The sequence below is a fragment of the Vanellus vanellus genome (assembly GCF_965231255.1).
Source record: "Vanellus vanellus genome assembly, chromosome: 2".
NCBI classification, from domain to species: Eukaryota; Metazoa; Chordata; class Aves; order Charadriiformes; family Charadriidae; genus Vanellus; species Vanellus vanellus.
Genome location: NC_138906.1, coordinates 65,183 through 207,224, shown reverse-complemented (window position 1 = coordinate 207,224; position 142,042 = coordinate 65,183). Strand labels below are relative to the sequence as shown.

At 48.2% G+C, this 142,042-nt stretch overlaps 1 protein-coding gene across 3 annotated transcripts; it reads left to right on the top strand.

Annotated features, from left to right (window-relative positions):
• The first annotated feature begins 26,858 nt into the window (after window positions 1–26,858).
• On the top strand, window positions 26,859–96,329 carry SMARCD3 (SWI/SNF related BAF chromatin remodeling complex subunit D3). 3 transcript variants are annotated; one of them, XM_082479613.1, is made up of 13 exons: window positions 26,859–27,101; window positions 39,116–39,333; window positions 42,466–42,508; window positions 61,599–61,721; window positions 76,378–76,500; window positions 78,313–78,408; window positions 78,906–79,007; window positions 80,996–81,157; window positions 84,488–84,585; window positions 90,745–90,880; window positions 93,099–93,221; window positions 95,490–95,591; window positions 95,691–96,329. In XM_082479613.1, exons 1-13 carry the CDS (start codon window positions 27,024–27,026, stop codon window positions 95,742–95,744), a joined length of 1,458 nt encoding a protein of 485 aa, XP_082335739.1. In that variant the 5' UTR covers window positions 26,859–27,023; the 3' UTR covers window positions 95,745–96,329. The 3 variants fall into 3 exon arrangements, with proteins under 3 accessions (XP_082335739.1, XP_082335741.1, XP_082335740.1); XM_082479614.1 differs by lacking the exon at window positions 26,859–27,101 and adding an exon at window positions 29,911–29,948; XM_082479615.1 differs by lacking the exon at window positions 93,099–93,221.
• The last annotated feature ends 45,713 nt before the right edge of the window (window positions 96,330–142,042 follow it).

Below are 142,042 nucleotides of genomic sequence, written 5' to 3'. Positions count from 1 at the left end.
TGAGATGAAATGCAGATTAGGAAATGAAAAACAGCCAGCTGCAGAGTATGCAAAAAGTGTTGGGGAAAAGAGTTGTAAATATGGAAGGGTTGCTTTATCAGGACAACTTAACCTCTTTTGCCTACTCTTGTTCCTGTTGGGGGGGAAAAAAAGTAGGAAAAGGAACTGGTGGGAAGTGGTTTCAGTTTGTTTGGGGAGAACGTTTTAGCTTTGGGAGGGGAGCTGTGTGTGATGGCTGGGTGGGAGGAACCCGACTTGACCTGAGAACTTGGCTTTTGGAGATCCTCACTTTTTTATTGTCACGGTACCAGCAATTGTGGAGAGAAGTACTGTTATGCAAATTGGAACACACATTAATATTACACATTGTCTTTACAAAAGACATTTAATCCCTCGATAAAAGTATTACAAGTTAAGGTGGGTGATCTTACAGTTACGGTTATGTTATGAAGTAGTTGCTTATTTTCTCTGTAAGTGCTTCAAGGTCACTTTTTATTTACAGACTTTAAGCCAAGTTCCTTCAAGCACCTGTAGGTTGTTGCCGAATGTTCCCAACTTCTCAGGTATGAACAGAACGGACAGCAGCAGCTACTTGGCTGTGCTGATGTAGCTGGGCTTTGGGCAGCACGCTTTCGAAGGGACCATGCCCGGACTGGGCTTCCATCTCCCACCTCTTTCTCCTGCTCAGCCAAGCATCCCCGGCAGTGCCGTGTTTGAATGCTGAGCCTGTGCGCAACTCCCGCATCTCCCCTGAGAGGCGGATACTGCCCCATGGCGTCTCTATTGCATTCTGCTATTCGCAAGGGAATAGCTCCTACGATGCTCTTGCATGGTACGTGGCGGAGGCTGTGTGAGAGCCTGACCGTATGTCCTCTCACCCCATCACTCAGCTTTGAATAACTGTCTAATACAACTTGTCGCTTAACTCTGTCCTGCAACTGTTTTTCCTTCTCCTTAGTCACTGACAGTGCTGACGTAGATGTTTTGGTTTGGTTTGGTTTGGTTTTTTTTGTCTTGCCAGATCTGTGCTCCATCTTTGTTTTTTTTTTTTTTTTTTTGTCTTGCCAGGTCTGTGCTCCATCTTAACTTCTTTCTTGTCCCAGTAACTTTCTTGCACCTTTGTGGGTCTCCTATGTCCCTTTTCCCTAAATGCTTTCTATACATCTTCAAATCTTTCCTTGATCACTTTTCGTTATCTGGTCTTACTGTGCTTTTCTCCGCATCTTCATGTTTTGTGCTGACTCTATTTTTTCTAAAGTTTCTGTTGCTATTTCCTTTCCTCCTATTTAATCCCTTACACCTGTGTTTTGGCTTTGTTCTTCATGGCTGTTTCAGAGTACCATCACCAAGGATGACCTTGCTGCTGCAGTAGTGTGCATCAGCTGCTTGTACCAGGTTGTCCCCGGCTCATTCACCCACTTCAGCTCTTGCATTGCCTGGACAGTTTATGTGCATTGTTTATTCCATGCTTCTGAAGACCCAAGTTCCAAGCACGTACATCCCATGCAACAAGTGGTCTGCCTACTCTTTCAGGCGCTCTGAATGCACATTGATTTATATATAGTTTTTTGTTCCCACTTCACCAAGTGACTTGGATAAAAGTATAAGTGACTTGTCCCAGCTTCTTGTGACTTATGCAAACTTAATTAATATCCATTTCCATTTCATACTTCTGAATCACTGACAAATATATTACCTGATGTTAAGCAGACAACAAATCGGATATGATGATAATTCTTCATTTAGCTGTTATGATTTAGGATTTGCTCTCTTTTGGCACACATGAAGTATGTGCTGTATTGATTTTTGTGGAGGGTTGAGTGTTTTATTTCAAATGTTACAGGGTACAGCAGATACTTCAACAATGTATACTTGAGTCAGAATCTAGGGTTTCTCTTAACCCGACCAGCATTTAAACTGCTGAAATCCTGAGACTGTCCCCTGGGCTTTCTTGATCTTTTTTTCTCTGAAACCCACTCTTCCTGAAGGGCCAGCATGGAGTCAGCAACATGTGGCAATCTTGCTTTATTCTTTTTCTGATTATACCGCCTTAATCCAAATTAGTCTGTTTCAAATGCCTACAAACACAGGTATTTACAAGTGAATTTATTGTGAATTTTCTTCAGCTTTCCTGCTTCCCATTTGTAAAAACATTTCCAACTGCTCTGCTTCTTTCTTTTCTTTGAAAACATTTAAGTCATGGTTTGACATAAACAGAACTTATAGATAAAGCTGATTTAAGAAGTTCTCACTCTGCCCTGGCTGCGTGTTGCTGCTTCTTGTAGTGTTTTGGTTTTTTTTTTTTCTTCCCTGCACAATTTTGCTGTAGCAACTTGTGAGACCTATAAACGAGGTTCACAGTGGTTCCTGACCTGAACAGTTTTCTTCTGTCACAGTATTCCTCTGTCACTTCTAACCTGTCAAGAAATTCTTGAAACATGAGGAAAACAGGGACTGTGGCCCAGCTAAAGATGATGAGACAGTGTTCTTCAGCTGATGCTGCTCTGGGCATAATCGTTGTTCCTGGAGTTTGCTCAGCAGGTTTTTATCACAGCGACTAATCACAGAATTACAGAATGGTCAGGGTTGGAAGGGACCTCTGGAGATCATCTAGTCTAACCCCCCCACCAGAGCAGGGGCACCTCCAGCAGTGGCACAGGACAGCGTCCAGGCGGGTTTTGAATGTCTCCAGAGTGGGAGACTCCACAACCTCTCTGGGCAGCCTGTGCCAGCGCTCTGCCACCCTCAATGTAAAGAAGTTCCTCCTCATGTTAAGATGGAACTTCCTAAGTTCAAGTTTGTGCCCGTTAGCTCTTGTCCTGTCACTGGGCGCCACTGGAAAAAGACTGTTCCCATCCCCCGGCACCCTCCTTTTAAGGATTTGTAAGCATTAATAAGATCCCCCCTCAATCATCTTTTCTCCAGATTAAAAAGACCCAAGTCCCTTAGTCTTTCCTCGTAAGAGAGATGTTCTAATCCCCTCATCATCTTTGTAGCCCTTTGCTGGACCCTCTTCAGCAGTTCCGTGTCCTCCTTGGACTGGGGAGCCCAGAACTGGACACAGTACTCCAGATGTGGCCTCCCCAGGGCAGAGCAGAGGGGGAGGATGACCTCCCTCGACCTGATGGCCACACTCTTCTGGATGCACACCAGGATGCCATTCGCCTTCTTGGCCACCAGGGCACATTGCTGGCTCATGGTCATCCTGTTTTCCCCCAGGAATCCCAGTTCCCTTTCCACAGAGCTGCTCTCCATGAGGTCAGCCCCCAACCTGTACTGGTGCAGGGGGTTATTCCTCCCCAGGTGCAGTACCCTACACTTGCCCTTGTTGAATTTCATAAGGTTTCTCTCTGGCCAACGCTCCAGCCTGTCCAGGTCACGCTGGATGGTGGCACAGCCTTCCGGCGTGTCAGCCACTCCTCCCAGTTTTGTGTCATCAGCAAGTTTGCTGATGGTACACTCTATCCCTTCATCCAGGTCATTGATGAATATATCGAACAGGACTGGACCCAGTACTGACCCCTGAGGAGTCAGGGGTTGAGTAGTAGCAGTTTACAAACACCAGTCACTTTGCAACTCAGTACTTGTTATTCAACATGCTTTTGTGGTACTATTCTGTGATTTTTTGATTTAAATTCTGGTGCCGTGCATTACAAGTGCATAAAGAAGATGCGGTTTATTTGCTTAACTGTAGATGTCTACAACTGAGCTAGTTGTTGTAGATTCCACTTACAGTGAGTAGAGGGCTTGACTCACCACACTGTGACATAAAGACCTAAATAGACCATACTGTCATCTCCTGAAATGTCCCTGAAAGTGCCTTCTCCTCTGCATTGACTGTCAAGGGTGCTCATCTCATAAATACTGCGCACACCTCCACTGTGTTGAGATGAACTCTACCAAATGTCTGTTCTCGTCTGGCTAGGTTAGAGCCTCAGGTCTAACCTTAGTTAAACAAACATACTCACATGGTCAATGGTTTATGGAAGGCTGTATGAACAAATTGTCTGTTTTAATAAATAGCCTTATGAAAATATTCTCATGAAAATATATCAGCTTAGTTTGACAAGACAGGTTTTCCATAAAACCATTTTGATTAGTGTTAACTATAAAACATTCTTTAGCAGTAGTAATATTTTCTGAGTACTATGGCAGCAATACTGTTAGACTGTCAGACTTACTGGTTAATCAGTTACGTCATCTGGTTCACTATTTTTAATTATCTGATAGAGCATTAACTTTCTTCCATTCTTCTTCAGTGTTTCAAGATTTCTTAAGTCAGCGATAATAGTCTAAGAAATGCACAAGTTATTTCTCGTAAAGCTGTTGAATGACAGTGCCCAGCTAATAATTTTAAATCGTCTAACTTTAGCACTCTTGTGTAGGAACACTTGTAGTAATAAGCATTTTGTTATTTTGTCAGCAATATAAACTGTGAGCACCTCCTCATTTCCTTCTAAATACTTAACAGAATGCTTATTGTCAACTATTTTGTAAATTCTCTTGATAGGGCATCAAACCTTTATTATTTCTATGAGGACATTTTTATTACTGAAATACTACTTAAAAATCTTTTTGTACTGTTTTTGACTTTGTATCACCATGGATTTTGAGTCAATTACATTAAGTTCTCTAATTGAATGTTTTAGCAGAGACTGCAATGTAAAAGTTGTCAGTATCACTTTTACCATTTATTTTATTGCATCTTTTTTATTCTATTGTTACTCTCTTGTCTAAAGGAGAATCTTTTTAGTTATTGTTTGGGATTATGGTTTTTTGAGTTTCTAATAAAGTGCTCTTAAATGAAGAGGTCCCCTATATTGCTCCCATTTTCTTAAACATAAGTAACTGAAATTCAGAGTTTTTAATACTTACTATTCAGTATTTTCTGTTTGGAGCAATTTGCTGTCTAAGAAAGTACATATGTATTTTTGTGATGATTGTACATATTTTTAAGATATACGTGTGCATGAAAGGCATGTTACTTCATGTCAGCAGCGGAGTGTATGCACAAGTACTACAGTCTATGTTCATATTTATTCTGTGGATAAGACAACTGTTTGTTCCCTTTCAGCTGCACCCTATTTCCGCAAAAACAAAGCGGTGCCGCTTAGCAGAAAGCCCGTGGGTTGGGCTCGTTCTTGTTTCCTTCTTGTTCCCGCCGCCGTGCAACGCGGGGGTTTGTCCTGCTGTTGGGTGCGTTCTGTTCTTTAAGGCTTTCCCTGCCATCGTCTCCTGACATCTGCTGCCTCAGAAAACGTCCCTTCACTTTGAACTTCATAGGAGGGGCAGATGAATAATTAGGTGCGTGTGCCTAACGCAGCTCAGGTCCCACAGACATAGTGTGAGCAAAGACATGCGTGGGGCGTTGGGTTCACTTTGACAGGCACAGCTCCGTTGGCCCAGAGCAGACATCTGTCCTTTCACCTTTACTTTTCCTCTTTGTGGTGAAGGTAAATAATATCTTCATGTTGAGAGCAGAGACATTTGGGTGCCCAGGAATGGCGTAATAGTTCATAATTTTATGTTCCATGATTTTTGACTGTAGAGACATGATTCAGAAGCAGTGCATATCTGGCATTAGCTTTTGCCTTCCTAGTAATTTTATTTTTTTCAGATACAGATCAGATAAAGTAGAGATAGGTAAGCCAAACATTTTATTACAGTGTTACATATCAGTACCACCTAGTGACAGCACCCTTCACAGATTTGCCCTTTGTTGTAGCTTTCACTTAATTTTACTACCCACTTCTGTATTATTTATCTTTCTGTATAAAACCCGTGGCGATGGTAAGATTTCTTAGATATCATAGACTCGGGTACTTCATCTGGGCCTCAACACCGTCTTTGAGGAAAGCTGCTGATTATGTACAGACACCAAAGACCTCAAGAGGCCACGTAAGGCAGAGGTGACCAATATGTATTTCTTGACCAGCTCAAGCTCTCGGACAGGCTACATGACTTGGTCAACAGGGGAGCTGTGCTGTCAGTGAGGCCACGGAGTAATCCCAGTCCTTGGGTGTGGGAGGAGATGTATGGAAGGAGGTAGCCGATGACAGAATTAGTGCAGTGATGAATAATGGGGAAAGTTTACATAGTTGATTTATATGTTAGGTTCTTATTAACACACCTGATTTTTTGGTGGAGTAATATACAAGGATCTCCATTGAGAAACAAATGTAGATTAATTTGTATAGAAAGAGAAGTTGTATATGGGCTTTGGGATTGTGGTAGTAAAGGAATAAAAGCAGGGTCCTAGAACGATGCCACTCTAAGGACATTACTGCATATTACTGTAATACAGGTTCCATTTCATGGAATCATAGAATGGTTTAGGTTGGGAGGGATCTTGAAGATCATCTAGTCCCACCTCCTGCCCTGGGCAGGGACACCTTCCACCAGACCAGGTTGCTCCAAGCCCCGTCCAGCCTGGCCGTGAACACCTCCAGGGATGGGGCCTCAACAGCCTCTCTGGGCAACCTGGGCCAGTGCCTCACCACCCTCAAAGTGAAAAACTTCTTCTTAATGTTTAATCTAAACCTGCCCTCTTCCAGTTTAAAGATATTCCCCCTCATCCTATCGCTACATGCCTGAGTAAAAAGTCCCTCCCCAGCTCTCCTGTAGGCCCCCTTTAGGCACTGGAAGGCCGCAAGAAGATCTCCCCGGAGCCTTCTCTTCTCCAGGCTGAACAGCCCCAACTCTTTCAGCCTCTCCTCATAGGGGAGGTGCTCCAGCCCTCGGATCATCCTCATGGCTCTCCTCTGGACACGCTCCAGCAGGTCCATGTCCTTCTTATGTTGAGGACTCCAGAGCTGGAGGCAGTACTCCAGGTGGGGTCTCACCAGAGTGGAGTAGAGGGGCAGAATCCCCTCCTTTGACCTGCTGGCCACACTTCTGATGCAGCCCAGGATACGGTTGGCCTTCTGGGCTGCGATTGCACATTGCTGGCAAATCCAATCTTAATCTTCCCTCTTCCAGTTTGAAGCCATTCCCCCTTGTCCTATCACTACATGCCCTTGTAAAAAGTCCCTCCCCAGCTCTCCTGTAGACCCGTTAGGTGCTGGAAGGGGCTATGAGGTCTCCCCAGGGCCTTCTCTTGTCCAGGCTGATTTCAGGTATCTGTACTTCAGGAGGGCTGATGGAATATGAAAAAGTGATCAGAAGAGACATATAAAGAGATTAAAAATGTAGTTAATAGTGTTTTATAGTGAGCAACCACAAGCACTCACTGTTTTTTGTTCACTCAGAAGAGGTCGACAGAGGGATTTTGTTCTGGTCATAAAGAATCTAAATAGGGAAGATAGTTTGCAAGGCCGTTTTATAGGAAGACATGGATTTCTAGTCTGATATGCATAACAAAAATAAGCATTGCCTCTTGCTTTATGTGAATTTCAGAATTATTGCTGCTGCTGCCATTAGTTAAAGTATGTGGCCACACAGCACAGGAAGTCTTGTTAAGGTGGAAAAGGCTGTAAGAGTGAAATTACACTGTCTCAGGGAAGGTAGTCCAGTTACTGCCTCCAGCTCTGGAGCCCTCAGCGCAGGAGAGACATGGACCTGAAGGAGCAGGGCCAGAGGAGGGCACAGAGATGCTGCGAGGGCTGGAGCCCTTCTGCTGGGAGTACAGGCTGGGAGAGTTGGGGGCTTCAGCCTGGAGAAGAGACACATTGAAGAGGGAGCTGGTAAGAGTGAAGTTCAGACATGAAGTATAGCATAGTTTTGCAAGGAGAACAATTAAACAGTGGAAGAACAGATGTCAGGACAGTAGATCCTAGATGGTTGGGATTCCTTAAATCGGGATTGCATGACTTTCTAGCATCTTTATAACTTTTAAGTTAGAGTAATTCTGTGAAGAATCTGTTGAGTGTTGTTTGGTGCTGCGGGGGCAGCTGTGCTGGATCATGTCATGGATATAACGCAATATTTTGATAGTGGCTGAGAGCAGCTTTAAGGAGGAGTATGATGGTACCTGGCCCCAAATACTCTCCTGCAGTGAGCCAGAGGTACAGCACAGAAATGGTGCCACTGTACGTAAGATAAGGTCCAATTGCTGCAAGAGCCTTCTAGCCTTAGAGCCTACGTAAGCATTTCCTTCAGATAATTAGTGTCTCTGGGAGTTTCTGAAGTACAAAATTTTAAATGTATGCTTGGAATAATTGATTGGACTTGATGTTTCCCAGGCTGCATGCGTTTGTGTGCAGGCACTTAAAGTGGGTCCCTTTCGATCTGTTTTACCCTTCACAAGGGGGCCCTTGCTCCCATTGTTCTGCACCATGTACTTCCCCCCTCAGTCTCTGTTCCCTCGCTTAATTGCCAGCTGTTATCACCTCCTGTGACACACTGGGTTGTTATCCTTCCTCACCAGGTTGGCAAGGCTGTGGCCAAAAATGCTCCTTGCACCATGTTGTCAAATGAATCCTGTCTCATGCTACGAGTTCTCATTCCTCAGAGGGGGAACCGTGGTCACACAAGCCAAAGCTCTGTCTGTGACACAGACACACAGCTCATTGTTAACTTGCAGGATAAACCTGCTCCTACTTGAGCATTCTCCTGCACCTGTAGGGTCAGGAAGATCACCTGGGCTGTCATGTCCTTCACCTTTGCCCCAGAGCTCTGTCATCCCTCTTCATTTGCTCCAGGACTCCCTAGGCAGTACTGTTATTCGCCATGTGGATAAGCAGCAAGGGGTGATGGTTCAAGGCCTGGACAAACCTTGGTAGTCTCCCCGGAACAACCTGGATCAGGGTCCCTAGTTAAGAACAAACTTCCCATAACAACATGTCTGGCTGGCAGATGATTGCCTCTATCCCCTGAAGGAGAGGCGCCATTTGCAGTTTTCTCTGGTTGCTAATGCACAGTTTAGCCCAGATGGCTCTAAAGCCTTCCTTCGGCTTCCCACTCTTATACCAGTAATGGACGGCAGTAGCAAACAGTCCTGTGGGAGATGCACTCAGGTAGAGGAACTCCTCCGTGACAGAGCTCCAGGAGGAGGCGAGTAGGTTGAGGAGTATCAGGAGTCTGGGAGAGAGAGAGAGACTGCTGGAATTGCACCCTACCTTAGAATCATAGAATAGTTTGGGTGGGAAGGGACCATTAAAGGCCATCTAGTCCAACCCCCTGCCATAAGCAGGGACGTCTTCCACTAGACCAGGTTGCTCAGAGCCCCGTCCAACCTGACCTGGAGTGTTTCCAGGGATGGGGCATCTATCACCTCTCTGGGCAAACCTGGGAGGGTTTCACCACCCAAAACGTAAAACATTTATTCCTTACACCTAGTCTAAATTTTCCCTCTTTGAGTTTAAAACCATTACCCCTTGTCCTATTGCAACAGGCCCTGCTAAAAAGTCTGTCCCCATCTTTTCTGTAGCCCCTTTAGCCCCTTCCAGTCCCTCTAAGGTCTCCTCAGAGCCTTCTCTTCTCCAGGCTGAACCCCCTTAACTCTCCCAGCCTGTCCTCCCAGCAGAGGGGCTCCAGCCCTCGCAGCATCTCTGTGGCCTCCTCTGGCCCTGCTCCTTCAGGTCCACGTCTCTCCTGCGCTGAGGGCTCCAGAGCTGGAGGCAGTAACTGGACTACCTTCCCTGAGACAGGCTTGTCAGGCAGACAGGACGCATGACACAGAGGATTCCCTATCCTCTCTCCACCTGGCTGAACTTGAGGGATCACCTGGCGGTGACTTAAGGAATAGGGGCAATGGTGACAAGTTCCTGCCTGGTGCAGCAGGCACGTCTCCTCTGTGATTACCCCACCTTCTCAGGTGCCTTTGCATAATAGGTACGAGGCTCTGCAGATGGAACCAAACAGTGACGAGGATGATGTTCATCTAGGTTGGAGGTGTCGCTGAGGTTAGGTTGGTCTATGCCCTGCATTAAAACTGTTTCCATAAAGAAAAAAAAGGCAGGTCATTGTCATGGGAGACTCTCTCCTGAGGGTAACAAAAGGCCCAATAGGCAAACTGGTCCTACTTTTTAGGGAAGTCTACTGCCTTCCTGAGGCCTGGGTTAAAGACGTGAAGAGAAAGCTTCCTACCCTGGTATGGCCCTCAGATTATTATCCATTATTGATTTTTCAGGTAGCCAGCGATGAAGTTGCAACAAGGAGCCTGAGGACAATTAAGAGAGACTTCAGGGCTTTGGGACGACTGGTTAAGGGGTCAGGAGCACAAGTAGTGTTCTCCTCTATCCTTCCAGTTGTAGGGAATGATGAGAAAAGAAACAGGAAGATCCAGCAGGTCAATACCTGGCTCTGAGCCTGGTATTACCAGCAGAATTTAGGGATTTTTGGTCATGGGTCGGTCTATACAACACCAGGCCTGCTGGCGACAGATGAGGTACACCTGTCTCAAACGGGGAGAAGGATCTTTGCGCAGGAGTTAGCAGGGCTCATTGGAAGAGCTTTAAAATAGATTTGAAGGGGGAAGGCAATAAAACCAGGCTTGCTAAAGATAAGCCTGGGGGTCATGTGCCAATGTGTGAGGAATGGTGTGCTAGCAAGGTCCTTCACTCTGCCATCTTAGTGGAGGTAGGGGATGGAGGTCCATGCAGCAGCACAGGCGCAAGAGTCATTGATTTCCAGCTGCTATAGTTGCAATCATGGAAACACGGGTGGTTGGAGGCAGTCTTGGGCATAGTGATCATGAAATAATAGAGTGTTTGATTCTCAGAGAAGTAAGGATGGGTTTCAGCAGAACTGTCACCCTGGACTTCCAGATGGCAGACTTTGGCCTGTTTAGGACACTGGCTGGCAGAATCCCTTGGGAGGCAGTTCTGAAGGACAAGGAAGTCCAGGAAGGCTGGACATTCTTCAAGAAGGAAAACAAGTTTGCAGAGGACACCAAGTTGGGCGGGAGTGTTGACCTGCTGGAGGGCAGGAAGGCTCTGCAGAGGGATCTGGACAGGCTGGATCAATGGGCCGAGGCCAATGGTGTGAGGTTCAACCAGGCCAAGTACCGGGTCCTGCCCTTGGGTCACACCAACCCCATGGACACTACAGGCGTGGGGCAGAGTGGCTGGAAAGCTGCCTGGCGGAGAAGGCCCTGGGGGTGTTGGTCGACAGCAGCTGAACACAAGCCAGCAGTGTGCCCAGGTGGCCAAGAAGGCTGACGGCATCCTGGCCTGTATCAGGAACAATGTGGCCAGCAGGACTGGGGCAGTGATCATCCCCGTGTACTCAGCACTGGTGAGGCCCCACCTTGACTGCTGTGTTCAGTTTTGGGCCCCTCGTGACAAGAAAGACATTGAGGTGCTGGAGCGTGTCCAGAGAAGGGCAACGGAGCTGGTGAGGGGTCTGGAGCACATGTCTGGTGAGGAGCAGCTGAGGGCCCTAGTGGTGTTCAGCCTGGAGAAAAGGAGGCTGAGGGGAGACCTTCTCGTTCTCTACAGCTGCCTGAAAGGAGGGGATAGCGAGGGGGAGTTGGTCTCTTCTCCCAAATAACAAGCGGCAGGACAAGAGGAAACAGCCCCAAGTTATTAGGGAATACTTCTTCACTGAAAGTGTTGTCAAGCATTGGAACAGGCTGCCCTGTGCAGTGGTGGAGTCACCATCCCTGGAGGTATTTAAAAGATATGTAGATATGGCACTTAGGGATGTGTTTAATGTTGGTTTTGGCAGTGTTAGGTTTATGGTTGGACTCAGTGATCTTAAAGGTCTTTTCCAACTGAAAGGATTCTATGATTCTGTTCTTTGATTAGTGACTGGAGCTTGTTCCCCTTCACTATTAGGGCACTGCGCTGGTTCTGCAAATTGAGATACAAGGGTGGAGAAGGGGCCATTCTGCTGCCAGAAATACCAAGCTTCCAGTCTCCCCCACTATGGGAGACTCCATCCATCGCTCCTTTGAGTGTAGTCTCAAGCTGTCTCTCCTTCCCCACATCAGACATATGGGAGTAGTGGGCCCCTGTTTCATGTGACACTCCCTCCCCAAATGGCAAATCTCAACTACCAGTGCATTTTTATCAGAAAGGATGGGGAAAAAGTTTTGTGCAGGAGGAGAGAACGTGAAAAGAGAACTGGTGGCACCAGCAGTCTGGTGGCTGCCGCTTCCTGGGGCCCAGGGAACCACCTTTGCTCCTCCACAGCAGCCTGAGGAATGCCTGGCTGAGCTTGCAGGGCTGCTGTCGCCTGGATGCGGTGTCGATTCCGCACTGCAGAGCGTCTCATCACCGGACTGGTCGCAGCTGCCACACAGGGGCGGTAGGAAGCTGTGGGGGCATGGTGTCCGCACTGACTATGGCTTGGCCGAGCTACTCCGTCACTTGGCAGCAAAGCTGAGGAGCATTGCAGGAATCCACCACCGCCTTTGTGTGCATGCTGCCATCCAGCGCGACTGCTGCCTGATGCCTCGGGTGCACAGCGTCCTCTGATTTTACAAACGTGTTTTCTATTTAGAAATAGTGAAAGTGGGAGAAGAGGGAGCAGAGATGGACACTGGCTTTGCTATACAGCTTTTGTCCCAGTACAGATCAATACCACGGGAAACCCATGGAGAGGAAGGAATTCGTTTTACTGCAAGTTTGGTCAGTGTGAGTGAATCAGAAGAGCTACAGAACAATAGCAGAAAAGACTTCCAGGCATACAGAGGTGTTTAGGTTGACGATGTCATTTTAAATGTTATCAAACCCAGGTATTAGGAATAACCTGACGTATTATATTAAAATGCCTAAAACAGGTTCTGAAAAATAGGAATGGGGAGAATGATTGACATGTTTAACGGGGGGGGTGGGGGGGTGGGGTGGGTGTGATTGTGCCTGTATAAAGCTCTTTATGATCTTAAAGATGCTGAAATGCTTCGGGCACAATGTTCACCAGTCTCAAAAAGCAGTGACTGTCTCCTCGGTAACGAGAAAGGCATATGTCTGTTCCCATGGAAATGTACCGTGATGCCTTCCTGGGAAGGTTCCGTTCAGAGCACAACGGCACAGGCTCCGAGCTCTTTGTTGCTCATACCTGCAGCAGAGGCTGTCGGCACGTGCAGGTGCTCTGATCCTGCCGCTGACAAGGAGTGAGCTGTGAACAGTGTGCTGCTGTTCCTGCCTCCCTGTGTATAACAGATTAATTGGGCACTGTTGTTCCCATCTTAGGAGTTCCCTCCTCAGTCACTAATTGCCAGCATTGAAGACTTCTTTGCAGCTCTTCATCAGGAAAGCAGTATTCTTGCTAGCCAGAGAGGCACCAGAGAGTTTCTGATACTGATTCTTTCAAAGGAGTGGACAGACAAATCTGAAAAACAGCAAAGTGTATGCAGTTTGTCTGCATCTCAGCAGTCCTTCCCAATGTCTGAAAGGAGAAAAGGAGAACTATGTAAAAGCACTGAGAGGTCTACCTGCTCCAGGTCCACCAAATAAGAAACTGCTAATACAGTAAGCATTACACATAATAGGCACCACTTCTTTCAAACCCATTGTGATGCTCTTCTAAGGGAGCAAACTTCTATTTAGCAGGGACCAGAAGTAGGATCCAAGCATGGTTTGATCTTTTTGGTTTTTTTTAAACCTGAGATGTGGGATGCAGAAGCACAAGTGGAACAGTAATAATTTCAAAGTGATGGACTGGGAAAATTACTTTAGAACCAACATTTTGTATGCATTTCTATGTATTATGTATAGATATTACTAAGCAGCACATTTGTTCTTTTGTTCTAAAGTTTTTTCATCAACAGCCTGCTTTTTATTCCAATAGCTTCCTAGTCCTGCATTAAGGGATAGTAAATAGAAGCGCATTATTTACCTTCATTATCATACTGTTTTCCCCCCTAAAACCTACCTTCTAAGGTAAAAAACATTAGCATTTTCAATCACCACTCCTGAACTGGCCTCTCTAACCCCTGATTCTTCTCCCCATCTCTGCACCCTATAATTTTGCTGTGCTTGCAAAGAGACAGCAGATGGGTCTGCATATATGTTTCCAGGTAAGGGCATTCCAGGTGTTTGGTCATTGTTGTTCTGCTGTCAGTCTCCATTCCATGATTCCTCATGTGAATCTACTGCATGTTGACTGGGCATGTATTTCAGTTACTTCTAGTGCCTAAGTCTTTCCTGAGTAGAATCATAAAATCAGAGAATGGCTGAGGCTGAAAGGGACCTCTGGGGATCACGTGGTCCAGCCTCCCTCCTTGAAGTCGGGTCAGCTAGAGCAAGTTGCGGAGTACCAAGTTCAGTGAAGTTTTGAATATCTTTAGGGACGGAGAGTTAAGTTGCTCTCTGGACAACTTGTTCTAAGTGAAAAAAACTGTTCACCTGTAAACCTGTTCACAGTAAAAACCCTTCCTTGTGTGTAAATGAAATTTCCTGTATTTCATTTTGTGCTAATTGTCTCTGGTCCTGTCACTGGGTGCTGTTGAGAATAGTCTGTCTCTGTCTTATTTGCACCCTGCCATCAGGTATTTACGCACATGGATAAGACACCCCCTGAGCCTTTGCATCTCCATGCTAAAAGAATCCTAGCTCGCTCAGCCTTGCCTCATTATGATAGATGCTTCAGTCCCTCAACCATCTTTGTGAGCACTCACTCCAGTATGTCCACGTATTTCTTGTCCACTGGGGAGCCCAGAACTGGGCAAAGCATTCCAGATGTGGTCTCACCAGTGGCAAGTAGAGGAGAAGGATCACCTCCCTTGACCTGCTGGTAATGTTCTTCCTAATGCAGCTCAGGATGTTGTTGGCCTTCTTTGCTGCAAGGGAACACTGCTGGATGATCTTCAATGTGTTGCTCACCAAGACCCCCCAGGTCTTTTTCTGCAAAGCTGATTTCCAGCCAGTCATCCCTCAGCCTGTCCTGGTGCATGAGTACAGTTTCTCCATCACAAAGTCATGCTGAATACACTCAGTCACCTTCTTGTGCTTCGTGTGTTGGACGTGGTTTCCAGGAGGATATGCTTCATTACCCGTCCTAGGACTGAGGTGAGGCTGAAGTACCTGTTTTTTCCCAGTTCCTTCTTCTTCCTCTTCTCGCAGATAGAGGTGACATTTGCTTTCTTCCAGTCCTCAAGAACTCTCCCAGTCTCTGTGAGTGTTCAAAGATAATTGAGAGGTGTCTCACAGTAACATTGGCTGGCTCCTGTAGCACTCGTGGGTATATCCTGTCAGGTCCTATGGACTACTGTACGTCCAGTTTGTCTAAATGTTCCCTAAACTTGTCTTCCTCCACCGAGGGCAAGTCTTCCTTGCTCCAGACTTTCTTACTGGTCTCAGGAGGCTGGGATGCCTGACAGTCCATCTTGCCAGTCAAGGAGGCAGAGAAGGTATTTAGTACTTCAGCATTTTCTGTGTCCTTTCACAGCGAGTCCCCCACTCAGTGGTAAGCCCACATTTTGCCATGTCTTTCTTTTGCTGCTGATGTAAAAGCCATTCTGTCTGCCCTTCATGTTCCTCGCTAGATTCAACTCCAGGTGGGCTTTTGTTATCCTGATGACATCCCTGCATGCTTGGACAGTGTCTCTCTATTTCTTCTGGGTCACCTGTCCCTACTTCCACCTCTTGTATGCTTCCTTGTAATGCTGGAGGCTCAGTCAGGAGCTCCTCGTTCATACATGCAGGCCTTCTGCTGCTTTGCTTGATTTCCTGACCATTGGGATGAACCAGTTTTGAATTTGGAGGAGATGATCTTTGAAAATCAACCAGCTTTCCTGGAACCCTCTTCTTTTCAAAGCCATAATTAATAGGATTCTTCCAAGCAGGTCCCTGAACAGGCCAAAGTCTGCTCTTCTGAAGTCTAGGGCTGTGATCCTGTTTTCTGCCCTGCTTTGTCCTCTGACATTCCTGAACTCTTCCATCTCTTCATCCAGCCAAGGCTGCCCCGACCTTCACATTCCTGACCAATTCTTTGTTTATAAGAATCGGGTCCAGCAGAGCACCTCTCCGTGTCTGCTGCTCAGTCGCCTGTGTTAGGAATTCATCATCAATGTGCCCCAGAAGCCTCCTGGGTTGCTTCTGCCCCGTTCTGTTATCCCTTCAACAGACTGAGGTGGTTACAACCTCCCATGAGGACCAGAGCCTGTCAACACGAGGATTTTTCCTGCTCTCTGAGGTCTCATCTACTTCTTCCTAAGCAGGTAGTCTGTGGCAGACACCTCCCACAATGCTGCTGTGTTGGTCTGCCTCCTGATTCTGACCCATAAGCGCTCAGCATGTTCATGGCTCATGCCAAGGTGGAGCTCCATGCACTCCAGCGCGGAAGGGTGACTCCTCAGCCTGCCCTTCCACCCATCCCAGCGCTCCAGTCATGCCTCTTGTCAGCTACCTTAGAACTCAGCGCGTGTTTAGGATGGGAGAGGGAACAGAGAGCAGCACTAATGGTGTGTAGGTGATGGTGTGGCTTTCTGTGAGGAGAGGGAGGTGGGCTATCAGTCTAGGAGGAGACATGTACTGTTGCTGTAGGAATCAAGAGAACACATCACATCTTTGCAAGTCTTAAGAGCGTGTCTTCTGTCCTCTAGCCAAAAGCAAATGACTGAAAGAGCGTTTGACCAATTCCTGCTCTCTTGCGTGCTTTGCTGCGGGAAGGATCCTAACCATTGTTATTTTGGGAGACTACAACAGGATCAGAAGCTGAAAGACTATTAACTCTGTGAGTTACATGTGGTCTGTTCTTCACCAGCTGCCAGACTGAACAGTCATTTTCTGAGGGTATTCTTCAGGGCTTTGTCTGGTTTGAAATGTCGGAGAACCGTGTCCCATAAGCATGCAAGAAGGTTCACAGAATCGGTCCTTTGATAGGTACATGGAGTTAAGATATAAAGGGCGAAATAGGGAAGAACAATGCTAAGTCTTAAAATAAGGACATAACAAGGAGAGGGGTGTAGGTCTGCAACGGGGTAATTAAATTATTTCTCATGAGGAATTGTGATTGTTGACTTCTTGCAGCGCTGTGGAAGAGGTGAGGTGTCCTGGAGCTAAGTGGCGTGATAAATGCATAGCAAAGCTGTTGCAGGGTGCGGTAAAATCAGCAAACGGGTAAGACAGAGGGATGCAGAAGTGGGCACTTTCTTACTTTTGTATTTGGTATTTTACACAGTTTCAGAGCAAATTTTTGCCAGCAGCATTCTGGATTTAATCAGAGTAAAGAAAGTATTTGCCAAGCTCAGAAAAGACAGAATTGCAGTGGTGAGATACGCAATGACAGGAGTTTGACTGGGGAAAGGAAGGATTGACTCAAATAGCAGAAGGAGGTGGAGAAACTGAAAAAAAAAAAAAAGAGTAACTGTTAAGACAAAATCAGTGAGGTGGAAGCAGTAGGAAAGGAATCAGTTATGTTAGAGACAAAAGAAGCTTTTCTCAGGAGCAGAAATAGGAGAAGTATTTTTTTTGTGTGTTGGAATTTATTTCCCCAGTATTCTGCTCCCTGTATTTCTTATGGTTGGAATATTATGGACTGACCTTCCATAACATAAACATTTCACTAATTTTTTAAGTTCGTTTTATGCTTGTTTAGACTAGGTGAATGTCCTACTCCAGATTAATAACCAAGATCTTGCTAAAGGAATTTAAAGAAATCCTTGCCTAATTTTCTTGGTATCTCAAGCTTATTTAGATAGCAATTTAGAAAGCCTTTCTCTCTCTGTAACCTTAGCAGAGATTTATGTCTTATTATTTGGCATCATATCTATAATTAACATTCAGTGTTGGGGTATCACATGTACATGTACTGGCTTGGTTGTAGCATCTGAGCGCTTAGAATCTCTTTGAAGAATGAAGCATACTTATTTCCCATGAGAGAACAGGGTAGTCCAGATCCCCATCCAGTTTGTTGTTTCTATGGTTTCAAGTTGCAGGCTGGGTATAAATTGATCAGAAAACAGGTGCCAAGGATGGGGTGCGCAGCACAGGAATTTGGTGGCTATTCAAAATCAGCGCAGAGAGACAGCTGGTGTGCCGAGCGTGCTGCCCGTCAGGGTGAGCACTGCTCTCTGTTCCAGCGCTCTGTCTATTTCCATCTGTTAACTTAATTTGTAAACTGTAAAGGCCAGAGACCACATCGGTTTTATCTGTACCTCCGAGTACTCTCAGGCCCTAGAAACAGCCAAGTACCAAGAACGGGAAGAACTGTGGATGTGACAGATAATACGGCACAGGGTGCACCACATAACTCTCCTCCTTCTTGCAGTTCACATCCACACACAAACACACCCCGCTGCTATTTGAGTTTTACCACTGTAAATTCTGTTTATTTTGCAAAGCGCTGAATGCCATAACGATCCAACTCATGTTTCTTCTGCTTGTGTTTCTTCTACATATGTTTTGAAGCCCATTTAACAAGCAGCTTGTGCCGCCATTCACATGCCTTGTCATTTAGCCCTGCTTTTTCTCCAGGAGCACGTGCAGGGTGTCACTGTGCACACTTTACCACTTGGTGACCCCACTGCCAAGTGCAGTTTGTTGCTCCAAGCTGTGATCTGCCAGCGCGGTGCCGGTGCTCTGGTGAGAGGGAGAAGGAAACAAACTGCTGCACTGTGCTGCAGCCGGATGCCTTCATGTCTGCAACGCTCAGTTACTCAAGAAGAACCTCAGTGGAAAGTCTCTGCATCATGAGTTGCTGTGCCTGGCATCTCTGTGTTCCTGGGATTTCATGTCTGTGTTTAGGTACTAGGTGCATGGAACGCTGAGAAGACCAGAAAACCATCCTACCTGCTGCTACAGATGCAGCGCAGTTCTTCCACTGCGGGATTCTCTTCCACCACCTGCTTGAGTTTTTTCCAGCCTAAATCTTCTGTCTAACATTTTAGGCGCATTTGATTATTATTTTTATCGTCTCTCCTGACTGTGAAGCTTTTCCAAAATCTTCTCCTTTGAGGATTTAATCTACATGTCTTCTGCTTCCATCTTTTAGATCTTTGAAGATGGTAAAACAATCTGGATATAACAACCATCCTTGGAGTCCTTAGTAGTCACTTCCCTTCCACTTTTTTTATCATTTGTTTATAACCTTTTGTTTATAACCTTTCAGTAATTTTTATTTTTCCTGGCAATTACATACAAATTATGTTCACATTAAGAATTTCAGGCATATAATGATGTTTTACTACATTGCATTTAAGTTATATTTGCCATTTCCCACTGGCTGCCATTGTCCAAAGTCACTGATGTTTGCTGTAATTATTTGAGATTAACTTTGACTTTTGGGGGGTAATTTGTTTGTAATTATTGTAATGATTCTGCAAAATAAAATAACTTAAAAAGACACTTGGGCTTGTCTGGCAATGCATTCTTTTTTTTACGATCACCAATATTACTTGTTGCTCTCAGTTCTTCCATTGTGCTCTAAGTCTGTTGTGGTTGTATTCACCTATTAATTGTTCTAGTGGTTTAGCTGAAACAGGAGGTGGATTTATGAGGCAGTCTATGCCAAGATTGCTTTGTTTTCCTTCTTTGGTTATGTGCTTTCCCCAGTCTCCTAGTGCTTTCTAAGACTGTTTCTCAGTTCTTATGTAGCTTTGCATATTAATACATCCTTCAGTCAGTATTTACTTATTGTTGATTTGCTGGAGCTATAGATACTTTTCAAATTATTTTCAGTGAGTACAGAGTATAATTCCTAGCATTATGACTATTAATCAGAATGGGCTTTAAAAAATATTTTTTCCTGATAAAGAAACAGGAAATCCTGCTGGTTTTCCTATTATACAGAAGGGCGAGAATACTCTAGGCAGTTGTATTAGTCTGATCCTAAATCCATGCAAGCCTCAGGAATGTTTTTTGAAAGAGAAAATAAGGAGGGTGTAGACGGTAGATGGAATAAAAAAGCAGTGTTAAGTTTACTAACCTACACTTTCTTGGATAGCTAATTTTCTACACTGAGGAAACAGTGTATGTCTTACTTGAGTGAAGCCTCTCATACAGCGCTATCTGAAAATTTAGTTGGGACTCAAAAGACAGATAACAGAAGAATTGCAAGGTAGGTAAGGAGCTCAGTAAAGAACACACAAAAGACATTGCAGTTTCTTCAGGATTTGCCTTGGGATTGATGTCATTTAATATTTTCAGTAATGCCCATGGCACAAAAATAGAAAGTGGAATAATTACGTTTGTTGATGATGCAAAATAGAAAGGTATCGTTGAAGCAGAAGAGAATAAGTTACATGGAAAGAACTGGTTGATTCTGAAGACTACACAAATAGAAACCAGATGATATCTGATGACAGTATAGCGCATAGTCATGCACTTGGGGACTTGTAACAGGAATCAGCACTGTAAGGTGGAAGTTTATCTAATGACAGTGATTTAGGAGAAACAGCCCAGTACGTTAGTCCACTTGCAGGGGAATGCGGGACTATTGCTGTCGTAATATTGTGGAAGGTGTTTGTGAACCTAGCAAGGTTTGGTTGAGATTTCTGCTGGTGAGAAGTATGAATGCCACACGAGCCCATGCCCTTCTGGAGACAGTTGTGTTTGCCCTTGTTCTAGACTGGTTAACTGTGACCAACATGGAGAAGGCTGATGGAATTATGAGACGTGGACACTTAGTTTTAAGACACCAAATAAGAGTTTCATTTGTTTAGGCTGACAAAAAGAGGAGTGAGTGTGGGTATGACTGCTACGTATAAATGCTTCAAAGCATAAACATTAGACACAAAGAAGAACCATAAAGGGCTATGATGGTGAAGGAATAAATGGGAACAGCCAGATATACTAAAAGAACACACTCTGTCATTCAAAGAACTTGGTGTTTTAGCAGCTCTCCCATAGGAATACCAAGGCTTAAAGTACCATGCAATAAATTTGTGTCTGAAAGGGTTATGTGTGACACAGTTGCTATTAATGATACAACAGTGGACTTGCTGACCCAGAGGTTCCCTAATCTGTGTTGTTAGAGGAATCCTTTATGATGCTCTTACCAAACACACCCCCAGACCATCATTCTAATCACTAAATATCATGAAGATACTTACACTTTTTGGACTAGGGGGCAGTAGGTTTGGGTCAAGTTGTTGACAGGTCATCTTCTCTGTTCCCCCAGGATTCCCCACCAAGAATTCCTCTATTTCCTTCACTTTTGAAAAGCAGAAATCCATACTCCCAATACAATCTCCTATCTTCTCTATTCTCCTTCTAGGACCAAAGTCTTCCTCCTAACTTCTCATCCTTTGCAGCTCTGCTTTGGCCCTTGGCTAGAAAATTAGTATTGCAGAGTGCTCCCTGTAGCACTCCGCTTTGTTGATAAGAATTGTGAGAAGCCACGTGCACAGATGTGACTGCACAAGCTGCAGAATGCGGGTTTGGTGAGGATGGAAAAGTGGAGGCAGAGGCACAGTAGGGCTTACTATGAGGTTGCACAGTATTGTGCCGAGTTGGGTAAAATATAGGCATGGTTGGTATCATGGTAAGTCGTTATTTTGCATCCTATAGTATTACATATCTTTTTCTCCACCTTTTGGCATCCCTGCTGTTGCCTCTGATTGCTTTTAAAATAATCAGGAGGTAAGTTTGTAATTATCTCTCCACCTCTGCAGAATAATATTCTTTGCCTTCATTTATTCTTTTTTTGCCTTTATTTCAAGTATTCTTTCTCCCGTTATGTGTGCTACAAATTGCTTATGGTATTTCTTCATTGCAGATAGATTTTAAAAAGAGTTGGTGGAAAGGCCTAACATAAAAAGGTACGTCTATGAGACAGTGATGTAAGATGGTAGTTGAAGATACATGAGTCAAGGAAAGAGCAAAAAGCCACAGGATAAAAGCTATATGATATTTAGGAAGTCTCACAGGATAACTGACAGCAATCTGCATATGCAGATTACTTATTCTTGCACCGTTGTATTTCCCCCCCCCCCCCAAAAAAAAAAAAAAAAAAAAATTAAGGGACCCTTTTTGATCAGCTTGAACTTGTCTGCATCACATCTGCGGAATCTGTCAGGGGACTCAGACAGATTCTACTCTGTGGAACTCTGGATAGAAAAAAGCCTTACCTGTCTTATGAAATTCCATACTGTTTCCGTAGGGAAATAAGGCGAAAGGAACCTCTGGGAATCAGCTAGTCCCTTCTCTGGACCCAAGTCAGAATCTACCCCACCACCTATGTCCCTCTGGACAGATGCTTGTCTAACCTGTTCTTGGGAGACTTTCAGTGATGGAGGTTCCCATCCTCACTGGACAAACTATCCAGAACATCTCTACTTTTACTGCTGTACTGTTCCTTAATGTCTAATGTAAATCTTGCTGGGAGAAATTTCTATCCATTATTTCTTATACTGGGGGGAGGGGGGGGAAGCAGCTCTTCCTTGTATTTGCAGCAGGGAACACTGTTATTTTTCTCTTTTGGGGCTTTACAGTTCTTGTCACACGTACTGTTCTCCCCTGAATCATCTTGGTTTCTCCCACACATCTTTTCTCTGATGCACTGAGCCCCAAACTGCAAAGGACAGTCTGGTTGAGACATTAACAATTCATACCACAACAGAAGAGTTACTTTGGAAGGGTTCCATAGCAATACCGGCAACATTTAATTCTGCAGCCTCAGGGAATTGCTGAGCTGGGACCGCGTGTGCCCTGGAGAGGACAAGGGAAAGGGAAGAAGCAGGGACAAAACGTGGAGGAGGAAAGGAAGAATCTAGACTGTTGTCGTCACTGCTTATGCTGCCACCAAGGGGATGAGGGAAGTGGGGCAGCAGTTATGTTCTGCATTTTTTTTGTCTGCTTATTTTGTGTCAGTGTAGTACTGTTAATTCACATTCAGTTTATGATCTATTATATCCCCAAATATTTTTTTTCTGGAAAAAAATACTCTTCAGCCAGTTGTTCTCCATCTGCTATTTGTATAGCTGTGGATTTCTGTCTTGCTGTGGAACCTTGCACTATTTCTGATTAAATTATGTCCTGTTTTTTCAAACCCCATCTTCAGCTTCTCAGGATTTTAATTTTAATAATCTCTCCTAGCATACCTGTAACCTCTCTAAACTATATGTTGCTAGGAAATTTAATAAGTGTGTTCTCTAGTTCGTTATCCATATTGTTAATGAGAATACTGAATAATTCTGAACTCAGGAACGAGTGGTCTTGGGATATTTTCTGTCTGTTTTTCAGTACATTTTCTATGCCATATTGCATCAGTTCCAAAACTGTTGAGAATGTTTTAAGTTTCAGTGAACAAGCACTGCTGATTTAAATGAAAACTGGATGAGAGAAACCATGCCTCTTTAAGGCAACGAGCACGTTTGGGTACTTGGTTAATTACCTGCAGATCAAAAAATGGAAAGCAGTTGCAAACATGTCTCCCCAAAACAACAACCTGGTTCATATCTTTTCTAACATGACCATCTTAGTTTAACAATCTTAAAGGCTTGAAAGATAGCACAGAAGTAAACCCAAAGCTCATAAACCTGAGGGAGAAAAGGTGGTCTCTGAGAGCCCCGAGAGGAGGAAGAGCATCAGCCTTTCCTTGAAATAAAACAGGCTGGGAATACAGCATAAAGCGGGCTTGAAGTGGAGCAGTGGAGGCATGAAGGGAGGCCCCGGGCTCCAGGAACTAGTGAAGGAACACAAGCATGATGGAGCGCGTCCCTGCACCGCATCTGCTGGAGCAGGAAAAGAGTTGGGAAGACTTAGGTTGAACCGGGCACTTCTTAAAAGGACACCGACACTTACTTCCTACACTTTCATGAAAAAACATGTAGGGAAGATAGAAAAAGAAACAATTTCAAATGAAATTACATGATTTTTCTCCTAATTTGGGAGAAGACATTCTTGCACTGTATCCTCCACCCTTTTGTGCAAATGCACAAGAACAGTGGTTTTCCGTGACAGCTGCGGCAGGGGAGAGATCACGGGGAAGGGAGATCACCGTCACCTCGGTGATGGTGGGAGAGTCACTTCCATCCATTTGTACCTTATGTTCCATTTGCAAAACGAAAAGAGTGGTTTCTACTGATTTCTTTTCAAAAGTTCTTGGAGAACTACAGTTATACTAAGAGCTGACTTCTATTATTACATGATGGGTTTTTTTTTACTTTTACTCATTCAGTCTATGGCTACAGTGAGTCTGCCCTTCCTTAATTTTCAGGCAGCTGACCTTGTAATTTGATGTTCTTTTGAGGAAATCTCTTTATATGATGCCTGTTAAGGGCATCCAGATAAATACATCGCATACTGCCCGGTATGAAATGGAGACTCGGTAACACTCCGTCACACCTCCCCCCGCTCCAGAGTGCCGCGAAGGTCTCAGCTGCGGACAGGGACCGGGGCGGCCGCGGCCGATGCCTTTACCTGTGACTCGCCACAAGGCCGCAGCCGCCCGCAGCGCACCGGACAGCGGGGCCGGGGCCGGGGCTACGACCACGACCGGCTCCGCGGCCAGTGCGGGCTCGGCGCCCATCGCCGCCTTCTCTGGGTGCCGCCGGCGACTGAATTTGCCGCGGCGGGAATCGCGACGCGCCCGCGAGGGGCCCGATTCTGCTTTGTCTTCCCGCTCCGGCCCGGGGAGCCCAGCGGCACCCGGCACCGCGCTCCCTCCGTGGCCCCGGCTCGCCCCGCGGCCCCGCAGCTCCCCGGGCCGGGCGGGCCGGGCCCCGGTGCGGGCGGGCGCGGCGCGGAAGGGGTTAAGGCCGCTCCCTCACGCGCGTCCGGCCGTCTCCGCCCGCGCGTCCCCCGCTAGGCCGCGGCTGACCTTCACGGGAGCCGCGCCGGGCATGCGCGCCGCCGCCCCGGGGGCCAGTGGGGACCTGTGGCGGCTCGGCTCGGCTCGGCTCGGCTCGGCTCGGTTCGGCCCGGGGCGTGCGGCCCAGCACGGCCCGGCCCGCTCGCTCGCGGCGCGCCCGGGACCGCGGCTGGCGCACGCCCTGCCCGTGCCGGGCGCGCCGTTGCCATTCGGTGCCGATGGTGCTGGCGGAGGAGCGCGGGGGGACGCGAGGGGGGACTCCGCGCCCCGCCGCCGCCTGCAGCCGCGCCCCGCCGCCACCGCCGGCCCCTTCCCGCTCCGCTGCGCCGGGTGCGCGGGCGGGCGGCCCTCCCGTGCGCCGGGCGCTCGGCGGGGCGGGCGGGGCCGCGGCGGGCGCTGGTGGCTCTGCCTGGGGCCGGGGCGGGCGGGAGCGGGCCGGGAGCTGCCGGTCGGTGCCGTTTCACGCGGTGAGGGCGGTGGCGCTCCCCGGGAGCAGCGGGAGCAGCAGCGCGGGCTGGAGCCCACAGCGAGCGCGGCCCCTGAAGGGATGGGAGCAGGGGAAGGGCCCGCAAGATGGGCGCCAATGTTCTGTGTGCTCCGGGGAGCAAAACAAAAATGGCTGCTGCAGGCCCAGTGACGCCTCGTCAGGTGTGCTGACACATGGGATGGTGGAGTCATTTAGGACGGAAAAGACCCCTCAGATCAAGCCCAACAATTAACCTAATGCTACTGGGCCCACCACACGTGTGGCAGTGTTATTCCCGGTGACATGTGCCCTCAGTTCAAGTTGGGCAGAACCTCAGCAGCAATTTGGGCCCTGAATAAGGCCACAGCACTTGGCTTGGCGTGTTCCTTCTGAAGGACTGAGGGGGAGCTGGTAACACCGCCCACCCTCCCCAAATGTCTGCAATTCCTACGGCTGCTGCCATGCAGCGCCACTTGGATTGGGGTCACCCTAAATACCGATGGAGGTTGTTGCTGTCATCCCCATGTGCCAAAGGCCATGCGATCTCCGCAGCTTTCGCTTCACTGCCGGCTGATGCAGTGTCTCTTCTGTGCCTGTCTTTATTACTGGTTGAGTGCAGAAATTCATTTATTTGTTTCAGATCTGATTCCCTTCCGTTTGCAGTCTTGCCAGAAAATTCACAGCCCCTAGACAAGAATTTCAAGCAGAGGAATAGAATAAACCCCTCTCGTAACCTGGCAACATCTCGTCTGTTGCTGTGTTAGGCAGATGGGGAAGCGTCAGCCCCTCGCAAGCCGCAGACACACAGGCTGGTGGTGAGCGGTGCCCCGGGCCGCTGCTGCCTGCGCTGCCGTCATGGAGGAGGCAGAATGGCAGCCACATTGCCAGCGCCAGGCACCACGCTGGCCAATGTCCCTCTGGGGCTGCCGCAGCAGCAGCGAGCAGTGGCGGAGGGGACAGTCTGCTGCTTTCTGTGCTCTTCCCCTGGGCGGCAGGTGGGCTCCGCGTCCCCAGCGGTGTCCTGGGGCAACGGGCGATGCCGTGCAGGGCTTTGTGTGACGAGCGGCAAGCTGCTGATGCCTGACGGCAGCTGTGGTGTTAACAATTTGTGTCTGTCCATCACCTGGGGCCTCTAATGGCTCAATCAAAGTGGTACCAGAGCATGTTGAGGGCGGCCGCCCCGCCAGAGCGGCTGTGGGCGGCTGGGAGCGTGGAGGCAAGCTGGGCGTTGTGCGTCGCCATGCTGCCCCCCGCCCCCTTCCTCCCGCTGTTCTCACACTCTTTCTTTCCCCTCGCTCTCACATGCCGTCCCTCCCTGTTCCCAGCGTTCTGCCTCCCGCTGCTTCTCCCTCTTGTCCAGAGGGGTTCGTTCTCAGTCTCGCAGGCTGGAATCGCTGCCAGCGAATGTTTCTGTGTGCTGCCCGCCAGGTCCCTGGGGAAAAGGCCTGGAAATGCAGTGCAGGAGGAGCAGTGGGAGCGAGGGAAAACCATTGTTTCTCACTGCTGGCCTGCTGCATTTTCTAACGGGAAAAGGTTTCCCTGCGAGGTTCTGAGTTTTACGCTGCTGCTGAAGTTGCCCCCTCCCCCTTCCCCCTTGCCCCAGAATTTACCATCCCCTCCTGCAGAGGAGGAGAGGTTGCAGCACTGCTACAGAAAAGCTGAGATGTGTTTTCAATTCGCCTCCTGCTTATCTCTGCTGTTTGGACAGAGAGGTTTAAAAAGCTGGATTTTCTGTCCCTGCAGAGTAAACACACAGAACCCGGCAGCACAAACTATTTCTGGCTTATCAGTGGAGGAATGCAGCAGCTGAGGCTTAGCGCGAGTGGGCCGTCAGGAAGGCCCTGAAGGGGCCCCCTCCCCACTCCGCGCTATTAGAAGTGTGAGAGCCCAGCAGGACTCAGAGGGGAGAGTTGGAGAAAAAGGCAGAAAAGGGAAAGAAAGAGGAAGAGAGAGAGTGAGAGAGGCTGAGCAGACCCTGATGGCTACAGACGAAGTTACAGGAGGGGCTCGCAAAGCTACGAAAAGCAAACTTTTTGAGTTTCTGGTCCATGGGGTGGTGAGTCGGGAAAGTTAGTGAGCTGGCTGGCTCTGAATAGAGGGATGAGTGGAAACTGGAGGCTCTGTGCTGGGCTGGATCGGCTCCTGCAGTGTGCTCCTGGGGCGCTGGTGACTGCCTTGCCAGGAGAGCACCGGGGTCTGTAAAGCCCCCAGAATATGCACTGATTCGTTGATAATATAGGCTTGTGTCTGGGGGGATGTGTGCTGTGATTTTTTGCTTTGATTCTCCATGAATGGTGAATAGCGTGCTTTTGATCATGGTGCAGAATCTGCACTGGATCTGACCCAAATGGGCTTGTAGGACACTTTGTTCTGTAATCAAACTTGTGTTTTGAAAAACATTTCTGATGAAAGCCTGATGAAGCCTTGTGGTGCTGCCTCTGGTTCTTGTCTCCAGTCTTGGCTCTTGTGTATCCTCTGGCTACTTAACAGGTGACTTTCAGGGGCTTGAAGAGATTAGCTCTGCAGATCTCTAACAGTCTATGGGAACTCACCCACGAGAGAATTTCAGGGTGCCTTGCTTAATTAAAGCAATCCTTCAGGTCTTTAAAAATTTCCCAGCTTTTGTTTGAGAATCGGGTCTTCAATCTCCATTTAAGGGGAAATGCTAACCCTGTTTTGCTGCTGTTGAAAACGATGTTCTTTAAATGACTCTAGTCATTGAGAGCAGTCACCATTTATAACGTTTGGATTTCCTGTATTGATACGCATTTAACAAAAATAAGACTTAAAGAGCTCTAAGGAATGCAGATATTGTTTGGATACTGATAGTCCCGAGTGTTTTCTCTCTCTCTCTCTCTCTTTCTCTCTCTCTCTCTCTCTCTCGGATTCTGGCACCTCCTGTGACACCTCTTTGAAGACATCAGGTGGGGACTCTTGTGCAAAGGTCATAGAAATATGTGGAGCTCACGGCAGGCTCCTGAGTCGTCTCCGTAATTCAGGCTTACTCCAGATGCGTAGGATCTAGCGCGTGTCCTGCAGATCTTGGATACTGTGGGACTTGCGAGGCTAAGGACTTTGAGGTGGTGTTCCATGATTGTGAGAACAGTGAGCAGGTGATGTGGTGCCCGTGTACAGGAGCGCTCTGCTGCGAGACTGGCGGGTGTACAGGGATGACTGACGAGCCAGAGCACAGGTCTGTAGCAGCAGTTTTGTTGCAGACATGTGGGCTCATTAAGGTAGTCTGGCTCAGGATGGTTCTCGCTGGGCAAAACCATAGGCAGATTGGGACGGGTGAGTGTAGGGGATGCTTTTGTCTTTTCCAAGGTTTCTGTTGGCATTTGCACACCGGTGGTCTTTCTTTAGTCTCAAGAAGAGTGGCTACTTGTTAGTGAGGCTTCAGCTTCTTCTCTGTTATTCTGTTGCCTCAACACCGCATGTATGACCCTCTCCTGTCCTCCACTATGATCTTTAGTTCTGCTTTTGCTTCCTTATTTGTTCTTTAGTTTCTTCCTCAGGTTCATTTTGATCAAAAAAGCAGGTTGGGGTAATCAGTCTTTGTTTACTGAAAAAAGATTTTAAAAGTTTTAACTTCATTTTATCTCGTCAGGTCCTGTATCCTACCAAGTAAGAGAATGTGCCATCACAGCCATTACCTTGAGTTTACATATTGCTGGCTAGTGAGTTTTATTACCATCCACTGTGTGTCAGCATCAGAATTAATTCCTTGAAAAATCAAGTTACATAGCAAACTTTACTGGAATTTCTTGGAGTCAGATTCTGCTCTAATTTCGGGGAAAGATCTCCTCTTCAAATTGCTTATTTTTTTTTTATTTTATCTATGATAACATTATTTGATTTGGTGATTGCAGGCTTCTCTCCCTTCCTCCCCTCCCCCCAAAATGGGGAGAGGTAAATAGACATAGAATGTTGTGAGAAATTTTTTTGCTATGTGAACACTTAAATGAACAGGATAATTTTGCAGTATTTCCTAAGGGCAGTTAGCTTTTGGATTCACTTGATCTTTCTGGAAACATATGTTCCTTTGCTAAGGTCACTTTGCCCTTTGCTCTTGTGCACTTGATCTTGCCTTTGTTCTTTTCCATATTGCCAGCTTAGAAGATGTCTTCTCCCTTGTTTGTTCCAGTCAAACAGGATACCTCTGAAAGGTGAAATTTCTTAATGGTTAAAAATCTCAAGTGCGATGCTTCGTTCTCAGCCTGTTTGAGTTCCTGGTAGTTTGTTACACCTCTGGTTAGCAGTTCTTCTAAAAAGGTTAGATTTCTTTCAGCTATTTATTTTAACGATTCTTTCACTCCTGTTCTGTTTCATCAGGGTCTTGCACATTGGTTTTTTTGTTTTTTTTTTTTTTTTTTTTTTTTTTGTTTTGTTTTTGTTCCTCTCTGCTTTATTTCTAGGACTTTTATGGCTAAATATGCCTTTAATCACCACATTTATGTCAATTTCTCTCTTTATCGATGCATTTTCTACTCTCCAGTAGTACATTTCAGGCTGTCTTTATGACATCTCCCTCTGGGTGTCCAGCTGTTGCCTTAAATTTTGTTGACCCAAACCAAGTTATTAATCTTCCTGCAGGCCATTCCTTTTCACAGACCCTATTATAGGCTTCCCTGATGGCTGCATCCCTTCAGTGGATGTTACCTTTGTCTCCTTTTTTTTTTCCTTTCTTTTTTTTTTCTTTCTTTCTTTCTTTCTTTCTTTTTTTTTCTTTTTCTTACTCAAACAGGTTTCTTCCCATATAGCCTTGAGAAGGTCCATGGTGCAGATCTTGTCAAAGCTCTTGTCCAGACATCTGTCCTCTTGTGACTCAGTTGCAGAAATCTTCTTTGGTGCCATGTACTGTCGACCTTGCCTGTGTCATCTTCACACAAGAAGCTGCTGAGAGGTTTGTTTTCTTGTCCTGTTGTTCTGACCTTTTTAATCTGCTTCTGTGTCCTTTTTCTGTTCCCACTTTATCTTCCTTCCAAAACCAATCTTCTTGTCTTTTATACACAAGATACACCTATAAAGGTCTATGTCCCTTTCTTAACTATCAAGTCATATCTGTATTTACAATATACTTGCTGTCAGTTCAAATCACCTTCTTTTTCCCATAGTGATCTTGTTCTTTGTCCTCTCTGCAGTGCTTAGGAAGCTCTTCCTGTTAATACTAAGTCCTTATCCATATTTATTTTCTGCTAATATGTGTTTTTTCATAGTTCATGCTAATCTCTACGGTTTAATATTAGTTACACATCAAGACTGCTAATTTATACAAACCTATGTATCACTTATGTGACTCCTTTGCTTATCCTCAGTCTTTTTGTATGTTTATCTCCCTCTCAAAACTGGTCATAGAATTTTATAGGATGTACAGAAACTGTGTTATATGAAACGGCATTTAGTACAGTGAAAGAGGGTCTCAAAGCATGCCATCGTGGAAAAAAATATGTAATGTAGTGATAAATAACTCATTGCCAATGTTAAAACAGACAAAAAGGCAGGTGTGGTCCACCAAAGATGTGTATGGAGTGTCTGATAGATTTATCAGTGATTTGGAAAAGAGGACGAGCAATGAATTTCACAAACAAATTTTGCATCTGCTCCTACATTGCTGCGTTTTAAATGAACTATGACCATTCAAGAGGAAGGCTTCGATGTCGCTGTGAGCTGCCCAGTAGACACTGCTACTAAGAAAGCAAGTAAACTGTTAGCCCAATTAACAAACGGGGCGGAGAATAATACAGAAGCAATTGTAAATCCGTGGCATATACTTACAAGAATATTTTTTTGATTCTGGTCATCTGCATGACTAACAAGCATAAAGAGGGGTAATTCAGAGGGCAGTAGTAGTGGGAAGGCTGTGAAGACTTCATCAATAAGAGAATGGTTTGGGTTTTTTTATTTATAATATCTAGGGATACAGACTGATTAGGAATCTGATTAGGAAATTGATTTAGCCGGAGTTCAATCCAGTTGGCGGCTAGTCACAAGTGGTGTTCCCCAGCGCTCGGTACTGGGGCCAGTTCTCTTTAATGTCTTTATTGACAACCTGTATGAGAGGATCAAGTGCACCCTCAGTAAGTTTGCAGAGGACACCAAGTTGGGCGGGAGTGTTAACCTGCTGGAGGGTCGGAAGGCTCTACAGAGGGATCTGGACAGGCTGGATTGATGGGCTGAGGGCAGTGGTGTGAGGTTCAACCAGGCCAAGTACCAGTTCCTGCCCTTGGGTCACACCAACCCCATGGACACTACAGGCGTGGGGCAGAGTGGCTGGAAAGCTGCCTGGCGGAGAAGGCCCTGGGGGTGTTGATCGACAGCAGCTGAACACAAGCCAGCAGTGTGCCCAGGTGGCCAAGAAGGCCGACAGCATCCTGGCCTGTGTCAGCCATAGTGTGGCCAGCAGGACTGGGTCAGTGACCGTCCCCCTGTACTGGGCACTGGTGAGGCTCCTCCTCGAGTGCTGTGTTCAGTTTTGGGCCCCTCATGACAAGAAAGACATTGAGGTGCTGGAGCGTGTCCAGAGAAGGGCAATGAAGCTGTGAGGGGTCTGGAGCACATGTCTGGTGAGGAGCAGCTGAGGGCCTGGGGGTGTTCAGCCTGGAGAAAAGGAGGCTGAGGGGAGACCTTCTCGCTCTCTACAGCTCCCTGAAAGGAGGGTATAGCGAGGAGGGGTTGGTCTCTTCTCCCAAGTAGTTAGTGGCAGGACAAGAGGAAACAGCCCCAAGTTGCACCAGGGGAGGTTTAGATTGAGTATTAGGGAAATTTCTTCACTGAAAGGGTTGTAAAGCACTGGAACAGGCTGCCCTGGGCAGTGGTGGAGTCGCCATCCCTGGAGGTATTTAAAAGACATGTAGATGTGGTGCTGAGAGACATGGTTTAGTGATGGTTTGGGCAGTATTAGGCTGATGGTTGGACTTGGTCTTAGAAGTCCCTTCCAACCTAGACGATTCTATGATTCTCTGAAAGTTTTAAAATCTCTGTCACTGGAGGATCTTAGGCACTGGTTAAATAAGTAAACATCTATCAAAGATGATGGCGATACAGGTGATACTTCTTGAGGTCATCCAGTCCTTGTCTCAAAAGACTCATATTTCAGAATATTATAAAAATTATATTTGTTTTATTAGAATGGGAAGAACTAAAGATATTCTCCCCAAACTGAATGGTGATCTCTTTTAAGTGGATAAAAGTGATATTTCTTCCAGCCAGTCATGAGTTTGTAGGCATCACTACCAGAAGCAGCAAGCTGAGGAGAATTTTAGGTTTGAAAAAAGTAGAACTTTGCAAAGGAAAAATATGCCACTAATTTTTATATTATCATGAATATAAATGCTATCTTGTCAGAGCATAAATCAACTAACACTAGAAGGGCTTGAAAAGGGCCTTATGAACTGTCCTTTTTGGACAGTTTGTTCTACTTTCCTAACTCAGGGCGGTCTGCACAGTCCTCTGTGGTAGGACATTGTCAGACAACAGGTCCTGGAATAGAGTCACTGGTTTGCTGCACGTGTTCCCTATTTCGTTAAACAAGGAGATGTTTGGGATGAGCGTAGGGCAGCCTGGAGAAATCAAGGGACCTTATCGCGGTGAAGAAATTTGATTGGGAAGGTACTTGCAGAAGAGTGAAAACATTGTACAGTGTTCAACCTTGCAAGTAAGCTGCCTGCGGAAACTGGTGGTTTGTCCTTTCCTAGCCTGGGACTAATCTCAGGCTAACAAATACAGAAAAGTTCATGCATAGTTAAGAAAAGAAAATCTAGCAAAGGCTTTAAGAGAGATCAATGTGATTTTATGTAATATAGGCTGGTTAAAAAAATTTGAATTGCTCATTGAATAAACTTTGATTTGCTGATGAATGTACATGCACAGATGTAATTGATCGGTGAGACGTTTGGATTGCTCTTCTGTTTGTTTTTTTTGAAAAAGAAATACCTTAGAAATATGAAAAGAGCTGCACTGAATCATTTAGCCCGGTGTCCCCAGCTGCAGGGAGCAGCAGAAGACTACATGGAAATAGAGGAACAAGGCAGAAACCTAGTGATGCTTCACCCAAATGCTCTGTGCTTTGTAGCTCTGGAGCTTTCTGACCCAAAGGTGCCCTCTATGTGCAGTACCTCTGTGGGTTTTATTTAGGTAGGTTAGTCTGCTAATGTCTTCCTGAACCCCTATAAACTTTTAGTATTCACGGTGTTTTGTGTCAGGAATTTTTGCAGCTTACCTTACATAAAGAAGTACCTGATCCTGCCAACTGCTGGCTGTTGTCTGGTCCTTGTAAGGGGAGAGGCTGAGCTCTTGATCAGCCTCCTCTTTTTCCATGCTAGCTGTGGTGTTGCGGAGCTCTGTTACCTCTCCCCTCCCAAAGCCATGCTTTCGACAGAAGTCAAGAGGTACATTCTGATAGTTCTTCATGCAAAATCCATTCCATACATTATGTCACAGTAGTGGATGTGACTACGTCTATTAAAACGAGCAAGCTGATGGGACTCAAAGATGGTATATAGGGTTTGTTAGTTTCAATTTCAAAAACGTTTGGTTTCTTGGCTTTTATTTATTTGTTTGGGTTTTTTTATTGATTGCATCCAAATGCTTCCTTCCAGGTTTGGTGTCTGGTTATTCTGAGCTGTGAGTGGACATGCATGAAATAGAAAAGTGATCACTGAACTTTGTCTCAAGTTACAATTCACAGTTCTGTAAATGTGTTGTTTTCTATATTAAAGGTTTTTAGATTGTCTTGAATGTTACTTAAAAACGGGTGGAACCTGGAACACTTGATTCTAGGATGTAAGAGCTTTTGGGAAATGGAAGAAGCAAGAAGAATTGAAATACTGATGTTTCTGCTCACTAAATCTCTAAAAGATTAACAGACATTAAAAAAAAAAAGGAACTCACGCGAGGTAACATCTGTAGTCACGGGAGAGGAGACAAGCTGTCTACAGCTTTTTTTCAACTTCTAAGAGTCCATTTTGAAATGGCACATTCAGTTGGGAAACCGTTTGTGCAGTCAGAAACCTGTCGCCATCAGGCAGTATCAGTCTAGTCTGAATTTCTTCACTGTTCCGGATACTTTTAGTGACCCACTCTTACCTCCCAACAGCCTCCGGCATCTCCTCTTGCTCATGTTTGTGCCTCACAGAAATCGGTAGCTACTGTAATGCCTTGACATAGTACGTTGTCTAGCCAAGGTAGCTTCTATTTTTAGTTAAAAAATACGCTGTTTGTGTACTTGGTAATTGTTGTTGTTGTTGTTGTTCTCGGAATCTGTCATGTCTCTGCTAAGGAGAGGCTGGGGGCTGCTCGCTGCCTGCTACCGGAGCCCTCCGGCACAGCACCGGACAGACAGTCTGCATTTGGAGCTGCACATGGCTGTGGGGGCAGCTCAGCGCTCCCTGATCTCTCCTCAGTCCTTTTCTAAGGCTTTTGTAGGTGGTTTTGTTTTTCTTTTCCTGACACTTTCTTTTCCTTTTACCTGTCAGTTCTCCAGGTTATTTTCCTCTATCTGGTACATCCAGACAGGAACCCTCCCTTTTTCTGCTTCAGCATTTTGGCTACTGTGGTGTTGATGCCCCTTGAGAAAAGACTCTGCAGTAGAAATATGTAGAAAAGGACCACTCCAACCTTGTCTCACTGCTGCCACCAGACTGGAGAAGTTCACTTCTGAGTGACAAAAAGGAGGAGGCAGTCCTGTGACATGACGGGAGGTTCAGACAGGGAAGAAATTAGAAAAGCCAAATGTGTGGCTTGGGAAACTGGGCAGTGGAGGGCAGTGCAAGGGACAGAGCCCTCGCGGGGGAGGTGATGGGCTTGCTGTGCTGACAGTGTGCTCGGCTTTGGAAGGGTACAGCCAGACCAGTGATGGGCTGCAGGGATGCAGGTGGTCGGCAGAATTCTTAGGGACCGGGATGAATGTGTGAAGTGTTGGTGGTGTGCCTGTCTCTGTGCCATGCTGTTTGGCCGTGCCAATCCGTGCATGGTGGCCGCGCTGCTCCACTCTTTCCCTCATCTTCTCAGAGCTGTGAGGATGGTTCCTTCAGCTGGGGACATACTGTGGTCTTCCTCATTTCCTATGGCCCATCAGGGTTTTGCCCTCTGTCCAGTGAAGTGTTTGAAGTCATGCAGAGTAATGCGTGTAAATGGGATCAGTGGAGGAAAAAGGGGGATGGGTCTGTGGGTAGGAACAGGGCTGGGTCAGGTGGAGGGGTCTAGGGTAGGTGATTTCCCAGGAAGGGGGATGTGTCAGTGCTGTTTTGTGCTGCAGCCATCACCATGGATGATACTTGTTTAGGACAGATCCCATCCTTCTGAGGAAGAGGGGAGAGACGGATACTAGCTCGCAGACAGGTGCACCTCCAAAACCTCTTTCAAAAGACATAATGGCATTGTACCATGTCAAAAGATGTAATGCTACTCTTTAGTATCAAGACTTTTTTTTTTTTTTAATGTCAGTATTGTGAAAAATACAGTGTATTGTCTGTGACTGTTTTGTCTTACACGTGTTTGAGAGCAAAATAAGCTTTTAGATGAGGTTCTGCTTGCGTGTTCTTTTATAAAAGTTTAGATAGAGGAAGCATTTCTGTATCTCGGCAGTCTGGTGTGCTTGCAGCAGGGAGATGGCAGTTGCGTAGTGAGTAGTATTTTATCTACGGGTGATATTGGAGATGGGGACATGAGAGGGGAGGGGAAGGAATGAGACAGGGCAGGGGTGAGATTGAATATGCTTTTGCTAGAGCTGTCCCCTTTTTCTCAGTTTTGTCCTTTCTCTGCATTTTTCTATTTTGATGCATAACAAAGGGAACTGAAGGAAGTTCAAAGATGTCAGACTTGGATCGAAGGTAGATTTGGCTCGCTGACCTTGTTCTCCAGGCCTTAAGTTGTCCTTTATAGAAGCAGAAAAGTGGGCCCAGAGTCTGATGCCCGTGGCCAGGCAGTCTCCCCAGGGGTGAACATGAGATGGCTGAGTCTCTTCTCAATGACTGTCAGATGTCCCCGGCTGACTGACAGGCAACAGCAGGCCCAGTGGTCTGCTCCTTGCTGGAGGAAGGCACGATGTGTAGATTGACACACAACAGAGAGATCTTAAATACAAGCTCAAGTGAGAAGTGTTTTCTGGGCTGTTTGTTTCTGCTGACTGTGCCGGGTTGGAGGGTGGGGGTGAGTACGTGGGAACGGAGAGCGCCGCTCTGTTCCAGCGGTTTTCATAGCGCCGTGTTTATGGGAGGAGATGTTTCCAGCTCTGCACAAAGCCTCAGTTTTGCATCTTTGCTGCCTCCTGCTGCTCCTCTGTTTGGTGCCATACCCACCATCAGTTTCCTACGTGAATACTTGCTGGATCCTCCTGCTTGCCTTCCTGGGCTGGTCTCTTTGCTACCCCAGCTGTCCTCTGTCCATACCAATGAGAGCCGTTGGTTCTCTGCTGATTGTTCGTTCCCCCCTTCTTTCTTTCTTCAGTTTCCTTCTTGCATACAGGTGCGAGGAACATCTGATACTTGTGGTGATCAGGGAGGGCACTGAGCTGGGGCTTTGGGGACTACCGTGCATTTAGAGATGCAAATTATATGTAGAATTATATATTATTATGATACATACTATAATTATATATTATAAATTATAAATGGATGAAATAAAGACGAAATAAACTATTTTTAACATTTTAATTTTCTTTATTAATGGTACAAACCACATTTTCTTCCCACCCCCCGATTGTCTTGCATACCCTCTGGGGTGCACGCACCTCACTTTGGAGACCACTGGTGTACTTCTCCCAAATACTTTCTCAGTCTTTAACTGTCGATAACTCAGAGATGTTTCTGAACCAGATATGTTTTCCATGTCATTAGCAGCTGGTTGGAAAGGGGTGACTCCCCACTGTGTGCCGAACTACCCTCTTTTGGCTGTCTGTGACCCTGACTCCTTCTGGCCTCCTCTGACGGCCATAGTTTATTGATCCAGAAGGGCAGTGGACAGTCAATCCCCAACTGCCCTCTCTAGGCCACGCAGGATTTTGCAGAGCTCTAGCAAATGCCCGCTTAGATTACCTTGGATCACCTCTGTCCAGATGGAAAATCATAGTGTGTTTACTTTTACTTCTGTGGATGCAGTTCCATATCTTAATCGTTTCTGTCACATTCTTTGTACTTTGTTCAGATCTACTTTTCCGTTACTGAGCTGCAGGAACCAGAGCTGCACACAGCGTTCCACATGTGGGCAAACCATGGACAGTGGCACGGGGATGTTCTCTGTTCTCTTCCATGTCATTTCTTTTGTTTAATAGCTTTTTTTGACCTCTAGCAAGCAGTGACCTGATTTATTTTTTTTCATAAGTGTCTGTTTAAACTCCAAGATCTTGTTTCTGTTGGGCACCAGTCAGCTTGGAGCCTGTTGTTTTATACGTGATGATTGTATTGCTTTTCCCGTGTAATTCACTTCAATATGTATTGAAATCCATTTTCATCTTCCTTTTAAGTGTTCATTCTGTCTCATAAAGTATTTCTGCAGTTCCTTGAAACTAGCCTTCATCCTAGCCAGCTTGAATAACTTAGCGTTATCAACAAACTTTTTCACTTCCTTGCTTTTTGCTTACTAGTATCTAAAGGGTGGGTTGAAGGAGGATGGAGCCAGGCTCTTTTCAGTGGTTCCCAGTGACAGGATGAGGGGCAACAGGCACAAGTTGGAACATAGGAAGTTCCGTTCAAATACACGGAAAAACTTCTTTACGGTGAGGGTGACAGAGCACCGGCACAGGCTGCCCAGGGAGGAGGGGGAGTCCCCTTCTCTGGAGATGTTCAAGACCCGCCTGGATGCAGTCCTGAGGGATGTGCTCTGGGCAGGGGAGTGGGGCTGGATGGTCTCTGGAGGTCCCTTCCAACTCTGAAACTCCGTGATTCCTTGATTTTTCTCTCTCTCTTTTTTTTTGTTCTTTTTCTTTTTTTTTCTCAAGTTGCTTATGAATATGCTGAAAAGCATGAGTCTCAGCAAAACTCTGCACATGCCTTCCCTTTATTTTCAGAACTAATTACTTTTACCTCATTTCTATCCTTTAACCAATTATTTATCCATAATGGATGCCGTCGCCTCTTGATTTCCCTAAAAGACTTTGTAGAGGGACTTGACTTTCAAAAAACTTTTGTGTATGATTGTTCTTATTCACATACTGGTTCAAATGCCTATAGAGTGTGTGTTTGTCTGTATTTTCACATATACGTAGACATATAATAAACACCTTGATAATTCTTAGAATGAAGCTAAGCTGTTCTCTGTTTTAAATTACATTTTACAGGTGGTAATTATTTTACTTGTGTTTTTCCTTGATGACTATAAACTTTTAGGATTTAGAATTGAGTTTACTGTGTGTCTTGTACAGCAGTAAGTTTGTGATTTGACCCAAAGTGTCTCTCCAGAGCACACTGAAGTCAACATAAATGTCAGGACTTTAGAACGCCTACATGGGCTGCTGACAAACTACCACACTCCTTTTTTTTTTTTTTTTTTTAATTTTAGAGGCTTGATTAAAGACGTGACCTTTTAAAGGATTCTTGTTGCTTTATGAACTTACACTGCTCTCCAGTGTAGGTGAAGGAGAGGGCTCTTAATGGAAAATGTTTTATCATAGTGTTTTTAACCTTTGCTTGTTACAGTCTCCCTGCTGATCAAAACAGCCTGCTAGTCGGTGCAAAATCTGAAGATTTTGTAGATGTGCGCTTGTTTGTCACCTCGGTTAGCGTGTGAACGGCACCGGTTTGGACTGTGTGTAGCTGCCATGGGGTTTTTTCTTCAGTCTGAAGGTAGAGCTTTGGGCTGTGAGCTGGCCTGGATGTGTTATTGACCACTAAGTGTTTTCCCAAGCCTGGTATTTTTCATCCCTGTTTCCTGTCTACTTTATCACTGAATTCCTCTTTACGATGTCCAGGAAATATCAGTCCAGAGCTCACATGCTCTGTGTTGCTGCTTAGTGCTTGTCAGGATGGTCAAAATGGGGAACTTGCTGGAGCTGGTGTTCGGTTATGTACGAATGTATTTGCAGCTGCAGAAACAGGGACCAAACTGGCTCTTCTTTCTGTTTCGCTTCTTCTCTAGCGACCTGGGATGCCATCAGGAGCTCGAATGCCCCATCAGGGGGCTCCCATGGGTCCTCCAGGTCCCCCATACGTTGGAAGCCCCTCAGTGCGACCCGGGATGCCCCAGACTGTGATGGAAACGACAAGAAAACGCACTGCACCACAGCAGGTCCAGCAGCAGCAGGTGCAGCAGCAAGTGCAACAGCAGCAGCAAGCCACTCAGAACCGAACTAGGAGGTGAGTGTTCCAGAAAGAAAACATGGGAGGATAATTTGAGGAAGGAAAAACTGTATCTTTTTAGCAGTAGGTAAGACCTTTAAGATGGAATGAGACAGAATAGAAGATTTATATATTGTCAGTTTCTTAAAGCAGGAAAAACATTGGTAAATTTTACTCTTTACTTTATTTGTGAATGGTCTTGGACAAACTGACCTTTACTAATGTCTGGTTTTGCGGTTACAATGCTTTTACCTCCCAGGTTTATTGGGCTATAAATCTGGCCATTATATTTAGCCTTTAAAGTTAATGAACAGTTCTCCTTCTAATATAGTATTGTGTTATTTGTTGTCTGTTCTGTATAGTTTCTCTGATTTCTGACTGGCTAACAAAATGGTTTGTAAATGAGACAAGTGGAAAAAATTTTTGGTTGGTCATGTGAATAATTGTACTATGGTCACTCAGGAGAGTGGTTGTAAAACTTTCAATTGTTACAGTCATTCCTACGTATAAAGTAGAGAGATATGCATAGGAATAATTTAATAGAATTAGAGGGATTTTTTTAAAGGAACTTTCTTTTTAAAATATGCCTACTTTGGACAGTGCTGAATGCATTTGCTCTTAAATAACCGTTTGCTAATTTCTATTTGCAACTTCTTAGATCTCAGCAGCCTTGAGTCCCAAGTGCGAGCCAGTTCCTGATAAATTCGTAGGGTGCAGTCATCTAGGTGGTCTGCCTTTTGCAAAATCATTGTAGGTGTATATATAGATTCAGACAGTGTTCTGGTGGTGTCATCATACCTAGTTGTAGGTAAAATATATGAGTCTGTAAGGTCAGTGCTTCAGGAGCCCTGCTCTGTCCAGGTTATATGCCTTGGATCAGCAAGCCAGACTTGGGAATGCTTTTATCTGGGATGCATCTGGAAAGGACACCAATCCTGAGAGTATTAATACATTACGATTGAATACAGAGGGAGTGTGTGTGAGTGCAGCATGTGAGCACAAGAGATGCATGTGCGTCATGGAGGCCTTGCCCAGCACCAGCCAAAATGCACATTCCACAGCACCGCTCAGGAGCTCCTCCAGGAGACTGCACAAAACAGTGCCTTCAAATATACAGGGTAGACGTAACCTGAAAAAATTGTCACTGCTGGATAATTAAGGTAAACTTTAGTCACTAACTAGTTCCCAGGGGTCACTAAAGAAGAATATTTTCTGAAAGTTGATGGCCCAACTCAGAAGGAAGCAGATCCCCCTCCCCAGTTCCTAACTTCAGTGGTTCTGGTTTGGGAGCCAGCAGTGATCTCTCCTGCAGGGGGTCCAGCTCACACCACTGCTTCCTAAGGGACTCACTACAGTTTCTCTGTTTCTTCTGCCATGCCTTCCCTCCAGATAACATGTTGAATGTTTTCCCCTTGTTCATTTCCACCTCCCTGTCGTTTCCCACTGAAATTTTTCTGTGTTTTCAGGCAAACTTTTCTGGCACCTTGGGTCCAGTTCTGGGAGTAACTGAGCCCTATGTGTTATGGCACCAACAGGCCAAGAAGGTGTAGTCGTCCTTTCTTGGCAGGCTTGGTGGAGACAAAAATCTAATTTCTGTAACAGCCTCTTGGAGAACTGCTTGAGACCCAAGTTGTTGGGAGTTTTTGGTTTGTTTGTTACTTGCTTTTAGTTGCATGCCTTTGGGGTTGTTGCAGGTGCGTGTATATCCTGTTTCCCTTGGGGAGGATGGAGCTTGCTCAGGCATTACTTCCAGATTCTGTGAAGTGTTTCAGCGCAGATTTGATTTTGTGAGCTGTGGAAGGTGCTAGAGGTTCGCACTATGTAACGTTCCAGTACCATTATTCCTACGCTTTTAAAAAGGGATGTTGTTCACCTGTGAAGTGGGGTGTGACTGTGTGGATGAGTTTTCTGACCCCAAGGAAGGGTGTAGTTTGCACCTCCAGGACAAAGAGTTCCTCAGGCTTGGCTTATATGGGGATGGGGGAGAATCGAAGATTGGGTGTTTCAGGCCAGGCTTATTATTAGCATACGTAGGAAGGGAGTATGCCACATCAATGTGTGTGGACACAGCTTTTACATGGACATGGCTGGTGACAGACTTGTGTATGAAGAGAGTGAGGAGGGGCATCCTTGTGACATGGCAGAGCGGCAGCAGGCGGTTCACTTTCTCCCATTGGTCTGTCACAGATGGAGTGATTCATCCCCTGCTTAAGATAAAGGCCTTACAAATTATAGAGGTGAAGAATAAGGCCTGAATTCCCTCTTGGCCCTATTAGAAAAAGCTAGGTGACAGGTTTGGTGGGCACAAACGGTTCTTAGAATCTGAAGAATTCAAAGAACAATGTATTTGGCAACCTTCCCAACAGTACCATTTCTTAGGCACATGTACATTTTTGTGTATGTACACAAGCACAAGTATGTTTTTAAAAGCATAGATATATAAATGTGCTTATGTATGGGTATGGACACGTTATGTATATGCACCGCAGGGACACGTAAATCTTCCCACATGTGCGTTCATAAAGATGAACAAACATGGAAATGTAAGCCCGCTTACCTTTTTATATCACCCATGCAAATATGTTACAATAAAAGAAGCGTATATATGTAGGGAAGCGCATTTATATATGTGTGTTTTCAGACATCATATGAAATACACATATATATGTGTGTTTTCATCAGCACTTGATTTTGGGCATGAATGAACGAATGCATGTCATCTGTTTGAACAAGTTCACATTCTGTTTACGGGCACTCAGCCGCTTCCATGCGCATACACGTAGGTACACCTATGCACACTGCCACACGTGCGCACTGTCCTCCTGCATGCTTTTCTGTATTTGTAGAGAGCATGTGCACATGCACTTGCATACATTGCCGCCCTGCACCATAGAAGATGCTGTGATCAAAGAACTTGCACACTTCTTTCCAAGATGCATAACAGACAGCCCTGATTTGTTCCTAGCTAACCGGCTCCCCAGGCTGCTGAGAGAAGGGGTCCTAGGTCCTGGGCATGGGTGAGACCCTTTTGCTGATGCATGCACAGCTGTGCACCAGCATGTGGAGATGTCAGGATAATTTAGCAGGTGGCCTCGTTACTCCTAGATCTGTCACCATGGTAACGTGTTTTTTTCTTTAAAAAATGTACAGTGCCAAGAGGAGGAAGATGGCTGACAAAATTCTCCCTCAGAGGGTGAGTCGCTTTCATTTCCTATTCCCTTCACAATCAGTTCAGCATCTTGTTGTAATTAGAAGGATTTTAGAAAATACTTTCACTTTTTGTTTAAAAATCTAATTAAAAAGTAAGTAGGCAGTGGGTGAAAGTCTAGAGAGCAAGGCTGGGGCTGGGGCTGGGGGCTGGGAGCGTGGAGTGCCGCCTGGCCTGTCCTCGTGCGCTGGGTTAGCCGAGCCAGCACTGCCACTTGCTGGATGGACAGTGGTGCTGGGCTGCGAAGTACGTGGCTTGACGCTGGGGCCCTGTGGGTCTTAAGGATGTTTTTGATCAATTTTTGAGGCTGGCCAAAAGCTGGTTGAGAGCACAGCTGTGCCTGTAGGAGATGGGCTCATTCTCAGGTCGCTCTGGCCCAGTAGAGCTGCCAGGTTCTCGTTTCTGTGGTTGTGTCCTGGTAGGACTGAAGCGAACCCATGTAAACAACAGAGTTCAAGGGGCCTGCATTGTCCGGAGAGTTATTTATTCTCTTATCTCTGGGGATATGTCTAGCTTTTAGTGTCTGCCTATGCTTGATCCTCAATGCTTAAATCTTCTGCTTCCTTTTGAAACCTTGGAATTTCTCTCCGCTCCCCTTCTCTTTCATTATTCCCAGATTGTTCCTTTCCTGTGCCCTCTTCAGCACAGTTCCCCCAAAGCCTGCTTGGTCCCGAAAGGCAAGCTTCCCGAGTCTTCAAAACACGCACCCTCATCACATCCTAGTTCCAGTTTCTTTGGCTTCTGGTGCTTTTTCTGGGCTCAGAGTCCCTTTGGCAGGTGTGTGGATCTCCACGTCCTTTTCAAGTCTACCTCTCCACTGCTAGTGGAGCACTTGCTGGCAGCCTCCAGATTCTCTTCTGTGACATTCCACGGGTACCTAGTGCCAGCCACCTGAGGAGGTGAGCCCACTTTGGTACTCCTGATGTCATATTATCACTTCTTTTCTTGTGATTCCTGCCAAACTCGGAAAGCACAACCTCTCATAGGTTAGCTATTCGTTCCCTCATGCTGCTGTCTTGAAAGGACTAAGCTACCGTTAAATCGAGACCTTTGAACTCCAGGGTGTTTGTGTTAAAGCTTCCTTCCTGCTTTGCTTGGAGTCTGTACTTTGTTAGAATGAAGATTATGTTTCTTGTGCTGTCAGTTCTGTCTACCCCACACAAATTGTTTTCACAGACAATTATACATTCTGCATGGTGAGGCTATTGCTTTGAATATATGTCCATTTCAGGGCTTCTTGTTGTTATTGTTGGTGTTTTTTTGTCTGGTGCCTTTATAAGATAAAAAGGTCTCAGAACAGAGGTAACCAAACTTTTTTGGCAACAGAAGACTTGTGCCTCTGTTTATCAAATCCATGATAATTCTTTAATAGGTAGAGCCTTGTTCAGGTATGTCAAAAAGCTATACAGATGCTAGCGCCCTTCAGAACCATGCTTGGTTCTGAAGAGTCACCAAGTCTTCTTGCCTTTCAGTATCTTTGGTGCTGTCAGCCAACGATTTTAACTGCTGGAGTGATAAGGCACAGCAAATCGCTAGAGTTCTGTCTGAAATGGAGTCTTTGTCAGTGGAGCTGGAGTGCTGGTATCGATGATAGGACATTGTGTCTGGATTAAGGTACTCCATTAGGCTGCATCAGCGTATCGGAACCTCCTTACGCTTACTGTTCATGGGATGGGAAAATGCTGTGTGCACTGGCATCCTGTCAAGTGGGAGATTTGCACTGGTGGCTGTGGGAGGCACACGAAACACAGGGTAAAACTTCCAACTTTCCAGAGCTACTTCTGGAATATTTGCCAGCCGATCAGCATCTGTTTCCCACAGACTTTTTGCAGATTCTTGCTTGTTTTTTTCTGGGAACTGTGAAGGGGAGAGGGGAAGATATTAAATACATTTTACTCTTAAAAACCATCTTTCATAATAGTGGAAAAGGAGGTGGGTTCTCAGTGTTGCTTGCTGAGATAACGCGTCAGGCAGTTGACACAGATAACCTGCTGTTGGTCTTCCAGGCTCTCTGATCAAGCCTGTGCTATAGTGCTGGAGCACATTGCTACTTGGGTAGGGTCGCTCAGCCGCTACAGTTCAGATATTTGAGAAGGGTTTAATTTTACATGGATATAATCATATGAGAAAGTTCAACCTAGCAAACTATTACATGTAGGAAGATAGCATTATACGAGGCATTTGACACAGTCCCGCACAACATCCTTGTCTCTAAGTTGGAGAGTCATGGATTTGACAGATGGACCACTCAGAGGATAAGGAGTTGACTGGATGGCCGCACTCAAACAGTTGCAGTAAACGGCTCAATGTCCAAGTGGCGAGCAGTGACGTGTGGCATTCCTCAGAGGTTGGTACTGTGACTGGTGCTATTTAACATCTTTGTTGGATGGTGGGATTGAGTGAACCCTCAGCAGATTTGCCAACAACACCAAGCTGTGTGGAACAGTCGACACACTGGAGGGAAGGGATGCCATCCAGAGGGAGCTGGACAGGCTGGAGAAGTGGGCCTCTGCAAACCTCATGAAGTTCAACAAAGCCAAGTGCGAGGTCCTGCACATGGGTCGGGGCAATCCCAAGCACAAATCCAGGCTGGGTGGAGAATGGATGGAGAGCAGCCCTGAGGAGAAGGAATTGGGTGTGTTGGTTGATGAGAAGCTCAACATGAGCCGGCAATGTGTGCTCACAGCCCAGAAGACCAACTGCATCCTGGGCTGCATCAAAAGAAGCATGACCAGCAGGATGAGGGAGGTGATTCTGCCCCTCTACTCCGCTCTGGTGAGACTCCACCTGGGGTACTGCGTCCAGCTCTGGGTTTCTCAACAGGAAAAGGACATGAACCTGTTGGAGCGTGTCCAGAGGAGGGCTACAAAGATGATCAGAGGGCTGGAGCACCTCTCCTATGAGGAGAGGCTGAGAGAGTTGGGGTTGTTCAGCCTGGAGAAGAGAAGGCTCCAAGGAGACCTTATAGCCCCTTCCAGTCCCTAAAGGGGCTACAGGAAAGCTGGGAAGGGATTCTTGATCAGAGAGTGGAACAATGGGATGAGGGGTAATGGCTTTAAACTGAAAGAGGGGAGATTTAGACTAGATATAAGGGAGGAATTCTTTACTGTGCGGGTGGTGAGCCCCTGGCTCAGGTTGCCCAGAGAAGCTGTGGCTGCCCCATCCCTGGAGGTGTCTAAGGCCAGGTTGGTCAGGGCTTGGAGCAACCTGGGCTGGGGGGAGGTGTCCCTGCCCAGGGCAGGGCGGGGTTGGAACTGGATGATCTTTAAGGTCCCTTCCAACTCTAACCATTCTGTGATTCTATGATTGTGGAACTGCATGGGACCTCCTGGCACATCCAGGCTGTTTCCCTGTCATGGAAACCACGACACAATTGCTGCCTCAAGACTAGTTAGGTTCCATACTTCTGAGATACTTTAGATCCAACAGCTTTTTTTTTTTTTTTTCCTAGGCTCCGCAAGGCAAGTGCTTTTAGTTTGCCAAGTAAGAGGGCTCCTCACAATTCTAATCCTCACAGTCCTTCTTATATCTATTCCAGGTTAAATTTATCTCTTTTCAACCTCTTTAAATCTACGTTTCAGGAGACCAGAAGTATACATAGTCTTACAGATTGCCAGTATCATCAGTGCTTGAATGCCACTAATGCATTTTTATCTCTACTGGAAATAGGTAGTGATGCAGATTGGTATCACATTTTATTTTTTATGGCCGTACCACATTGATACAGCATACGCTTATTCTGTGACTGACTAATATTCACAAGTATTTCTACTTTCTATTCTTTGCAACTGATGGATTCCCATATTAGAGCAGGAATTATGGGTATAGACTCTGAGGAACATGATTCTGTGCTTTGTAATGCTGTATTTCATCTCATTTCTATTATACAGTTCTCAGCTTCCTTACATTCTCTGTACTATCCTGTGCCTTGTATTGAAGGTGCCACCCAAATTTGTCATTATTAAGTTTTGTTAGCATACTTCTCCTTTTTGTGCTGGAGCTATTAATGAAAATATCTAAATAAAATCAGTTTCAAAAATGGTCCACAAGGTACTTCCTGCTTAATACTTTTTTTCCTATGCCAGTTCTTTACCACATATTGTCTTTGTTCTAATCCCCATTTTTTGGTTTTAAGTAGTGGTTCCCTTTATGACTGTGTGCCAGATGCTTTACTTAAATACAAGTTGATTTGACCTACTGTACATGTTTTGTCTAAAATGTAATTTTAATGAACAGGAAGGCTTGGTTAAGCCTGAGCTGACGTACTGTAACATAACAAGGCTTGGCATGTTTTATAGCGTATTCAACATTAACTCCAGTTCTGTGCAGCAGCCCATACCCCCCCCATTTTCCTTGCCCCTGGATCCTTCCCTTGTTCTCAGGTCACTGAAACCCTCATTCCATTTTGGAAAAGTTCATAGGCATCTTCATTCATAGCTGGGGACCTAGATCTCTGGAGCTCATGTGGCCTTTGTGACCCAAGTGTTGCAGCTGTGCCTCAATTTTGACCTCAGGCCACAAACTGTAGAGGAACATGACTACACATCAGATTGCGCCTCTTCTTTCTCCAGGCCTTGTCTCCTCATTACTTCTGGTCAGTGTCTTATTTTCTCTTAGTTCTGAGTCATTACATTTTTTCCCGGACACCGTGATTGTGATTCACTGTTCTGTTTCTTCGGATTCCTTGCCTACCCATTCTGATGCAAAAATCTCAGCTGAAAATCACTCAGACTCCATAGCTCTGTGTGTCTCTGCTTTTCCCCGTTTAACTTGCTGAGTGCAACTTTGACACAGCAAACTGCGTCTCCTTCAATGGCATGCTTGTCTCTTAGTACTGGCTACTATTCTTCTCACTGGGCCCCAGATTCCCATGAGGACTTTTCATCTAGCTGTGCTGATAGGTTTTTGTACTGCTGTCCTCTCCTTTTCGTCCTCTCCACTTCATTCTCCTTTACACAAATATTCAGTCAACTCCTGCTGCCATTCACTGACCACCAAATGGGATTCTCTGCACAGATCCCATACCATAACAGCTGTCCTGTTGTTTGGTTGCTGCATGCTGTTGTCCACCTCTTTCTCCATCCGAGCCAAACAGAAGGGAGGATCTGTTCACTTGTAAGAAGTGGTTAGGGGTGTGATAATCAGTGTCAGCCTTGGATGTAGCAGCTGTGAAATAATGAAGCTCAAGATCTTGAAGGGAACGAGGAAGGAGACTAGCGAAGTACAGACCCTGGACTTCAGACAAGCAGAGTTTGGCTTATTCAGGGAACTGGTAGGTGTGATCCCATGGGAAGCAGCTCTGAAGGGCAAAGTGGCTGAGGCAAACTGGCAGGTCTTTAAGGACCCTCCAAGCACAAGAGCAGTCTGTCTTGATATGCAGGAAAATGAGCAGATTTGTGAGAAGTCTGGCTTAACTAAGTAGGGAACTCACAGTGGCGGTCCCAACATCAAAAGTCAGCATACAAGAAGTGGAAGCAGGGACAGGCAACAAAGGAAGAATTCAGAAATGTTGCCTGGGCATGTAGGGAATGGTATCAGGAAAGTCACAGCTCAGCTGGAGCTGAGATTTCCAAGAGACATCAAGGGCAACAAGAAAAGCTTCTACTGTTGCATTAGTAATAAAGTCTGACCAAGGAGAATGCGTGCCCGATGGTGAGTGGGCTGGGTGGTATAGTGATGACAGAGACAGATAAGTCTGAAGTACTCAAAGCCTTCTTTGTCTCAGTCTAACAATGTCTTCCAAACCTCTGTGATCAGTGAACACGCTCAAGAGGAACAGCCAGCAATGGACAGGGATTGAACCGGGGATTACTTGAGAAAACTTGACCTGCACAAGTCTATGGTACCCAACAGGCCGCATCTGAGGGTGCTGAGGGAACTGGTCGATGTCCTTGCAAGGCCATTCTCTGTCACCTTTGAAATGTCGTGGAAATCAGGGCAGGTTCCTGATGACTAGAAAAAGGCAATTGTTGCACCCATCTTCACAAAAGGCCAAAAGAATAGTCCAGGGAACTGCAGCCAATCAGCCTCACTTTGGTCCCTGGGAAAATTCACGGAGCAAGTGTTCTTCAAAACACATTTCTGGACTTGTGAAGGAGAAGAAGGTAATATGGAACAGTGAGCATGGATTTACAAAGGGTAAATCATGCCTGACCAACCTGATTGCCTCCTCTGATCAAATGACTGAACCCACGAGAAAGAGATAGCAGTGGGTATAAATTACCTTGGCTTTAGCAAAGTTTTCAACGCTGTCTTCCATAATAGTCTTGTATCCAAGTTGGGACATTTTGGTCTAGATGGGTGGAGAACCATCTGGTTGGATGATTTGGCTTAGAGGGTAGTGGCTGATAGGTTGCACTCTACCGGGAAGACAGTGACAAGCAGAGTACTGCAGGGATCTGTTCTGGCAGCTGTTTGGTTTAGCATCTTTACCAATAACCTGGAGGAGGCAGTGGAGTGCTTGCTTATAAAATTTGCAGATGACACCAAATCACAGGGCAGGGTGAGGGGAAACCAGGTGATAAACTTGTGGACGGGCTGCCATTTAGGGGGAGCTGGACAGGCTGGAGGAATGAGCCAACAAGACCTTTATGAAATTTGATGAGGTCAAATGCAAAGTTCTTCCTTGGGGAAGTGGGAGCAGTAAGCTCTTGCTGGGGAGCAGCACTGCTGGAAAGGCCCGGAGGCCCTGGTGGACAGTGAGCTGAGTATGAGCAAGAAGTGTGCCCTGGCAGCAAAGACAACTGTATGAACAGGAGCCCAGCCAAGAGATTGAGGGAGTAGGTTACCCCTCTGCTCAGTACTCATTAACTCACAGCAAGAGCACTGGGTCCAGCTTTGGGATCCCCAATTCAAGAAGGACATTGGCAGACTGGACTGAGTTCAGCAGAGGGTTGTCAGGTTGGTCAGAGGGGTGGATCAGCACATGAGGAGAGACTGAGAGAACTGGCCTTGTTCAGCCTGGAGGAAGGATGGCTCTGAGGGCCGTGCTGCCATCCAGCGTGACCTGGACAGGCTGGAGAGCTGGGCAGAGAAGAACCTAATGAGGTTCAACAAAAGCAAGTGCGAGGTCCTGCACCTGCGGAGAAAGAATGTAAAGCACCAGTATAGGTTAGGGGCGGACCTGCTGGGAAGTAGCTGTGAGGAGAAGGATCTGGGGGTCCTAGTAGACAGTCAATTATCCATGAGCCAGCAATGTGCCCTTGTTGCCAAAGAGGCCAATGGAATCCTGGGCTGCATAGGGAAGAGTGTGGCCAGTAGGTCGAAGGAGGTCATTCTCCCCCTCTACTCTGCACTGGTGAGGCCACAACTGGAACACAGTGTCCAGTTTTGGGCTCCGCAGTTCAAGAGGGACAGAGAACTGCTGGAGCGAGTCCAGCGAAGAGCAACTAAGATGATTAAGGGATTGGAGCATCTCCCTTATGAGGAAAGGCTGAGAGAGCTGGGACTCTTTAGCCTGGAGAAGAGAGGGCTGAGGGGAGACCTTATTATGGCGTACAAGTATCTAAAGGGTGGGTTGAAGGAGGATGGAGCCAGGCTCTTTTCAGTGGTTCCCAGTGACAGGACGAGGGGTAATGGGCACAAGTTAGAACATAGGAAGTTCCATTCAAACACACGGAAAAACTTCTTTACGGTGAGGGTGACAGAGCACTGGCACAGGCTGCCCAGGGAGGTGGGGGAGTCCCCTTCTCTGGAGATGTTCAAGACCCGCCTGGATGCAGTCCTGAGGGATGTGCTCTGGGCAATCCTGCTTTGGCAGGGGAGTTGGACTAGATGGTCTCTAGAGGTCCCTTCCAACTCTGAAAACTCCGTGATTTCAGGAGTTATTGCCTCTGCAGCAGCCAGTCAGAAGTCCCCTCTGAAACGCTATCTCTTAGGGATCAAGGCTCACAAGGTGGCAATTTCTAAGGAGTGTCAGCCCGTAGCTGTCCTTCTCTGACCACCATAGGAAACCTCAACAGTACAGACACTTTTGTCGGTAAGCTGTAGGCTAAAGTTTCTTAGCAGGGAAACTGTCCAGTAGCTGATAAGTCAGACTTCAGTCATTGTCACTGGTAATATAAAAGCACTGGCTTCTGAATACTATTTTTGAAATGTCTAGGTCATGTGCATCTGCTGTAGGTAGTAAGAAATTGGCTCAGGGTCTAACTGAGCTTGCCAGACTTGGGGGAGCAAGAGGTCTTGGCTTTTGTTATCTCTCTTGAAGATGGAAATTATAGGCTAGCCTAGTTCTAAGGCAGTTGCCAAATCTCTATTTATTAGTGTCTGATGATTATTTATTTTTAAAGCAAATTGCTGGAACTGTTTTGTTTGTCCTGCTCAGGTAGTGAAGAATGCAGCTCCAGTTGTAATTACCTACCTGAAATGGATCAAATTCTATTTATTATTTTTTTTCTGGGACCGTTAATGATAGCCGGCTTTCACCTGGAAAGAAATATCAGTCTTAAGGGCACACTCTTCTGTAGCTGTTTGGTTTTTTTTTTACTATCTTTAGTTTAAACTGAAATTAAGTAATGCAGTGACAGCTGCTACAGACAATCTCTCTGATCAAGGAGACAAAGCCTTTCTTAGACATCTGGAGGAAGCCCCATGGTTGAAGGCCCTCATACTCATGGGGGAACTTTAACCACGCTGACATCCACTTTGAGGGCAGGAGCACTGGGCACAAGCACTACAGAATACTCCTGGGTTGGACTGATGACAATTTCTTGACCCAGGTGATCAACACGCCAACCAGGGGAGGTGCTCTGCTGGACCTGTTACTCACAAAGAAGGAAGAGCTGGTCGGGGCTGTTAAGGTGAAGGGCAGCCCTGGCTGCAGCAACCATGAGATGACAGAGTTTGTGACCCTGAGAGAAGCGAGCAAGACCTGGACTTCAGGAGAGCAGGTGTTGGCTTGTTTGGGGATCTACCCAGAAGGATCCTATGGGACAGTGGGGATCCCTGGAGGACAAAGGGACTCAGGGAAGCTGGCTGAACTTCAAGTACAACCTCTTCAAAGCAAAGGCGAATGATCAGACCAGCGCGCACAAAGTTGAGCAGAGCTGCAGGAAGCCAGCTAGGTTAAGCGGGAAATTCCTGACTGGCCTCAAACGCAAAGAGGGAGCGCACGGAGGTGTAAGCAGGGATGGTCTACCCAGCAGGAACAGCACAACGGTGCCCAGGCGTGCAAGCATGAAATTAGGAAAATCAAAGCTCAGCTGGAATCGAACCTAGCAATGGATGTGGTGGGCAACAAGAAAGCCTTCTGCAAGTGGATCAGCAGCAGAAGGAAGAGTAATGAAAGCCCGGGTCTGGGTCTGGGTCTGCTGCTCCTGTCAAAAGCCATGGAAAACGCCGAGGCACTCAGTGTTGTCTTTGCCTCCATTTCTTCTGGCAAGTTCTGTCCCCAGGCCTCCCAGGTCCCTCAGCCTACATGAGAGTCAGGGGAGCGCGGCTCTTCCGAGGGACCTTGACAGGCTGCATAAACAGGATGGCAGTTCAACGTTATAAAGTTCAACAGAGGCAAATACAAAGTTCTGCTCCTGAGATAGAATGACACCATGCAGCGGTACAGGTAGCACCAACTGGGTAGAGAGCAGTTCTGCAGGAGAGGACCCAGGGGTCCAGGTGGACAACAAGCAGAGAATGAGTCTGTGAGGTAAGCCAGCCGTGACAAAGGTCAATAGCAAAAAGGGTTGTATTAGCATAAGTGTTGCCATCAAGTCAAGGAAAGAGGCTATTCCTTCCTATGCCACACTTGTGGAGCTGCATCAGGACTTCTGGGCACAGGACCAGGGAGACGTGACATTCTGGAGTGAGGCCTGCAGAGAACCGGCAGGATGTCTGGGGCTGGAGCACGTGCCTACCAAGAGAAGCTGCAAGAGCTGGGTTTGTCCAGCCTTGAGAAGAGAAGCGGAAAGGGAGATCCTGGCGTGAGTGCAACTGCTGTACAGGATGGTGAAGAAAAACGGAGCCAGCCTCTTCTTGGAGGTGCACAACAATAGGATGAGAGACAACAGAAACTCACTGCAACACAGGCAATTGACTCTATTAGGAACGGTGTTTTTTTGAAGAATAACAATGTGGTGGAACCAAAATGTTGGAACAGGCTGCCAGAAGATTCTGTGGGATGTCCATCCTCGTTCGGAGGTATTTAGAACCCGACTGCACAAGGTCGTGAGCAAGCTGATGTAATTTGAATTGGGTTTGTGCAACAGTTGGTCTGCATGACTTCAAAAGGTCCTTCTGATCCGAATTATTTTGTGATTACTGAGGCTTAAACAGTTGTCTACCCAAATCATGGTTTACCCAGATTATTCAGTGGATCCTTTGTGTGTTTGATGACTGTTCATCAACCTAACCCCAGAAGTTCAAAGGGATTATTCACAGAGTGTGGGTGACTTTGGTGTTTGTCTTCTGTTGGAAGCAACTGTGGTAGGTGCTTCTGATAAGCCTTGATGAGCAAAGAAGTACAGACTACCTCAACACTGAAGGTTTGTGGAGGTCAATGAAGGCTGAGCTGCACATAGACTTTTCTGTAGCCAGCAGTAGCCTATCAGGGCTCCACTTGAAGAGACTCAAATTCTTTCAGAATTCAATACCCGACAATGTTTATGGCAGAATCAGTTATACTCAGTCAGCAGGAAGGATTTTATGCACAGTCATGCTGGAGGTCAATGAGGCTGACAAGGATAAATTTCTTAGGTTTTTCTGGTGTCCACACTTCACCTAAGGAAAACCCAAACAACCCCCTTTAGAAAACTGTCTATGCACTTCCCAGATCCTATGTTTTCTGAAGGCAGAAGTCACAGAAATGATTACTATGTTTGGTTTTTTTTTTTTTTTTTTTCAAAAGAGAGGAATCAAGAGCTAACTCGTTTGCAATAGAAGAAATTGGAGACTTGTGTTTTGTAGTCTGTGTAGTGTTAAGAGCATGGGAGATGGCTTTGTTCTTTGCAGAAATGAGAAATCTCACATCTGTTTCACCTTATGTCTTTGATCTTGGATGTGTCAGTGGCAATGAGCGCAACTCCAGAAAACCTCTGTCTCCAGCTTAAGCTCAGGTTTTCCATCACTGACACTGACTTTTTCCTGTCCTTTCCTATCAGTATTCTAGCTGTCCTTTATGGTCTGCATACTGGTGCATCGACTCCTAATAGTTGTACTGAGAAGTCTATTTAATTTTACTAGAGAGTGGCAAGCTTTCGTATGGAAGACTTTGAAAAGAGCACATATTTGATCTTTTGGGAGAAGAAAAAAGTACTAATTTAATTTTAGTGTCATACAACTAGGCAATCTGAAGTCTGACCCTATCATGAGAACTTAGGGTCACTCTGTTTTGGTTTTGTTTAACTTCATTAAGACAGGCCTGAGGATTTTCTTGTAAGTAAGAGCATAGGTATTTAAGATTGCTAGTGATGAAATATTCCCTGCAGCCATTGTAGAATTTTTTCAGTGTTTGGCTACACTCACTCCTAAAAATTTTCACTGTATTTCTGATCTGAACTTAAACAATTTCAGGTTCATTGTGTTGTCACTTTGACAGGCACAGAAACTTCTTTTTGTGTAGATAGATGCATACTCATAAGCAAAGCTAAATTCACTGGCTTCATGGAACCTTGTATTATAGAGGATGTTTTCCTGTCTGCTAATGATCTCAATAGCTTTCACAGAATTTTCTTGAGTTTGTCAGTAGATTTCTTCATTTGTGACGCCGGTGTTCTGTTAGTGATGATGCTGTTGCCAAGGATGGCAGTAATTGTAAAACCCTCAGTCTTGCTCCATGTCTTTCTGCTCATGTATTTGAGAACTGCAGTGGCCTCTTAGGCCATAGTGGTGTTCTGGGCTATTGTTTCCTCCCCTGCCATTTCCTAAATCCTTTTAAGATTTCCCTGGGAAGCATTGAGAATCCCCATGCTGTAGCTATGTCCTACATTCTTTGCTTCTAGGTTTTTTGATTGTACACATACCTTTAGTAATTTGTATTGTTTTCTTTCTCCCAGTTCACCATGGTATGGATCCATATCCCTGTCCTCTGCCCTATTTCTGATTTCCCCATCCTGTGTCATGTCGTTGTTGGGACGGACACAACACTGAACATCAAGTTGCAGCAATCCAATTTCTTTATTTAACAAGCAGTGCTTTTTTATATTCTTTTACCCAGGTGCTTATCTATGCATATATTCTACCATTCTACTTTTGCCCAATACGCTCTCACATCACACGCCAGCCAGCTAATACAATTGTTGATCACGCGCTGTTCATGCTCTGGTCAGAGCCAGCATGTTTGCCAACCCTTATCTTTTTACTCAGCTCTTCTCAGGACTCCCCAGTCTCTTCAAGGGTACACGGATATCTGCTCAAGGTCAATGTTAAACTCTCATTCTGATCCCTCAGACCAGCCGAGGTTTCCCACAGTGTCACTTGTAGATTCTGTTCCTAATGCCCAGGTTAAATTATAAAAGCCCCAGAACCGTTCCTCTTCTTTTTACCTTGCATCTTTGTCTGTTTATTGTTGGTCATGCAGATGACTTCATTAACGTATGCACAGTGAGTTTCGGTCACTTTAATCAGTAGCCACGGTCTCATTAGTACCCACCAGTACAGATAAATTGCTTGCTTTATTGTGCGTTCCATTGTGTTTGTTCAGTATTGCAACTCATCGGCCACCATGCAGCTCAGTCTGCAAACTCAGAAAAAGCCTTTTCTGAAGTGTCTTACAGTCTTTTCAGGTCACGATTAGCTAAAAATTTTACAGCTTTTAATGTGTCTATGTCTCTTTTGTCCTCTTCTGGATCATTTTAATAAAAATGCCAAGTCAAAGTTGTTGAAAGATGTTAGGTTTCCTATATCACTTGGCCATGATGAAAACCGAATCTTTGTCTTAACTGTTTTTTTTCATCTTTCTTGGGCAACACGTGGCCAGTATTTGCTTTTTATCTAAGTGTCACTGTGAATTCCTCAAAAATTCTTGTGAAGGATTGTGTCCCTAAGGACCACTTGAAAGTCTAAAATACCTGTTTTCCTTTATTTTTTTCCATTATTTCTGACATCTTTAAGGAATGGATGGGACACAGTTTTCTTGCGGAAGTGATACAGCTAGGTCTCTTGATATTTAGAAGAGTAAATTTAGAATTCACATGATGCTTCTTAGTACTCTTCCAGCCACAGCAGTAACTAGCTTGGAATGGACACATTAGATCAGTTTTGACATAATGTGTGTCTTTCTCTACAGCTGTGGAAACTGAAGCAGAGTTGTTTCTTTGGTGCACTTGAGAGAGTGTAGTCTAGATTTAAATGTCCATGACTCTGTATTTCATAACTGGGAAACGTTCATGACATTCTGCTTAAAACATTGTAGGGAAATCAAAGTAAATCTCTCTAAATCTTGCTTGTATCTTTTAACTGCACATAACAGGCTTATCTGTCCTGGTTCCATGTTTCTTCTCAGCTTTAAATCAAAATACGACTTAACTCTTTGGTTTTCTTCCATAACTCTGTGACTATAAATGGATAAATATTTTGTTTCATGAAACTCTTTTTTCTTTGCTGATATTTATTTGATAATGAGATAGCCCGAATAAAGATAACATTTTAAATAAATTTACAAATGCACCATTCCCCAACACAATTGCATTGTTAGGATGATGATGGTCATGACGGAGTTGGGGTAAGTGAGGGATAGGACTAGGAGTTAATGTGATGTCAAAGTAAAAAGAGAGGGAAAAAGTTTTTGAATTCGAGTGTGATTTTTTGAGGGTTGAGAAGTGAAGACTGGGATTCCGCCTCTGTGATAAGGATTGCTGGATTAGATTACTCTCTGCTGCAAGTGCAGAGAAGGAGGGGAGAGTGCGCTTCTGTTGTTTGTTCTTAGTTCTGCCTGTCTTATACTCTCCTGTATGCTATTTGTTAAAGACCGGGAGAAGCTGGTAATTGTCCTGTGCGGTATAGGCCAGTCAACTTCAACCATTACTTTGGTATGGAATTCCACAGCCGCACAGGCATCACAGTACTCCCGTTTCCATCTCCTCCTAGCAGTGTTCCTCGAGGTTTCTGTTTCACCAGAACAACACACAGGCACCTCTTTCCGTAGCAGTATTACTTCTGCTTCATAGTGACCATAGTTTCCTGCACGTTGTTCTGAAGATAGACACTTCTATTTGACACCACTGTTTAATGATAAATTAAATGTTGCTTTCAGCTGCAAATACAGAAGCAGAAATGTAATGGGTATATATCAGATCTAGCATTAACTCCCTGTGACAATTCAAATATGTTATCAAGTTTTACTAGTTTGACTTTGTACCACCAGACCTTACAAGTGGCTTAAAGTCAGCATACTTTCTACACCAGGTACTCTAGCCATTTTGAGAGAAACCTGCAGCTGATAAACGCTTTGAGTGGAATCTGCTACTCTCAGGTCTGAAATGGTAGCCTGAAATGTGAAGGAAGGCCACCTCATGGAAAATTATTCTTCTCTGGTCATGCTATTGGCCAAGCAAAAGATTTCTCTGTCCTTCTGTCTCCCATAGCCTTAGATACTTCATCTGTTAGAATACTACTGTTAACCTATTTTAAATTATGATTTCAAAAAGTGCATTATGCCTGACTTGTTTTTTTTGTATGATAATGACAAATTAGCCGTTCCTGGTGGCTAGTGCCCAGGTCTGAAGTAAGGGAAGGACAAAGATGAACTGTAGATCTTAATTTCTTTTTTTCAGAGTTATTAAGGTTAGTTAGACAGTGTTCTGGAAGGGTGACTGTCATTACTGGGCAACATTGGACTGTATAAAAGAAAGTTTTCTACAGTAGCCCAGACTTACGGAGAGTCCCTGTTGCTGTATGCCTGCTCTGTTCTCATTTAATCTTGGCAATCATAGAATCACAGAATAGTTAGAGTTGGAAGGGACCTTAAAGATCATCTAGTTCCAACCCCCTGCCATGGGCAGGGACACCTCCCACCAGCCCAGGTTGCTCCAAGCCCCGTCCAACCTGGCCTTGAACACCTCCAGGGATGGGGCAGCCATAACTGCTCTGGGCAACCTATGCTTGTGTCTCACCACCCTCAGAGTAATATCTAATCTAAATCTTGCCTCTTTCAGTTTAAAACATTTCTCCCTTGTCCTATCGCTCCACTCCCTGATCCAGAGTCCCTCCCCAGCTCTCCTGGAGCCTCTTTAGGCACTGGAAGAGCCTATAAGGTCTCCCCGCAGCCTTCTTCTCCAGGCTGAACACCTCCAAGTGCACCTGGCTTTTGACAAGAGCAGCAGACCCAGACCCAGACCCGGGCTTTCATTACTCTTCCTTCTGCTGCTGATCCACTTGAAGAAGGCTTTCTTGTTGCTCACCACGTCCATTGCTAGGTTCGATTCCAGCTGAGCTTTGATTTTCCTAATTTCATGCTTGCATGCCTGGGCACCGTTGTGCTGTTCCTGCTGGGTAGACCATCCCTGCTTACACCTCCGTGCGCTCCCTCTTTGCGTTTGAGGCCAGTCAGGAATTTCCCGCTTAACCTAGCTGGCTTCCTGCAGCTCTGCTCAACTTTGTGCGCGCTGGTCTGATCATTCGCCTTTGCTTTGAAGAGGTTGTCCTTGAAGTTCAGCCAGCTTCCCTGAGTCCCTTTGTCCTCCAGGGATCCCCACTGTCCCATAGGATCCTTCTGGGTAGATCCCCAAACAAGCCAACACCTGCTCTCCTGAAGTCCAGGTCTTGCTCGCTTCTCTCAGGGTCACAAACTCTGTCATCTCATGGTTGCTGCAGCCAGGGCTGCCCTTCACCTTAACAGCCCCGACCAGCTCTTCCTTCTTTGTGAGTAACAGGTCCAGCAGAGCACCTCCCCTGGTTGGCGTGTTGATCACCTGGGTCAAGAAATTGTCATCAATCCAACCCAGGAGTATTCTGTAGTGCTTGTGCCCAGTGTTCCTGCTCTCAAAGTGGATGTCAGCGTGGTTAAAGTGGTTAAAGAACCTCTCCCATCCTGCTATTGCCTGCACACCCTCCTCACTGCCCCCACTCTTAAAATTTTTTAATTCTCTTGTCACCATCGATAAAAAATCCATGAATATCCAGGATAAAAGTGCATCATTTATTAATAATCTGCTCTTTTTTTTTTTAATTTTGAAACATTTGAATTTTTTTACAATCCGAAAAAAAGTACCCTAGACTCTAGAAAGACACTATCTTACTAACGTTAATAATAATGTATTCCAGTTATACATATATTTCTAAGTTAGCGTTTAACATACATGCTTCAAAACTGCAGATGATGAGATGCTGCTGCTAGCTGCTTTTTGTAGTTTCTTGAAATAGATGAAGGCCGGAATGGAGTATTCAGGTCTTGAAATACTCTTTACACATTCATAGCTAAAACTTTTGTAGAAGAAGAGAAGAAGATTTGCATGGAGCTATGAACTTTTCAGTTAGGGCAAACCACGCAAGAAGAAGGAATTAAGCAGGCTGCACAGATCCTTATCACAGAAACACCAAGATAAATGGGGTTCGGTTACCTATGAAGAAAACTGAAAAATTAATTATGTATTACTGGCTGGAGTGTAAGAGTACCGTGGGCAGTGAGAGTACCTTTATCTTTTTGAGCTAAGACGTACCAGAAACAAAGACAATTCTCCATTGTGATGTAATACTGCTGGGGCTCTTAATTTTCCTCTTGCTCCTGAGGGGAAATTGAGAAAGAGTATGAAATTCAAACATTATCATGCCATCAAAAGATTATTCCAATAGTAGGCTGAGAAAGGAAAAGACTGCAAGAGCAGACAGAAATAGCCTGAGTGGGCCTTTGATCTAGCCCAGTATCCCACCTTGTCTGTGACCATAACACGTGTCCGGAGAAGAGTACACACACAGGCAAGTACAATTCTTCCCCCAAATACTCTCCCAACCTGCAGCCATTTGCAGTTCAAGGAATTATATGCAGAATTATCTTTGTTGGCTGATTTTAAAGTCTTTATGCTTTGTTAGCATCTTATAATGTTTAACAGTTTGGTTATAGGAATGGAATAGGAAACACCTTTTCACTTTCATGTGGTAAGAGATGTAAAAGTGTGGAATAGAAATATTTATTGAAGATTACTGCTGTTTCTACAATCTTCTTAGAAATGTCATTAGATCCTGGGTATGGTACCCTGCGAACCAGCTGGAAAGGCTGTACCACAGCTGTAATATACGCTTGATCTTGAGGGCTGTGTAGGCCAGCGCCCTCCTTCATCGTGTCCCCAGGAGTTCATGAACTGACCGTGCTGGAACTCAGAGTTACAGGACCGAAACGGCATTCTGGGTCCAGAATTTTTAGTTGACTGCAGTACAGCATGATTAATTTCCTCTGTGTGGAAGGAAATGAAGAATCTTTTCTTCTGTGTGGGACAGGATAAAAGCATTGGGATATTTTGTTGGGTCCAAAGGTCTGTATTCACTGTGGGGAGGAGGCATTGCCTGGCTGGCCATGTTCTGCCATCTGCCTGGCACCTCCGTGATGTTTCCAGTGCAATGCTTGCTCTTCGTGCTTCGCTCTTAAAAGTGTTCATGTTCTTTTATTATTCTGCTGATACTAAGACTAAGAAAGAATACAAGCAGTTAGAAAGATAGTGGTTCAGCTAAAGCTGTAGAGAGGTTTTGGCTCCATGGTTTCTGCTGCTCCAAAGTGTCAGTCCTGCTGTAAACAGAGCAGGTGTTCTCCCATCTCAAAACAAGCAAACAAACAAGTAAGGTTGAAAGAGATATTTACTTGATAGTCTTGATCAATCTAAATACAGAAGGGAGGAAATGTTCCTCTTCAGGCTGGAAAAGAAAGATACTAAGACAAAAAAAAGTAAAATGTATGAGCGGCATGGAGAAGGTGCACAGGGAATGCCTGCCCACCGCTGCTCCAGCTATATGAGAAGATGGCATCAAGTGAAGCCAACAGATGTCAGGTTCAAACCGAGCAGAAGGAGGTACTTCACCCACTGCCTGTTGAGGTTCTGGAATGCTGTGCCTCAGGCTGTTGGAGGTACTAAAGGGCAACAACTTTCAAATGCTGTCAGAGACACAGGACTAGGATGTGCGGACTGTCGGGATGACCTCGTGCAACAGTTCTTATGTCCTTGCAGAACATAGTGAACAGCTGTGTGCCTGGTGTTTGTGTCTCACACCAGATTAAGCCGTAGACTTCTGATTGTAAAGCAAAACAGGAATATCAACTAGCTTTTCATTCCTGTAGAACAGAAGTATTCTAACAGTTAAATATTTTAGTTACGTAGGTGAAAGCTAGATTGAATACCATAGAAATAGACAAGGTAGTCTTGTAGATTTATTATAATTACTTAAAGTTCCTTTCTTTTACGGCTTGCCTGCATGAGTTATTCCCAATGAAGAACTAACTTTTTCATGTAAGGGTATACTTGCCCATTTCTAAACTCAGATCGTTAGGTCTTCCTCCCAACCTACCTCAAATTAGCTCCTCTGCTAACTTCTCTGGAAAATGGAAAATAAAAAGGGCATTGTTAATAGAACTAATGTAGTTTAGCTAAAGTATTAAAATACCAGTAAAAGTTGGCAAGATCGTAAGCTGACACCTCTTAGCTGGTCATGTTGAAGCTCTGATGTGAAAGTCAGTTTCACCTCAGCCAAGAAGATGTGCTGATAAATGTTGACTTCCTAAATGGCAGTTTTCACTTATGATGGGTAACGCATGTTTTTAAAAAATCAACATGGGCACACCCCCTTTATTTTCAGTCTGGAGAGACCCAGTGCTTTTTTAGTTTAAGCAGGACAAGCATACTGTGCTTTGCGTTGCTGAGAGCAGTGGCTCCCAAGCTGCTTGGAGCTAAGCCTCGCTTGAAAAAACGCAGCTGTGGCTCAGGCCTTGTGGATCCAGATAGGGTCTTCCAGAGTTCCTGAGCTTTGGTGCTGGGCTCCAGCTCTTCAGTCACGTGCTTGTACCGTGCCACAGAAACCTGCCCTGCTAATTGGGAGCTACTGACTTGGGGATGACTCCTCTTGAGCACATCTGTCTAAGGGCTGGGAAGGTGTCAGTATTGCTGCTCTGGAACATAGTGGATTCTTTCTTCCAGTGCTTGGATGTTCCTTGCTTCCTTCTCAGATCCGGGAGCTGGTTCCTGAGTCCCAGGCCTACATGGATCTGTTGGCCTTTGAACGCAAACTAGACCAGACCATTATGCGGAAGCGTGTGGATATTCAGGAAGCGCTGAAGAGGCCAATGAAGGTATGTCATGAAAAATTTGTAGATTGAGTTAGGATAAAAAAATTAATCCTTGTATTAAATGGTGGAATGATCTTTCCATTGGAAGTCCTGTTAACAGAGATATTTCGAAACAGGTCAAACAAAGCTCCTAAGAATAAGCAGCTGGAGAGCAGCATGCGTGGAAGAGTGGTGGAGAGAATTCTGTGGATATTACCAGCTCTAGCTTCTGAAAGCCTTTATTAAGGGGAATAATAGCTTCTGCATAAATAAACGCTGGTTTTGGAGCTTTGTATTAGAATGATTAAAAAAGAAGAAAATAAGAGATTAGTGCTGAAGAGATGTATTACGTTTCCTATTAGAATTCAGTCAGAAGCTAAACTTGTGGGACAACAGAACATATAATGGGAAGAATTACTTACAGAAAAATTGTTACAGATCCTGCAAAAATGTACACGTTTACATAGTCTATAAAAGGATGATTCATGTAAGAAAAGAATGGATGACATTTTCTGCAATTTCTATTAGATCGAGTCCAGCATTCCAGTGTTCATAATATCCTACTGAAATGGTCTTTTCCTAAGTTTTCTGAATCTATTCAACTGAATCATGGAAAAGTTTAGGTAGTAGGAAAGTGTGGAAGTCACCTAGTTCAACCTCCTGCTCAAAACAGGGTTGTCAAGGCCTTGTTGAGTTTTGAAAATTTGTAAGGATGGAGGATTCACTGTTTGGCCACTGTCATTGTGAAGAATTTCTTTTCATGTCTTGTTTAAGTTCTTGTGACTGTATTGAATCTCTTACTCATTCATATAGTAAATCCTGTAGTATGAAGAGTTTTGTAGCTGTATGTCTACTGTGAAGTAAAGCTGTCACTCATACACACGTTCATATAGCAGTCTGTACCATCGGAATGGGTATCAGCCCAACTAAGACCAAGAGTCCATTCTGTTTGTCACTGTACAGGTATCTGATACGGTGTGGAAGGCTTTTACCTCTGGTGCTTTTCCAATTGATATATATGAAACAGGAAAAAAAAGTGGAAAAAATGAAGTCACATTGACATATCTGTTTTATAAACAGGAAACCGAAGTGTGAATGTTTTAAATCACAAGTTTGTAGTAAACAAGCATTGTGTATAGTAGATTGGACTCTCAGAAGGAGTAATACATCTTAGCTTCTTAATGTGGGTAGAACATCGTTATTTTAAACCAGCTAGGAACTTGGCCATGTTTAAAAGTAATTGAAGACTTAGGCTCACATTGATAAATCCACAGGAGGATGTTTATTCTGTGGCAAGCTCTGTAACTAGGGCATTGACCAGTATATGAGTTTCCAGCTCTAAGCTGTACCTTGGAGATATGCAGGGCCTGTGACGGGAAGAGTGTAGGTGGCACAACACTCTACAGAAACTGTAGTCAGAAAATTATGTTTCTGTCTAGGGCTCAGCAAACATAATTTAAATATCAGTTACTCAGCTAGTTAACATCTAAAGAATGATCAAACAGATGTTTTTCAAATTCATGTCTAGACTTAGTGTGCAGCAGCTGTGAAATTCAAGACCTGTCAAAATAGAGCTAAGCCGAGATAAATTTGGGTTGTTCTGATGTTAAGTATTTTCATTTTGTTATAGTTGGAGCATTGGTAACAGCAATAAAAATTATCTCTGCATTTAAATACCTTATCAAAGCTCTTGTAATTTTGAAGTATTTGCCTTAAAACAGCGGTTCCCAAACTGGGATTGTGATCCTGGGAAAAATTTAAATTTGCCTGAGGTATGTGGTGGTATGTAGGGAAAGTGCAGGACCGCTCAGTTGTGATGGCGGTTATCATATTGGTCACAGTGACTGAGTTGTGGCCAGAAACGGTCTTTGAGAACTACAGGCTTATGGTCCACTGCTGCTTAGGCTGTTTTTTTCTGCCTGAAGACTAATTATTCTGGAGAAATTTTAGGGGGAAGTGTTTCGAACGCTTTGGATCAAGGACAGTGCGTGAAGTGCGCTGGGCCCGTTGGTGCGGGTTGGCTCGTGTGCGAGCGGCCGCACTGTTGGGGCAGGTGGCGGCTGTGGGGTTGCTCCAAACGGGGGGGGACGCAGGGCCGGGAGGCTGCCTGGGGGGACGGCCTTCACCACCTGCCAGCTCACTTTGCTGCTGTCAGCAGCCCCTCGTAGCCACCAGCGCTTCCAGTCTGGATCCTGCCTCGTCCTTTTTCTGCCTGTTGGGCACTAGCGTGTTCTCTCCTCCTCTTCTGCCAGTCCTGCATTCTTGGACAGCGTCAGTTGTGAGAGTCTCGGAATTCCTCGCCCGCAGAGCAGCGTTTGCTGCATGCCACTCGTCGCAGGAGTCCTTGTCCTGACTCTGCGGAAGACCCACCCGCTCATGTGCTCAGAATTCCAGAAGGGATGTTTTAGGAGGGAGTCAGGCAGAGAGGGCGGTTCAGCTGCTGTGCGGCTGGAGGTACAGGTACAGCGAGCTCCATGGGCTGAAGGAAACGGAAACCATACGGCTCAACTCCCGACGAGTAGATGTCATTAAAGAAGAATGCATTACTGAAAATCTGGACAGCTAGGGCCATGGTGGACTTTGGGAGTGGGATTTATTAGGCTAAGTATAGACATTGACATATTTATTTATATGTAAGCTAGTCTCTCTGGGCTCCCTTTATAGTCAAGAGATTTAGTCAGTATAGGCAGTGGAATTCGGGGCACAGTTCTTCTCATACAGAAGTAGCTATTGAAAAGAATATAGATAAATCATGCCCTAAAAAGTGCCTATCTCTCTCTGTTGTCTAAGCCTGAGATAACTAGTCAGTTGTAGAAGTAAACATAATTTTCAGACTGAGATTATTTTCATCCCAAGACCTGAATCAGGGGTCGCCTGGCTGAAAGAAGGGCATCTGGTGACCCATCCCACAAGCAAGGCTCCTGCTTCAAGCCCTGGCACCACAGACAATAGTTGGTCTCACCCAAACCAGAGACTGCTCTCTAGGGACTGTCGCTCTTTCACAATGAACTGGTGTGAGTTTACCAGACCAATGTGTAGTTGCAGTTCTGCAAACTAACAATCTACTCCCAGCTTCTCAATTGTTAGGTTAAAATAGAGTAGTAGCATCTGAATACAGTCATAATGTCTCTCTCCCTGGTTTTGTAAATTGAGATTTACCACTTTCAGGTTTTAAGATGATGGAGGAATTGCTATTGGATATTGGCAGAAGCGAATTTGCATTTTTTTTCTGAAATGTCTAAGGTTTCTGCTTGGTCCTCTGCCCTCTCGCCCAAGACTGGGTTTTTTGCTCAGCGTGCCTCGCATCGGCAGCACCTCATGCCTCAGCTCTGCAGTTCTCTCGTTCTAAGAGACTCTCATCTTTTCCATGTACTGAGACCTCAGCCTGGAGCATTCAGGGGATATTCTTAGGGGCAGACGAACAAACAATTTGTGGAGATTTTTGTGTCATACTCTGAACCCTACTGTCATTGAGCTCCTGGTATCAAATCTGCACTCATTTCAATCAACAAAGGCAGTAGGTGTCATTTATGCGAACTTGAGCAAAGCATTTTATTCATTCTTCATGGGATGTTACAGAGAAAGAGGTGGGGATTACTAAAGAAAATTTAAGGTAACTGAGAGCAGTGGCAGCTCTATCACTTTTTAGCCCTTGTAGATTCCTCTCTGCATTTTGAGGTTTGTGGCACATGGGCTGTGTATTTCCTTTTCTGTGTTTGTCATGTTGGTCTTGCTGCTGGCTGGGATTAATTGGAGGAATTGCTTCTATAAAACAGTTGGCAATTGGTCTGAAACCTCATTAAAGGTGAGGTTTATTATTTTGATAATAACAATCTTATACTTAATGTGATTCAACTGAGAGAAGAAATCTTAGCACAGGTCAGTAACTAGAACTCCCCGTAGCAACGGAAAAGTTGTAGTGTTGCTGCAGAAGACCTCAGTGACGTGTCGTGTGGTTTTTAAAGTGGTAATACAGTGTCATTGATGCTCAAAATGAACAGTTCAAACTAGAATGATCATGCAAAAAAAGAGCTTCTGGAACAACCTAGAGAAAGAAAGATTCACCTTGTGAATGTCAGTCGGGTTTTATACGTGAAGACAAAAAAAAAAATGGGAGGGACTGGAGTGGCTGTCTTTTTGGTGGAGGGGAAGAAAAGTATCAACATTTTGGCTGAAGCACAACCCCAGCACAAGAACAGATGGGGAAAAGGTGACTGAATAAGGGTTAGGCTTGAAATTAGAAAGAGGTTATAATTGTCAGAAAAGCAGAAGTCCTCCAAATCAAGGAGGGGAAACAAATATTTCATTTTTAAAATTGTATCTTCATGGGTTCTGAAAAGCATTACATGATACAGACCTGTTACCTGGACTTACTGTTGCTGCCAGCTCAGTGGCCCACTGGTGTACTCCATCAAGCACTTCAGTGGTTTTGATAAGATATTTTAAAGCTCTTCAGGGTAAATGTCTGCACAAGCCATTTAGAGTAGAAATATGTTGAAGGGAAAACTGAATTTATGGCAATTTCAATTTAAACAAAACAATTTATTGAGGGAATTTTATTGGGAAATTTCTCATCTTTAATCATCAGCCATAAAATCATAAAATTTACAAAATTATAAAAAAAAAGCCAAATAGCTTACAGTTTCCCTAGCATGAGATCAGTCCAGCAACAGATATATCCTCTGATTAGTATGCAGTTATACATTGGGAGAATTGGGTCATGGTTGGTGGTTGTCTTACTGTCCTTAGCCTTAACATGTGTATTGATCTGCAGTCACCCAATCTTTGAGGGTCACCTCAGCGTCAGTGGGCTTTTGGTGAGTCCACCTCGTTTTGGACACCCGTGAACTTGGCCCTAGGAGTTCCTAGGTTGTCTTCTCTGTACTGATCTGTGGGTTCTTATACATATTATTATTGAGAGGACTGAGTTTTCAATGGGACCACATCAACATGTGTTTCTGCATTACTGGTTGGCTCGTTGCTGGGGTAGTTACTCACTGTCAGAGGCTGTGCCCACAGCCGTACCGTACCACGCTGCTTTTGACTAGTTAGGACTGAATCAAGGCACTGGGAAAAAAGTTCCTCAGCCTCGACACAAACAGGCAAAGTGCATGTGCATTCTTAACCCATCACAAACTAGCTTAAGTATTTGATGAGAACATGGTTAAATCTTGCATAATGACCCTCCCTCTCCCACTTGTATTGTCAACAGGAATCAGAGGCTGGGGTGGATCAGCATCCTTACTAATAGTGACCAGTAACCAGGGTCCCAGATTGGTTGAGGTTGGAAGGGCCTTCTGGAGGTCATCTTGTCCAACCCCCCTGCTCAAGCAGGGCCACCTAGAGCTGATTGCCCAGGACTATGTTCAGATGGCTTTTGAATACCTCCAAGGTGTGAGACTCCACAACTTCTCTGGATAATGTGTTCCATTGCTAAATACTTCATTGGAAGGGTGTCTGTCACCTTCCTACAGTAGGTAACAGTTCCATCTAAATTCCAGTAATCAGACATTAGTTTATATAAAGACACAGAAAGGTCTGACTTTTTTAAAGATTCTCATATATTGATATGACTGGATATTCCTGGGATCTGTATGTAATATAGCCAGTCTAGCTCCTTCCCTGGTGCTTTGTTGTGGTTTTTTTTTGGGTTTTTTTTAAGACCTTTTGGCTTTGATCCAACCGCTAGTAGTTCAGAAATAGACCAATTGAGACTGATTAATGTGCGTATTTCTGGCCACTAGAGCAAGACATCAGAGATGTAATAGATTTTTCATTATGTCAAGTTTTTAAGTCAACACTGGATGTCCTTTAAAAAGCTGCCCTGTTTGCTGATTGATTAGACCCTGTGTTGCACAGGAAAGTGAGCTGGACAATAAAGTCTCTTCAGGCATAAAAACCTGTAAGTTTTAAATCTGTGTTCTGTGAGAATGAGTTCTGTGGGTTAACGATGGATCATTATGCTTTGTATAGCTTACTTCCATTGATCAGGTTTGAATTTATGGTCTTGTGGCATTATTTATGTGTTCTGCTTTTTGCCTTGTGAGTTAAGGAAAACACAGAATCACAGAATAGTCAGGGTTGGAAGGGACCTCTGGAGATCATCTAGTCCAACCCCCCCACCAGAGCAGGGGCACCTACACCAGTTGCACAGGACAGCGTCCAGGCGAGTTTTGAATGTCTCCAGAGTGGGAGACTCCACAACCTCTCTGGGCAGCCTGTGCCAGCGCTCTGCCACCCTCAATGTAAAGAAGTTCCTCCTCATGTTAAGATGGAACTTCCTATGTTCAAGTTTGTGCCCGTTAGCTCTTGTCCTGTCGCTGGGCGCCACTGGAAAAAGACTGTTCCCATCCCCCGGCACCCTCCTTTTAAGGATTTGTAAGCATTAATAAGGTCCCCCCTCAATCTTCTTTTTTCCAGATTAAAAAGACCCAAGTCCCTTAGTCTTTCCTCATAAGAGAGATGGTCTAATCCCCTCATCATCTTTGTAGCCCTTTGCTGGACTCTCTCCAGCAGTTCCCTGTCTTTCTTGAACCGGGGAGCCCAGAACTGGACACAGTACTCCAGATGTGGCCTCCCCAGGGCAGAGTAGAGGGGGAGGATGACCTCCCTCGACCTGATGGCCACACTCTTCTGGATGCACACCAGGATGCCATTCGCCTTCTTGGCCACCAGGGCACATTGCTGGCTCATGGTCATCCTGTTTTCCCCCAGGACTCCCAGTTCCCTTTCCACAGAGCTGCTCTCCATGAGCCCCCAACCTGTACTGGTGCAGGGGGTTATTCCTCCCCAGGTTGCAGTACCCTACACTTGCCCTTGTTGAATTTCATAAGGTTTCTCTCTGGCCAACTCTCCAGCCTGTCCAGGTCACGCTGGATGGTGGCACAGCCTTCCGGCGTGTCAGCCACTCCTCCCAGTTTTGTGTCATCAGCAAGTTTGCTCTTCTCTTTACTATAGTTTACTCTATCCCTTCATCCAGGTCATTGATGAATATATTGAACAGGACTGGAGCCAGTACTGACCCCTGAGGGGCACCACTCATTACTGACCTCCAACTAGACTCTGCACCACTAACCACAACCCTCTGAGCTCTATCTGTCAGCCAGTTCTCAATCCACTCCACTGTCCATTCATCTAACCCATACTTCCAAAGCTTGCCTATGAGGATGATGTGGGAGACAGTGTTGAAAGCTTTGCTGAAGTCAAGGTAGACAACATCCACTGCCCTCCCCTCATCCACCTGTCCAGTCACCCCATCATAGAAGGCTATCAGATTAGTCAGACATGACTTCACCTTGGTGAATTCGTGTGGACTACTTCTGATAACCTTCTTTTCTTCCAGGTGCTTTGAGATGACACCCAGAACAAGCTGTTCCATCATCTTTCCAGGGATGGAGGTGAGGCTGACCGGCCTGTAGTTTCCCAGGTCATCCTTCTTGCCCTTTTTGAAGACTGGAGTGACATTGGCTTTCCTCCAGTCCTCAGGCACCTCACCTGTTCTCCAGGACCTTTCAAAGATGATGGAGAGCGCCCCAGCAATGACTTCCCCCAGCTCCCTCAGCACTCAAGGGTGCATCCCATCAGGCCCCATGGACTTGTGGATATCCATCTAACTGATCTCTAACTTGTTACTTATCAACCAAGGGAAAGTCTTGCTTCCTCCAGACTTTCTCTCTTACCTGCAAACTCTGGGTCTCCCGAGGACTGGCCCGAGCAGTGAAGACAGAAGCAAAGAAGACATTCAGCAACTCCGCCTTCTCTGCATCATCTGTCACCACAGCACCTGTCTCATTCAACAGTGGGCCCACATTTTCCCTAGTTTTCCTTTTGTCTCCTATATACTTAAAGCAACCCTTCCTATTGGCCTTGACATCCCTTGCCAGGTTCAATTCCAAGGCTGCCTTGGCTTTCCTTGTTTCCTCCCTGCATACCCTGACAGCATTCTTATACTCTTCCCAAGCGGTCAGCCCTTTCTTCCATCTATTGTAAATTCCCTTCTTCCACCTGAGTTTTTTCAGAAGGTCCCTACTCAGCCATGCAGGTCTCCTTCTTCCCTTGCCTGATTTCTTGCTCTTCGGGATGCACTGATCCTGAGCTTGGAGGAAGTGACGCTTAAATAGCAGCCAGCTCTCTTGAGCCCCCTTACCCTCTAGAGCCCTCTCCCATGGGATTTGTCCAAGCAATTCCTTGAAGCGATCAAAGTTAGCCCTCCTGAAGTTTAAGGTTTCGACCCTACTTGTCATTTTGTGTATACTGCACTTAGTCCTGAACTCAATCTTCACATGATCACTGCAGCCCCGTTTGCCTTCAGCCTTAACATCCTCCACCAGTCCTTCTTTGTTTGTCAGTACCAGGTCCAGTAGTACACCTCTCCTAACACAAACACCTAATCTTCTTCTTTAGATCAGCCCATATTTTAAATAGGTCTTTCAGGTTCTTTAATGTTTTGTTTTCTTAGGTAAAAAAATCAGTTATCCCAATCACTGTAGAGAAAGAGAAAGCTATTCTTATTACCCATCAGTATACCCCTCCTGCCAAAGAAGCTGCTATAACTGATTTATAGACTATTGTGCATACCGTTTTCCATTTAATTCCTCTATAACATTTGTTTGACTCTTTTTTGAAGTCTTTTTTTTGTTGAAGTTTTTAGAGAACTGTCTACAGGTCTTTTTCATGTGTTGGTGCAATTTTGAACTCAGTAAATATTGGGTAGTTCCTTTTAGTATGCTTGATAGTTGCATATTGTACCAAGTTACTGATTTTCCTGCTTTGGATTGGCCATTTTTAAGTTCTAGTCCATCTTTTGTTGGCATGAGTTACCTAACTAATTTTGTTTCTTCTAAAAATTTTGACATATTGGTTTGCTGGTACTCTGTGTGAGCATTACCTCTGTATTCCCGTTCTGATATGGACACTCCCTGTTTCCTTTGATTATTTTATAATGGTCAGACTTGAACATTTGTTGTTAGTGGTCATTGTTCTTTTTGTCTCCTGATTTCTAGTCTCTGCTACTTTATTTTCCGCTGTTTTTTTTTCCTAAAAAGTTTTGTGAGGCCATGAAACAGTTACTCTGTATGCAAAGACAGAAACACAGATTTTAGTCTTTCTTGTGCTTTATGTGTGAGGTTTTTATGCTGTGTTGAGGTACATAGAAATCCATCTTTAAGATGTGCATAAAGAACTCTTAACACAACGCTATTCATAGGATCGGCAGCCAGATTTCCTTCATACAGTCAGCAATAGACTATCTGCTGATAACTTAGTTAATTTGTTTGAAATCCCAATCACAGCTTCCCTGAAAGTGTCCTGGAGGTATTGTGTCCTGCCTGAGAGTTCGCTGAAGGAAACTTTAACCTCAGCAGTTGATGGAGATTTGTCTTGAGGATCTCACAGATCATGGTATCTTCACATGCTCAGTTTATGATTTGACTTTTTAGGGATTTAATGCTAACAGAAACTGAAAAAATGCGGCACTATAAACCAGAAGTAGTTTTCTGAAGGATTTGATGGATTTCCAGCATTTAACCTATTTACTTCAACTTAAAGCTGTATTGATTTCTGTGAAGATGACATTGAAGAACTTGGAGAGAGAAGAAGCTGTAGTTCTGCTGCTCCAGCATTCCTGTCAGCCTCCCGGTTAGATCTGTTTCATTCCACATGAGCTCTCCTGCCATTTGTGCTGCTGTCATAGCTGAGACCTTTGCAGTAGTTCATCGCTGACATGACCACTCTTCTGTCACATATGCTTCTTTTCCTGTTCTTTTTCTCAAGGAGAAATTGTAAGTGAAATGCTGTGCTTTTTGGGGAAGGCTTTTCTTTTTAATATGACTGTTGTTTCAAGTTCATTTTGCTGAAGACAAGTCAAAGATGCATGTTAAAGATGTGTAGCTTACACTTAGAGAATAAGCAGATTAAGCATTTATTGATTTTTGGACAAGAGGTTATTTTATTCACAACGTTGATCGACTCTCTGTGAAGTTCCCCCTCATCGAGCTTTGTCTTTGTGGGTGGTAAAGTTTCAGTGTGTCTGAGGAGATGAAATGTGATGCTTTCTTCTTGCCCTAGACCTCTGTGTTTTCTCTTTAGTTTTTGCTCTAAGCTGCTGAGAATCCTACCAGTAAAAAACAAGCCACAGGTTTGGGTTGGTTGCTTTTCTGTTCTCTGAGAAGCCACCATAGAGAGAGGAGAATAGGTTTTAGATCTGTGCTATAACGTGCATTGCTAAGAAATGGCAGAATTTGTTGAAAGGCAATGGCTTCTTGCCCAGGTATATTGCGCTGCTGTATTTAAACTGCAAAATAACCAGGTTGCACTTAACTGATGATGTGTCATTTGCTGCCTGGATGAGATGGAGTTGCTCCACTATAGATGGAAGAATATCTCACTCACAGCCTTCTGGATATGGACTTGACATTATTGTGGAACCCAGGAGTACTGATAAGTGAACTGCGTGCAGTGATTTGGGATGTGTGTCTTCAGCCAGGGAGACTTCATGGTCTGTTTAGTGGCTATAAAACTCCAGCCAGTGCCATTTTGTTGTTCTTCCTTGAGCTCTGTTTTGACTACCTATATCATCTCTGAGCTGACATCTCCCAGGACTGGACGTCCTTATGATAGCAGTATAGCTGGGAGCACTGAAGTTGTTACTTGCTGGGTAGATCCCTTCAGAAGGATCTCTGCCAGGATCTTGCATCATCAGGTGGGATGGTGGTGTCTCACAGCTGACGGGACAATGGTCATGGTAGAGCAGAAGGAGCCTTCTGGTCCAAAGAAAGTGCTCATTTGTAGAGCTATGGTTCTGATGTTTTGCTAGATATTTCTAAATGTATTTTCTTTAAATGCCACTGCTTGAAGCATGTATTACCACTGTTGGTGGTAAGTGTGTGCAGGACAAGTTCAAGTGCCATTATCTAGTTCCTGGAACTGGAAGGTAAGATGGTCATCCCCCAGAACATCTTGTGCAGAGCTGTTCCCAGGAAGCTTTTATGAGGAGCCAGTGGTGCTGGCAACGCCAGACGTGTGTAAGGGAGAGGTGGTAGTGGGAATTCTGGGAAGGGCAGAAAGAAGATAAAAATGGAGCAGCATAGAATCATAGAATTGTCTGGGTTGGAAGAGACCCTTGGGATCATCGAGTCCAACCATCTACCCTACTCTACAAAGTTCTCCCCTACACCATATCCCCCAACACCACATCTAAACGTCTCTTAAACACATCCAGGGATGGTGACTCAACCACCTCCCTGGGCAGTCTGTTCCAATGCCCGACCACTCTTTCTGTGAAAAATTCTTTCCTAATGTTCAGTCTAAATCTACCCTGTTGGAGCTTGAAGCCATTCCCTCTTGTTCTGTCAGCAACTCATAAGGGAACAAGCAGGAGGTGGACACGTTGGCAGCAGCTTCAGGAAGGTAGTTGTGGAGGTGTGAATGTTCCTGGGTCAGTACAGCACTGCACAGAGGAGGACACGCTTGGCTGTTCAAGCAATGTTCATAGCCAAATGCCTTTTTCATGTTTTTTTTAGACTGCTTACCAGAATGCCTTTGGCAGGTCTGGCTGCACCTGTGGGTCAGGTTGAGAGTTACTGGTTATGCAGTTGTGATGGCTGACACCTGTGTGCCTGTGCAGATTCCTTTGAAAGGCGGCTCAGCTGTAGGAAGGGAGGATGGTGTTTGTCATCTCCTAAGGTGCACTTGGTCTGGTGGAGCCCTGGGAGGGAGGTGGAGGTTGTGTCGCTGGAGTGCAGGGTAGGGCAGTCAGAGAGGCAAAAGGGTGAGGGACTGCCTCGCTGAGTAAGGAGCTGGAAGACAAAGCAGAAGTTTGGAGTCTCCTGAGAGAAGGCAATAGCACAAACACAGTTGGACCTTAAGGAGTGAAAAGCGAGGATTCTCTGTGTCTCGCCAGAAATGACCCTACAGAGTTTTCTGCCACCCAGGAAATCAGAGTTGCTGGAATAAGAGCAAGCCTGAAGAAACGAAACGTTTTCAAGGACCTGTGAGCACACAAAATCCGGTTTACAAAACCTCTTTTTTTTTTTTAATTTATTCCATTTTACCTGGCAAATGTGAGTTTTTTCCTTCTTTATGCTCCCTTATTCTGCTTTGTGTTCTAATAAAGATTTTTATTAGATATGAAACCCATTTGGCATTGGGCTCCTCTTGCAGCTGTGCAGTTGCCCTATTTGACCGATGTCCTGGATATTTGTTATCAGCCAGAAGCAAGGGTCTTTCTGTGGTTGTGTTTGGGAGACAATCACTGCCTTAATAGTCTTGCAAATTTGTAGTACCTTTAGGGCCAAAATTTGAAGACAACCCCCAGGGTGCAGGTTACACATTTTGCTCGTTGATAGAATGTCTTTGCTTAGCAGAAACTAAAGGCTCAGCGTTCCACAGTACTTACAGGTTGTCAGTAGCGTCTGTAATATGTTGGAGTAAAAGGCTAAATGGTTTTCGATCTAAAATCAAGATACATAGAGTAATTATGAATAAAAATCCTAAAGAATGGCTATCTCTAAAGTTATCTTTTGTCCTATTTTCTAAGTTCCTTTCTGATGAAAATGTGGAAGAAGTGGGCTGATTTATAGGGTTTACAGTGAGGAAAGGATTACGTTTGAGAAAGAGAATCCGCTGTGTAGAAGAAAACACTGTAAATTGGAGAGAGAGATGTGAGAGAAACAAACAAATGATATGCAATCTCTGACTTTGGCAGAGCAGAGGAAGTATAGGGAGCCCAGTTCTGCAATGGAAACTGCATCTGGCATCTGGCTTGTGCATGACTTGAAAGAAAAATGATAAGGGGTTAGCAAAGGGAAATAGTGGAAAGCATCAAGGAGAAGTATTTTGTATTTCCCAGTGGAATTAGATGTTGTTAATAACTTGGTTTTAGCGGGACTGTGCAAGGAAACTAGAGCCTGAAAGCTAGGAGAAAGGAGGACACCTAAAATATTTAGATTTGAGTAAGGATGTTATTGCAGAGGATGGTCTCAGTGATGAAATGTCAGACTTCAGAGGAAACAGACTCAGTTCCTATCTGGATATGGGGAGATACGAGAAAAGAAGGAGTTTCTCGGGTAAAGGAGAGAATGGAGATAATTTGGAAATCAAAAGAAGAGGAAATGGAATCGGTGATATAAACCTGAAATATCAGTAGAGTATCCAGGAAGAACTATTAAGAAAAAAGCTGCTTATGTATATAGATACAGTTTTGCAAATAATCCAGGTGGGGATAAAATTTACGAACAGTGCATAAAATGTGCAGGTTAATTTGAAGAGTTGTGAATTTAGAAATGTGAAGTCCTTCACAAGTCCTTTATACCAAATAAAGATTCTGGGGCATTAAAAAAATATTTTGTATAATAAAAGAGCACTTTAGCAACAGAAATCCTGTGGGAAAGGGTGGAGAAAGAATGTGGATTTCCAGGAATATTTTTCTGCCTGTTTATCTGCCTGTTCCTGTCTGTGTCAACCTGCCATTTTATGGACTCTTGGTACTGTTGAAAATACTTTTCCCTCTCAGTGCGTACTATTGACACTCCGTTTCCATCAAACCTTTCTGTCACCATCTTCCCTAGATTTGGCAAAACGTAGTCATTTTCTTGTTCCTTTTCAGCCATACATCTCTGCCTCCCACACTCCTCTATGCCATATTAGGGTTTTAGTTTCCTGACCTGATGTACGCGACTTGCTTCTCTCCTGTATGTGTGTGTGAGTGCAAGAGCTTGACATGGCTACTCCTTTCTTACGTTGTATGAAGGTTGTTTTGACTGCATCAACTTGACAACTGTATCCTTTTTTTTTGTCATTATAGTATAAACAGATATTTGAGATTACAGTCCCAAAGAAATTTTTGGCAATATCTTTTCTGGAATCAGAGTTAATGGCCAGGTTTTCCACACGGTGCATGGGAGAGAAGGGCACGGAGAAATAACGTAGCCGTAAGCCAGTACAGTGATTGGGAAACCTTAGACAGCCTGTGACAATGACAACGGGTTGGCACGACTGTATCTCTCAGACCTGAGCGCTCAGGTTAGGGATGAAGCGCAGTGCTTTCCTCCACTCAGCTCTCACAGCCAGTTGGAGCTGCAGAATGTTTGATTAGGGTGAAAGGCAATTAAAGAGGGAGGTGAGGCAACAGGGTTGGGGGTGTGTGTCTGTAGGAAGGCTGTTACCAGGCTCTGCACAATGGCAGAACAAAGACGGGCAGAGATGTGCCTGGCACGCAGTCTGCAGCATAAGCTGTATCTGTGACTGCCATTTACAAATCTGAACTGATGCAACTATGAAAGACATTCATGTTGAGGTTTCCTGCTGAGTCTTTGCAGTCTAGCTAGGATCTAGACAGGAAGGGTGTCATACTGTGCTTTTCTTACAATGATCTCTCAAGTATCTAATCCAGAAGTACAGGTTGTGTAGCCTCATGGGCTTGGCCCTGCAACCTCCTGTCTTTCTCCACTTATGGTGGATCTTAGCAAGTTTGTATAGCCAGTAGTTTTTGAAAGGAAGTCTCAGATTCAGCTCTTCAGTGCATTTTCTTATACATAACCAAATCTTAAATTCTGGTATAACCTGATGCAACTGTACTGAATATGCAGATTCTCTACTAAACATATGTCACCTTTCTTGTAGCTTCCTCAGGTCTTGGACTTAAACTGGATGTGTGCTTTTCTTTTCTCTATTTGTGGAACAGCAAAAGCGGAAACTGAGACTTTACATCTCCAACACATTTAATCCTGCAAAATCCGACGCTGATGACTCTGATGGCAGCATTGCTTCATGGGAGCTGCGAGTGGAGGGGAAGCTCCTGGATGACGTACGACTTACCTGTGCTTCACTGGGGAGGGCAAGGATCCAGAGGTTGTCCTGTGGGGTGGTTAACTTTACTGGGGACATCAACTCAGACAAGACATCTCTGAATCGCAGCGCTGGCTTGTTGCTGCTGGGAAGGCACCATGTCCAGCCAGAGTGAGGGATAAGGCTGTGATGGGAATGTTGGGAAGGAGCAGGGAGAGCAGCAGGAAACAGAGCAGACTTAAGGACAGGACAGGTAGGAGGAGGTGGAGAGAACAGGGCTGAGATGATTGTGTTGGAAGCCATGGCATGGTTCAGGACATGAGAGCCGTGATGCTTGCTTCTTGCGAAGAGCAGGATAAGAAGGAAAGGCAAGTAGTTCTGTCTTAGGGAGGACAAGAGGATATATAGATGGTCAGAGCAAGGATGGAAGAAAAGTTTTGTCATTCTGAAGTCCTCAGAAACCTCAGTGATGGATTTAGCTTTCCTTGGGGAAGGCTGAACTTTGCTAATAAAGGTGTGACCTGTTTGAATAGACGTCACAAGCTAAGTATTTGATAGGATAAACAGATGGAAAACATGCATGTATGGAGAGGGCAAGTCTTTCAAGGCACATCAGTCTGTCTGGAGATAACTGTACATGAATCAGAATCATCATCTTGCTGGAGAATGAAGGAGTGACAAAGTGCAACACCTGCAAATTGAAGTTAGACAAATCCAGTTTAGAAATTAGAGCATATATTTTAACAAAGAAAGAGATTCTTTACTGGAACAAAATAGCTTCTCAATTACTGGCAAATTTTAAGTCAAAGGAGGATGTATTTCTAAAAGATTTTCTGCATTAAATAGGAAGAAATTAATTGAAATCCTGTGGACTGTATTCTATGGAAAGTCAGATTATATGGCTATAGGCCTCCCAGTTTTTAATTTAGACAGTATGAGCTGTGGAGTAAATAGTGAATACTGATAATTAAGTGGAAAGGCAAAATGTAAAAGGAAATCATTTTACTTAGTGTGTAATCATTCTGTAAAATTTAGTGTCATCTGATAAATCAGGCCAAGAAATTAGCATTCATCAAAGAAAACGAATTCTTAAAATAAAAGATATACAGTGGTCTTAGAATCATAGAATGGTTTGGGTTGGAAGGGACTTTAGAAGATCATCTAGTCAACCTCCCTGCCCTGGGCAGGGACACCTCCCCCCAGCCCAGGTTGCTCCAAGCCCCGTCCAACCTGGCCTTGACCACCTCCAGGGATGGGGCAGCCACAGCTTCTTGGGGCAACCTGGGCCAGTGCCTCACCACCCTTAAAGTGAAAAATTTCTTCCTAATATTTAATCTAAATCTCCCATCTTCCAGTTTAAAGCCATTCCCCCTCATCCTATCACTAAATGCCCTTGTAAAAAGTCCCTCCCCAGCTCTCCTGGAGCCCCTTTAGGTACTGGAAGGGGCTCTAAGGTCTCCCTGAAGCCTTTTCTTGTCCAGGCTGAACAACCCCAACTCTCTCAGCCTGTCCTCACACCAGAGGTCCTCCAGCCCTCAGATCGGTTTCGTGGCCTGCTCTCACAGGTGGTGTGTTCACATTACAAGCCAGCCATTTTCAATAACATTAAGAAAGTTGGGGAAATCTCCCCTTAAGTGTGCACTGTTCCACCGCTGTTGAGATTTTTGCATTTTACCTTGCATTTGTCAGAGGGAAATCTCAATTAGATTGATCACACTTGTGGTCTATATGGAAATTAATGTTCAAGAGAAAAAGAAAGGCTGAGAAGGAAGCATAGAACACAAGCTAATAGATGGATCCTTAAACATTTCTGTTTCTTCTGATTGTACAGCTCAGCAAACAAAAACGGAAGTTTTCATCCTTTTTTAAGAGTTTGGTTATTGAACTGGACAAAGACCTGTATGGACCAGACAACCATCTTGTGGAGGTAAGAAGGTCATGCACCCTTTGCATAAAAACCTGATACTAGCACAGATAAACAGCTATGTGCCCATTGTCTGCCTTGTTTGAGTTTCCTTGCCTTCATTATCTCATTTAAGGTATTTCCAAAGTTTTCAAAATTCCATTATTTTTAAGAATGTTTACTAACAGAATCTATATAGGCTAAAAACATAGATATAGTAGCGATGTAGTGCACATCTTAGAACAGAATGTATGAAATGATGAAAAAATAGTGCGCATTTTTCCTAACAAGTAAAGCATGCTAACAGCAGAACAGCTTGTGCACCAAAGCTGAATTCTAAGGGCAGAGCAAGAAATTACTTGGGGGAGGTTGTTGTGGTTGTTTTTTTTTTAAAAAAAATTGCAAGATCTTCAGAAGGTTTGTACTTGTCTTATTCTTGCATGGTGTATTGGGCAAAATGCACCTCAATGGACATTAGTGAAGAAAAGACTGACCATCATACTTGGTTTTCCCTTGGGCAGTGGCACAGAACTCCCACAACACAGGAGACAGATGGCTTCCAGGTGAAAAGACCCGGTGATGTCAGCGTGCGGTGCACATTGCTCCTCATGCTGGACTACCAGGTCAGTGCATTCCTTTTGCTTGGAAAATACAGACATTGGGACATAGTGCAACAGAGCAAATTCATCCTGTCACATATACCAAAAAACAATATACTTGGATTCAGAATGTCACATAGTCGGTTTTGGTTAGAATGATACTAAACTGACAGATTATTTGAAATGTAAAGGGGATACATCAAGTAAATTTCTATTATAATCTAGCAAAATGTTTTTTCTTGGCACTATGATAATTAGTATTTTCACTGCCCACCTGCAGAAAGAATATGAATTTCCAGCTCAGGCTTCTTAGAGAATAATCAAATAAGTTGCGCGTGAGTTACGTGTGTGATCCTGCACAGAAATTCAAAGGAGTGGCTTTTGCTAGTGGTACCTGAACTAGCCATGTAGCTGTGGTTGCCTTTATTTGAGAGCAGACTACACAACTTTCCTGGTTTGTTAAGTTTTGGTTACATTGTCACCCTAATCTGGCATAAGACAACATTGCCCTGCCAGGGTTAGACGGGCCATTACTCTTAGGCCTTGTTAGGCATTCCTGCTTCCTCTCTGTCGTCAGTATTAGTTCTATTGTACGAGTAGTATTTGTGGGATGAACACAAACAAGTCAGGGAACGGATCCACTTGAAAGCTAACAAAACTTACTTCCAAATCAGTTCCCTTATCCCAGTCACAGGAAACAAAAAAAACCAATGGGCAAAATTAGGTTATTCCGCTTTGGGATCGAATATAAAAGAGGTTCCTGGGCACAGTTTCAAACTGTTTTAAGCTGTTGTAAGGCTGAGCTGCTCCAAAAAAACACTTTCATTTCAGTTGTGAGTGTGCATTGCCACAGTCTCTATCCCCTTGGCACAAATGATGGAGATTCGCAGTTGTGGAGTTCATTAATCTGACTGAAACCATCCCTGAAAGAAATGCTGCTCTCATAAGGAAGTGGATAGAAATGCACTGAGAGGAGATGCGATCTCTCTTTTCAGTGGCAGTTCAGTCTTGGATATATTTTGATTGTATAACTTTAAGAACTCATTCTGTGCCTTTCTCTTTTCCCTCCATGCAAATATCATCTATCCAGGATAAAGACACTCCATTTTATGTTAACAGAGAGAAAATTTTATTAATTTTAGGGAGCATATGAGCTAACTGAAATGCTGATATACCCAGTGAGAATCTTTATTGTTAAGACAATATAATGATATTTGTTATGCTCACCATTATTATAAATTTATGCTTTAAAAATAGACGCTCTCTTATCCTTAAGTCTTGATTTGTTATAAAGGTAGCTTTGGGTGACCTAGCACCCGACAGAGTAATCCTCGCCTTGTGATGTGGCAAATATTAAACTTGAGTATGGGTGGACACTTGATGAGGCACCAAACTCCAAGGTATCCAAGAAATGTATATTGCTAGAGATGCAGAACAGAGTAGTTGAAGAGTTGTATTGCAGAGGTCAGGAGAAGAAATATATTCCATTGACTAGTTGAGTAGAGTTTCTTGTATGCAGGAGAATGGTGGGAACATGCCTGAAAAACAGGAGTTCCAACGTACTTTGTTGATGTGAGGCAGCTGAGCAGTTACTAGCAACAGTAGAAGCATCATCCTGACTTCATTCTGTCTATCTGTGGTTAACCTCCAGTAGTTCACAGAAAGGACCATTCCTTTTCTTCTCCCACTCCCTAAAGTCAAATTATGCATCCATGTCAAAAAGGAAATTTTTTTCCTGAGTCTGCATGCACGTTATTATCTAAAGCATGTGATAGTCTGCGCACAGCATGTGTAGAGTGTCCCTCTTTCTTTTCAAACCCTAGACGTAGTTCTCCCAGAGCACCAACAGTGGTACATGTCTGAGCAACTTGTATTTTTGCAATCTCTGCTATTGAATGAGGTGTTTCTCCTGAGGAACAGTCGCCCGAGAATTAGAGCTGAAACTTCATGCCTGTGTATCTGTCTGCTTTTCTCTCTATTGCCATCTCCATCTCCTTCTCTTTCTGCTGCAGCCTCCACAGTTTAAACTGGACCCGCGATTAGCCCGTTTGCTGGGGATACACACACAGACCCGATCAGCCATCATCCAGGCTCTCTGGCAGTACATCAAAACAAATAAGCTGCAGGACTCCCATGATAAGGAATACATTAACTGCGACAAGTACTTCCAGCAGGTAATGCCTTTTTGGACACAGTAGCTCTTTAGAGGCAAACTGTAATATCCATCTGCAAATTTTGGATGGATGAAAATTACTGATTTTCATCTCCTCTCATAATTTCCAGTATCTTCAGTACTGAATGGCTTTCAACAGTCACTACAACTAACATAATAAGCTCCCTCCCCATGTGCTAGTGTTGTCAAAAAAACGCATCTGGTGTTTGACACATTCAGTGCTCCCACATAAGTTGTTTCCAGGATGACTTTCTCTAATTGTTTCTCTATATTGTTTTACTGTTTTTTCCCTCCATTGTATCATTTTGTACTAAGAAACATGAAACAATCTGCTGATTCTGATGGCCAATTCGTATGTAGACCTGTTTTCTTCCCTTCTCTTTCCTTGTTTATGAAGGGCAGAAGACATTGAAGATATAATTAGGAAAGCTATTTTTTCCTAAATCTACTTCAGATTATAAAATACCCTCAATGATCTGCATGATGTTTCGAAAGCATTAAAAGGACCTACAGGAAAGCCAGGGAGGGACTCTTGATCAGGGAGTGTAGCGATAGGACGAGGGGGAACGGTTTTACACTGAAAGAGGGGAGATTTAGATTAGATATTAGGAAGAAATTCTTTACTCTGAGGGTGGTGAGACATTGGAACAGGTTGCCCAGAGAAGTGGTGGATGCTGTGGATGCCACATCCCTGGAAGTGTTCAAAGCCGGGTTTGAGCAACCTGGTCTAGTGGGAGGTGTCCCTGCCCATGGCAGGGGGGTTGGAACTGGATGATCTTTGAGGTCCCTTCCAACTCTAACGATTCTATGATTCTATCATAGGTTCCAAAAGTCACAAACCAATGGAAAAAAAAATCTTGGGCTGTTATAAATGCAAGGTAATTTCAAAGCTGTGGAGATTGGGAGAGTTTTTTTGGGGAAGGAGCAGTATATCTTTCTACTGTTCTTACATTTTTCCTTTAGTATCCACTTTTGGCCACTATCAAGGACAGGATAGCGCGGTAGATGTGTAGTAGATCCTTTGCCTGATCCAGTACAGCAGTTCATACCTTACTTACGGTAAGCAGGAGGGCCTTCTCACTTTCACTTATTTAATTTTCAGCTTAAGATCTTTGCTAGAATAAGAGCTTGCTGGAACCATCTTCTCTTTGTTTCTCATCAGAGGCTTTTGAGCTCATAGGTCTCCTTTGTGTTAGAACTCTTCAGGAATACCATCAGACCTGATAATTGTCTTCCCATCCTGAGAAGATTAAGCAGATGAGAGTTGAGAAGTAACAGATTCCTTTTCTAGGAGACTGAACCTCACTCCCTGCAAGAGCTAGCTAATCTGGAATAGTTTCATAAGAATGCCATGCTTGCATAGATTTAAATCACAAATGGGATTGGTTTGAGTGTTACTGTTTTCCGTAAGGCTCTGGCAAAATTGTCCAAGTAGCTAATCTTGCTTTTAAAACTGATATTAGTACTTAGGAAGATGAATGTCATTAAATCAAATGAAACATTTCATGATGAGTGGGGTTTTTCTGTTTTTCACCCTAATACTTGAAGATTGAGATATGGAGGGTAAAGGAATCGGGTTAGGAATGCCTTCCAGTCTGATGATATTTCTGTAGACTATAAAGTTTTAGGGATGTAACTCCTGGGAAAAAAATCATGGTCATAGCTGGAAGTGCGCAGATCACTTGGGGAAGCAGTACATAACACATCAGTGTCTCTAGCATTCCCTTTTAGATACCAGTCTTCTCATTTGGTATGACAGCTTTTCTAAATCCTGTGCTGATGTGCCTGTGGTTATATCTAATGACACAATACAGTGCGGGCTGAAAAATTATCATTGAATGAATTACCTCACACACCGGAACTACTATAGCCATATAGGCTTTCAGAGCCAGTGATTATAAGTTTAGACCATTAACTGCAGTTAAGTAGGACTGTGAGAAGCTTCAGGAACATTCCATCTAGCCTTAGTTTCCAGTCTCTCACCCCATCTCTCACTATTGTGTGTCCTTGCTCCCTTTTCCCTTGTTCAAGCTCTTGTCTCTCGGGCATCCATGTTAGGAGTTTGACGTGAGTGTTGAGCCAATGGTGACAGCAGATTGGATGGAGCTTGGTTTGCAGAGATTTTGAGTAGGAATTCCACAGTCAGCTCTATCAAATGTCAGAATTCATAACTGAAAGAGTGAGTTGCAGACTCAGTAGATTTGGTTACTTCCTTGCTCTTTAGAAACTAGCTGGCTGAATTCCTGGATGCAGGTGAGTCCAGCAAATTAGACAGATTTTAGAGCTGATGAAGAAGCACTTTGAAACACTGCTTACCTCAACTGGGAGGTTTGAAATCCACCATGTTACAAGCAAAAGCAAGAAAAAAGCTCCAAAGGTATTTTAAAAGCCAGAGCTGGCTTCTAGGTATTTCCGCTACCAAATTTCCTCACTCCAGAAAATTATTGACTTCAGAAGATACTCTATCAGTTTAAATGGAATATATTTAGAGAAAAGCCTATTCACCTGTTTAGAGCATTGAAAGTCCCAGTAGGAAAAAAAAAAAAAGGCTGTAGTAATTATATTTCTGAAAACTCCAGGTCTAAGGAGTGGTTCTAGATTCATGGCAACACACTGCAGTTACTCACAGAAAATTCCCAAAAACTACAGTTTTTTTATCCTTTTTTTTTTTTTTTTTTCTGAATTCAATACATATTTAGCTTCTGGACCATAGTAAAGAAAAGGTAACCATGAGATGTTGATCGATAAAGAGTGGATCCCTTCCAAGAGGCTGTTTAGGTTTTGGTTAAAAATAAATAAAACCATGTTGACTTTTTTTCCCTTAATCTTAAAAAAAATAAATATGAAAATGGTTTTAAAATCCAAAAATGTTTTCTTGTATTTTTCTGTAGCACAAAATATTGCAGGAAACATGCCTTGGAAAAAAAAAAAAAAGCATACTGTTTTTATATTTCCTTTGGTAAAAAAAAATAATAATGCTTTCTTTATGATATGCTGCTACAAACCCTTAGTGAGAGAGGAAGTGTTTGCTTCTCTCCCGTCATTGGTACAGTGGATCCTGATGTCCCATTAAAGTGGCCTGTGCCCTTCAGCTGCTAAACCAAAAGTGGGATGCCTGAAATTGTTGTCATCTGGTGCCTCTGTCAGCTAGCCCAGATTGTAAGTACAGCAGCAATTCGCAGGGACAGAAGTGACCAAAAATTTATTCTGTGCAATGAGCCAGAATTATAGCTTTCACAATCACCTTACTTTTGAACTGTTGATTTCTTACTGTCTCATTTAATTGCAAGTTAGGTTTTGGACAAGGATAACATGCTTTATTGTATTCCAGATCTTTGACTGTCCACGGCTAAAGTTTTCTGAAATTCCTCAGAGACTCACTAACCTGCTGCTGCCACCAGACCCTATCGTGATAAACCATATCATCAGGTAAGCTGGTCAGTCAGCGCAGCACTGTCACGTGCAAAACACTCACTACATAAAATACAGAAACAGCTACAGTCGCAGGGACCAGAATCCAGTCACTCACTTCCAGGTGAGTACCTTGGACTTTGTTGTGTGTTCATTCTCTGTGTCATTCTGGTCTACATAATTCTGGAGTGTTTTCAATAGATTGGCACCAATTCTCTAGGAATATGCAAAACTACTTCTTATCATTGTTATCCCTACTAGAATACCATTGAGACAGTTGGTCAGGTTTCTTTCCTAAGGGGAGAGGAATGAGAGTTTGAATCCACTTAGAGGGGGGAAAAGGGAATTGAAGTAAGATTTGTACCTCATGGGCAATCTTTCTAATCACTGAGTTATGTAAAATGTACGACTATTACAGTTTCAAATACAGCGGCCAGTCCACGCATGCCTTGTTGGGACAGCTGTTTGGGTGTTCGTCTTATTCTAAGAATGCCAACTGGTCAGACATCTCAAGGGATTTACAGTGAAGAATGCCTAGATTCAGAGAAGCCATTGCAGCCAAGATACTGAGCTACTGGCATCCTTCTCAAAACAGATGTATTTTTGGCATAGTAGATGAAATACAACTTTCAGCTATCCAGGGCACTTCCAGCACATTCCATATTTTAAGTGACAGCTTGGGCTGGGGGGGGAGCAGGGCAGATAGAGACTTTTGGGGATTGCAACTTTGTTGTTAAGATATTTCAGTCTTTCCCAAGTTCCTTTGTGGTCTTGGTCAAAACTGATTCTGGGCGTTTAAACAGTATTGTTAATTGAGCGTAGTGATTTGATTTCCTACATAATATTGACAACAAATATTTCTGAATATGCTTAAAATTGGGTTCTTTAATTTTGTGATATATGTAATAAAAAATTTAAATACTATGTAGCTTCTCAAAATAAAACCTGCTTTTTTATTCATTTGAATATATAAAACAGAGCAATCAAAAAGCACGTTGACTACCATGCAGATTGCTGGCTGTGTATATACTGTCATTGAAGACAACTCAGTGACCTGTGGGATGGACCAAAAAAAGCTGAGGTCCCCAGAGATACATAGGCATTGTCTTGGAGAAAAATGGCAAGGAACTGACGGTTGTGTTTCCAGGAGGAGAGGGATGGCAAAGAGGTTCTGGAGGCAGCATGTTTTCTGTTAGATACAAGCTGAAGAGCAGGGCCTTGTGTACAGCAGCGGTCTCTGATACGCTGCGTGCAGCACACAGCACCAGACGGCATTACTGACATCATGAAGTGGAAAGGGAAAGTACCAATTTCCTGAGAATGGGGAATACTGTTGCAATAGAATCTTTACAGTCTCAAGCTGAGCTAAAATAAATCTGGAAGTCTGGCACTAAATTTAAAGGAAGGAAGTAATTTTTAGACTCAAAATCACAGAATAATGCCGGTGGGCATCTCGAGCTCCCCCCTCCCAGCTCAAAGCAGGTTCAAATTATATCAGGGCGCTTAGGGTCCTGGTCCAGCTGAGCTTTAAACACTCTCACAGACCCTCTGCCCTGCCCCCCTGCATGCCATTTTTAACAGTGAATGTAGTTGGCCACTGAAACAATTTGCCAATTGCTTGTTGTGGTTTAACCCCCGCTGGCAACTCAGCACAGTGCACCGCCGCGCACACTCTTGTTCCCCCCCAGTGGCATGGAGGAGGAGAATCAGAATGGTAAAAGGGAGAAAACTTATGGGTTGAGATAAAAACAGTTTAATAAATGAAATCAAATGTAATAATCATAGTAGTAGTAATAATAATAATAGTAATGAAAAGGAAAATAAAAAGAGATAAATAAAACCCAAGAAGGACAAGCAATGCAAATGAAAACAGTTGCTCACCACCAACCAACTGATGCCCAGCAAGTACCCAAGCAGCACCTGCCCCCCCTAGTTTATTGCTGAGAGTGACACTCTGGTATGGAATGTCCCTGTGGTCCGTGGGGTCAGCTGTCCCAGCCGTGTCCCCTCCCAGCTCCTCGTGCCCCCCCACCCATGGCTGGTGGGGTGGGGTGAGGAGCAGGAAAGGCCTCCGCTCTGCCGAAGCGCTGCTCAGCAATAACGAAAACATCCCACTGTTATCAACAGTGTTGTCAGCACAAATCCAAACCAGCTACTATGTAGAAAATTAACTCTATCCCAGCCAAAACCAGCACACTGCTACAGGGGATTTTTCACCACTACTGATTTTAAATGTATGTGCTTCTAATTCTGATAGATCCTCAGGCCTGTCTTTTACAAGAAGATCAACTAGATTACAATTACTCATTGTAGTTTTAGAGTGTGTGCACAGAGACTATAATGTGAAGTATTCTAAACTCATTCTAGAAATAATAGTATTTTAGAACCACTCTTCAGACAGCAAACACCACCACCCCCACCTTTTGAAAAAGAAAGCAAAAAATGCAATGGGGTTGAAGTGGAAATGAAATAAGAGATGAACAGAAAGCCTCTAATCTTCTTAAATATTTTAAATATAATGTAGACTCAAAGAGAATGCAGAATGCAATTAAAAACTCTGGAGCGTACAATAGTTTCTGATGTCTGTGTTATCAAATGCACAGAATTTAGAAGTGGTAGAATTCAAATCTTCTTACCTGAGCTCAAGCTGGGGCTGGAGCCTGACTTGAGTTGCACTCCTTGTTGCAGCTGACACACCTGAAATCAGAGGCACAAAGAGAAACACCTGTGGGAATTCCCATTTCTGTGAGGAAGTAAGCCATCTCCCACACTATTAATGTTACACGAGTAGACTACAAACCACAGTTCTCCAATATTGTCTGGTTGCAAATAGGTTAGCTCTTGATTTCCAACTTGTGACTACGGTAGTGATTTAAAAAAAAAAAAGTTCACCTCAATGTGTTTCTTTTCATGAGGGGCCCAAAACTGAACACAGCACTCAAGGTGGGGCCTCACCAGTGCCCAGTACAGGGGGACGGTGACTGCCCCAGTCCTGCTGGCCACACCATTCCTGATACAGGCCAGGATGCCGTTGGCCTTCTTGGCCACCGGGGCACAAAGATATGAAACAGAACTGGCTCCAGTACCGAGCCCTGGGGAACCGGGTGACTGGCCCCAGCTGGGTTTATCTCCATTCATCACCACTTTTTGGGCCTGGCCATCTGGCCAGTTCTTGACTCAGTGAAGAGTACACCCGTCCAAGCCATGAGCAGCCAGTCTCTCCAGAAGAATGCTCTGGGAAATGGTGTAAAAGGTTTTACTGAAGTCTAGGTAAACAACATCTACAGCCTTTCCCTCATCCATGAAGCAGGTCACCTTGTCACAGGAGATCAGGTTAGTCAAGCAGCACCTGCCTTTAATAAACCCATGCTGACTGGGCCTGATTGCCTGGTTGTCCTGTATGTGCTGTGTGGTGGCACTCAGGATGATCTGCTCCACAACCTTCCCTGTCACCAAGGTCAGACTCACTGGCCTGTAGCTCCCCAGATGCTGCTTGCAGCCCTTCTGATGGATGGGTGTCACATTTGCTAACTTGCAGTCAACTGGGACCTCCCCGGTTAGCCAGGACTGCTGAGAAATGATGGAAAGTGGCTTGGTGAGCCCTCCTGCCAGCTCCCTCAGCACCCTGCGGGGGATCCCATCCAGCTCCACAGACTTGTGTGTGTCCAAGTGGTGTAGCAGGTCGCTCACCATTTCCCCTCGGATTATGGGGGCTTCATTCTGCTCCGTCTCCCAGCTCAGGGGGCTGCGTACCTGGAGAACAACTGGTCCTACTACTAAAGACTGAGACAAAGAAGGCATCAAGTACCTCAGCCTTTTCCTAATCCTTTTTCACTGTTTCCCCCTGCATCCAATAAAGGATGGAGATTCTCTTTAGCCCTCCTTTTGTTGCTATTCTATTTTTTAGAAACATTTTAATTGTCTTTTACAGCAGCAGCCAGGTTAAGTTCTACTTGAGCTTTGGCCCTTCTAATTTTCTCCTTACATAACCTCACGACCTCCTTGTAGTCCTCCTGAGTTCCCTACCCCTTCTTCCAAAGGTCATAAACTCTCTTTTTTCCCCCTGAGTTCCAGCCAGAGCTCTCTGTTCCACCAGGCCAGTCTTCTTCCCCACCAGCTCATCTTATAGCACACGGGGACAGCCTGCTCCTGTGCCTTTAAGTTTTCCTTCTTGAAGAACGTCCAGCCTTTCTGGACTTCTTTGTCCTTCAGAACTGCCTCCCCAAGGGACTCTGTCAACCAGTCTCCTAAACAGGCCAAAGTCTGCCATCTGGAAGTCCATGGTGACAGTTCTGCTGACCCCCCTCCTTGCTTCTCTGAGACTTGAAAACTCTGTCATTCCATGATCACTGTGCCCAAGATGACCTCCAACCATCACATCCCCCACAAGTCCTTCTCTGTTCACAAACAACAGGTCCAGCAGGGCGCTTTCCCTAGTTGGCTCCATCACCAGCTGTGTCAGGAAGGTCTCTTCCACACGCTCCAGGAACCTCCTAGACTGTTTCCTCTCTGCTGTATTGTATTCCCAGCAGATATCTGGTAAGTTGAAGTCCCCCACAGAACAAGGGCTAGTGATTGTGAGTCTTCTCCCAGGTGCTTGTAGAATATTTCGTCTGCCTCTTCATCCTGGTTGGGTGGTCTGTAACAGACTCCCACCATGATACCTGCCCAGTATTTACCAACTACTGGGCTGAAAAACTGTTTTTTTGCTAAGAAACTCTAGTCTAAAGATAAAGGAAATGTTAAGTCTAAACCCCAAAAAATTAAATACAAATTCAGGATAGGACAAGCCAAAGAAGAATACTGATATTTAGCTTGTTAAAGATGGAAGAGAAAATAGTAAGATTGGTTGAAATATTTGGAAGTAGGAAGCCTATTATTGAAACTGAGAAATTAATAAGATTTTTAAAAAATATTCTTAGAAATCAATAAACTGCCTAAAGTCAGGTAAGAAAATAAAAATTAATTATTTTATTCAATGTGGGTTGAGCATATCTGAAAAGCTTTATCACACTAAGGTATCAAATAGAAAAAAATTTAACACGCATTAAATGAGGTGTGGTAAATGCTTTCTTCATGCAGGACTCTCATGAAATTGCTTAACTACCAACTACTGTCCCTTTGTGCTCAGCACTGGTGAGGCCCCACCTCAAGTGCTGTGTTCAGTTTTGGGCCCCTCATGACAAGACAGACATTGAGGGGCTGGATTGTGTCCAGAGAAGGGCAATGGAGCTGGTGAGGGGTCTGGACCACAAGTCTTGTGAGGAGTGGCTGAGGGACCTGGGGCTGTTCAGCCTGGAGAAAAGGAGGCTGAGGAGAGACCTTCTTGCTCTCTACAGCTCCCTGAAAGGAGGGGGTAGCGAGGGGGGGTCGGTCCTTTTTACCAAGTAACAAGTGATAGGACGAGAGGAAACGCACTCAATTTGCACCAGGGGAGGTTTAGATTGGCTATTAGGAAAAATTCCTTCACCCAAAGGTTTATCAAGCATTGGAACAGGATGCCCAGAGAAGTGGTGGAGTCACCATCCCTGGAGGGATTTAAAAGATGCGTAGATGCGGCATTTAGGGATGTGATTTAGTGGTGGACTTGGCAGCGTCAGGTTTATGGTTGGACTTGATGATCATCTTAAGGGTCTTTTCCAAGCTAAATGATTCTATGATTCTATACAACGTACTACCTATTACTGAAATCTCCTTCAGTACCAGAGGGGTAGTAAATTGTTAACGTGATGCCAAAACCATACCAGGACCAATCCTGGATATTGGAAGCCAATTAGTACTAACTGTAGTAGAAAACAGGGTTAACAGATGTGTGATATACTGGGGGAGAGACAATATAGCTTCTGTAACAGAAAGGCATGACTAGCCTTATTATTTGAAGAATTAAGCAGGCAACTTTACAAAGTGGTGGTGCCCACATTCACTGCTGCCTCTTAAGAAGTAGATGGTAATCATTACAATGCTGCGTAGCTGCCAAGACAATTACAGTACTGAATTCTGACTGATAAAAGATGAGAGGATATACTAGGATACAAAAATATGTAAACATACCCTGTTCGTAAACTCTTCTCACAGCATCTGCAACAGGCTTTATCGAAGAGCGTATTCTGGGCAGGATGGATATTTATTCTGATGCATTATGGCAGTTCTCACAATCTTCTATTACACTCTCCATAGTGTTGACCCCAACGATCAGAAGAAGACGGCTTGTTATGACATAGACGTAGAAGTTGAAGACCCATTAAAGGGACAGATGAGTAGTTTTCTTCTCTCAACAGCTAACCAACAGGAGATTACAGCATTGGACAACAAGGTACTAGCCCAGGAGTAAAGTATCACATGGCATATATACTCATTGTGTACCTTCGTGTGGGTTTGGTGTCACGTCAAAGACAGTAATGTTGTGAGACCGGGACTTCTCAGTTGGATGTGCTTTACAGGATGAATTGGCCACATGCAATGGGAATACAGAGGGGTGAGTGGCATTCCCGCTTAGGATGTGATCCAGGGCCCGACTGTTGTTGAAGTGATAGAAGCAGAGTTTCACAGGGAGTGTTATGAGTCCCCTGGCATTCAACAATCATCTGAACTGTTTGACTATATCATTTTATTGAGAGGTCATGGTATCTTGCTAAATTGCTATGAGACAAAGCTAAGAGAATCTTATACTCCACATGTGTTTTGTGCATGCGCAGTTGCAGAACAGCGCTCTGCAGTAGGTGCAAATATGGAAAATGTGTGGCAGAAAAATCTCTTGGAGCAGTCTGGTAGACTTGTTTTCAGTCTTATTGAAAGACGATCTTGTGCACTTCAACTAATAATATCTGTCTTACAGCAGTGGTGAGCTCTGCAGGCTGTATGAGGGGTTCATGTCATGGGGACTGTTAGACAGTTTTTGGCACATATGTTAATGGCTGATTTGACTTGGTAAGGGATAAACAAAATTAGCTTCTCAGAGGAAGGGAAGAAGAAGAGGTGTGACATCACGGACCAGAGATGATTTATGTTACATACAGTCAGGCCCAATTTCTGTTTGCTCACCTCTAATACAAAGAGGTATGTTAAACTCTGGTCTTTGTGCGATTTTAAAGGGGGTTTGGACACTAGCAGTCCTATGGATTCTGGTAACCGTTGCAGCATCTTTTGGTTTATGGCTCTTGAGAAAGGTCCTTTTTGGCAGGGCAGCTGCTCAGCCAGTTGGTTCCCAGCCTATACAGGCTTGCAAGTGGCATCCTTAGGATTATTCTGTTTCCAGTCCAGCTTACCTTTTCCCATGTCTGTATCACCTCTTTTTTGAGCATTTGCTACAGCAGAGGGCAGGCTGTGATTAGTGAAGTTACTGAGGTCACTTCTGGGTAGACAGGCATTGACTGCTGCATTGTTATCATCTGTGCCATTTATGGCTGTGCTGCCACAGAGTCCTCTAGTGGAAGCACAGTGCGTGCCAACAGATTCTCTCCAGCATGGATGGCTACATCGTTTTGCCAAATAAGGAATGATTTTAAGTTGACAGCAGCTGTCTTCTGTTAACATACCATATAGCTGTGCCTACACTAGTGGCCTTCATGGCATAGCCAGATCAGGGGAGGATTATTTTCTCCCATATGCCTGGCCACGTTGCCTGTTTTGGCAAAATAGATGTATATGTGAAATTAGACAAGATAAGTTTACAATCTCAAACTGGAATTTTAGAGGAACAAACTAGCAAATGTTTGCTTTTCTGTGTGTGTATGTGCAAATGGTTCATTAACTGTCCATCCATTGATCATACTTGATTTTGTTATCCAGGATGATTATAGGACCTTGACTTCTCTTTGGAGTTTTCATTCTTCCCCGCTGGTTATTGCTCATTTCTTTCATAATATTTCTGAAGATATGACTTATTTTCTATAAACCTTCCATACTGCTGATTTCTTATTGTTTAAAATCCTTTTTGCAGCCATTGTGACTTTAATAGGCTTTTTCATAAGAAAAAGTCTAAAAGTCATGTCAGTTATGTGAGTTCATTTAACGTGGACTTGATCAGGCAATCGCTAGAAATTTTAAGGATCACAGCAGGGTATTGAAGATATGATGATGATTAACCAGGGGAATAACCGCTTCTTGCATCGGGCACTGTTTAAAGACATATTTATATAGCACCTTTCCTGAAAAAAAAAAAACACAATCGGCAGAAAGACTGTTTATACACAGGAAATTACTACATTGTACAGTGACATGACTTAGCTCTTCAGTATTGTATATAGCATGCCATCCAGTAGTTCATGCATCCAGTAGTTCAACACAGGAAGCAAAGAAGAATTGTGTACATACTGTATTACAGAAGTACAGGTAAAACCAAAATGTAATTGCAGGATTGTGGTTAACTCCCTCTTTGCAGGGAAAAAGCCACAGGAACCTGCACAAGTCTGTGGTGTAGAATTGTCACTTTTGTACATTACAAGAAGGACAAAGACGCTAATGGGGTTGACCTCAGGCTCACTGGAGCATGGGAGGAATTAAATAACATCTGCTTTGTTTTTTTCTGTCAGATTCATGAGACAATTGAATCCATAAATCAGTTAAAAATACAACGTGATTTCATGCTGAGTTTCTCCAAAGATCCCAAAGGATACATCCAAGACCTTCTCCGGTCCCAAAGTAGGGATCTTAAGGTGAGCTAAGGTTTGAAGAAGAATGAATAGTGGAACCAGAATGTAAGAATTTTATCTAAATGCATACAGAGTGTAAAGCTAAAACATCCAGGATGGAACATTGGTGGAAGGCAGACAATGAGTGGAATACTGCAATGCTAGAGCGGAGAGTATGCAGGAAAGACAGTTTAGGCTGTATTCCACTTCCAGTGGAACAGCGGTGCTTAATGGGGGCGGTAGGTGAATTTATGGTCGGACAGTAAGATCGAAGTGCAGGGCTGTGTTGGTGTACTCCATAAAATTAAAGCTATATAAAACTCAGCAGGAGCATCCTATAGTACAATAACACAGTTTGGGTGTTTTGTTACTTCATAATTTAATCTTATTTGAGAAATAGACAGATTAAATATCAACTGCCTTTGAGCTTAGCTTTGAGGTACCCAAGAATTGGAATGCAACGAAGTTCAGTTTTTTGCCAGCAAAAATGAATAATTTGTTCCTCATAAAGTTTCACACTTTGTGTCTAACTCAGACGCCTCAAAACCAGTTGTATTAATGAATCCATGAAATTATTTTAATAAAATCGTTTCAAGTATAAATGTCTAGTTTGTAGTCAATAGCCTTCCAAAAATCTACTGTTAAGATTATGATTATTGTTATTTATATTGTATTCAAAAAGGGACAGGCATCTGAAAGAATGTTTAAACAAAGCAGCCTTTACCTTGAAGAGCTTACAAACTAAGGTGTTGTGGAGCTTCTCTAGCTGCATACATAGAACAGTTTTTCAGTGTCCTCCCTGACTGACAAGCAATTCCATAACGGCCTTTTCTATAATGTTCTGCCCTGCTGGCATCAGAACTGTGATTGCATAATACTACTCTGCAAAAGATGCTAATAATTTTATATTTACCCTTGATTCTGTGATGCTGGAGACTTAGTCATAAGAATATTTTTTTTTTATAGTATCAATAGAATGGTTTGGATTGGAAGGGACCTTCAAAGATCATCTAGTCCAACTCCCCTGCTGTGGGCAGGGACATCTTCCACTACATCGGGTTCCTTAAAGCCCCGTCCAACCTGACCTTTAACACTCCAGGGATGGGGCAGCCACAACTTTTCTGGGAAACCTGGGCCAGTGTCTCACCACCGTCATCATAAAAAAAAGTCTTTCTCATATCTAATCTAAAACTGCCCTCTTTGTTGATTAACATAGCATTCTCCATACTGGTTGCCACCAGTTCTCCTGTCTTATGTATGGGGGGTGGGTATGTGCACTTTCTTTAATCTTCCTTTTCTGGCCAACGTACCTGTAAAAGCCCTTATTATTATTCTTCGCATCCCTTCCAAATTCCTCTCCAGCTGTGCCTTAGCTTTCCTGAGCCTATCCCTACACATCCGGGCAGCGTGCCTATATTCTTCCCAAGATACGTCTCTGGTTTCACTTCCTATGCATTTCCTTCTTACAATTTAGTTTGACCAGGAGGTCCTTACTGAGCCATGCCGCTCTCCTGCCTCCCTTGCCCAGCTTCTTACACATGGGAATTTAGAGCTCTTTCACTCTAAGAAAAATGTCCTTAAAGAGCTGCCTGCTCTGTTCAGCTCCTCTGTCCCTAAGGGCAGTTTTTCAAGTGGTCCAGTCCACTAATTCCTTACACAACTCTTGCTTTCCTGGCAGTTGCATAATGACTGAAAAATCAGCTCATGCCTTTGGCCATTTTGGAATTACTAGGGTTTTCTGTTCCTCTCATTTCAATAGAGTTATTTTCCCTTAATGCTTTCCCCATCAGAACTTTCCTTGAAATGAAGGTAAGATATGATTTCAGATAAGGGCAACACTGGTATAGACCTGTGCTTCAAACTGATGTGAATACCTTAACAATTTCAAGCTGTTGCCTTGTGTATGGGTAACTCCCGAGGTTCTCTGGACACATAGGCTAATAAAATATACAGTGCCAGGGAACTTCTCCTGGGCACTGGAACTAAACTGTCCGTGCTGTTCAATTGTTAAAGATTGTGGCACTTAGCCTGGGCAACTACTGGTGTGCAGAATTATTCCTTGGCAAAGCTGAGGAGCAGAGGTTAGGAGCTGTTCACAGTTCACAGTTTGCAACCATTTTGTTTTGGTGGTAAGCACACATGCCATTCATTGTCAATTTGCCTTGGGCTTAGAGAACAGTCCTGAACATTTTTAATGTAGTAATGTAGATAAATTTTGATTCTAGGTAAATCTGAATGTTTCTCTATGTGACAGGAGAGCTATAGGGAAAAATGTTTTTATTTTTGTCGCAGGTGATGACTGATGTAGTTGGAAACCCAGAGGAAGAACGCAGAGCTGAATTTTATCACGAGCCATGGTCTCAAGAGGCTGTGAGCAGATATTTCTACTGCAAGGTATGAAGGAATTATCCACACTGCTGGCTTATAAATGAATCTTCCTGTCACTGAACAATTGAATCTGCTTGAACTGTACAGTTTCTCTTTTTCTTTCAGATCCAGCAGCGCCGGCAGGAACTGGAACAATCTCTGGGAGTGCGCAACACATAAGTACTGCTCGCAAGATCCCATTGGCATCATGACCACCAAACCAGTGGACTTTTCAGTGTTACTTAGCTCACTGTTACACATGGACCTGCTTCCTGACTGGATGAGAATGTACCATCAACACACCAGTCAGAACACCAGCTTTAGAGTGACCCTTGAAAATCTTGCCCATGGGGGGTGTCTCAAACCATTCCAGGCCAGAGAAAGCACCGTACAAGTGTCAGTGTTAAAGAAGATTAAAGGTTCATTCATCAACGCGCACCATTAAGTTTTAGTGGAAAGTTCAAACACTACACAGCAAATCCTAATGGGCTATGCATAGAGTCATGGGTGGTATTGATGGGGGAGATGGCTGTTATAGGAGACTACAGATTTAGAGAAATAAATGCAGTTTTCATCCTATGTTACCTAAGAGTCTCAAATAGTAACTTCTCTGGAATTAAAAAAGATAGTCTTTCCGATGGCTGTGGAATGCTTTATATTCCTGAATAGAGTTTTTATTCCAGCTGAAGCAGTGCAAGAAGCCATCTTGCCATGTGAAAGAACAAACTAGGAGGATTTTCATTCCTGGAATGAAGAGCCCCTCTCGAAGAAAGAAGTATACTTGGGACATATCTTCTGCAAACTCTAATACTTCCTCTTTCCTTGCCCCTGCAGTGAAAGGTAGACTGAATTATGTACCACTAGATGGGCATGATCAATGTGCTGTACAGAGAGGAAGGGAATTATCCCCGGGATAAGAGCTTCTTAGGCATCTTTAATATCAGCAGTGTTAACAAAGTTGAGGTTGAAGCAAGAAATGAGGCATTCTGAGAAAATGAAAATAATTTAATGGTGCTTTGCTGATACCTGCCTTGAAAACAGCAGATACTAACAATAAGCATATATGTAAAATACAAGATTTCATAAATGTTTCTCTGTGTGCCAGTAGGGATCAGCACTGAGAAGAACTTCCCTAATTGTTAAGTTGGTGCAGAATCCAAGAAGCTTAACTTCATATAAAGTGGCAGTTTTGTCTTTACTTAAAGATGTTAACCGAGTCCCTGGATTGGTCTCACATTTTGGTCATAGGTGAACTGCCTCTTACTCTGAATTATTTGGTTCCCCATACATGATACATAATAGTTATACAGGAGGCTGTTGAGCTGTAAAGCACTATGAGCCTTAAATAGCACAGAGAACGTATCCCTTGGAAACCATCTTCTTTGTAAATGTTTGACAAATTCAGAGTATGGGAATCTACACCATATTTGCTTGGAAGCGGGGACATCTTCATTAATTCCTTCCCCACTCATTTTTTGTAGTGCATAGACTAGTTTGTAATTAATGGCCCAACATGATTTCTAGTCCGAAAAGCAGCTGCCAAAGTATAACTCTTTGTCCAGGTGACATGGCATTCAAAATCCTCTTGTAGGTTACTCCTTTTCATCTCCTTTCTTTCATGTTCTTGGAAGGAGAATCAAATTCCCATGTGGTACAGAAGGGAGGCAACTCTTCTCAATAATGCATTTTGCTGTGGTATTGTCCTTTTCTCTTCTGTTATCTTTGCCAATTTCATTCTCAGTTGAACTTAAGTTTCTTCTGTCCAGTCGTGGAAGAGATAGTCTTCTCTTCCACCCCTTTATTTAATACCTCTGCTTTCACATTAATATTGCCATAGCTTTTACTCTGTCCATTGTGTTCAGAGATGTCTTGGAAAATTTACATTTGATTGCAGTCATGTGATGGCAGTACTGTCATGCAAAAACATTGGTGTAAGAAAAAACATAGCTGTATCTCTTTGCCTGAAACCTTTTACTGGGAATGGCTTCATTTGGAACTTTTTTGTGTTAAAACCTTTTTTTACAGCGAAATCCTGCAGTCTTAAATTGACTATAGTGAGGGGCTGTGAGACTGCCAGACAGTGAATGACTTGAAATCTTACTTACTTTAGGACTCCACTAATTGGACTACAAGCAAGCATTAGGAGGGAAAACAGTGGGGGTCATCTGCTACTGTGCTTCCATATTTATTATGCTGCTGTGTCAGTTGTGTGCATGCTGTCCAGTGTAAAAAAAACTCTTTTCTGTATGTGGTAAACAGAGCAGCTACATTCAGGGGATGCATTCAGTCTCCAGGAATAAGAAATGCAGAGAAAGATACGCAAGGATGTGAGAAGGGCACGAGACTGGGGTAGATGCCTGCAGGATGTCTGCCAGGGAATTCAGTTTTTTGAGAACTTTCCCATTGAAGTGGCAAATATTTGTACAGAGACATTTCAGTCATGTGCCACAGCTGGCAACATAATGGAGTCCAGCCTGCTTTTATAACGTCTCCGTAGAATTAATTGGATGGATCCGTTTCCAAGTCTGTTTCAGAGCAAATTAACAAAACTAATGTGGTGTTGCTGCCCAGTGTTCACAGCCATCACTGGAAGGTCAGTCTGTGTTAAGCACCAACACTCTGCTGAAGTTGTGTGTGTGCGTGTGTGTGTGAGCACATGCGTGTGCACACGCATGAGTCAGCCAATGTAGAGGGCACTGAAGATGGCAATCCAAAATCTAAATTCTTATATCCCACTGTCCATATTCCTACTGTACATAAAAAGACTGGTCGCCAACAGTGAGTCTTAGGAATGGCTGTCAGGTGTCTTTCCTTTGGTTAAACTGGGATTTGAGATTTTGATGGGTTTTTCCTGTGTTCAGAAGCATTTCAGGGCTTTTACTGAAGGGACAGAGAAAAGAAATTTTGTCCTCTGTTCCAGGAGTACAGCCAGGAGCTTGCTTGTTTGCAAAAAAGAGAAATTATATTTGAAGAGAGATAGTGGAGCAATACTGGGAGGAACTGGACCAAATGCTGCTTGGGCATACAAAAATGAAAGGCAGTGGTACTGAACAGGCATGTAGTTGCGGGAGATTGTGAATGATAAATTCATTTTAAGTTCAGGATGGTTGTCTTTTTGTGTGCATAAAAGATGACAAGAAGATGTTTTGGGGTCTTCAGTTGCTGCCACAGTACAATACAAATCTGTGCATACTGCAGAAAAAACATTCTGTGCATAGAAGTAGCTAATGTATAGATGATAATATAGATTGTTAGAAAATATAGCATCAAACTAGGAAAGGGTTAAAACAGAATTCTGTATTACCAATAGAAGGGAAATATATCTTGGAGCTGAAGTGTTGACAGGTCTGAAACACACTTTTTAGTCCTTTGTGCTTCAGACCAAGTGTTTCTTCACAATTAAAGGGAAAACAAATGTTTGATTATGGAATAGGGGAAAGAACACAGCAGTGGAAATCATAATAAAAAGATGGAGCAGAGTGCCACTGGAGTGCCAGTAAGCCATTGCACAGGATAATGTGCAGAATACTGTTGGGGAAAGCACAGTTCACGTGAGTCGGTATGTTTTGTGTGAGTGTATGTAAGTATATGTGTAGACAGCACGCAGGAGAGAGCTGGTCTCAACTTGTACGTAGCCTGGGAAATGGGTGTGTGGGACAGGACCAAATGTTCTGCCAATAGCTTTGAAACACATTGTCAAAACATTTTCCACTGTTACCGAGAGGGATTCAGCTGTTGGGCTTATCAGGGTTTGTAGTTGTAGTGCAGACACTGTTTTAGCTGGCAGGTTTTTTTACACCACATTGTTTAGAATTTATCCTGTGGAAGCTGAGTGGAAATGTTAGTGCATATATCAATATTGGTGCATATCCTAGGGCTCCTAATTTTGCCAAAATGCTAGTCGGGTATTGAGGGGGTTTTGGCCTGTTTTTGTGTTGAGAACCCTTTTATGGCAGTGCAAATAGATGAGGGGGGAAAGAAAGCTCTTTTTTCCTGAAGAGAGGTCTCCTTTCTGTAACTGCTCTGTTCTTTAATAGGATGTATCTGTTCTGCCAGATCCTGTATGATAAACACCTTTTCCAATCTCATTGAAGAAAGGAACTCCATTTAAAAAGTACAACTGTGGGTTTGTGAGAGTGAGCAAAATACATGTATAAAGGGCCGGGGGGCGGGGGGGGGAGAGAGAGAGAGAGGAGACTCCCTCTACTCTGTAGCCACCATATCTTCATTGTATGATGCCAAGTGATTCGTAGAAAAGCTTTTAACAATAAATACTTTGTTTCTTTGTATCTCTTGCACTAACCTTATGTGTTTTAACAAAGACAGGTACAGCTGGTGTCTTTCTGCTCCTGCTAATGTTCTCGGGTTTTTGGCTCTCTGTGCACTTGTGTGCGCACACACACACGCAGGGGCACACATACACATGTTTGAATGGGGCTTGACAAAGGTGAGAACTTTGCATCTTTCTTACATGAATTTGTTTCTTCACTGGATTCCATCTTCAGCCATTTCCATACTGAATAAGTGAGAAATCCTTACCGCTGGAGAAGTCTGTCTCCTCCCCAGGTCAGGTGCTTGGTCATTTGGAGTGCATCTGTCATTATCACTGTTATTAGTTATAGTCAACAAAAAAGATGCAGCTGGGGCTAGAACTTGGATGCTGAGAGGTGTCATAGGAATTAAACAGCTGCTATCTAGACCAAGGTAGGAATTATGCAGATGCCACCTCAACAGGGCTTGTCCTTAGGTTCTGCTTTAATAGAATCAGTTTCTTCTTCCACTCTGTTTAATATGCCATAGCAGTTACAGCTTGAGCTGGGTACCTCTGCAGAGGGACCCCACCTGTCAATCCTTACTGCATTTTATAGTCTGTAGGTTGCTTGATTTCCTGATGGCACTTATGCTCATGCAATCCTGTTCGCGACATCTGGGGTCTTTGCTGCTTCTGGTATGCTGCAGCAGCTTCCAGGCACCCTTTTTGTCTGTGTCTTGAGACATTTCCTTATCTTTTGTTACAGCATATCCTGTAGTTAGATTTACTTGTACTTCCTTATCTACCGGTTACATTTCCTTACATAAAAACAAAGGTCAAAGTACAATTCCTGTAGCCTAAGTCTTCGTTTAGTTTAGTCACTAGTTCTAAACTCTGGCATAAATTAGTCTCTCAGTACAGAGGAGCCTGGAGTAAGCTCTGCAAACAGCTAGCAGCCTTCCAACAGAGGTATTATACAGCAAATAATATTGGAAACCTTCGTCAGGATGAGCAAGCTGCAATTCACCAGCTCAGTGAAGAGGGTTTTGTTTCTGGGTTAAGGTTTCTTAGCCCCACAGACTGTCAAGAGAGAATGACATAAAGAAGTAGGGTGGGTGAAAAGTAGAAAGAGAGGAGGGTGAAAGAGGAAAGGAAGACCTACAGTTGCTTCAGCAACTCAGTGAAAGGGAAAGCAGAAGTAGTAATCTTTAATCTGAGAAGAAAGCAGACTTGGAAAAATAACTCATAAATGCCTATATAGATGTTCCATCTAGTGTGGGGAAAATTCTATTTGGAAGGCTGACAAGGAAATCTCAGCAGCTAAGATTAACAGAAGTTAATTTTGCCTTTGAAAAAAATTACTCTCTGCACACTTTCTAATGGAGAAGGAAAAGCTATGAGCAATAACAGCAATCATCTTGTAACAACAGTTCCATACGTTTTATCCCTTTCCTTTTGGAGCAGCAACAGGCTGTTTGTCCAGGATTCTGAGAGGAGGAATACAGATTATTTTTTTTTTTAATTCCTGTTGCTTCTTGTTCCTGTCTTGCTCTCTCTGCCTCTCCATCCCTAGCCCGTTCCCCATCACTATTTTGTTCTCTTTGTTTCTTTCTTTTTTTTTTTTCTTTTTAAAAAGTTCACTGTGCCTTTTCTTTCACTCCTTCATTCCTGTCTTGTGTTATGTCCCATTTTTGAGATCATGGATGTGACATCAGGAGTGATATGTTGTCATAAACAGGTTGTTCGGCCCATTGATGTTTCTACCTTCTCCATCTTTTTGTCCCCATCTGCATTTCTCTCTGTATTAATCCCTCTCCCCTGTTCTCTGTCCTACTTTTTCTCTGTGTATGTCCCACTCCCTGTCCCCATCTTTATCCTTCCTCTCCTTTTTCTCTGTCCTTTAGTTCTGCTCCCTGAACCTATTTCTTCCTCCACCTCACTGCCCTTTCCCCTGTACCATTCTGGCTCTGCTCCTCAGCCCTTCTCCCTCATCTCACTTTTTCATTTGTAACCCTCTGCCCTGTGCCCCATCCCACTTTCTCCATCCCTCTCTGCTGCTCCCTGCCTCTGTATTTCTCTCCCCACCATCACTATCTGTCTGTACTTGTCTCCCTCTTTGTCTGTCCCTGTCCTTGTTTTCTACCACTCTGTCCTGCTCGGTGCCCTTCTTTTTGTTTGTCCCAGTGTCCTGTTCCCTGACCCTCTTTCCCGCTTGCTCTGTACTTCTCCCCCACCTCCAGTTGCTCTCACGCTCTCTTCCTTCTTTATTCTCTGTTGCTCTGTCCCGCTCCCTGCCCCTATGCTTTTTAAATCTGTCATGCTGCCCAGCTGAGGTTTTTTTCTTCATCTCCATCCTGCTCCCTACCCTTATTTTTCTCCATCCTGCTCCCACTCCCTCTTTCTGCCGTTTTTCCTCCGTCTCTGCTGCTCCTTTCTCCATCTCTCTCTTGCCTTTTTCCCCCCTCTCGCTGTATCCGTCACTTTTCCCGTCCCCGTCTTTCCTGCCTCTCGCTGTCCCGTTCCCGGTCTCACGTTTTCTTCCCTACACCCCCGTCCCGCCGGCTCCCACTCTGCTCTTCCCGTGTCCTGCGCCCCGATACTAATTTTTGGCGGCCCCCCCCCCCGCGGCGCGTCTCTCCCGGATCCGCCCGCCCGCCCCTTCTCCACCGCACCGACGGGCGCGGCCCCGGGAACGGCTGCCGGGTGTCCCGGAGGCGGGGGCAGCCTCGGGGGCGCCGAGCCCCGCAGCAGACTCGCTCCCAGGACCTGCCACACCTGACAGCGAACACCCGCCGCCGCCTCCGCCCCCCGCCGCGAGTTCCCGCCTGTGCCCAGGCGGGGGCTGTGAGGGGGAGGAGGGGACACACTGGCGGGTCGGGCGATGGCCCTGTTCCTGTTGGGCTCCCACTGCGGGCCGGGGCGGGGGTAGCCCCAGGGGGCGGGCAGTGAGGCCGATGGCGACGGCCCCTCCCGGCGGAGGGGGGCCTGCCGGTGCTGCCGCCGCCCTGCCCCGGCTGGGGCGGAGCGGAGCGAGGGAGGCCGGCGGGGCCCGTGGTAGACGCTCTGAGCGGCGGGGACGAACGGGCCCGCTCGGCGACCGCCCCGCTGCCCCCTCAAGGTCAGGTGTCGGGGAGCGGCCTCGCGGCCGGGCTGCCAGGCGGCCATGTTGGTTCCCGGGACATACCGGGAGCTGTAGTTTTGGCGCACACTGCTGCTAGGCAGCCACACTGCTCTCGGCTGCGCGCGGCACGGCACGAAGTGTACATTTGTTGCCGTTTTCGCGTGTTTGCGAAATGCCCGCTGCGCTCGCTCCCCCACAAGCGGTACCGCAGTACCTGGAGAGCGCACGGCCCTGCCCGTGGTGCTGCTATCGACCGGCGGCCGACAGGCGGCGCTGCAGCCCAGCTGTAGCGCTGCACCCTGACTTTCTGCGCATGCGCAGTGGCGCGCTCCGGCGCCCGCTGCTGCTGCCCGGTGGCTGCAGTGCGGTACTGCAGCTACAGAGCCGCGCATGCCCACTGCAATCAGCGCGCTTCACGCTGCTGTCCGCCGGTACCGGGTATGTGATACAACGGTGCCTGCGGGGTGGTGCCGCCGCGCTCGTTGTTGCCTCCCGGTAAGGAAACGCCGCTGCCGCCGTACGTGCACGGTACCGGCGGGCGTTCGGCGCCCAAAGCGCGGAACTGTGGGGCCGGGGGCCACTGAGGCACGCGCCGCCCCGCCCCCCGCCTCCTTCTCGCTGCTGCGGTCCCCGAATGGCCGAGGCGCGGTACTAAAGCGCCGGGTGAGGGCCAGGAGCACCGGGGAGACGAGTGAGCTCCTTCGCCGGGTGCGGGGTAGCTCCTGCCCGCTGGTGGCGAGGCGGGAAGCTTCGAACCGCTGCCTGCAGTAGGCTGCTGGTCCGCTGGAGACAAGCCGGGTCCGGGCAGCCCCCGGGAGTTACCCGAGAGCTGACGGAAGGCAAGAGGGGAAGAAGGCAGCTAACCCGCCAGGCGCAGACTCCGGGCGCGTTCCCAACTCGCCAAAGCTCCCACGGAGTCTTCCCCGTCTCCACTGCGGCTGTGTCACCCCCCCCACCGCAGTTGCTGGCCCACGCGCCGGCGCAGTGACCAGTTCCCAAGCGAGGTGCGGGACCGCCGTCCCCCTCGAAGTGCCTGGCACCAGGGAGCGCTGTGGGGGCCGGGCTGCGCAACCCGTTTATTTTGTGCTGTCGTACACAAATCTATAAAGGTTTTAAGAAAAAAAAAAAAAAAAAACAAACAGGGTTTAGTGAATTACCACACTGCCGCCGCGGCAACGGCCCCGCGCCGCCGCTGCCTCTTCACCATGGCAACCGCTCCCGGGCTGATGGGCGGGAGGGCGGGCCAATCACAGCGCGGCAGCCGCGCTTCGATTGGTCGGATTGCCTCGCCGGCGTGGGGCGCGGCGGAGATTGACGTCAGCGCCGAGCCAATGGAGCGGGGCCTCCCAAAGAGGGGTGCGGGCGACGGCCAATGGGCGCGCGGCGAGGGCGGGCCGGGGTGCTCCGGAAGCTGAGGGGTCTGGGGGAAAATGGCGCCCAGTTCGAAAGCGAAGCGGAGCGGAGCGGGGCGGGGCGGGGCGGGGCGGGGCGGGGCGGGGCGGGGGGAAAGCGCAGCCCGGCGTGCGGGTCCTGGGCCGGGCGGGCCCGCGAGCTCGCCGCGAGGCAGCTCGAGCGCGTCAAGGTGAGCGGGGGGCGGTGGGGCCTAAGGGGGGCCCGAGGGAACAAGGCGAGGTGCTGTAGAGGGCCCTGAGGGGTGATGGGGGGGGGGGGGTGAAGGGGCGCTGAGCGGCGGTCTTGAGGGGGTCTGGGGCAACGGGGGGCTTGAGGGGGGGCACTGTAGGCTCGGAGCGGGGCTGGCTGGGCCCGGCTTCCCGCGGGGTCCCTTCGGCCTGGGGGGTTTGGGGCGCCCGGGCTGGTGGTGCCGGAGAAATAAAGGCCGAAAGGGCGATAGTGAAGCGGCGCCCGGGCCGTGCTGGCGCTTCCCCGCAGCGCGGTGGGGTCGGGCCCTCCGCACTTGCCCGGCGCTCCCCGAAAGTGACTGTGGGCCCTGGGGGTGGCGGGCTGTGGGGTGGCTGCGCTCGGGCTGGCCCTCAGCGTGGCCCGCGGGGACTGCCGAGGGGGTGAGGAAGCAGAGGGGGTGAGGAAGCAGAGGGGGTGAGCCGCTTCGGGGCCCGAGACGGAGAGCAGGTCTTCTGCCCCGAAGGCTGGGAAGCAGGCTCCCGGGGCTGGTTTGGGCGTTCAGAAACAGGCGGAGCTGTGTGGCTTTGGGCTGAGGAGCAGGGGTGCAGTCCTGCGTTTTTGGGGCTTGAGAGCAGGCCCAGTAGCTGGGGTTTGAGGCTCAGAAAGGGGCACTGAATGAGCGGGTTTGGGGGTTAAGAGCAGACTCCGGTTTGGCTGGTTTTGCAGGGGCCGGGGGGGGGGGGAGGGGGAGGAGGAGAAGGGCGGGAAGGCGTTGGGTGCTGCGGGGAAAAGCAGGGCAAGGTGCGTGGACCCTCCCCGCAGGTGGGGGTCTGGTGCCATGGGACCCCCGAGTTCAGGAGGCTGGCGTGCAGCAGGCTGAACTCGGTGTCTGCAGGGGTCTCTGGGGGGAAAGGCGCTTTTCAGACCCGGCACGCCTCTGCTCTTTGAATCCAGCTCTTCTTTGGACATTGCTTAGTATAGTTATTAAGTAATTAATCATAGAAACTTATTGATACTTCTACTGCGTGAAGCCGTGGTGTTTAACCCTGACACTCAAGTCAGGACGCTGATTGGTTGACGGCCTCGTTAGAAGCCCAGACTGTTGTAAATAGCTGGAGCTGGGAAGGAGGAGCTGAAATCAGCTGGAGCTTCAGTGCAGAGCCGGGGCTTCAATTAGCCAGAACCTGGCAAGCAGGAGCTGGAGGGAGATGGGGTGTCCTCTGTCCAGACCGTGCATTAGCCAGAGGCAAGACTCCCAGCAGCGGTAATGAGCAGGAGCTGCAACTGGCCGGAGCGTGTGTTGGCTGGAGCAGCCGCTGGCTGGCCTGTGTTCCCTGCAGGGCTGAAGAGCGGCCGGGCGCAGGCTGGCTTGTCCCGAGTGAGGAGCTCGGAGCAGCGGGGAGGCTAGTGGCCCTTGTGCCGACAGGGAGCCCGGCCTCTTGCCTGGGGGATTAAATCCCTGCCAGGCGCCTGTCTGGGTCCCGCTCCCGAGAGCAGAGGAGGTGTGGGGGTCCCCCGGCTTGTGCCCGTTGTCTGGCTGTGACAAACAGGGTTGTTTCTTGCCTCCTCTTTTCCCAGTGTCCCCTTGTACACTCCAGGAAGAAAATCCTGCGGGGTTGATTCTGCTGGCTGCTCAGGTAATGGCAGGCATGGGGTTGGGAGAGCGGGGAGACAGGTTTGCGAGTTCAGGGGCGCTACAGGTACTCCACGTCAAACGGGCAGAAAAGGCAAATTTGCTGCCAGCGCGGAAAAGCTGACGCAGAATTGCAGTTAGCAGAGCGTGCCTCCTTCCCGAATTGGTGCCTGGGTAGTTAGGAACGTCTTCTTTTGGGGTGAAAGAGCCAACTTTCCTCTCGGACAAATTAAGAGCTGCCCAATACCTTCTTTAGGGTCCGGTGCTTCCCTTCTGTTTGTTCATGCTAATGGTATGGGCAAGTTGGAAATAGCCTTTTCTTTTTCTCTGCATAACTGAGTTGTTATGAGTCTGTGGCGTGGGTGTGGTTAATTTTGGAGCACCTAGGTGCCAGTGGAAACATAAGGAATGAAACGTGATGGAAACTGATGTTTCACTTGATTTTTATTCTTTTTTTTTTTTTTTTTTGAGTGTTGATGGCATGTTGTCCTGTGGCTCAACCCACCTTCTGTTGCATGGAACCTTCGATCTGGGACTTTTAAGTCAAAAAAGTTTGTCCTTCCAGAAAAGGACTGGTCATTCTGCGGATTGAGATGTAGACTTGGAGAGCCTCTGAAGTACATGGTCAGTGTTAAAGCCAAATTTCACCTAATGTTGCAGCTGCTGGTCTTCCCTTTCACTACTTGCCCCCCAGCTCCCTCAGGGGTGGGATTTTTTTGGCTTGTTTTTTTGCGGGGGTGGGGTGTGGGTGTTTTGGGGGCGTGCGTGTGGTTCCCAAAGCAGAGCGCGGTGTTGCCTGGTGGCAGCCTGCAGAGCTCTTTTGCTGCCTGACCTCCCCCTTTTCACGCCTCTCTCGGGGCTGTAACTTTCATTTGGCTAATTTGAGCAGAGCAATGAAGTTAATAGTAGGAGTACCAGGAAGCTAAGTGCTTGAACCGGTAAATAGCAAATAGCGAGTTCCCCCCAAATCGTGTGTGTGTCAAACCCGTGAAAGTTTTATTGCTAAATGTTGTTTGGCAGTACCTTCCAAGGGGTTCTCTTTGGTAAACATAAATTTTCAGGAGGTTCAGGGTTGTGTGTGGCAAAACGCATCCCTCTGTCTGCGTGCCCCGCTCCACAAACGTCTGGCGGCGGGGCGGTCGGTCCCCGCTCTGGGTATTGGCATGGTGGTGCTGCGATATTGTCCTTGTTTGAGCGACACAGGAATAATTTCTCTACTAATACTTGGTGTAGGTGCAGGGATGAGGAATCCAGGTGCAGGGATGAGGAGGAGCGAGAGCCGGGCACTTTACCCAAGCCGGCCAACGGGATTATTTCGTACCATCAGCGTCACATTCCCTATAAATTAGAAAGTTTGCTGCCAAGTTCTCTCTCTCCCTTGATAGGGTTAGGGTCTCGGGCTGCAATCCCGAGAACTTCATGCCCTGGTGCCAGACCCCCGAGGCCTTCCCTTCCTCCTGCCGTCGTAGTGCTCGCAGTGTCCGACGTTTGCTGTCCGCTGCTGGGAGTGCACAGCTTCCTACAGATAGAATGGGCTGAGTATAATCTTTGCGTGTTCTGTATGGGTATCGGGATCAATATTGTTTCTTTAGTGCTATTAATGTTGTTTTTGGAATCCTACTCTATTAAATCTGTTTATACTTCGCCTCCTGGGTTTCCTTGTTTTTTCCTGATGCCCTTTCCCAGGTAGGGAGGGGTCATCGGCTGATAGAACAATTGTCTAAACAGCAAGAAGTTGTTATGGGTCTCTCAAAACATAACAGATGTTTAGACCTAACAGAGGGGTTCTGGAAGGGAAGGAAAAAGCGTTCTCAGCCCCGACAGAAAACAGGCAGACCCTCTTCTCTGTCTGCATCTTTCCTGTGTGCGCGAGATGAAGCTGTTTTCTTTTTCTTCCTTGTTCCTGGTCTAAATAGCTCTGAAGCTGCTGCTGCAGGTTTGCAATTTGCGTTGCTGCGTGTTTGTGGAGTACTCGTTATGGATGACTTCTACTGTGGCTGAGTGTCAGGAGGCGGATTTCGGTTTAAAGCTTCAGCAATGGGATCCACTGAAACCAGTGTAGGTGAAGCTGATCCTGGGCGTGCGGCTGCGCTCGCAGGGGTGCTTGGGTGCTCCTCGTGCAAAGAGCGAGGTGCGCGTGGGCACCGGCAGGGTTGCGCTGGGGTCTGGGCATGTGCCGTATTCCTGCTTTTGGGAGACGGCAGAGAGGGTGTACCCGGTAAGGCGGAGGGCAGTCGACAGCTGGCAGGGACCCTGAGCAGATTTGGTGGTGCAATGACAGTTTTAAAAGCTCGTGACCTTCTGGAGAAAGAGCCTGGAAAAAATCATTGCCTTTTTGGCAGGAGGCGGCTCAGCGGGCTGGTGGGTTGCTATACCCTTTAACAAAAATGTTCAACTTGGGCCGTCTAGGGTGAGGAAACCTTGGCTGTATGTAGGCTTGAGAAAACGCGCCTGTCCGTGTCTGTCACCTGTGTGCAGCCGGGAAGGTGGCTCTAGTGCAACTGAAGCTGCCGGTGAGTCAACGAAAGGCAGGGTGGTCTGAAAAATGCAAGAGCTCTCGTGGCCTGCCCCAAGAAGCGTCCCAAAGGTGATGCCGAGTACTTTTTCCTCCGCTCAGCTGTCGTCTGGGCAAACCTTCAGGGAAGAAGGCAGCTTGAGATTCCTGCCTGGCTTTGCGTTCACGGGTTTTTTTCGTCTCTCGGCAGGTTGTCAACAGCCAGCCTTTCTTCGCGGTCACCCTTTCTTCTGCCGTGACGGTACGGGACACACGGAAAGGATCCAGAGTGCTCTGCCAGGACCAGGTACGTCTCCCATGCGCGTCTGCGTTTTTCCTAAGGTCCTTGTCGTGAGGGCTTTGAAGTGAACGCGAAGGATGCGCTGACTCTCCTCTCGTAGTTTTTCGATGAAATATTTGAACGCGAATCCTAAAAATAAGGTGTGTTCCGGAGCATGTTGCGCCCATGCAAAGCTTGCTTCACTCCGCTTATTTTCTCCGCCCGAAAGCATCATCTCTTTCTGTGTGCTTACCGTTAACTGGCACTGTGAGAATGATGTTGCACTAAAAGAGGCAAGAAAGGGTTCGCAAGGGTTCAGATGTTCCGAAGAAAGAGACTTTGTTTTCGTGGTAAAAGCTTTATGCTTTTTCAGTCCACAGGTTTTTAAAATAGCTTCCAGTAGTCCTGGATAACCTTACTGAGATACTAGCTTCTATACGCGAAGCAGTTGAGGTCAGAGAAGAGACAGGGACAAAGCGGGACAAAGCAGGGTGGCTTCTGCGTGTTTTCCGGGCTTTGCCAGGAAGCACTGGCAGCCTTGTAAGTGGTGACAGCGGGTCCCGATGTGTTTTTGGTGAGCCACTGCTTCCCTAATGGCCTTATTTGGCAACAAGACTTTGCACTCTTTCTCTTTCTCTTTTTTTTTTTTTTTTTTTCCTGTTTGTTTGGGGTTTTTAGTTTTTTGGTTTTTTGTTTAAGAAAACCAAAGTCCACAGCCCGTCTTCTGAATTTGGTGGCATCGCCAGTCTTTGGGTTCTCAGTCGTACCAGGCGAGGTATCATAAACACGCGTTCCTCTGCGCGCTCAGCACAGCCGAAAGCATCGGTCCATCTGCCGGTCCTTTTTGGTAGCCTTATGGATTGTGGGAGCGGGGATTTGATCCCCTCCCCTTTCCCCCCCGGTAAAACCCTATGGGGGCTTTTTCATCTTGCTGATTTTTCTATCCTAAATTAAACTTTAAAAATGGTTAAAATTGTAGAATTTACAAACGTCCTTGCGTTGTTTAAACTGCAGCTGCCAAATGGCTGTAGCATACAATGTATTCGGTGTACTTTGGCAATGAGGTATTTGTTCTAAAGCTTTAAAAACAGGGCCGTTTTTTAAAAAAGTTACATTTAAACGTTTAAGAAAGGAAATGTTTAAAACCAAATGTTTAAACAAAGGATACGTTTCAAAAGGGACAGTTGAACGTTAGCGGTTTTTTATTGCCAGTCTTCAGAGGGAGCGCGCTGGAGTTCTTGGTTTCTGTCTGTCTGTCAGCAGCGCGTTTCCCCGGCGATTCAGCAGCATCTCTCCTGGGCAGGGCAGCCGGCCAGAGGTCCCCGCTAATCGTGCGGCACCCAACCCCTCCCCCCCCCCCCGAGTCAAATTATAGCTGTGTATTTTGGAGATGGATGGTTTAATGGTATGGATTGACAGCTGGGCAAGTTCATTTAGTGCCAAAGGAAAGTCAAATACTTTTATACTATAAGTATTCTTATTGCAGAGAGAGAGAGAGAGCGAGCGAGATCTCTAAGCATACATGCACCTCTTCAGCGTAGAGTGAAGGACTGAGCTTTGTTCGTTCTTGTTCATTGCACTCTTGGGAGTTTTACCCTTCCCTTTTGGCTGTACTGACCCAGCAAGGTGTGCAGCAGCAGCAGCGGTGGCGTGAGGGCTGTAGCTGTTTGAGGGGGTCCGTCACGTCGATTCTGGTCACCGCCCAGCCCCGTGCGGCAGCCTGGCAGGGGGAGGTCCCCACGGCAGGGCCGTGAGGAAGGCAGGAGGGGTTTCCCAGAGCCAGCCCCAGGGTTTACTGCCTGCTCAGAATGGCAGCAGGCGGCACTTAGTCTTAATACTGACCGGAAGAGTTCCAGTCGCTCTGGCTTTGAAAGGCCGCGCTGTATTTGGCGCTGAGCTGTTTCCCTACAGGAGTCCTCCTGTCGCTGCGCTGCCGCCCCGTGCCTCGGTGTGAGGGAATTCCTCTGCTTTCTTCTGTGCTCTTTGTTAATCTGCTGAAATATAACTGGGGCTTTTGGTGTTTCAGGTGTCTCGCCGTACGGGTCTGGCGACGCTCAGTAGACCTCCCCCTGCCCAGGTGTTGTGTTAAAGGGCAAAGTAATTTGGCAGACAAGAAAGCCCTTTGCGTTCCAGCCTGTCTCAGAGGGGCTGGGGGCGGCGAGGCTTAGGTTCTGAGCGATGCCCAATTTGGCATTAAAAGTCCGGTGGCGTTCAGTATGTACTGTTGAACTATCACGATTACGGAGGCACTAATAGCACCACAGGCAATCGGATCAAGCGGCGTCCCGTGAACCAGCACGGCCACACGTAAGGATTTGGGTGGCGTTCACTAGGAACTCTCACGGCTAGATTGGTGAAAAGTGTCGTTTATTGAAGCGACAGAGGCACAAGTTCTTTTGGAGTGCCGGTGATAGTGACTGTCTGCAAAGCCCGTGCGAATACTAAAGATGTTAGTGATACAGCCTGGCTACAAATGCGCTAAGTTCTAAAACAACTCTGTAGAGATTTCTAAGTTTCCCGGGGAAGCACTTGGCATAGCCGAGTGTTCGAATCTTGCCCACGAGCGTCCTTGTGGGGGGGAGGAGAGGCTCAGCCCGTCGACGGACGCCAGCAGTCACAGGTGGTCGGCCATGGCATTTCCCTGCCCGCGTTGGTATCTTCCCTGACATCCCTTCTCTCTGACGCTATTTTCATACCCCCCCCCCCTTTTTTTTTTTTTTTTTTTTTTTTTTTTTTTTAACCTTTCAGGTGGAGCCCGATGGACTCTAGTCATACCTCCTTGTGTTACGATTGGTGTAAAATTCTCTCGCTTGGCTTCTAAAGGTATAGACTACGAAAAATTCAGAGCGTGGACTCCGTGAGGAGCGGTCGCACCTCGGAGGTGGGTAGCTTTTGGGATGGAGGTGTGTTTTGGTATTATAATGACATTATAATGAGCAAAGTTCACCCAAAGGATAGCATTTTGTCCAAAATGACAGATGGTTGGCTCAGGGCAACAACTGGGCAGCTTATCAGTTCCATAAGGCCTTCAGGGGTTCCATTTGACCCTCAAGTTCCCATTCGATCGCAGAGTTTGGCCGCGGCATCTCCACTCCGCTCCATCCGCCGCGCTGTTTTTCCTTAGAGTTGGCGCACCGGACTCCCCCAATGTCGTCAACATCTAAGGTTGCCTCGGGGACCTTTGTGAAACGCATCCTTTGCACACCAGCTGCACTCTGCCCTGGAGAGTTTCCTCCACGCTGCACTTTTCTTCAAAATGGGGCATTACCTTAATTTCTAAGTCACCTCCAGTAATGATCCCACACCAGGTTTGCCTGCCGGTGGCTGAGCGGCCCGAGGGGACTGGGCCAGCCCTGGGTCTGCTGGCTTTGTGCCTTTTTTTTGGGGGGAATAAAAAGGGTGTGTGTGTGGGGGGGGTGATGATGTCATTTGGGGCAGTCCAGGGGCCCTGAGGGAGCATGGGCAGTGATGCTGCGGAGGAGCAGGTGAGTGGGGGATGGGGGGGTCACACGGGGGTCGCCTGAAAAGAGGTGGATCACAGCCCCAAAATGTCTGAAAGTTTGGGTGGGGGGTGGGGGGGATTAGCAAACCTTAAAACCTGTAAATATGGGCGTGAGGCATTGAAATAAAGAAAAATATCACATTTTAGTCTCTCTTAATAAATGAATATTCATTGTTTTACATAGGAGGAGTTTGAAATAAACCCCTAGATCTACTCTGTTACGTAAAGGATTTTAGACTCTAAAAAGGTGTATCCCAGAGCCCATTTTTGGCTCTGTCGTTCTCTGTCTGCCGGGCTGCCCGCCCTTTTCTTTACCTGCTCTGTCTCTCCCCTTCAGCTCCTCGAGGTTTTCCGGTATTCCTCAGGCTTATATTGACCCTAAATATATCTATGTCTGTGTGTAAATGGATACCTAGGGGACGTGTCTATTCTCGGTAAGGTTTTTGAAATGCAAGGAAAGCCCTTAAAACCCCGCCACACCGCCCTGCACCCTTCCCCATTTTTTTTTTTTTTTTGAAGATGTAAAAGCGCTTTTAAAAGCTGCCCCTTCCCCTTCTCCCCCTTTTCCCATCCCAATTTGGGGCCGCTTTCCCCTGCCGGGCCGTGCACGCAGAGCGGGAGTTGCCATCACGGCACAAAAGTACCCCAAAGCCCTGCTTCTGGGTCTGCAGGAGGGGGGGGGGGGAACCCCAATTTTCTGTTTCGGGGGGGGGCGGAAGAAGAAGAAGAAAAAATTTCCCAATTTGGGTCTCCCGGGCAAGCTCCATCCACCTGGCTTGGTGCAGCTGGAAAGCAAAAAACCCCTTTTCCACGCTCAGAAGCAAAAATCACCAATTGTTACGTGGTGGATAAGCGTTAAAAAGCCCCAAAGCTGAGCATTGTGGAAAAGTGAAGAAACGCCCACCCCGACGTGAGGAAAAGGTGGGTGCAGCGGCGGCAGTTTGGTGGTTCCAGCGTGGGCGAGTTGCGGAGAGTGGGGCGCCCCCCGTGAGTGCCCCGCTGTGGGTTACCCCGGCCGGCTCCCCTGGTGGAGGTCCCCCCCCGCGCAGGGGGGTTGTAGCCCTCCTCGGCCCCGCCCCCTCCCCGCCCCCTGTTGCCATAGGCCCCGCCTCCCCGCGCTGCCCCACCTGCTACCCTTCCTCGGCCCCGCCTCCCCCGCTTGGCTGACCTCTGCCGGAGCCCCGCCTCCCCGGCCCCGCCCAGCCCTGCTCGGCCCCGGCTCCCCCGCCCCTGCAGCGGGGAGCTGCGCATGCGCAGTACGGCACGCGTCTGACTGCCCTCGCTGCTGCCACCAGGCGACCAAAAGCCGGTCCTGCACTTGGGGAGCCGCTCATGCGCAGTGCAGCGCGGTGGTGCGAGGGGCGCGCGTGCGCAGTACAGCGAACTGCCGCGCGCTCGCTGCCGCCACCGTTCGACCGAACGCCGGTGCTGCGGCCGGGGATCGGCGCATGCGCGCTACGGCGCGATGGTCTGCGCTCGCATCTGCAGCCTGGCGGCCGCGCGCCGGTACTGCAGCCGGGCGGCCGCGCCCGCGCAGTACAGCGCTCTCGTGGGTCCTGCCTCCTTCCCGGCCTCTGCCGCGCCTCCCGCCCTCCTCGGCCCCGCCTCCCCGCTCGTCCCGGCCCCGCCTCGCCACTAGCCCTCGGCCCCGGCTCCCTGCCGTCTTCCACCCCGCCTCCCCGCTCGCCTCGGCCCCGCCTCCCGGGCTACTCCGCCCCGCCTCCCCTGCGGCGGCTCAGTCGCTTCCTCGCCTCGGCCCCGCCTCCCCGTCTCGGCCCCGCTCTGCAGCGCCGGTCCCGCACGGGCCGTTGCCGGGCGCCGCCCCCGACGGCGGGGGAGAGCCAGGACCACCGGGGAGACCAACGGGCTCCTTCGGCGCGTGCGGCGGTGTCTCCCGCCCGCCGGCCGCCCGGCGCTGGCGGGGCGGGGGCTTCAAGCCGCCGCCTGCGGCAGGCTGCCGCTCCGCTGGAGACGAGCCGGCTCCGGGTAGCCCCCGGGCGTTACCCGAGAGCTGACGGAAGGCAGGAGGGGAAGAAGGCGCGACGGTTTTATTTTGTGCCGTCGCACACAAACCCATCCGGTTTTGAAGAAGAAAAAGCCGCGGGTTTGGTAAATCCGCCCCCTACTCCGCGCCGCGCAGGCGCGGCCGCACCTGCCCGTCGCCCCGGCAACGGCCCCGCGCGGCCGCCGCCGCCGCGTCACCATGGCAACCGCTCCCGGGCTGATGGGCGGGAGGGCGGGCCAATCACAGCGCGGGAGCCACGCTCCGATTGCCCAATTGCGTCGCCGGGGTGGGGCGAGGCAGGGATTGACGGCAACGCCGAGCCAATGGAGCGGGGCCTCCCAAAGAGGGGTGCGGGCGACGGCCAATGGGCGCGCGGCGAGGGCGGGCCGGGACGCTCCGGAAGCCGAGGGGGCCGGGGGAAAATGGCGCCCAGTTCGAAAGCGGAGCGGGGCGGCGCGGGGGGAAAGCGCAGCCAGGCGTGCGGGTCCAGTGCCGGCCCGGCCCGGCCCGGCCCGCGGGCTCGCCGCGAGGCAGCCGGAGCGCGTCAAGGTGAGCCGGGGGCGGTGGGCCGAGGGAACATGGCGGGGGGGCTGTAGAGAGCCCTGAGGGGTGACGGGGGGGGGGAAGGGGCGCTGAACGGGGGCCTTGAGGGGGTCTGGTGCAACGGGGGGCTAGAGGGGGGGCACTGTAGGCTCGGAGCGGGGCTGGCTGGGCCCGGCTCCCCGCGGGGTGCCTTGGGCCTGGGGAGTTTGGGGGGCGGGGCTGGCGGTGCCGGAGAAATAAAGGCCGAAAGGGCGATAGTGAAGCGGCGCCCGGGCCGTGCCGGCGCTTCCCCGCAGCGCGGTGGGGTCGGGCCCTCCGCACTTGCCCAGCGCTCCCCGAAAGTGTCTGTGGGCCCTGGGGGTGGCGGGCTGTGGGGTGGCTGCGCTCGGGCTGGCCCTCAGCGTGGCCCGCGGGGACTGCCGAGGGGGTGAGGAAGCAGAGGGGGTGAGCCGCTTCGGGGCCGAAACAGAGAACAGGTCTTCTGCCCCGAGGGCTGGAAAGCAGGCTCCCGGGGCTGGTTTTGGGGTGCAGAAACAGGCGGAGCTGTGTGGCTTTGGGCTGAGGAGCAGGGGTGCAGTCCTGCGTTTTTGGGGCTTGAGAAGGGGCCCATCAGCTGAGGTTATGAGCTCAGAAAGGGGCACTAAACGAGCGGGTTTGGGGGTTAAGAGCAGACTCCAGCCTGGCTGGTTTCGCAGGGGCCGGGGCGGGGAGGCAGAGAGGAGTTGGGAGGCGTTGGGTGCTGCGGGGAAAAGCAGGGGCTGGGCAAGGTGCGTGGACCCTCCCCGCAGGTGGGGGTCTGGTGCCATGGGACCCCCGAGTTCAGGAGGCCGGCACGCAGCCGACTGAACTCCATGTCTCTCGGGGGGAAAGGCGCTTTTCAGACCTGGCACGCCTCTCCTCTTTGAATCTAGCTCTTCTTTGGACATTGCTGAGCATAGATATTAAGCGATTAATCATAGCAACTTATTGATATTTATACTGTGTAAAGCCATGGTGTTTAACCCTAACACTCAAGTCAGGACGCTGACTGGTTGACGACCTCGTCAACAGCCCAGGCTATTGCAAGTAGCTGGAGCTGGGAAGAAGGAGTTGAAATCAGCTGGAGCTTCAGTGCAGAGCCGGGGCTTCAATTAGCCAGAGCTTGGCAAGCAGGAGCTGGAGGGAGATGGGGTGTCCTCTGTCCGGAACACGCATTAGCCAGAGGCAAGACTCCCGGCAACGGTAACGAGCAGGAGCTGCAATTAGCCGGAGCGTGTGTTGGCTGGAGCAGCCGCCGGCCAAACTGCACTTCCCGCAGGGCTGAAGAGCGGCCGGGTGCAGGCTGGGCTGTCCCAAGCGAGGAGCTGAGAGCAGAGGGGAGGCGAGCGGTGCTTCTGCCGGCGGGGAGCCCGGCCTCTTGCCGGGGGGGTTAAATCCCCGCCAAGCACCTGTCTGGGCCCCGCTCCTGAGGGCAGAGGTGGGGTGGGGGTCCCCCGGCTTGTGCCTGTTGTCTGGCCGCAACAAAGAGGGTCATTTCTCGCCTCCTCTTTTCCCAGCATCCCCTTGTGCGTCCCGGGAAGAAAATCCTGCGGGATTGATTCCACCAGCTGCTCAGGTAATTGCAGGCGTGGGGCTGGGGGAGCGGGGAGACACGTTTGCGAGTTCAGGGGCGCTCCGGGTACTCCACGTCAAACGGGCGGAAAGGGCAAATTTGCTGCCAGCGCAGAAAAGCTGATGCAGGACTGCAGTGAACAGAGCGCACCTCCTTCCCGGATTGGTGCCTGGGTAGTTAGGAATGTCTTCCTTTGGGGTGAAAGAGCCACCTTTCCCTCTCGCATAAACTAAGAGCTGCCCAATACCTTCTTTAGGGTCCGGTGTTTCCCTTCTGTTTGTCCATGCTACTTTTATGGGCAAGTTGGAAATAGCCTTTTCTCTTTCCCTGCGTAACTGAATCGTTAGGAGTCTGTGGCGCGAGCATGGTTAATTTTGGAGCACCTCGGTGCCAGTGGAAACGGAATGAATGAAACGCGATGGAAACTGATGTTTTGCTTGGTTTTTACTCAACTTTTTTTTATCTTTCAGTGTTGATGGCATGTTGTCCTGTGGCTCAACCCACCTTCTGTTGCGTGGAGCCTCCGATCTAGGGTTTTTAAGTCAGAGAAGCTTGTCCTTCCAGAAAAGGACTGGTCGTTGGGCAGATTGAGGGGTAGGCTCGGAGAGCTGCTGAAGTATACGGTCAGTGTTACGGCCAAATGTCACTTAACCTTGCGGTTCCCTTTCACTCCTTTCCCCCCAGCTCCCTCAGGGCTGGGAGTTTTTGGTTTGTTGTTTTTTTGCGGGGGTTGTGGGTTTGTGTGGGGCATGCGCGTGGTTTCCAAAGCGGAGCGCAGTGTTGCCTGGTGGCAGCCTGCAGAGCCCTTTTGCTGCCTGACCTCCCCTTTTTCACTCCACTCTCAGGGCTGTAACTTTCCTTTGGCTGATTTGAGCAGAGCAATGAAGTGACTTGCCTGTGTAAATGTGCTGGTGATACCAGGAAGGGAAGCGCTTGGACCGGTAGTGAAAAACTTGGCTCCGAGTAGGATTTCTGAAGGCAGAACAACAACAACAGCAGCAGGAAGCGTCCCAAAGGTGATGCCGAGTACTTTTTTCCTCCGCTCAGCTGTCGTCTGGGCAAACCTTCAGGGAAGAAGGCAGCTTGAGATTCCTACCTGGCTTTGCGTTCACGGGTTTTTTTCCTCTCTCGGCAGGTTGTCAACGGCCAGCCTTTCTCCCCGGTCACCCTTTCTTCTGCCGTGACGGTACGGGACACACGGAAAGGATCCAGAGTGCTCTGCCAGGACCAGGTACGTCTCCCATGCGCGTCTGCGTTTTTCCTAAGGTCCTTGTCGTGGGGGCTTTGAAGTGAACGCGAAGGATGCGCTGACTCTCCTCTCGTAGTTTTTCGATGAAATATTTGAACGCGAATCCTAAAAATAAGGTGTGTTCCGGAGCATGTTGCGCCCATGCAAAGCTTGCTTCACTCCGCTTATTTTCTCCGCCCGAAAGCATCATCTCTTTCTGTGTGCTTACCGTTAACTGGCACTGTGAGAATGATGTTGCACTAAAAGAGGCAAGAAAGGGTTCGCAAGGGTTCAGATGTTCCGAAGAAAGAGACTTTGTTTTTGTGGTAAAAGCTTTATGCTTTTTCAGTCCACAGGTTTTTAAAATAGCTTCCAGTAGTCCTGGATAACCTTACTGAGATACTAGCTTCTATACGCGAAGCAGTCGAGGTCAGAGAAGAGACAGGGACAAAGCAGGGTGGCTTCTGCGTGTTTTCCGGGCTTTGCCAGGAAGCACTGGCAGCCTTGTAAGTGGTGACAGCGGGTCCCGATGTGTTTTTGGTGAGCCACTGCTTCCCTAATGGCCTTATTTGGCAACAAGACTTTGCACTCTTTCTCTTTCTCTTTTTTTTTTTTTTTTTTCCTGTTTGTTTGGGGTTTTTAGTTTTTTGGGTTTTTGTTTAAGAAAACCAAAGTCCACAGCCCGTCTTCTGAATTTGGTGGCATCGCCAGTCTTTGGGTTCTCAGTCGTACCAGGCGAGGTATCATAAACACGCGTTCCTCTGCGCGCTCAGCACAGCCGAAAGCATCGGTCCATCTGCCGGTCCTTTTTGGTAGCCTTATGGATTGTGGGAGCGGGGATTTGATCCCCTCCCCTTTCCCCCCCGGTAAAACCCTATGGGGGCTTTTTCATCTTGCTGATTTTTCTATCCTAAATTAAACTTTAAAAATGGTTAAAATTGTAGAATTTACAAACGTCCTTGCGTTGTTTAAACTGCAGCTGCCAAATGGCTGTAGCATACAATGTATTCGGTGTACTTTGGCAATGAGGTATTTGTTCTAAAGCTTTAAAAACAGGGCTGTTTTTTAAAAAAATTACATGTAAACGTTTAAGAAAGGAAATGTTTAAAACCAAATGTTTAAACAAAGGATACGTTTCAAAAGGGACAGTTGAATGTTAGCGGTTTTTTATTGCCAGTCTTCAGAGGGAGCGCGCTGGAGTTCTTGGTTTCTGTCTGTCTCTCAGCAGCGCGTTTCCCCGGCGATTCAGCAGCATCTCTCCTGGGCAGGGCAGCCGGCCAGAGGTCCCCGCTAATCGTGCGGCACCCAACCCCTCCCCCCCCCCGAGTCAAATTATAGCTGTGTATTTTGGAGATGGATGGTTTAATGGTATGGATTGACAGCTGGGCAAGTTCATTTAGTGCCAAAGGAAAGTCAAATACTTTTATACTATAAGTATTCTTATTGCAGAGAGAGAGAGAGAGCGAGCGAGATCTCTAAGCATACATGCACCTCTTCAGTGTAGAGTGAAGGACTGAGCTTTGTTCGTTCTTGTTCATTGCACTCTTGGGAGTTTTACCCTTCCCTTTTGGCTGTACTGACCCAGCAAGGTGTGCAGCAGCAGCAGCGGTGGCGTGAGGGCTGTAGCTGTTTGAGGGGGTCCGTCACGTCGATTCTGGTCACCGCCCAGCCCCGTGCGGCAGCCTGGCAGGGGGAGGTCCCCACGGCAGGGCCGTGAGGAAGGCAGGAGGGGTTTCCCAGAGCCAGCCCGAGGGTTTACTGCCTGCTCAGAATGGCAGCAGGCGGCACTTAGTCTTAATACTGACCGGAAGAGTTCCAGTCGCTCTGGCTTTGAAAGGCCACGCTGTATTTGGCGCTGAGCTGTTTCCCTACAGGAGTCCTCCTGTCGCTGCGCTGCCGCCCCGTGCCTCGGTGTGAGGGAATTCCTCTGCTTTCTTCTGTGCTCTTTGTTAATCTGCTGAAATATAACTGGGGCTTTTGGTGTTTCAGGTGTCTCGCCGTACGGGTCTGGCGACGCTCAGTAGACCTCCCCCTGCCCAGGTGTTGTGTTAAAGGGCAAAGTAATTTGGCAGACAAGAAAGCCCTTTGCGTTCCAGCCTGTCTCAGAGGGGCTGGGGGCGGCGAGGCTTAGGTTCTGAGCGATGCCCAATTTGGCATTAAAAGTCCGGTGGCGTTCAGTATGTACTGTTGAACTATCACGATTACGGAGGCACTAATAGCACCACAGGCAATCGGATCAAGCGGCGTCCCGTGAACCAGCACGGCCACACGTAAGGATTTGGGTGGCGTTCACTAGGAACTCTCACGGCTAGATTGGTGAAAAGTGTCGTTTATTGAAGCGACAGAGGCACAAGTTCTTTTGGAGTGCCGGTGATAGTGACTGTCTGCAAAGCCCGTGCGAATACTAAAGATGTTAGTGATACAGCCTGGCTACAAATGCGCTAAGTTCTAAAACAACTCTGTAGAGATTTCTAAGTTTCCCGGGGAAGCACTTGGCATAGCCGAGTGTTCGAATCTTGCCCGCGAGCGTCCTTGTGGGGGGGAGGAGAGGCTCAGCCCGTCGACGGACGCCAGCAGTCACAGGTGGTCGGCCATGGCATTTCCCTGCCCGCGTTGGTATCTTCCCTGACATCCCTTCTCTCTGACGCTATTTTCATACCCCCCCCCCTTTTTTTTTTTTTTTTTTTTTTTTTTTTTTTTTAACCTTTCAGGTGGAGCCCGATGGACTCTAGTCATACCTCCTTGTGTTACGATTGGTGTAAAATTCTCTCGCTTGGCTTCTAAAGGTATAGACTACGAAAAATTCAGAGCGTGGACTCCGTGAGGAGCGGTCGCACCTCGGAGGTGGGTAGCTTTTGGGATGGAGGTGTGTTTTGGTATTATAATGACATTATAATGAGCAAAGTTCACCCAAAGGATAGCATTTTGTCCAAAATGACAGATGGTTGGCTCAGGGCAACAACTGGGCAGCTTATCAGTTCCATAAGGCCTTCAGGGGTTCCATTTGACCCTCAAGTTCCCATTCGATTGCAGAGTTTGGCCGCGGCATCTCCACTCCGCTCCATCCGCCGCGCTGTTTTTCCTTAGAGTTGGCGCACCGGACTCCCCCAATGTCGTCAACATCTAAGGTTGCCTCGGGGACCTTTGTGAAACGCATCCTTTGCACACCAGCTGCACTCTGCCCTGGAGAGTTTCCTCCACGCTGCACTTTTCTTCAAAATGGGGCATTACCTTAATTTCTAAGTCACCTCCAGTAATGATCCCACACCAGGTTTGCCTGCCGGTGGCTGAGCGGCCCGAGGGGACTGGGCCAGCCCTGGGTCTGCTGGCTTTGTGCCTTTTTTTTGGGGGGGAATAAAAAGGGTGTGTGTGTGGGGGGGGTGATGATGTCATTTGGGGCAGTCCAGGGGCCCTGAGGGAGCGTGGGCAGTGATGCTGCGGAGGAGCAGGTGAGTGGGGGATGGGGGGGTCACACGGGGGTCGCCTGAAAAGAGGTGGATCACAGCCCCAAAATGTCTGAAAGTTTGGGTGGGGGGTGGGGGGGATTAGCAAACTTTAAAACCTGTAAATATGGGCGTGAGGCATTGAAATAAAGAAAAATATCACATTTTAGTCTCTCTTAATAAATGAATATTCATTGTTTTACATAGGAGGAGTTTGAAATAAACCCCTAGATCTACTCTGTTACGTAAAGGATTTTAGACTCTAAAAAGGTGTATCCCAGAGCCCATTTTTGGCTCTGTCGTTCTCTGTCTGCCGGGCTGCCCGCCCTTTTCTTTACCTGCTCTGTCTCTCCCCTTCAGCTCCTCGAGGTTTTCCGGTATTCCTCAGGCTTATATTGACCCTAAATATATCTATGTCCCCTAGGTATCCATTTACACACAGACATGTCTATTCTCGGTAAGGTTTTTGAAATGCAAGGAAAGCCTATTTATGGAAAGCCCTTAAAACCCCGCCACACCGCCCTGCACCCTTCCCCATTTTTTTTTTTTTTTTTTTAAGATGTAAAAGCGCTTTTAAAAACTACCCCTTCCCCTTCTCCCCCTTTTCCCATCCCAATTTGGGGCCGCTTTCCCCTGCCGGGCCGTGCACGCAAAGCGGGAGTTGCCACCACAGCACAAAAGTACCCCAAAGCCCTACTTCTGGGTCTGCGGGGGGGGGGGGGACCCCCAATTTTCTGTTTTGGGGAAAAAAAAAAAAAAAGAAGAAGAAGAAAAACTTTCCCAACTTGGGTCTCCCGGGCAAGCCCCATCCACCTGGCTTGGTGCAGCTGTAAAGCAAAAAAACCCCTTTTCCACGCTCAGAAGCAAAAATCACCACTGGTTGCGTGGTGGATAAGCGTTAAAAAGCCCCAAAGCTGAGCATTGTGGAAAAGTGAAGAAACGCCCACCCCGACGTGAGGAAAAGGTGGGTGCAGCGGCGGCGGTTTGGTGGCTCCAGCGTGGGCGAGTTGCGGAGAGTGGGGCGCCCCCCGTGAGTCCCCCGCTGTGGGTTCCCCCGGCCGGCTCCCCTGGGGGCGGTCCGTCCCCGTCCCGTCCCGTCCCCGTCCCGCGCAGGGGGGTTGTAGCCCTCCTCGGCCACGCCCCCTCCCCGCCCCCGGTTGCCATAGGCCCCGCCTCCCCGCGCTGCCCCACCTGCCACCCCTCCTCGGCCCCGCCTCCCACGCTTGGCTGACCTCTGCCGGAGCCCCGCCTCCCGCCCCGGCCCCGCCTCGCTGGCCCCGCCCAGCCCTGCTCGGCCCCAGGCTCCCCCGCCCCTGCAGCGGGGATGCGCGCATGCGCGGTACGGCGCGCGTCTGCGCTCGCGTCTGCGCTCGCTTCTGCCACCAGGCGACCAAAAGCCGGTACTGCACCCGGGGAGCCGCTCATGCGCAGTACGGCGCGATGGTGCGAGGGGCGCGCGTGCGCAGGACAGCGAACTGCCGCGCGCTCGCTGCCGCCACCGTGCGACCGAACGCCGGTACTGCGGCCGGGGATCGGCGCATGCGCGCTACGGCGCGATGGTCGGCGCTCGCATCTGCCGCCTGGCGGCCGCAAGTCGGTACTGCAGCCGGGCGGCCGCGCCCGCGCAGTACAGCGCTCTCGTGGGTCCTGCCTCCTTCCCGGCCTCTGCCGCGCCTCCCGCCCTCCTCGGCCCCGCCTCGCCACTAGCCCTCGGCCCCGGCTGCCTGCCGTCTTCCCCCCCGCCTCCCCGTCTCGGCCCCTCTTCCCCGCCCGCCTCGGCCCCGCCCTGCAGCGCCGGTCCCGCACGGGCCGTTGCCGGGCGCCGCCCCCGGCGGCGGGGGAGGGCCAGGACCACCGGGGAGACGAGCGGGCTCCTTCGGCGCTGGCGGGGCGGGGGCTTCAAGCCGCCGCCTGCGGCAGGCTGCCGCTCCGCTGGAGCCGAGCCGGCTCCGGGTAGCCCCCGGGCGTTACCCGAGAGCTGACGGAAGGCAAGAGGGGAAGAAGGCGCGACGGTTTTATTTTGTGCCGTCGCACACAAACCGATCCGGTTTTGAAGAAGAAAAAGCCGCGGGTTTGGTAAATCCGCCCCCCACTCCGCGCCGCGCAGGCGCGGCCGCACCTGCCCGTCGCCCCGGCAACGGCCCCGCGCCGCCGCCGCCGCCGCGTCACCATGGCAACCGCTCCCGGGCTGATGGGCGGGAGTGCGGGCCAATCACAGCGCGGGACCCACGCTCCGATTGGCCGAATTGCCTCGCCGAGGTGGGGCGCGGCGGGGACTGACGGCAACGCCGAGCCAATGGAGCGGGGCCTCCCAAAGAGGGGTGCGGGCGACGGCCAATGGGCGCGCGGCGAGGGCGGGCCGGGACGCTCCGGAAGCCGAGGGGGCCGGGGGAAAATGGCGCCCAGTTCGAAAGCGGAGTGGAGCGGAGCGGAGCGGCGCGGGGGGAAAGCGCAGCCCGGCGTGCGGGTCCAGTGCCGGCCCGGCCCGCGGGCTCGCCGCGAGGCAGCCGTGAGACAGCCGTTGAGGCAGCTGGAGCGCGTCAAGGTGAGCGGGGGGCGGTGGGCAACGATGCGGGGGGCGGGGGGCCGAGGGAACATGGCGGGGGGGCTGTAGAGGGCCCTGAGGGGTGACGGGGGGGGGGGAAGGGGCGCTGAACGGGGGGCTTGAGGGGGGGCACTGTAGGCTCGGAGCGGGGCTGGCTGGGCCCGGCTCCCCGCGGGGTGCCTTGGGCCTGGGGAGTTTGGGGTGCGGGGCTGGCGGTGCCGGAGAAATAAAGGCCCAAAGGGCGATAGTGAAGCGGCGCCCGGGCCGTGCCGGCGCTTCCCCGCAGCGCGGTGGGGTCGGGCCCTCCGCACTTGCCCAGCGCTCCCCAAAAGTGTCTGTGGGCCCTGGGGGTGGCGGGCTGTGGGGTGGCTGCGCTCGGGCTGGCCCTCAGCGTGGCCCGCGGGGACTGCCGAGGGGGTGAGCCGCTTCGGGGCCCGAAACAGAGAGCAGGTCTTCGGCCCCGAGGGCTGGAAAGCAGGCTCCCGGGGCTGGTTTTGGGGTGCAGAAACAGGCGGAGTTGTGTGGCTTTGGGCTGAGGAGCAGGGGTGCAGTCCTGCGTTTTTGGGGCTTGAGAAGGGGCCCAGCAGCTGAGGTTATGATCTCAGAAAGGGGCACTAAACGAGCGGGTTTGGGGGTTAAGAGCAGACTCCAGCCTGGCTGGTTTTGCAGGGGCCGGGGGGGGGGAGGCAGAGAGGAGTTGGGAGGCGTTGGGTGCTGCGGGGAAAAGCAGGGGGTGGGCAAGGTGCGTGGACCCTCCCCGCAGGTGGGGGTCTGGTGCCATGGGACCCCCGAGTTCAGGAGGCTGGCACGCAGCTGACTGAACTCCATGTCTCTCGGGGGGAAAGGCGCTTTTCAGACCTGGCACGCCTCTCCTCTTTGAATCTAGCTCTTCTTTGGACATTGCTGAGCATAGTTATTAAGCGATTAATCATAGCAACTTATTGATGTTTATACTGTGTAAAGCCACGGTGTTTAACCCTAACACTCAAGTCAGGACGCTGATTGGTTGACGACCCCGTCAACAGCCCAGGCTATTGCAAGTAGGTGGAGCTGGGAAGAAGGAGTTGAAACCAGCTGGAGCTTCAGTGCAGAGCCGGGGCTTCAATTAGCCAGAGCTTGGCAAGCAGGAGCTGGAGGGAGATGGGGTGTCCTCTGTCCGGAGCACGCATTAGCCAGAGGCAAGACTGCCGGCAGCGGTAACGAGCAGGAACTGCAATTAGCCGGAGCGTGTGTTGGCTGGAGCAGCCGCCGGCCAAACTGCACTTCCCGCAGGGCTGTAGAGCGGCCGGGTGCAGGCTGGGCTGTCCCAAGCGAGGAGCTGCGAGCAGAGGGGAGGCGAGCGGTGCTTCTGCCGGCGGGGAGCCCGGCCTCTTGCCGGGGGGGTTAAATCCCCGCCAAGCACCTGTCTGGGCCCCGCTCCCGAGGGCAGAGGTGGGGTGGGGGTCCCCCGGCTTGTGCCCGTTGTCTGGCTGCGACAAAGAGGGTCATTTCTCGCCTCCTCTTTTCCCAGCGTCCCCTTGTGCGTCCCGGGAAGAAAATCCTGCGGGATTGATTCCGCCAGCTGCTCAGGTAATGGCAGGCGTGGGGCTGGGGGAGCGGGGAGACACGTTTGCGAGTTCAGGGGCGCTCCGGGTACTCCACGTCAAACGGGCAGAAAGGGCAAATTTGCTGCCAGCGCAGAAAAGCGGATGCAGGACTGCAGTGAACAGAGAGCGCCTCCCTTCCTGGACTGGTGCCTGGGTAGTTAGGAATGTCTTCCTTTGAGGTGAAAGAGCCACCTTTCCTCTCGCCTAAATTAAGAGCTGCCCAATACCTTCTTTAGGGTCCGGTGTTTCCCTTCTGTTTGTTCATGCTACTTTTATGGGCAAGTTGGAAATAGCCTTTTCTCCTTCCCTGCGTAACTGAATCGTTAGGAGTCTGTGGCGCGAGCGTGGTTAATTTTGGAGCACCTAGGTGCCAGTGGAAACGGAATGAATGAAATGCGATGGAAACTGATGTTTTGCTTGGTTTTTACTCAACTTTTTTTTATCTTTCAGTGTTGATGGCATGTTGTCCTGTGGCTCAACCCACCTTCTGTTGCGTGGAGCCTCCGATCTAGGGTTTTTAAGTCTGAGAAGCTTGTCCTTCCAGGAAAGGACTGGTCGTTGCGCAGATTGAGGGGTAGGCTCGGAGAGCCGCTGAAGTACACGGTCAGTGTTACGGCCAAATGTCACTTAACCGTGCGGTTCCTTTTCACTCCTTTCCCCCCAGCTCCCTCAGGGCTGGGAGTTTTTGGTTTGTTGTTTTTTTTTTGTTTGTTTGTTTGTTTTTTTGCAGGGGTTGTGGGTTTGTGTGGGGCATGCGCGTGGTTTCCAAAGCAGAGCGCAGTGTTGCCTGGTGGCAGCCTGCAGAGCCCTTTCGCTGCCTGACCTCTCCTTTTGCACTCCACTCTCAGGGCTGTAACTTTCCTTTGGCTGATTTGAGCAGAGCAATGAAGTGACTTGCCTGTATAAATGTGCTGGTCATACCAGGAAGGGAAGCGCTTGGACCGGTAGTGAAAAACTTGGCTCCGAGTAGGATTTCTGAAGGCAGAACAACAACAGCAGCAGGAAGCGTCCCAAAGGTGATGCCAAGTACTTTTTCCTCCGCTCAGCTGTCGTCTGGGCAAACCTTCAGGGAAGAAGGCAGCTTGAGATTCCTACCTGGCTTTGCGTTCACGGGTTTTTTTCCTCTCTCGGCAGGTTGTCAACGGCCAGCCTTTCTCCGCGGTCACCCTTTCTTCTGCCGTGACGGTACGGGACACACGGAAAGGATCCAGAGTGCTCTGCCAGGACCAGGTACGTCTCCCATGGGCGTCTGCGTTTTTCCTAAGGTCCTTGTCGTGGGGGCTTTGAAGTGAAAGCAAAGGATGTCCTGACTCTCCTCCCGTAGTTTTTCGATGAAATATTTGAACGCGAATACTAAAAATAAGGTGTGTTCCGGAGCACGTTGCGCCCACGCAAAGCTTGCTTCGCACCGCTTATTTTCTCCGCCCGAAAGCATCATCTCTTTCTGTGTGCTTACCGTTAACTGGCACTGTGAGAATAATGTTGCACTAAAAGAGGCAAGAAAGGGTTCGCAAGGGTTCAGATGTTCCGAAGAAAGAGACTTTGTTTTCGTGGTAAAAGCTTTATGCTTTTTCAGTCCACAGGTTTTTAAAATAGCTTCCAGTAGTCCTGGATAACCTTACTGAGATACTAGCCTCTGTACGCAAAGCAGTCGAGGTCAGAGAAGAGACAGGGACAAAGTGGGACAAAGCAGGGTGGCTTCTGCGTGTTTTCCGGGCTTTGCCAGGAAGCACTGGCAGCCTTGTAAGTGGTGACAGCGGGTCCCGATGTGTTTTTGGTGAGCTACTGCTTCCCTAATGGCCTTATTTGGCAACGAGACTTTGCACTCTTTCTCTTTCTCTTTTTTTTTTTTTCCCCGTTTGTTTGGGGTTGGTTTTGGTTTTTTGTTTGTTTGTTTGTTTGTTTTAAGAAAACCAAAGTCCACAGCCCGTCTTCTGAATTTGTTGGGTTCTCAGTCGTTCCAGGCGAGGTATCATAAACACGCGTTCCTCTGCGCACTCAGCACAGCCGAAAGCATCAGTCCATCTGCCGGTCCTTTTTGGTGGCCTTATGGATTGCGGGAGCGGGGATTTGATCCCCTCCCCTCCCTCCCCCCCCCGGTAAAAGCCTATGGGGGCTTTTTCATCTTGCTGATTTTTCTATCCTAAATTAAACTTTAAAAATGGTTAAAATTGTAGAATTTACAAACGTCCTTGCGTTGTTTAAACTGCAGCTGCCAAATGGCTGTAGCATACAATGTATTCGGTGTACTTTGGCAATGAGGTATTTGTTCTAAAGCTTTAAAAACAGGGCCGTTTTTTAAAAAAGTTACATTTAAACGTTTAAGAAAGGAAATGTTTAAAACCAAATGTTTAAACAAAGGATACGTTTCAAAAGGGACAGTTGAATGTTAGCGGTTTTTTATTGCCAATCTTCAGAGGGAGCGCTCTGGAGTTCTTGGTTTCTGTCTGGCTGTCAGCAGCGCGTTTCCCCGGCGGTTCAGCAGCATCTCTCCTGGGCAGGGCAGCCGGCCAGACGTCCCCGCTAATCGTGCGGCACCCAACTCCCCCCTCCCCCGAGTCAAATTATAGCTGTGTATTTTGGAGATGGATGGTTTAATGGTACGGATTGACAGCTGGGCAAGTTCATTTAGTGCCAAAGGAAAGTCAAATACTTTTATACTATAAGCATTCTTATTGCAGAGAGAGAGAGAGAGCGAGAGATCTCTAAGCATACGTGCACCTCTTCAGCGTAGAGTGAAGGACTGAGCTTTGTTCGTTCTTGTTCATTGCACTCTTTGGAGTTTTACCCTTCCCTTTCGGCTGTACTGACCCAGCAAGGTGTGCAGCAGCAGCAGCAGCAGCGGCATGAGGGCTGTAGCTGTTTGAGGGGGTCCGTCGCGTCGATTCTGGTCACGGCCCAGCCCTGTGCGGCAGCCTGGCAGGGGGAGGTCCCCGCGGCAGCGCCGTGAGGAAGGCAGGAGGGGTTTCCCAGAGCCAGCCCGAGGGTTTACTGCCTGCTCAGAATGGCAGCAGGCGGCACTTAGTCTTAATACTGACCGGAAGAGTTCCAGTCGCTCTGGCTTTGAAAGGCCACGCTGTATTTGGCGCTGAGCTGTTTCCCTACAGGAGTCCTCCTGTCGCTGCGCTGCCGCCCCGTGCCTCGGTGTGAGGGAATTCCTCTGCTTTCTTCTGTGCTCTTCGTTAATCTGCTGAAATATAATTGGGGCTTTTGGTGTTTCAGGTGTCTCGCCGTACGGGTCTGGCGACGCTCAGTAGACCTCCCCCTGCCCCGGTGTTGTGTTAAAGGGCAAAGTAATTTGGCAGACAAGAAAGCCCTTTGCGTTCCAGGCTGTCTCAGAGGGGCTGGGGGCGGCGAGGCTTAGGTTCTGAGCGATGCCCAATTTGGCATTAAAAGTCCGGTGGCGTTCAATATGTACTATTGAACTATCGCGATTACGGAGGCACTAATAGCACCACAGGCAATCGGATCAAGCGGCGTCCCGTGAACCAGCACGGCCACACGTAAGGATTTGGGTGGCGTTCACTAGGAACTCTCACGGCTAGATTGGTGAAAAGTGTCGTTTATTGAAGCGAGAGAGGCACAAGTTCTTTTGGAGTGCCGGTGATAGTGACCGTCTGCAAAGCCCGTGCGAATACTAAAGATGTTAGTGATACAGCCTGGCTACAAATGCGCTAAGTTCTAAAACAACTCTATAGAGATTTCTAAGTTTCCCGGGGAAGCACTTGGCATAGCCGAGCGTTCGAATCTTCCCCACGAGCGTCCTTGTGGGGGGCGAGGAGAGGCTCAGCCCGTCGACGGACGCCAGCAGTCACAGGTGGTCGGCCATGGCATTTCCCTGCCCGCGTTGGTATCTTCCCTGACATCCCTCCTCTCTGACGCTATTTTCATACCTCTCTTTTTTTTTTTTTTTTTTTTTTAACCTTTCAGGTGGAGCCTGAGGGACTCTAGTCATACCTACTTGTGTTACGATTGGTGTAAAATTCTCTCGCTTGGCTTTTAAAGGTATAGACTACGAAAAATTCAGAGCGAGGACTCCGTGAGGAGCGGTCACACCTCGGAGGCGGGTAGCTTTTGGGATGGAGGTGTGTTTTGGTATTATAATGACATTATAATGAGCAAAGTTCACCCAAAGGATAGCATTTTGTCCAAAATGACAGATGGTTGGCTCAGGGTAACAATTGGGCAGCTTATCAGTTCCATAAGGCCTTCAGGGGTTCCATTTGACTCTCAAGTTCCCATTTGATCGCAGAGTTTGGCCGTGGCATCTCCACTCCGCTCCATCCGCCGCGCTGTTTTTCCTTCGAGTTGGCGCACCGGACTCCCCCAATGTCGTCAACATCTAAGGTTGCCTCGGGGACCTTTGTGAAACGCATCCTTTGCACACCAGCTGCACTCTGCCCTGGAGAGTTTCCTCCACGCTGCACTTTTCTTCAAAATGGGGCATTACCTTAATTTCTAAGTCACCTCCAGTAATGATCCCACACCAGGTTTGCCTGCCGGTGGCTGAGCGGCCCGAGGGGACGGGGCCAGCCCTGGGTCCGCTGGCTTTGTGCCTTTTTTTTGGGGGGGAATAAAAAGGGGGTGGGTGTGTGTGGGTGATGATGTCATTTGGGGCAGCCCAGGGGCCCTGAGGGAGCGTGGGCAGTGATGCTGCAGAGGAGCAGGTGAGTGGGGGATGGGGGGGTCACATGGGGGTCGCCTGAAAAGAGGCGGATCACAGCCCCCAAATGTCTGAAAATTCGGGGGGGGGGGGATTAGCAAACTTTAAAACCTGTAAATATGGGCGTGAGGCATTGAAATAAAGAAAAATCTCACATTTTAGTCTCTTAATAAATGAATATTCATTGCTTTACATAGGAGGAGTTTGGAATAAACCCCTAGATCTACTCTGTTACGTAAAGGATTTTAGACTATAAAAAGGTGTGTCCCAGAGCCCATTTTTGGCTCTGTCGTTCTCTGTCTGACGGGCTGCCCGCCCTTTTCTTTACCTGCTCTGTCTCTCCCCTTCAGCTCCTCGAGGTTTTCCGGTATTCCTCAGGCTTATATTGACCCTAAATATATCTATGTCCCCTAGGTATCCATTTACACACAGACATGTCTATTCTCGGTAAGGTTTTTGAAATGCAAGGAAAGCCTATTTATGGAAAGCCCTTAAAACCCCGCCACACCGCCCTGCACCCTTCCCCATTTTTTTTTTTTTTTTTTAAGATGTAAAAGCGCTTTTAAAAACTACCCCTTCCCCTTCTCCCCCTTTTCCCATCCCAATTTGGGGCCGCTTTCCCCTGCCGGGCCGTGCACGCAAAGCGGGAGTTGCCACCACAGCACAAAAGTACCCCAAAGCCCTACTTCTGGGTCTGCGGGGGGGGGGGGGGGGACCCCCAATTTTCTGTTTTGGGGAAAAAAAAAAAAAAAGAAGAAGAAGAAAAACTTTCCCAACTTGGGTCTCCCGGGCAAGCCCCATCCACCTGGCTTGGTGCAGCTGTAAAGCAAAAAAACCCTTTTCCACGCTCAGAAGCAAAAATCACCACTGGTTGCGTGGTGGATAAGCGTTAAAAAGCCCCAAAGCTGAGCATTGTGGAAAAGTGAAGAAACGCCCACCCCGACGTGAGGAAAAGGTGGGTGCAGCGGCGGCGGTTTGGTGGCTCCAGCGTGGGCGAGTTGCGGAGAGTGGGGCGCCCCCCGTGAGTCCCCCGCTGTGGGTTCCCCCGGCCGGCTCCCCTGGGGGCGGTCCGTCCCCGTCCCGCGCAGGGGGGTTGTAGCCCTCCTCGGCCACGCCTCCTCCCCGCCCCCGGTTGCCATAGGCCCCGCCTCCCCGCGCTGCCCCACCTGCCACCCCTCCTCGGCCCCGCCTCCCACGCTTGGCTGACCTCTGCCGGAGCCCCGCCTCCCGTCCCGGCCCCGCCTCGCTGGCCCCGCCCAGCCCTGCTCGGCCCCAGGCTCCCCCGCCCCTGCAGCGGGGATGCGCGCATGCGCGGTACGGCGCGCGTCTGCGCTCGCGTCTGCGCTCGCTTCTGCCACCAGGCGACCAAAAGCCGGTACTGCACCCGGGGAGCCGCTCATGCGCAGTACGGCGCGATGGTGCGAGGGGCGCGCGTGCGCAGGACAGCGAACTGCCGCGCGCTCGCTGCCGCCACCGTGCGACCGAACGCCGGTACTGCGGCCGGGGATCGGCGCATGCGCGCTACGGCGCGATGGTCGGCGCTCGCATCTGCCGCCTGGCGGCCGCAAGTCGGTACTGCAGCCGGGCGGCCGCGCCCGCGCAGTACAGCGCTCTCGTGGGTCCTGCCTCCTTCCCGGCCTCTGCCGCGCCTCCCGCCCTCCTCGGCCCCGCCTCGCCACTAGCCCTCGGCCCCGGCTGCCTGTCGTCTTCCCCCCCGCCTCCCCGTCTCGGCCCCTCTTCCCCGCCCGCCTCGGCCCCGCCCTGCAGCGCCGGTCCCGCACGGGCCGTTGCCGGGCGCCGCCCCCGGCGGCGGGGGAGGGCCAGGACCACCGGGGAGACGAGCGGGCTCCTTCGGCGCTGGCGGGGCGGGGGCTTCAAGCCGCCGCCTGCGGCAGGCTGCCGCTCCGCTGGAGCCGAGCCGGCTCCGGGTAGCCCCCGGGCGTTACCCGAGAGCTGACGGAAGGCAAGAGGGGAAGAAGGCGCGACGGTTTTATTTTGTGCCGTCGCACACAAACCGATCCGGTTTTGAAGAAGAAAAAGCCGCGGGTTTGGTAAATCCGCCCCCCACTCCGCGCCGCGCAGGCGCGGCCGCACCTGCCCGTCGCCCCGGCAACGGCCCCGCGCCGCCGCCGCCGCCGCGTCACCATGGCAACCGCTCCCGGGCTGATGGGCGGGAGTGCGGGCCAATCACAGCGCGGGACCCACGCTCCGATTGGCCGAATTGCCTCGCCGAGGTGGGGCGCGGCGGGGACTGACGGCAACGCCGAGCCAATGGAGCGGGGCCTCCCAAAGAGGGGTGCGGGCGACGGCCAATGGGCGCGCGGCGAGGGCGGGCCGGGACGCTCCGGAAGCCGAGGGGGCCGGGGGAAAATGGCGCCCAGTTCGAAAGCGGAGTGGAGCGGAGCGGAGCGGCGCGGGGGGAAAGCGCAGCCCGGCGTGCGGGTCCAGTGCCGGCCCGGCCCGCGGGCTCGCCGCGAGGCAGCCGTGAGACAGCCGTTGAGGCAGCTGGAGCGCGTCAAGGTGAGCGGGGGGCGGTGGGCAACGATGCGGGGGGCGGGGGGCCGAGGGAACATGGCGGGGGGGCTGTAGAGGGCCCTGAGGGGTGACGGGGGGGGGGGAAGGGGCGCTGAACGGGGGGCTTGAGGGGGGGCACTGTAGGCTCGGAGCGGGGCTGGCTGGGCCCGGCTCCCCGCGGGGTGCCTTGGGCCTGGGGAGTTTGGGGTGCGGGGCTGGCGGTGCCGGAGAAATAAAGGCCCAAAGGGCGATAGTGAAGCGGCGCCCGGGCCGTGCCGGCGCTTCCCCGCAGCGCGGTGGGGTCGGGCCCTCCGCACTTGCCCAGCGCTCCCCAAAAGTGTCTGTGGGCCCTGGGGGTGGCGGGCTGTGGGGTGGCTGCGCTCGGGCTGGCCCTCAGCGTGGCCCGCGGGGACTGCCGAGGGGGTGAGCCGCTTCGGGGCCCGAAACAGAGAGCAGGTCTTCGGCCCCGAGGGCTGGAAAGCAGGCTCCCGGGGCTGGTTTTGGGGTGCAGAAACAGGCGGAGTTGTGTGGCTTTGGGCTGAGGAGCAGGGGTGCAGTCCTGCGTTTTTGGGGCTTGAGAAGGGGCCCAGCAGCTGAGGTTATGAGCTCAGAAAGGGGCACTAAACGAGCGGGTTTGGGGGTTAAGAGCAGACTCCAGCCTGGCTGGTTTTGCAGGGGCCGGGGGGGGGGAGGCAGAGAGGAGTTGGGAGGCGTTGGGTGCTGCGGGGAAAAGCAGGGGGTGGGCAAGGTGCGTGGACCCTCCCCGCAGGTGGGGGTCTGGTGCCATGGGACCCCCGAGTTCAGGAGGCTGGCACGCAGCTGACTGAACTCCATGTCTCTCGGGGGGAAAGGCGCTTTTCAGACCTGGCACGCCTCTCCTCTTTGAATCTAGCTCTTCTTTGGACATTGCTGAGCATAGATATTAAGCGATTAATCATAGCAACTTATTGATGTTTATACTGTGTAAAGCCACGGTGTTTAACCCTAACACTCAAGTCAGGACGCTGATTGGTTGACGACCCCGTCAACAGCCCAGGCTATTGCAAGTAGGTGGAGCTGGGAAGAAGGAGTTGAAACCAGCTGGAGCTTCAGTGCAGAGCCGGGGCTTCAATTAGCCAGAGCTTGGCAAGCAGGAGCTGGAGGGAGATGGGGTGTCCTCTGTCCGGAGCACGCATTAGCCAGAGGCAAGACTGCCGGCAGCGGTAACGAGCAGGAGCTGCAATTAGCCGGAGCGTGTGTTGGCTGGAGCAGCCGCCGGCCAAACTGCACTTCCCGCAGGGCTGTAGAGCGGCCGGGTGCAGGCTGGGCTGTCCCAAGCGAGGAGCTGCGAGCAGAGGGGAGGCGAGCGGTGCTTCTGCCGGCGGGGAGCCCGGCCTCTTGCCGGGGGTGTTAAATCCCCGCCAAGCACCTGTCTGGGCCCCGCTCCCGAGGGCAGAGGTGGGGTGGGGGTCCCCCGGCTTGTGCCCGTTGTCTGGCTGCGACAAAGAGGGTCATTTCTCGCCTCCTCTTTTCCCAGCGTCCCCTTGTGCGTCCCGGGAAGAAAATCCTGCGGGATTGATTCCGCCAGCTGCTCAGGTAATGGCAGGCGTGGGGCTGGGGGAGCGGGGAGACACGTTTGCGAGTTCAGGGGCGCTCCGGGTACTCCACGTCAAACGGGCAGAAAGGGCAAATTTGCTGCCAGCGCAGAAAAGCGGATGCAGGACTGCAGTGAACAGAGAGCGCCTCCCTTCCCGGACTGGTGCCTGGGTAGTTAGGAATGTCTTCCTTTGAGGTGAAAGAGCCACCTTTCCTCTCGCCTAAATTAAGAGCTGCCCAATACCTTCTTTAGGGTCCGGTGTTTCCCTTCTGTTTGTTCATGCTACTTTTATGGGCAAGTTGGAAATAGCCTTTTCTCCTTCCCTGCGTAACTGAATCGTTAGGAGTCTGTGGCGCGAGCGTGGTTAATTTTGGAGCACCTAGGTGCCAGTGGAAACGGAATGAATGAAATGCGATGGAAACTGATGTTTTGCTTGGTTTTTACTCAACTTTTTTTTATCTTTCAGTGTTGATGGCATGTTGTCCTGTGGCTCAACCCACCTTCTGTTGCGTGGAGCCTCCGATCTAGGGTTTTTAAGTCTGAGAAGCTTGTCCTTCCAGGAAAGGACTGGTCGTTGCGCAGATTGAGGGGTAGGCTCGGAGAGCCGCTGAAGTACACGGTCAGTGTTACGGCCAAATGTCACTTAACCGTGCGGTTCGCTTTCACTCCTTTCCCCCCAGCTCCCTCAGGGCTGGGAGTTTTTGGTTTGTTGTTTTTTTTTTGTTTGTTTGTTTGTTTTTTTGCAGGGGTTGTGGGTTTGTGTGGGGCATGCGCGTGGTTTCCAAAGCAGAGCGCAGTGTTGCCTGGTGGCAGCCTGCAGAGCCCTTTCGCTGCCTGACCTCTCCTTTTGCACTCCACTCTCAGGGCTGTAACTTTCCTTTGGCTGATTTGAGCAGAGCAATGAAGTGACTTGCCTGTATAAATGTGCTGGTCATACCAGGAAGGGAAGCGCTTGGACCGGTAGTGAAAAACTTGGCTCCGAGTAGGATTTCTGAAGGCAGAACAACAACAGCAGCAGGAAGCGTCCCAAAGGTGATGCCAAGTACTTTTTCCTCCGCTCAGCTGTCGTCTGGGCAAACCTTCAGGGAAGAAGGCAGCTTGAGATTCCTACCTGGCTTTGCGTTCACGGGTTTTTTTCCTCTCTCGGCAGGTTGTCAACGGCCAGCCTTTCTCCGCGGTCACCCTTTCTTCTGCCGTGACGGTACGGGACACACGGAAAGGATCCAGAGTGCTCTGCCAGGACCAGGTACGTCTCCCATGGGCGTCTGCGTTTTTCCTAAGGTCCTTGTCGTGGGGGCTTTGAAGTGAAAGCAAAGGATGTCCTGACTCTCCTCCCGTAGTTTTTCGATGAAATATTTGAACGCGAATACTAAAAATAAGGTGTGTTCCGGAGCACGTTGCGCCCATGCAAAGCTTGCTTCGCACCGCTTATTTTCTCCGCCCGAAAGCATCATCTCTTTCTGTGTGCTTACCGTTAACTGGCACTGTGAGAATAATGTTGCACTAAAAGAGGCAAGAAAGGGTTCGCAAGGGTTCAGATGTTCCGAAGAAAGAGACTTTGTTTTCGTGGTAAAAGCTTTATGCTTTTTCAGTCCACAGGTTTTTAAAATAGCTTCCAGTAGTCCTGGATAACCTTACTGAGATACTAGCCTCTGTACGCAAAGCAGTCGAGGCCAGAGAAGAGACAGGGACAAAGTGGGACAAAGCAGGGTGGCTTCTGCGTGTTTTCCGGGCTTTGCCAGGAAGCACTGGCAGCCTTGTAAGTGGTGACAGCGGGTCCCGATGTGTTTTTGGTGAGCTACTGCTTCCCTAATGGCCTTATTTGGCAACGAGACTTTGCACTCTTTCTCTTTCTCTTTTTTTTTTTTTTCCCGTTTGTTTGGGGTTGGTTTTGGTTTTTTGTTTGTTTGTTTGTTTGTTTTAAGAAAACCAAAGTCCACAGCCCGTCTTCTGAATTTGTTGGGTTCTCAGTCGTTCCAGGCGAGGTATCATAAACACACGTTCCTCTGCGCACTCAGCACAGCCGAAAGCATCAGTCCATCTGCCGGTCCTTTTTGGTGGCCTTATGGATTGCGGGAGCGGGGATTTGATCCCCTCCCCTCCCTCCCCCCCCCGGTAAAAGCCTATGGGGGCTTTTTCATCTTGCTGATTTTTCTATCCTAAATTAAACTTTAAAAATGGTTAAAATTGTAGAATTTACAAACGTCCTTGCGTTGTTTAAACTGCAGCTGCCAAATGGCTGTAGCATACAATGTATTCGGTGTACTTTGGCAATGAGGTATTTGTTCTAAAGCTTTAAAAACAGGGCCGTTTTTTAAAAAAGTTACATTTAAACGTTTAAGAAAGGAAATGTTTAAAACCAAATGTTTAAACAAAGGATACGTTTCAAAAGGGACAGTTGAATGTTAGCGGTTTTTTATTGCCAATCTTCAGAGGGAGCGCTCTGGAGTTCTTGGTTTCTGTCTGGCTGTCAGCAGCGCGTTTCCCCGGCGGTTCAGCAGCATCTCTCCTGGGCAGGGCAGCCGGCCAGACGTCCCCGCTAATCGTGCGGCACCCAACTCCCCCCTCCCCCGAGTCAAATTATAGCTGTGTATTTTGGAGATGGATGGTTTAATGGTACGGATTGACAGCTGGGCAAGTTCATTTAGTGCCAAAGGAAAGTCAAATACTTTTATACTATAAGCATTCTTATTGCAGAGAGAGAGAGAGAGCGAGAGATCTCTAAGCATACGTGCACCTCTTCAGCGTAGAGTGAAGGACTGAGCTTTGTTCGTTCTTGTTCATTGCACTCTTTGGAGTTTTACCCTTCCCTTTCGGCTGTACTGACCCAGCAAGGTGTGCAGCAGCAGCAGCAGCAGCGGCATGAGGGCTGTAGCTGTTTGAGGGGGTCCGTCGCGTCGATTCTGGTCACGGCCCAGCCCTGTGCGGCAGCCTGGCAGGGGGAGGTCCCCGCGGCAGCGCCGTGAGGAAGGCAGGAGGGGTTTCCCAGAGCCAGCCCGAGGGTTTACTGCCTGCTCAGAATGGCAGCAGGCGGCACTTAGTCTTAATACTGACCGGAAGAGTTCCAGTCGCTCTGGCTTTGAAAGGCCACGCTGTATTTGGCGCTGAGCTGTTTCCCTACAGGAGTCCTCCTGTCGCTGCGCTGCCGCCCCGTGCCTCGGTGTGAGGGAATTCCTCTGCTTTCTTCTGTGCTCTTCGTTAATCTGCTGAAATATAATTGGGGCTTTTGGTGTTTCAGGTGTCTCGCCGTACGGGTCTGGCGACGCTCAGTAGACCTCCCCCTGCCCCGGTGTTGTGTTAAAGGGCAAAGTAATTTGGCAGACAAGAAAGCCCTTTGCGTTCCAGGCTGTCTCAGAGGGGCTGGGGGCGGCGAGGCTTAGGTTCTGAGCGATGCCCAATTTGGCATTAAAAGTCCGGTGGCGTTCAATATGTACTATTGAACTATCGCGATTACGGAGGCACTAATAGCACCACAGGCAATCGGATCAAGCGGCGTCCCGTGAACCAGCACGGCCACACGTAAGGATTTGGGTGGCGTTCACTAGGAACTCTCACGGCTAGATTGGTGAAAAGTGTCGTTTATTGAAGCGAGAGAGGCACAAGTTCTTTTGGAGTGCCGGTGATAGTGACCGTCTGCAAAGCCCGTGCGAATACTAAAGATGTTAGTGATACAGCCTGGCTACAAATGCGCTAAGTTCTAAAACAACTCTATAGAGATTTCTAAGTTTCCCGGGGAAGCACTTGGCATAGCCGAGCGTTCGAATCTTCCCCACGAGCGTCCTTGTGGGGGGCGAGGAGAGGCTCAGCCCGTCGACGGACGCCAGCAGTCACAGGTGGTCGGCCATGGCATTTCCCTGCCCGCGTTGGTATCTTCCCTGACATCCCTCCTCTCTGACGCTATTTTCATACCTCTCTTTTTTTTTTTTTTTTTTTTTTAACCTTTCAGGTGGAGCCTGAGGGACTCTAGTCATACCTACTTGTGTTACGATTGGTGTAAAATTCTCTCGCTTGGCTTTTAAAGGTATAGACTACGAAAAATTCAGAGCGAGGACTCCGTGAGGAGCGGTCACACCTCGGAGGCGGGTAGCTTTTGGGATGGAGGTGTGTTTTGGTATTATAATGACATTATAATGAGCAAAGTTCACCCAAAGGATAGCATTTTGTCCAAAATGACAGATGGTTGGCTCAGGGTAACAATTGGGCAGCTTATCAGTTCCATAAGGCCTTCAGGGGTTCCATTTGACTCTCAAGTTCCCATTTGATCGCAGAGTTTGGCCGTGGCATCTCCACTCCGCTCCATCCGCCGCGCTGTTTTTCCTTCGAGTTGGCGCACCGGACTCCCCCAATGTCGTCAACATCTAAGGTTGCCTCGGGGACCTTTGTGAAACGCATCCTTTGCACACCAGCTGCACTCTGCCCTGGAGAGTTTCCTCCACGCTGCACTTTTCTTCAAAATGGGGCATTACCTTAATTTCTAAGTCACCTCCAGTAATGATCCCACACCAGGTTTGCCTGCCGGTGGCTGAGCGGCCCGAGGGGACGGGGCCAGCCCTGGGTCCGCTGGCTTTGTGCCTTTTTTTTGGGGGGGAATAAAAAGGGGGTGGGTGTGTGTGGGTGATGATGTCATTTGGGGCAGCCCAGGGGCCCTGAGGGAGCGTGGGCAGTGATGCTGCAGAGGAGCAGGTGAGTGGGGGATGGGGGGGTCACATGGGGGTCGCCTGAAAAGAGGCGGATCACAGCCCCCAAATGTCTGAAAATTCGGGGGGGGGGGGATTAGCAAACTTTAAAACCTGTAAATATGGGCGTGAGGCATTGAAATAAAGAAAAATCTCACATTTTAGTCTCTTAATAAATGAATATTCATTGCTTTACATAGGAGGAGTTTGGAATAAACCCCTAGATCTACTCTGTTACGTAAAGGATTTTAGACTATAAAAAGGTGTGTCCCAGAGCCCATTTTTGGCTCTGTCGTTCTCTGTCTGACGGGCTGCCCGCCCTTTTCTTTACCTGCTCTGTCTCTCCCCTTCAGCTCCTCGAGGTTTTCCGGTATTCCTCAGGCTTATATTGACCCTAAATATATCTATGTCCCCTAGGTATCCATTTACACACAGACATGTCTATTCTCGGTAAGGTTTTTGAAATGCAAGGAAAGCCTATTTATGGAAAGCCCTTAAAACCCCGCCACACCGCCCTGCACCCTTCCCCATTTTTTTTTTTTTTTTTTAAGATGTAAAAGCGCTTTTAAAAACTACCCCTTCCCCTTCTCCCCCTTTTCCCATCCCAATTTGGGGCCGCTTTCCCCTGCCGGGCCGTGCACGCAAAGCGGGAGTTGCCACCACAGCACAAAAGTACCCCAAAGCCCTACTTCTGGGTCTGCGGGGGGGGGGGGGGGGGGACCCCCAATTTTCTGTTTTGGGGAAAAAAAAAAAAAAAGAAGAAGAAGAAAAACTTTCCCAACTTGGGTCTCCCGGGCAAGCCCCATCCACCTGGCTTGGTGCAGCTGTAAAGCAAAAAACCCCTTTTCCACGCTCAGAAGCAAAAATCACCACTGGTTGCGTGGTGGATAAGCGTTAAAAAGCCCCAAAGCTGAGCATTGTGGAAAAGTGAAGAAACGCCCACCCCGACGTGAGGAAAAGGTGGGTGCAGCGGCGGCGGTTTGGTGGCTCCAGCGTGGGCGAGTTGCGGAGAGTGGGGCGCCCCCCGTGAGTCCCCCGCTGTGGGTTCCCCCGGCCGGCTCCCCTGGGGGCGGTCCGTCCCCGTCCCGCGCAGGGGGGTTGTAGCCCTCCTCGGCCACGCCTCCTCCCCGCCCCCGGTTGCCATAGGCCCCGCCTCCCCGCGCTGCCCCACCTGCCACCCCTCCTCGGCCCCGCCTCCCACGCTTGGCTGACCTCTGCCGGAGCCCCGCCTCCCGCCCCGGCCCCGCCTCGCTGGCCCCGCCCAGCCCTGCTCGGCCCCAGGCTCCCCCGCCCCTGCAGCGGGGATGCGCGCATGCGCGGTACGGCGCGCGTCTGCGCTCGCGTCTGCGCTCGCTTCTGCCACCAGGCGACCAAAAGCCGGTACTGCACCCGAGGAGCCGCTCATGCGCAGTACGGCGCGATGGTGCGAGGGGCGCGCGTGCGCAGGACAGCGAACTGCCGCGCGCTCGCTGCCGCCACCGTGCGACCGAACGCCGGTACTGCGGCCGGGGATCGGCGCATGCGCGCTACGGCGCGATGGTCGGCGCTCGCATCTGCCGCCTGGCGGCCGCAAGTCGGTACTGCAGCCGGGCGGCCGCGCCCGCGCAGTACAGCGCTCTCGTGGGTCCTGCCTCCTTCCCGGCCTCTGCCGCGCCTCCCGCCCTCCTCGGCCCCGCCTCGCCACTAGCCCTCGGCCCCGGCTGCCTGTCGTCTTCCCCCCCGCCTCCCCGTCTCGGCCCCTCTTCCCCGCCCGCCTCGGCCCCGCCCTGCAGCGCCGGTCCCGCACGGGCCGTTGCCGGGCGCCGCCCCCGGCGGCGGGGGAGGGCCAGGACCACCGGGGAGACGAGCGGGCTCCTTCGGCGCTGGCGGGGCGGGGGCTTCAAGCCGCCGCCTGCGGCAGGCTGCCGCTCCGCTGGAGCCGAGCCGGCTCCGGGTAGCCCCCGGGCGTTACCCGAGAGCTGACGGAAGGCAAGAGGGGAAGAAGGCGCGACGGTTTTATTTTGTGCCGTCGCACACAAACCGATCCGGTTTTGAAGAAGAAAAAGCCGCGGGTTTGGTAAATCCGCCCCCCACTCCGCGCCGCGCAGGCGCGGCCGCACCTGCCCGTCGCCCCGGCAACGGCCCCGCGCCGCCGCCGCCGCCGCGTCACCATGGCAACCGCTCCCGGGCTGATGGGCGGGAGTGCGGGCCAATCACAGCGCGGGACCCACGCTCCGATTGGCCGAATTGCCTCGCCGAGGTGGGGCGCGGCGGGGACTGACGGCAACGCCGAGCCAATGGAGCGGGGCCTCCCAAAGAGGGGTGCGGGCGACGGCCAATGGGCGCGCGGCGAGGGCGGGCCGGGACGCTCCGGAAGCCGAGGGGGCCGGGGGAAAATGGCGCCCAGTTCGAAAGCGGAGTGGAGCGGAGCGGAGCGGCGCGGGGGGAAAGCGCAGCCCGGCGTGCGGGTCCAGTGCCGGCCCGGCCCGCGGGCTCGCCGCGAGGCAGCCGTGAGACAGCCGTTGAGGCAGCTGGAGCGCGTCAAGGTGAGCGGGGGGCGGTGGGCAACGATGCGGGGGGCGGGGGGCCGAGGGAACATGGCGGGGGGGCTGTAGAGGGCCCTGAGGGGTGACGGGGGGGGGGGAAGGGGCGCTGAACGGGGGGCTTGAGGGGGGGCACTGTAGGCTCGGAGCGGGGCTGGCTGGGCCCGGCTCCCCGCGGGGTGCCTTGGGCCTGGGGAGTTTGGGGTGCGGGGCTGGCGGTGCCGGAGAAATAAAGGCCCAAAGGGCGATAGTGAAGCGGCGCCCGGGCCGTGCCGGCGCTTCCCCGCAGCGCGGTGGGGTCGGGCCCTCCGCACTTGCCCAGCGCTCCCCAAAAGTGTCTGTGGGCCCTGGGGGTGGCGGGCTGTGGGGTGGCTGCGCTCGGGCTGGCCCTCAGCGTGGCCCGCGGGGACTGCCGAGGGGGTGAGCCGCTTCGGGGCCCGAAACAGAGAGCAGGTCTTCGGCCCCGAGGGCTGGAAAGCAGGCTCCCGGGGCTGGTTTTGGGGTGCAGAAACAGGCGGAGTTGTGTGGCTTTGGGCTGAGGAGCAGGGGTGCAGTCCTGCGTTTTTGGGGCTTGAGAAGGGGCCCAGCAGCTGAGGTTATGAGCTCAGAAAGGGGCACTAAACGAGCGGGTTTGGGGGTTAAGAGCAGACTCCAGCCTGGCTGGTTTTGCAGGGGCCGGGGGGGGGGAGGCAGAGAGGAGTTGGGAGGCGTTGGGTGCTGCGG

What these genes read in the sequence shown, in the direction of transcription:
- SMARCD3 (XM_082479613.1), top strand. Translation starts at nt 27,024, where the DNA reads ATGGCTACAGACGAAGTTACAGGAGGGGCTCGCAAAGCTACGAAAAGC. An exon ending in ACAAAATTCTCCCTCAGAGG is followed by an intron (nt 42,509 to 61,598) that starts GTGAGTCGCTTT and finishes CTTCCTTCTCAG; the next exon opens with ATCCGGGAGCTGGTTCCTGA. An exon ending in GTGATAAACCATATCATCAG is followed by an intron (nt 84,586 to 90,744) that starts GTAAGCTGGTCA and finishes CACTCTCCATAG; the next exon opens with TGTTGACCCCAACGATCAGA.